General features: G+C 37.6%; 6 protein-coding genes across 20 annotated transcripts; 4 read left to right on the top strand and 2 right to left on the bottom strand.

Annotated features, from left to right (window-relative positions):
* Nucleotides 1-1174: 1174 nt before the first annotated feature.
* Nucleotides 1175-3585, bottom strand: LOC307003485 (dihydrofolate reductase). Of its 2 annotated transcripts, none has more exons than XM_079621927.1 (6): nt 3351-3585; nt 2464-2513; nt 2246-2351; nt 1827-1953; nt 1622-1737; nt 1175-1383 (listed from the first exon to the last, which is right to left on the bottom strand). In XM_079621927.1, exons 1-6 carry the CDS (start codon nt 3464-3466, stop codon nt 1305-1307), a joined length of 594 nt encoding a protein of 197 aa, XP_079478053.1. In that variant the 5' UTR covers nt 3467-3585; the 3' UTR covers nt 1175-1304. The 2 variants fall into 2 exon arrangements, with proteins under 2 accessions (XP_079478053.1, XP_079478054.1); XM_079621928.1 differs by having other exon boundaries at nt 1622-1653.
* A 638-nt stretch (nt 3586-4223) lies between these two features.
* On the bottom strand, nt 4224-18418 carry cry1b (cryptochrome circadian regulator 1b). Of its 2 annotated transcripts, XM_079621909.1 has the most exons (12): nt 17667-18418; nt 13377-13485; nt 13115-13257; nt 12050-12234; nt 11876-11964; nt 11495-11635; nt 11053-11364; nt 10571-10722; nt 10265-10467; nt 10048-10149; nt 6188-6280; nt 4225-5345 (listed from the first exon to the last, which is right to left on the bottom strand). In XM_079621909.1, exons 1-12 carry the CDS (start codon nt 17822-17824, stop codon nt 5260-5262), a joined length of 1773 nt encoding a protein of 590 aa, XP_079478035.1. In that variant the 5' UTR covers nt 17825-18418; the 3' UTR covers nt 4225-5259. The 2 variants fall into 2 exon arrangements, with proteins under 2 accessions (XP_079478036.1, XP_079478035.1); XM_079621910.1 differs by lacking the exon at nt 6188-6280 and having other exon boundaries at nt 4224-5345.
* A 53-nt stretch (nt 18419-18471) lies between these two features.
* btbd11b (BTB (POZ) domain containing 11b) lies at nt 18472-82595 on the top strand. Of its 3 annotated transcripts, none has more exons than XM_079621896.1 (19): nt 18472-18657; nt 18994-19106; nt 21075-22278; nt 57192-57335; nt 68095-68299; nt 69208-69360; nt 69640-69805; nt 72243-72332; nt 74453-74554; nt 75402-75495; nt 75597-75732; nt 75839-76059; nt 76974-77152; nt 78841-78946; nt 79782-79884; nt 80028-80109; nt 80251-80319; nt 81148-81261; nt 81382-82595. In XM_079621896.1, the coding sequence occupies exons 3-19, from the start codon at nt 21417-21419 to the stop codon at nt 81589-81591; spliced, it is 3036 nt and encodes a 1011-aa protein (XP_079478022.1). In that variant the 5' UTR covers nt 18472-18657; nt 18994-19106; nt 21075-21416; the 3' UTR covers nt 81592-82595. The 3 variants fall into 3 exon arrangements, with proteins under 3 accessions (XP_079478022.1, XP_079478024.1, XP_079478023.1); XM_079621898.1 differs by having other exon boundaries at nt 78883-78946; nt 81382-82594; XM_079621897.1 differs by lacking the exon at nt 18472-18657 and adding an exon at nt 18691-18800.
* A 2999-nt stretch (nt 82596-85594) lies between these two features.
* Nucleotides 85595-93847, top strand: mlc1 (modulator of VRAC current 1). Of its 3 annotated transcripts, none has more exons than XM_079621912.1 (13): nt 85595-85737; nt 87641-87661; nt 88111-88364; nt 88455-88544; nt 88625-88678; nt 89124-89225; nt 89517-89618; nt 90189-90257; nt 90361-90477; nt 90574-90630; nt 90813-90935; nt 91979-92128; nt 92429-93607. In XM_079621912.1, the coding sequence occupies exons 1-13, from the start codon at nt 85689-85691 to the stop codon at nt 92507-92509; spliced, it is 1269 nt and encodes a 422-aa protein (XP_079478038.1). In that variant the 5' UTR covers nt 85595-85688; the 3' UTR covers nt 92510-93607. The 3 variants fall into 3 exon arrangements, with proteins under 3 accessions (XP_079478038.1, XP_079478037.1, XP_079478039.1); XM_079621911.1 differs by having other exon boundaries at nt 85598-85737; nt 91976-92128; nt 92429-93847; XM_079621913.1 differs by lacking the exon at nt 85595-85737 and adding an exon at nt 86399-86673 and having other exon boundaries at nt 91976-92128; nt 92429-93610.
* Nucleotides 93848-94590: 743 nt separating this feature from the next.
* Nucleotides 94591-107037, top strand: panx2 (pannexin 2). Of its 5 annotated transcripts, XM_079621903.1 has the most exons (8): nt 94591-94849; nt 94953-95009; nt 96493-97053; nt 99099-100213; nt 100323-100461; nt 100550-100741; nt 102411-102671; nt 106378-107037. In XM_079621903.1, exons 3-8 carry the CDS (start codon nt 96825-96827, stop codon nt 106707-106709), a joined length of 2268 nt encoding a protein of 755 aa, XP_079478029.1. In that variant the 5' UTR covers nt 94591-94849; nt 94953-95009; nt 96493-96824; the 3' UTR covers nt 106710-107037. The 5 variants fall into 5 exon arrangements, with proteins under 5 accessions (XP_079478029.1, XP_079478030.1, XP_079478031.1 ...); XM_079621904.1 differs by lacking the exons at nt 94591-94849; nt 94953-95009; nt 106378-107037 and adding an exon at nt 104151-104375 and having other exon boundaries at nt 96690-97053; XM_079621905.1 differs by lacking the exons at nt 94591-94849; nt 94953-95009; nt 106378-107037 and having other exon boundaries at nt 96690-97053; nt 102411-103634.
* A 2508-nt stretch (nt 107038-109545) lies between these two features.
* trabd (TraB domain containing) lies at nt 109546-120228 on the top strand. 5 transcript variants are annotated; one of them, XM_079621924.1, is made up of 11 exons: nt 109546-109758; nt 110427-110547; nt 111239-111285; nt 112735-112792; nt 114318-114484; nt 114599-114739; nt 114851-114961; nt 115168-115307; nt 116142-116314; nt 117437-117533; nt 117621-120228. In XM_079621924.1, the coding sequence occupies exons 3-11, from the start codon at nt 111265-111267 to the stop codon at nt 117790-117792; spliced, it is 1080 nt and encodes a 359-aa protein (XP_079478050.1). In that variant the 5' UTR covers nt 109546-109758; nt 110427-110547; nt 111239-111264; the 3' UTR covers nt 117793-120228. The 5 variants fall into 5 exon arrangements, with proteins under 5 accessions (XP_079478050.1, XP_079478049.1, XP_079478048.1 ...); XM_079621923.1 differs by lacking the exon at nt 109546-109758 and adding an exon at nt 110122-110346; XM_079621926.1 differs by lacking the exon at nt 109546-109758 and adding an exon at nt 110155-110346 and having other exon boundaries at nt 114321-114484.
* The last annotated feature ends 1078 nt before the right edge of the window (nt 120229-121306 follow it).

The raw sequence follows: 121306 nt of genomic DNA, 5'->3' as shown, positions 1-121306 counted from the left end.
CCCCAGAACGGAACCATACCGCCAATCCAAACTGTATGCTAATTGTCAATCATATTTGACGATAGTGGTCCTGACAGAATTAGGAAAATAATGTTCATAGGGTTTATCTGAAGAACTAGCAGCTTTGAAATGGTTATGATTTGGATGGTGGTGAAGTACCACCAGTTAGCTGCTAACAGAGCCTTTGAGATAAAGTGTTTTTCTGTGCAGTAGTGCAGGCATGACATCAGAACAGAAGTCTAATTCGCTGCTGGTTCCATCAAGATTTTCCTGTGGGGTTTTTCAATTTATGAGTAAAGCCTGTGGTAAATATAACTTGAGGATATTTTGACTTTTTTCTCTACAATGTACACTGCACACACTCACACCCAAAACTGTCTACTCTAGTTACGTATTAAAGGGTTAGTTCACCCAAAAATCTGTCAATTCATCTTCGGAACACAAATGGAAGATATTTTTGATGAAATCTGAGAGCTGTCTGTCCCTCCATTGACAGCTATACGCAACTAACTCTATGATGCTTTAAAATGTTTTTAAATCTAATCCATATCAATTGAGCAGTTTAGTCCAAATGTTATCAATCGCAGATTTAATTTATGCATTTATTCACTTATAAACATTGATCAACAAACATTTACAGAAGCTCAACCGAACCTGCTTGACGTACAAACCTTGGTTCTTATAGAAGCTCAAAAGTGCTGCGTAACACGAGAATGAACCTCATTGGCTTGAGCTTCTGTTTACCGCAACTGATGTGTGAGTTGAACGTGAACGTGAATACAAGCCTAAATTCAATCTGTTCATCATTTAAAGCAATCGTTTCTCAAACAGAAATCTCAGATTTCATCAAAAAGATCTTCATTTGTGTTTTGAAGATGGAACGAAAGTCGTACGGGTTTGGAACAACATGAGGGTGAGTAATTAATGACAATTTTCATTTTTGGGTGAAATATCCCTGAACTGAACATAACTGCATTTTTGTTTAACCGCAATGGGTGTGTGCAGTTTATGTTGTAGAACAAATCGTCAAAGTATTGTCAAGTTATGTTTACCAAAGGCTTTATTTTACACATAAAAAACATTATAAAACCCCAGAGGAAAATCTCAAAGGAACCAGTGGCGAATTAGACTTACGGGTTCTGACATCATACCTGCACCACTCTATATTGTTAGATTCTATAAAGCCGACATAACTGTATTAAACCCAATAAAATGCTGTAAAATGCTGTTTCATACTATGTAAACATCTAAATCAACAAAAAAATCAAGCATCACGTTTGACAGTCTTGATTCCAGTCCTCGGCTTAAGCTTCTTTCTTGAAGACTTGAAATTGAAATTGAATACCATTTTCTTCATGAATTTCATCTGGTACTCCGGGAAAGCTAATATAAAGAAAATATACAAAGACAAATCAAGGTTATATAGTTAACTACAACTGAAACGAGAAGCATAAAAAATACATTTTCATCACTGAAAAACTCAAATAAATTAAAATATAAAAACCGTATTGTAGTATCTCAATGATACTAAATAACAGACAACTAAAAAAAACAGCGGTGCTCAAATGAGGTATAAGTATTATCATTGAAACACAAAGAATAAATCCGAGGATAATCCTACCCCTTTTGTTTTCTGAAAACGCTGCGGTCAAACTTTGGGAAAAACACATCACAGTCAAAGTCGGCCATGATGTTGGTGAGATAGATGAGATCACACCATGGATGCTCAAGACTTTCCTAAATCGCACAGTTACAAATATAAACTAAATGACTGTATTAATTAACATTTGCATAAATGTGAACATTGCATAAATCAGGCTTCTCACCTTATACACTTCAGGGCCCCCTAAAACCCAGATGGTCTCCACAATGTGACATAAAGGAGGCTCAGAAACCAGGCGAATTACTGACTCGAAATCCTTACACAGATAGTGGACACGTGGAAGATCTGCACTGAGGTGATGCAAAATAATCAAACGAACTTGACATACAGTAAATAAACACAGAAATCATAATATACAGTACATTTCAAAGGTTTGGGGTCAGTCAATTCTTTTTTCAAGAAGAAAGAATGCACCAAGGCTGCATTTAATTGATCAAAAATACAGTAAAAACTGTAAAATTGTGAAATAAAATAAAAAACTGTTTGTAATACAAAATGTAATTATTCCTGTGATCTTACCGACCTCAAACTTTTAAAGTGAAGTGTATATCCATACAATTGTTTATAAATGAATATTCCTACTTCAGCTTCCTGCTCAATACCAAATTGATGCAATTGGCCAAAGGGAAGACTGTCTCAGGACAGGAGAACCAGGAGACTCTGCCCCAGACAACCAGGTTCTTCTTCCCTGAGGTGCACCAAAATAAAATTATTTCATTAATTTTTTCTTCACACTACAAGAATTAAGATCACTGTGCCAATTAGAATTTAAATCAAACCAAACATTAAATTAACCTTACCAGGTGCGGACACAGCTGTAATTGTATCCAGAAAGAACTGAAATTCTTTTCTGTGAACAACATGAGCACATTAGACATATTATACATGTGCCATTTGGATAAATATTAATACAACTTTGTTAACTGCGTAGTGTGCAAATGCAATTTGAACTGCATGACAAATATTTTTGATGTGTTTATAGCTTTTAAAGAAGAAGGGCTGTGTGCCTAAATCAGAGTTGAGCCAAGGTTATCCTGCATGCATTGATTGTATTTAATATTTATGGCTGAACAGGCTTATATACATAATATTCTATACCAGAAAGATACAAAAAAATACCAATTGGTTACAACCACTATGCTATCTGTCTGCATGATGTCTCTTATCTGGAATGGGCGGGCGTTGGGAGTTTCCACACCTCTAATTCAAAAACCTGCTGACTATGACATTCAGTTAAGAGTTCTAAAGTTCTATGGCATATTCCACGAATAGGACACCAAATACCGGCCTCAAAATCAATTGTTTTTACAGTCCAGAAGGTCAAGACCTCTCTGACAGACACAGGTGATGATTTGAAGTTTTTAAAATGAACTGCTTTCCATGCTAGGCTCGTTTTGTGTTATACAACAATTTATATAAGCTAATAAATCTAATTTGTTTCACAACATAAGATTTTTGTGCCTCTAAACTAGGTGCCTCTAAACTTTGTGCCTCTTGTGCCTCTAAACTTTACTAAAAAAGTAAAGAGACAGCGAAGTGTACAGTGTCGAATGTTCGGTCAAATATTCGTCAGACGTCGCGTCGTTTATGAATTCATCTATTCAGTCATAAGGTCATAACTAATATTATTCACAAAATACAGGTATTCCAACTGGATAAAATTACTGATGATTTGGGTATCTCTTACGGAAGACTCCAGGGAAGCTGTCCGTTCTTTCCTATGCCCATGTCCCTGCAGGCAGCCGCTATGAGCCGGATTGGTTTGCGCATCTCCTCCCCTTCAATGTTCATCATCGTCATCATTTACGACTTTCACTAAGAGCAGCTTATCTGGTTTCTTTCTGTTACAAACGACCGTCGTCCATTGGGTTAAGGTGTTTCCTTCTCGACTTCAAACCCAGTTAAATTATGGGGCTTATAAATATCGGTTTGGTTCACCATGTGACATCCAATGGGAGTGGCTGGATATAATAAATGGTGTTTACAGGTTAAAGAACCAGATAAGTAAAAAAATATATATATATATATATATTAATAGGCTACTTGATTATTTGCTAATATTCGTATCCTTTCTTTTTTTTCGTGCTGCCTACAGCCCTAAAAATGGAAAATATATCACCTTCACCTTTATCAACAACAACACAAATAAGAGTCTAAATTGTCTTAGCATGTTTTGATGAAAATCTAATGTACTTTGTAATTTGTACCTACTAACACTCCTTTAATTAAACAAAAGTATAAAGTGACAGACCTTTACATTGTCACAAAAAATATTTCAAATAATAGCTTCAAATAGCTTTTCTTTCTGCAAAAATGTAACAGTTTCTGCAGATATTAAGCAGAACAACTGTTTTCAACACCAATAATAAATGTTTGTTGATCACCAAATCATCATATTAGAATGATTTCTTCACGTGACATTGACGACTGGAGTAATGATGCTAAAAAAATTCAGCTTTGCCATAACAGGAATAAATTATGTTAAAATACAGATAAATTATTTAAAATCCCAGTAATATTTCTAAATATGTTTTTCTCTCTCTCAAATATACAGCCTTGGTGAGCAATAGAGATTTATTTTAAAAACATATTGTAAACCCCAAACTATTGAACAGTATATTGTAAAACATACTTTTTTGGAAAGCAATGGGTCTTCCCTGTATATCTATATATTTAAAATGTAGTAATAGGGCGTAATCTAGCGAAGTAATCTGATCACGTAAAATAGATTACATTTGGTCCATTACTAGCTAACACTGATAATGAATGTTAAGAAAATTCTAAATTTTCAATAATAATATTTTACATGTGAATGCTGATGAACATGCTTAAAATAATCTATTAATTCCCAATCATATCATAATAATTGCAATTTACTAACAGGTCTATCATGTTTTAATGGTGAGTTATAAAGACTTTAACACTCCAAAAAAAATCTCATATAAAAAAATATAACAGCGAGTCTATAAATAAGCAAAAATAAGTTATGTACAATGTTTTGCATATTTTTCCCAGCAATAGTCTTGAAACAAATCCACTTGTGCAAAAGCCTCAATCATATAGTTACTCCATTACAAAAAGCAAAAATCTGACAAAATATACAGATTTTTGCTCTGGACATTATAGACATGTTAATGTGTCCATTTATAAATTAGCCTATTGATAAATTAGAATTGAACATTTAAATCAATCAAATTCTTTGACTTGCCGAAGAGCAACTAGTTGAAACATTCTCAATTGGGGGATTGTATACATTTCCAAATAAATCCCTCTTAATATTATATAGAATAGTTTAAAACTGTTATTGCCAAAATAATCAGATAACATTCCACAAAGGGACATCAAATGGTATGCAACATACACACACTTGGAAAGAGAAACCGATGAATGACAGTAGGATTGTGTAAATACTACAAAATATTTTCCTCCACAATTCAACGCAAACTCAAGCTTTACAGGTAGAATGACACCATGCCAAAGGGCAAAGCTAAGTATGGAGGAGTTGATAACGGGCATGCGGAGACGCTGTCCATCATGCCACAGGTCCCATCACTAGACTGAAGAGAGGTCTGTGCATCTCCTTGCTTCCGTGGTGGCTAGTAACTATATTGCCTCTGAAACTTCAATGCATGTTCTGATGCTCGTTCTTCACTATGTCGCTTCAAAGTACTCGTCCCACTTCCTGAACACACACACACACACACAAAACAAAAACAGCATGTGAGGTTATATATTTTTATGCCATTTTTGTTGGAGTTTCATTCAAAAGTTTGGGGTCAGATTTTTTTAAAAGAAGAAAGTAATACTTTTATTCAGGAAGGATGCATTAATTTGATCACAAGTGACAGTAAATACTTTATTTGAACACAAATATTTTGATTTTAAATAAATACTGTTCTTTTGAACTTTCTATTTATCAAAGTATCCTGAAAAAAGCATCATGGTTTTCACTAAAATATTTAGCAATCAATGAGAAGAAATGTAGAAATGTTTCTTGAGCAGCAAACCGGCATATTAGAATGATTTCTGAAGTACCGGTATCATGTGACACTGAAGATTGGAGCAATGATGCGGAAAATTCAGCTTTAACATCACAGGAATAATTGACATTTTAAAATATATTGAAAATAGAAAAAACATATAATATTTCACAATATTACTGTTTTAATGTATTCTTTTGGATTTCTTTTTAAAAAACTTACTGCCACCAACATTTTGAACAGTAACTGTCCACAGATGAATAGCACTGATTTTGAAAAGTCTGTGCTTTCATCAACATTATCCTTTACAAACATGCTAAGCCCTTCTTTTCAATGGCAGTTGTGTTTAAACGAGTCTGTCATTGAGAACAGAAAAGAACACCTCTTTGTAACTGTTTGTGAACTTGTCCAACTATATCACCACCTGAGTGACCTAGTTTGGAAAGAAAGACATGCTATTCAAGCAGCCTACGAACTAGTTCACACTTCACATGTAAGCAGCATTTATTTATTTCAAATTCCAAGCATCTGTGTCAACACACACCTGGCTGTGGTTGCACACTGTTGACAGGCTTTTGATCACATGACACTGTAAAAGGTGGGAACTCTGGTTGAGAACTTGCTCTTGATGGGTGCACTGGTAAATAAAGGGTAAACACAAACGACTGAAATCATCCAAACTGCCAATAATAGGCAAGGCAAGTTTATTTATAAAGCACATTTCATACACAATGGTAATTCAAAGTGCTTTACATAGAAGAAATTAAAATAATCAAAAGAAACAAGAATAATTAAAACAGTTTAGAATAAAAAAATAAAATACAGTGCAAACAGTCGGACGCACAGTGGCACAGTGCTCATTCAGTAAATGCAAAGCTAAACAGAAGTGTTTTGAGTCTGGATTTGAATGTGGCTACTGTAGGAGCACACCTGATCTCTTCTGGAAGCTGGTTCCAGCTGCGGCTGGCATAATAGCTAAAAGCGAACTCTCCTTGCTTTGAGTGAACCCTTGGTATTTCTAGTTGATGTGATCCTAATGATCTGAGTGATCTGTTGGGTTTATATTCAGTGAGCATATCTGCAATGTATTGAGGTCCTAGGCCATTAAATTATTTATATACCAGTAATAATACTTTAAAATCAATCCTAAATGTGACTGGGAGCCAGTGTAAAGACCTGAGGACTGGTGTGATGTGTTCATATTTTCTGGTTCTGCTCAGAATCCTGGCAGCAGCGTTTTGTATGAGCTGCAACTGTCTTATGGTCTTTTTGGGAAGGCCAGTGAGGAGTCCATTACAATAATCCACCCTGCTGGTGATGAAAGCATGCACAAGTTTCTCTAAGTCTTGAATGGAAACAAAGCATCTAATTCTTGCAATGTTTTTCAAATGATAGTATGCGGATTTAGTTATGGCAGAGAATGTCTAATAAGGGGAGAAGGTTCACTCTCGCTACACTTCCGGCTTCTGACTGGTTGCAGTTCCACTCTGATTCCATATGAGGGCGCTCACAGGACGAGTGCAGAATGAATGGAGGTCTATGGAGCTATACCCCTCAAAATCCACTTTTCTCAAGATATAATTTTTTGTCTAGTAATTTGAATGTTGTATTCGAAAGGAGATGCAAAGAAATTGCACATTGCTGGGTGTTAGATTTTTTAGAGTCACTTATTTGCTTTAAAAAGTCTTTCAAAATGTCAATGACGTCATACACATCGTTCGACCAGAGATACTGCTTTACGGCAATCCTTCAGTCACTGTGGTGCTTTCGCGCTCTGCACTTTATTTTCTCTCGAGGCATCGCCAGCACAGCGGACACAGGTAAACACACGTGCTAGAAGAGTTTCTGCTAGAATACATTCTGTTCCCACTTCGGATGCCATGATGCCATCAAGCGGTATCTCTGGTCGTAACCAGTCCTTCACTGACCAATCAGCGTTCATTAGCAGAATGCTAGCGTGTTATGGGCAACAACAACTCAACCTGTAAGAAATCGAAAGGACATAAGTACTCGTTCATTCAATTTTCGACCTATAACCCATGTTGAACTTGCCAAACCTACAATCAAATCTGAGATTTCTCAACGGCAATCGGCTGAAAGGTACAAATTTAGCCGTCTAGCCCCATAGACTCCCATTCATTTTGCACTCGGGGATGATCGCCCCCAGTGGAACTCTGGTGGAACTACAACCAAAATTCGGTACAATAGGACTTAATAGGGAGTGAACAGGCTCTCCGTAGACGGGCTCTGGTTATGGCTTTGCCATGACTACTGAAGCTAAAGTCTGACTCTAGAGCAGGGGTGGGGAACGTCCGGCGAGTTAACACTCCAAAAAAAGTGTTAACCCGCTTAAGTGTTAACTCGCGTTGACCCGCGAGTCAATTCCTCCCGAAAAAAAAACCCCCAAAAAAATTCGGAACCAAAAATCTCAGCAATTACTTTTCCTGTGATAGAAAACACAAAATAGGCAAAGTGGCAAGCAGCACGAGTTTCAAGTTTCTCACGGATGAGCTTCGGAGTCGCGCGCGCCGCACCGGTTTCAAGTTTCTCACGGCGCGCCGCACCGGTTTCAAGTTTCTCACTGATCAGCTTCAGGGCGCATAAAAGCATCGGAACGAAGACAGCGGAGGACCAGGCATGGACTTTACTTTATGTGTGTGGTAGTCGTCCACGAGGAGCTACTGCTTTTACTTTTGTTTAGTCATTTGCGTATTAATAATGTATTAAAGTGGATAATATAATAGATATAATATAATAGATAATATACAATAATATTATAACATAACATAATAGAGTCAGGTTTCTGGGTGGTCGCTTCCGACTGTGTCCTGGTCACAGTCAGAACGAACGCAACAGACACGTAGCGGTTGTCATCGCTGATATGCATTGGTGACTGTCAAAAATAGAAAGGTAGATTCAGAATGTCGCGCTTTTCAATAAATGTTTTTGTTGAAGTGAAAGGCAAGCCAGTCTGCCTAGTTTGTGGGGATGCACTTGCAGTGATGGAAAAGGTAAATCTGAAGAAAAAAAATTAGTGGCCGACAGCAAAGTGGAATGAGTGGCCGACTAAAAGTGGAATGAGTGGCTGACAGCAAGTAGAATGTGTGGCTGACTAAAAGTTGATTTTAGTGGTCGACAGCAAGTGGAATGAGTGGCCGACTAAAAGAGGAATGAGTCTGTGCTGATTTAGTGGAAAGAGTTGAGCCCAAGCTGTGGAAAGAGTATTATTGTGTGACTGTTTTTGTGCTGTAACGAGGTTATGGTGAATGCACTGCCTGCACACCTTTTGTTTTGTTTATAGTTTTGAGTTTCCAATAAAACGTACGAGTCCCAGTCACGCCGACCCTGTCTTCTTCCTTCCAATCACTGAACTTCATTACAATGGCACTTAAAGAATGTTAAAAAATTGTAAATGGCCCTTGATAGGAAAAAGGTTCCCCACCCCTGCTCTAGAGACACACCAAGATTCCTGACTTGATGTTTAGTTGTTTGACCCCTAGAGTGAAGGTATGCATTCACCTTGAGGACTTCATCTTTGTTTCCAAACGCAATGACTTCAGTTTTGTCTTTGTTTAACTGAAGAAAGTTTTGGCACATCCAACTGTTTACTTCATCAATGCATTGGAACAGGGAGTCAATGGGGCTGTAATCGTTAGGCGATAGGGCTTAGTAGATCTGCGTGTCGTCTGCCTATCTGTGGTAAGCAATTTGGTTCTTTCTCATTATTTGGCTCATTGGGAGCATGTACAGGTTGAATAGGAGTGGCGCAAGAATTGAGCCTTGAGGAACTCCGCATGTCATGGATGTCCACTCAGACTTATGGTCTCCTATACTCACATAATAACCTCTCGCTTCTAAGTATGACCTGAACCATTTTAGGACTATCCCAGAAAGCCCCACCCAGTTTTCCAGCCTGTCAAGAAGTATGTTGTGATCAACAGTGTCAAATGCAGCACTGAGGTCGAGTAGAACCAGCACTGATAATTTGCCTGTATCAGTATTTAAGCGAATATCGTTTATTATCTTTATGAGCGCTGTCTCTGTACTGTGATGCGATCGGAAACCAGATTGAAAATTGTCAAAGTATCCGTTCGAGCTTAAGAATTTGTTCAGCTGATTGAAAACAACTTTTTCAATGTAAAAATTATAATAATGATCAAATATTAATTTTTCATATTTGTAATATACAACAGTAACATTTGTCTTAAGTATATTAATAACAATTTTTATTATTTAATATTATTATTCGTATTCAATTTGATTGGTTTCCTAAAACACCTGTGTGAATGTATTGTGGACTGAGACACCATCACAACTAAAAACGGGTATGAGTCCACTTGAGTCCAACTACAAAAGTCAAAATAAATTATTTATAGAAATATAAGATGCATGACAATGACATACCTGTAATGTGAGTGCTCTCCTGTGAGTTGTCTGCTGAGGAAGGACCTGCTCCATTACCATCTCCATTGTTGGCTGTGCTGGATGGAACAGTTGCAAGGAGGCCTGACAAGCAATACGAGAAGATCCATTAAAACCCAAGATATCACAGCTAAACAGTGGCATTTAATTGACATATCACTCAACAAATGGACTCAACTAAAACTAAAAGTTTTCTTACCAAGGCCCCGGTAGCAGGACAGCTGCTGGTAAATCTGCTTCATTCGCTCGATGTTTATCCTGCTGGCCTCAGCGTGATTAACCATGGGTTTGGGGTAGTGCACTCCAATTATGCACTTAGCATTCTTCTGAACACTTTCTGGGGCATTCCAAGGTTCATAGATGAATTTGGCAGGGAAGCCCCTCAAAATGGGCAGATACCGCCTGTAATAATAAATAATAATAATAAAAAACAGCTTTAACCAAACTTGCAATTTACAGTGAAGTAAATATTAGTATGTAAACAAGGGTTAAGACTGAGTGGCACCTTATATAGTCTCCATTAGGGTCGGTACGTCGACCGAAGCTCACCGGACAGTAACAGTGAAAGAACTGCTGGAAGAATGAGCTGCATGAAAGCCACATCCAGCTTCCTGCGTTGACGCTCCAGTCAGCATCCAGCAACAACTCTTCAAACACCTTTGAAAACAAACATAATATCAATATAGATTCTAATGCAGAAAGCAACAGCAGATCTTTTAATGAAATTTTTGTATACAATATTCCAGTTTTGCACATCATGTTAATTTGCAACTTCAGATGGAAATATTTACATTACATTTACATTTATGCATTTGGCAGACGCTTTTATCCAAAGCGACTTACAGTGCATTTATTGCAGGGACAATCCCCCTGAAGCAACATGGAGTAAAGTGTCTTGCTCAAGACATAAAACATCCAAAAGACATCCAAAGTGACTTACATTGCATTTCAAGGTACATATTTTAATAGAGCTACTGATGGCAGTACCTTCATGCCCTCTTCCCAGCTGATCCACAGGTCTCCACGCGTGAGGAAGCAAGCAACAGCGTGCCTGGCCAGATGGTGAATCCACCCCTCCTGCCTCAACTGGGTCATTATGGCATCAATCCATGGGAAACCAGTCCGCCCCTCAGCCCACTTCGCCAAGGCTTCGGGATTCCTGTCCCACGGGATCTGCACGCAGATGGGATTAAACTCCATTTTGTCGAAGTGTGGGTTGTTAGTGGCGGGCGTGTAGAAGAACTCACGCCAGAGCAGCTGACCGTAAAGGGACAGTGGTGGGACGCTGTTCTTCTTGACCTGCGATCGAAAAAGCCAGGGGGAAAAAAGTATGAGAATAACTTGTCAGCCACTTCCGATCTTACAATCAATTATGACAATGATGAAGAGTGCCTTAAATGTCAGAGTAAGACAGTGTTGTACTCTTTACCTTTCTGTAGAGGTCTGTGAGTTTGAAATAGAAAAGTCTGCAGGATAGGCAGCCAAACCGGAGGTAAGGGCTCAGGCCTGTGGGGCTGGCCAGCAAGGAATTAGAATTCATTCTGGGACGCTCGAAATTAGCCACCCAAGCCTGCAATTAAAAAAGAAAAGAAAAAACATTAGGAAGTAGGTCACATACTACACTTCAAAACGTTGGTGTCAGTAAAATGTTATGTTTTTGAAAAAAGTATCTTATGCTACAGTAAATCCTGAATTGTTTAGTAAAACGGCCATTACCGGAAGCCAGTGATTATAGTTTATTAAAGTTATAAATATGGATGTTTTATCTGTATTTATAACGGTAAGACAACGTAACAGAGTAGATGCTTACCTTCCTCTCCAGGTGTCTCTCTAATCGAGTCAGAGCTTCAGTCTCTCCACCAGGCCACACAGCTGTTGACAGCCCCTCTGTTTCAAAACCTGAAGCCACACATACTGATTCAAAATCTCATCTACAACAGACACATGCACACATAGGAAAAGTTAAGGAACACGGGTGTCTCACCGAGCTCCTCCAGTGAGGGTACGCCAAACTTGTCATCATGGTCTTCGCTGATGGGTGTTACGCATTTGCCCATGACTCCAGCTGTGATCGTCTCCGCTGATATGTCCACAGGATCCATTCTGCTGATGAGGGTCTGAAATCGTTTATAGGTGAGAGGAGACTGTCCTCCGTTTAACTCTATAATCCTGGAGAAAGGGAACACATGAGTCAGTGATTAGGATCTACTGTATAAGCAATATTATTGGATTTTTGTGTTGTCAAGATATCAAAATTCAAAGCCAAAAAAAAAAGAACTTGCATGATTCTCAGTACAGCAAAAGCTATTATGCTTTTAAACAGGCAGGCAACATTATATATATTAACATAAATATAAAATTACATTAATACATTGAGTAAACTGTTTAATAAAAAAGTTAGTTACTATAACAAACAAATTATCACCTTAAAGATACAAATTAATGGTGAAGCGTGTAATTTATTTACCACAATTTTTCCAGGTAAACCGCAATATCAAGTATTAATGTAAACATAAATTCATACATTGAAAATATGAAAAATTACAACAAAGGTAAAATGTAATAATTATTATAATATTAGGGGTGGGAGAAAAAAAATGGATGCATCGCGATTCTCTCTCCAACGACTTTCAGAATTGATTCTGAGCTCAGTTTTTAACCACATGAGCGATGATGCAGAGTGTGTTTTAGAAACATCCGTATTCTGCTTGCTTCCAATTCCTCACACATGCATAAAATAATCTTTCATAAAGTTCGGAAAGGTTGAAGCGAATTCATTTTTATTGTGGCTGGCAGACGATGAATATTCAGACTGTGGTTTGTCCGTGTTCTGTATTTTTTATCTTTACTATTAGAATATTTAGCACTTTTTGACATTCAAATGAAAGATTAATATAACTTTGCATCGGTGTGATCTCTCAATATCTGTCTACATGACATTCTCAATAAAGAGTTAAATATCAGACAAGATGGGTAACAGCTTCCCACAGGACTGCTGGCAACTACGTGGGAGTCATATGGGCATATGGCAATGACTAGATACACTCACTTGTCCAGATCATAGAGTGTGTGGGAGATCCTGACGAAGACTTCCACCCCTGCCTCACTGGCCAGCTTCTTAATGGCGGCATCACGATCCTTCCCAAAGGGCTCGGAGTCATACTCATATGACAGCCGGCTGATTTTCCACTCCTAAGCAGAAAAAAAAGAGAGGGAGAGGCGAGTCAAATAAGTGGCACAGCATAAACACACAGAGCAAGTAATGCTTTACAGAAAACGGTTGACTAGTCTCAAGTGGACTGTTCGTTGACCTTAAATAGTCTTGGAAAAACATCCGTGGGTTGTCCCCTGATGACAAAGAGGCGAGAGTTAAGTTTACGAAGGCTGGCGTCCAAGTCCTCAAGACACTGCAGCAAAAACCTGTAAAACAAAGAATAATTAATCAACATTTAATCTCAACAGTCAGTAATGAGCAAATAAAACAGTACTTTAGATAGACATAGTTATTCATTTTAATTTCTTGCAGCAACAAAAGAGGGATTTTTCTGACATTCTTGCAGTCAAAGCAAGAGTCCAGCAGAGAGCACTAACGAACTACCAGTATGAAAAGCACACTAATTCCATTCTGGGCTGTGTTCAGAATGCCTAATATTTCTTAAAATAGAAAGTGAAAACTTAGCAGAAATAAATCTATCTTATTTAGTAGTTTGCTACACTAGTGTTTCTTAACCTTTTTAATTCCGAAGCCTCTCATTGTCCATAACTTTTTGAAACTTAATCTATGGGTGCTGCTAGATTCAGTTAGGAAAGTGTAAAAAAAGAAAAAAAGAATACATTTCAGGATTCCAGGTTTAAAAGCTGAGTGTTATTTAGGGATCCTTCTTTTTAACCAATAAATTTGCATGACTCTTCCAGTCATATGCAATTTGCTGGATGAGGATTAAGAATATTTTTACTTATTCTTTATAAAAATGCCCATGGAGTTTTAAGACTTAAATCATTTACAATGCTTTTGAGCCTCTTCAATGAGTCTACCTCATTTATCCAGTTTTCCAAGGCTGTGGGGTTTTTAGTTGTTTCAGCTTAGTTGTTTAACAGTCACCGTTTTGTTGAATGACCCAGTTAAAACCACTTATATACCTGGATTGAATCAATAATTAAATAAACACTGGACACATTTTAAAATAGTATGCATGATTTTGTTTTTGGCTGCACTAAATATATAATGTAATAAAGGAGTAATAAGTATATAATCCTATCTGAGCTAGAGTGTTGTGTGTTCAGAAGTCCTCTTGTGGGACTGTATATTAGTAGCATCTAGTGTTGTCAAAAATATCGATATTTCGATAAATATCGATACTGAAATATCTGAACGGTACCAATACTAATTTCCCGAAGTATCGATACTAGCCGAGCGGTCACTTTCACTTCTCTCCAAAGGCGCGTTGACAAACACCACACGTGACGCACTCGTCTCATTCGCTCTGGTTAAATAGCAAAAGTGAAGTGAATGGAAAGATGGCGAGGGCGGCGCCCCCGCGACCGGCTTGGTTGATTGATAAAGAACACCGCGAGCGGGCATGTAGGAGAATAGCGCGGACACGCGTAAAAACACACCGCGAGCGGGCATGTCGGAGTCGGAGAATAGCGTGGACACGCGCTACACACCGCGAGCGGGCATGTCGGAGTCGGAGAATAGCGTGGACACCACTGTCTATGGTGGACACGGGCTACACACCGCGAGCGGGTATGTCAGAGAATAGCGCGGACACGCGCTTCACACTGCGAGCGGGTATGTCAGAGAATAGCGCAGACACGCGCTTCACACTGCAAGCGGGCTGCGGGCACCCAAAAGATTGTTTGACAATCAATAATCCCTCACATCACTCATTTTTTAAAATTATTTTAGCCTAGTTGAAAAGGAACAGGCTCCAGGGGTACCATTTAGCAATCATAGGCTACGCTCAGCATCAGGGGTGTTTGTTGTTTGGACAGACCTTTCCGCACTGCTAAAAAAATCCTAAAGGAAACTGTAACTCTTCTCATTTTAACTTTTCTGAAACATTAACCAAGATGGCCTAGTATTGTTGTTGATATGAGTCTGTGTTGTCTCGTTTTTTCACCATAATTCTTAAAGTTAACATAATCTGACTGAGGAATCTTAGACAAGTAAATATTTCAACTGTGGTCAAATGTAAATTAACTTGTGCCTATTTAACTTTATTCAGAAAATTATTCTTTAATTCTGCAATTTGCCTTCATTAGCGATTATCATCAATTTGATTACACAGATATTAATTAAACTAAACAGGTAGACAATCTCTGAATTCAATAATGAAATGCCTTTAACTGAAAATTGAATGTTTAATCTTATTATTATACATTACTGACACTCTATCCTCCAATTTGATACTGTTACGTGCTTTTTTGTTACAGTAGGCTATATGTTAATCTTTGATAACAGTAGGTTATACAAAAACAACGGGTCATGTTAGCCCTGGTCCAATTAAAAAATATTAACAGATAGAACTCAGGACATTTTTGTTCATGTAAAATATACCTCATTGTCATGTTCTAGACTTGTTATATTTAGCTTTAAATAAAAAAAAATACCTTAATATTGTAGCAGTTTTTTTCTCTGTGGTATCGAAAATGGTATCGAATATCGATATTTTTCAAGGTATCGTATCGAAGTTAGAAATTCTAGTATCGTGACAACACTAGTAGCATCCAGTTGAGCCTTTCTGCAACCCTTCCTTGAGACGTCTGATCCCCAACAGCACGTCCTGGCCTCCAGGTCACAGCCATTTCGATGTATCTGCATATGCAAACACATTGGCTTGTGCTACATAACAAGCCAGCATTGACCAGAAAGTATGCTAGTAGCAAATGTTTTGTGTTTTCCAGCACAAATTTTACTAGGCATACATTAATGTTTGGGGTCAGTAAGATTTCAAATAAAAAATAATAATAATTCAGCAACAGAAAGGATGCATTACATTGGTCAAAAAAGACAGTAAACACATTTAGAATGTTACAACAGATTTCTATTTCAAATACTGTTCTTTTGAACTTTCAATTCATCAAAGACTCATAAAATAATAATAATAATCATGTTTTCAAAATTGATTATAAGAAATGTTTCTTGGCCACCACATCAGCAAATTGATTTCTGATGGATCATGTGACACTGAAGACTGGAGTAATGATGCGGAAAATTCAGCTTTGCATCACAGGAATTAATGACATTATTAAATATATTAAAATAGAAGTTATTTTAAATCATTATAATATTTCACAATATTAGTTTTTGCTTTATTTTGGATCAAATAAATGCAGCCTAGGTGAGCATAAGAGAAACAAATCTTACCGAGCCTAAACTTTTGATCGGTACTGTTCAATTCTGTAGAATTAAATAAAATAATTAAAATGTATACACACTCACAGTCTTGTCCTTTTAAGTGTTTACTAAATATGGTATAAAAAAATATATCAATACTTTATCAACAAACATTTCACCATATTTAAATCCTTTCTGAAAATCTGTTGTTGTCATGACAGGACATGCATTTTAGTTTCAGATTTAATACATATTTAGCCAACCATTTAAAATGAAATTATGCTTCTGCATAAATCACTTCAGATGCAATTTCTGATCTGCATTTGCATTGTAAAGATGGTACAGTACAAATAAGCGTGACAACGAACCGTGACAACGTCATATACACATGACCAGCCTTTGCATGGGTTATAATTTTGATTATAGTTTAGCAACTTTAAAGAGGAGTGGTGGCATAATGTAGGCAAGATGCTGTTAGAAGGAGAAGGACAAGTAGGTCAGTGCTGACAGGGAAATGAGGTAATAGCATATACTGACACACTGACCTACTTACTCATGTCCTGCACCGGTGGAGAGGAGAGTTGGCTGAGTTGTTGTACGTTACATCAGAACTCTGCTATGAGGGTGACCGCTCCAGGATGTCCCACCACAAAGTATGTTAGATAGATACATCTGTCTAGCATTAATCCTTACAAAATGGTAAACAATCCCAAAACTTACCTAAACCAACATAAACATTATTTTTTAAATAACTACATAAAAGAGGGCTATTCGTGGCTGACAAGTTCATTTTTTATTTAAAGGTAAGCTGGTCTTACAGCTAAGAGAGTAACGTTATATAAAAAAACTTCACTTTGTAGTATGTGTTCCCCTTGTTGTTGGTAGGCCTACCTATTATTCCACTATTACTCGTTAGGTAATAATATGTACTGTATACTAGTATCCATGCCTTGTAAAAATGTATTCAAATAGCCTAAGCAATATAATTTAATTGCTAATTTTCCATTGGACTAGCCTAGTTATTTGTCTCTTCAGGGATGGTGCCTAGTACTAGCTAAGGACTAGATACTAATTTAACAGATGCTTGTCACTTAATGAATAGTTACAAGGGAAAGTGAAAATATACTAGTTATTATTGGATTACTTACTAGTTATAACTATACGTACTACGTAGTATAAACATAAGTATAGACTACTTGGCTTATCATACGTGCTGATGTCTGATCCCCTCTGTCCTCTGTCTGATCCAAAGGAAACTCACCTCCATCTGCTGATTCCCACGTTGGACGATCCTGCAAACCAGGGGTCCAGTATGTAAACACATCTCAGAGTATCAGCTCCTATTACAGAGTCCAGCAGTGATGGGTTATCATGGAGCCGTAAGCCCTTTCTGAACCAGTGGATCGTATTGACAACCATTACTCCAAACGAACTGCAGTCCCTTGTGAGTTTACGAATGCTCCAGCAAACTTACTCCCAAACTAGGAAACACCAGACTTCTCAATTCAGGTTTTAAAAAAGTAGATCCGGTGACGTCTTCTTCAGCCTTGCTCAAGGAAATCTTTTCCCATGTTGAAGCTGAATGGCCCGTGACTAAATCAAAATTCATATTGCTTTAACGTTACACACGGTGTGATTGACACGATGCGCGTGCCTCCGTCTGTTTAGATTAGAACATACGCCGTGACAAAACAGTCAACACTACTGTAAAATGACGGACTAATATATATAAAATAACACTCATAGGAAAACAAAGCAAGCACGCGAACGTCAACATGGACACAAGACAGGGGAAAAAACAGCCGTTTAACTTATTTTTCCTAAAACATTAAAGTTTTTTTTTTAAAGATGATATATCCATATGCAAGCGTACGTTATCTACATATAACAATATGAGCGTCGACTAGACACGAATATTTACACAATTGTTGTCAGTTTAGTTCACCCGAGTTCACCCCGTGAACAGTCAGCCATTAGTCGACTCCACCCACTCATTGACGCAAACTGGCTCCTACGCAGCTGATTGGTCAGGACGTATTAGAACATCACGTTTCTGCGGTGTGCTCGCGCGAGCCCGCACTTCTCTTTTACTGTCAGATACGATTAGTTATGTGAAGTCAGTGGCGTGTTCTCGATTAACTTTGACCACGATACACAATGACCACTTTAAAATAATAGTGCATTTAGATAAATACGTAGGAAAAGCTCGTTGTGACCATGTTACTGCTCGATTCTGATTGGACAAAGTGTGAGTAAGTACCCGGATAGGCACATGAACAGAGGTACAGGGGAACAGATGGGTTTTATTATGAGAAATATTTCTGCACCAGTGGTAGGACGTAATTCACTTCAAGTGTATATAATAGTATGGCCACAATTTCACTTAAACTTTAAGGTAAACTTGTAGCAATCTAATAATATATTATAATAGTATAATTTAGTGGTGACTGCAGGGGCTAGTTGACTGTGGTTAGATTTTGAGTCAAAAGTCCAATCTTTTTCTAGCAGTAATTTTGTATGTTGGTTTCAAACACCTTGTGAAAAACCCTCCAAAATCAAATGACAATATTGCCATATTTGTGTTGTAGATATGGGTAAACAACAAGTGAATACAATAAAACCACGCAGGCATACATTGAGGCAACAACTACTTATTGTGAAAGCAGGACTAGAGAGTGTCAGTCATAAATGCCTGACCAGGGTAAGTTGTCATGTTTTAAAAGTTGTGTTTTACAATTGTTTGTACTGTCTAACTAAACCCATAGAATGTAACTCATATGCCCTATTATTGAGCCATGTTGTCATAAAAGGTTGACATACAGTGTATCTTTTTCCTGGCCAACAACAGTGGAATTGTTTGATCACTTTGTTGTATATTAATGTAGCTTAATTTGTTGCAAAGAATTATCGTGTTTCAATCTGCTATTACTTCTCTTAACATCAGCAAAGTGCATTTGGTACAAATCTTGCATTTGGAGACAATGAATGGCCTGGTTGAAAGATCTTTATATTGATCAGTGTGGGGAGAGAAAAACATCGCAATTCACAGTGGGAACTACTACATTGATCCAAGACATAATTAGTTTATTGATTAGGTTTGCACTTGCCTTTATATACTGAGAACATTAACATACAATAAAATAAACAAGGCAGTTCATCTTTAAAAGTTCAAGCCTTTCTGCTACTACATTACTGCTGATTTAAAATTACTGCTTTTCATTTTAGTTGTCAATCATTGAAATTAGTCTGGACAGACCTAAATGTCAACCAGCTATATATAACATATATCTTCATCCCTTATAAAATGATTGACAGATTTCAAGTGAATGATTTTAATTGTAATGCCACTGAATCCTGTCTGAGCTCAGTTTGTTGAGTGAATATGACATGATGGTTTGGTTGAAGTTTTGTTGAACACTAGATGGCAGTCTATCATGACAGTATGCTAAATTCAAGTGTATATCTCAAGTGAAAGTTCATTGATCTGATTCTCGTTAATTATGACATACACATTAATTATCAGATTAAAAATATAATTGTAATGAAACTATGAGGCTCAGTGTCTTTGTTACTCTTGGCAAAATCAGCTTTCAAACTGTTGTATCCCTTTTAGTCTCAGGTTTCTGAAGGGGTGTTGTCCGAAGAGGTCAGTGTTGAGTAAAATATGGTCCCCTCTTTATCAAAGCCAGGTTGAAAAGTGTATTTCAAGTCGAAAAGTGTTACGCATGCTTTCTTATGATACAGTTACTGATTCATGCTGTAATCATCAGTCTTTAAACATAAAAGTCTTGTCATTTTTAACTATTTTAATGTGTTTTTCTTGGTGCCAAATAGTTACTGCATTCGTCAAAGCTACTAGGAAAATAAGGAGTGCTTGACGCCCAAATTCTATCTTTAGTTTTACATTGAAAACATGTGACCTTTACTGACTCTGGGAGTGAAGTTTACAAGAACCCTCCATTCAAGATGACTAATATATTATGCATACTCTTTATTATTAATGAACAGGAATCTCGTTACTCTGAGCCCCATCTGAAAGGGAGAATGGGGAAGAGGACAGGTGTTCATTTGATCCCTTGCTTTTTTCCCCTTTAAACATGCTGCCCTGCTTGGTCTACTGGATCGGAGCAGTTTCATGCACGCTGACTACTAGTTGTATAAAGTCTATTTGTTTTGGCCACTTAAGACCACTATATCTAAAGCTTTGTTTCCACTCCAGAGACCAATTACAGTTGATTTACTGATGTTATTCTCCGTAAATGAAATGCTTTATCTGATCAGAGTCAAAATAGTTTTAAACGATATAGTTAAAGAGAATTGAAAGTTCTGGAAAAAGTGGATTTTAATGAACAAGTCGATAGTAAATGAAATGTAGTTAATTGCCACTTTACATTTTAAAGGAAAAATCTATCTATCTATCTATCTATCTATCTATCTATCTATCTATCTATCTATCTATCTATCTATCTATCTATCTATCTATCTTTCTATCTATCTATCTGTCTATCTGTCTGTCTGTGTCTATCTATCTGTCTGTCTGTCTGTGATCTGCAATGATATTTATATCACAACACATGGAAATTCCTCAGAAATTATAATACTTTATGCAAGTGGGTATCAAAATGGCAGTTTCATTCTTATACTGTCTGACATCTCTCCATATTTTTAGAGACGATCTCCATATCAACAGAAGTACATCATGCAGTACCGTGCACATTCAAAAGCAACTGTACGCAGCAATGGTCCCTTCAGCGTATTGGATGCAGTACTGTATGTGGCTCCTCCTCCAACTGACGCTTCACAGCCTTCAAACACACTGGTGTGTGCCATAATAACACCACTGCTTCTTCAAAGTTGGGGGCGCATTTTCAACAGTGAACGCAACAATTTGGAAACTAGCCTGTGCCTTTCCAACAACAGTGGACAGAATAAAGCCGTCAAGCAGTGGCGTTTGTTTACAAAGGAACGTTTCCTTTTGCTTTCAACCTTGTGGACAATATGAAGTGCAGTTATGGCAACAAGGGGTAAATCCGTGAGGACCCTGGAGGATTTGACGCTGGATTCGGGTTACGGTGGAGCCGCGGACTCCTTCAGGTCATCCAGCTTGTCTCTGTGCTGCTCCGAGGCGCACAACTCCTATGCGCATGGAGGGCACTGCTGGCATCTGACCGACTCCATGCGCAGTCGACACAACAGCCTAGACACCGTCAACACCGTCCTGGCCGAAGACGGCGAGACCCTGGAGTGTTCCGGACACTGTGCGAAACTTCCCGAGCTTGAGGATGTGCCCTGGAGCCTCGGGGAGGTGGAGAACGCGCTCAACAAGGAGGAAGAGTTGAGATTCGGGACCGTGTCCGCGGATCTGCTGGCGCGCCTCTCCGCGCTCGTGAGCCGCGCGCTGGTGAGGATCGCCAGGGAAGCGCAGCGGCTGAGTTTGCGCTACGGCAAGTGTACCAAATACGAAGTCCAAAGTGCCATCAAGATGATACTGTCATGGACCATCTCGGTCAATTGCATCGCCTCATCGCTCAGCGCGCTGTCCATGTACAACATGAGTACCGAGGATAAATTCAGCCGGGGGAAATCGGAGAGATGCGGCTTGGTCTTCTCCGTGGGGAAGTTCTTCAGGTGGATGGTGGACGGCAGGGTTGCGGTGCGCGTCCACGAGCATGCGGCTATATACCTGACCGCCTGTATGGAGAGCCTCTTCCGAGAAGTCTTCACCCGGGTGTTGAATAGCTCGGTGGTGGAGAAGGATAACGGAATCCCCAAATTTACATTGGAATCCTTTGAGGAGGCTCTGAGCAATGATGCGGAGTTGTACGGCCTCCTTTTGCCCTATCAGCATCTCACATGTGGGAAAAATGCCAATGGTAAGTTCTGCACTTCAAAAGCAGCTCAACAGTCTCACAAAATTATCAGTTAGTTTTGCTTGATTTATTCTGGGACAGGGTGAACACTTGTTTATGTTTTTCATGCCTCACCTACGTTTCAGAATTTAATGAATGCAATGTGGTGCTGGAATGGAAAAATCGTAACTGGCTATGATGTTTATAAGTTAGCCTAATGTCAGTGACATTAATTTTTGGGCCCATTGCCCAGACACTGACATAATCTCTGTGTATTACGCAGCCTCAATGACTGTGTTTACGTGCACAAGAATATTACATTATTAATCAAAATTTGGTGGTCATACATTCTGGTTATGTAAGCATCATGTAAATATATTAACCTGATTGCCAATATTCAGGTTACGCCAATATTCAGGTTAAAGATAGTTATGAATTGTCAAGCTAATGAAGATATGCATGTAAAATCGGCTATTTACATGCACAAAAATTAAATTAACTCATTCCGTTTTATTGTTAAGGACATGAATGGGATTTAATGAGCGGATTGAGTTACTTTTAAAAATGACAAAATGGAGGATGATAAATGGCAAGATCATAATTCAATTTATTTTACGGATGCCAGAATATGGACCTTAATTACAAAATAATGTGCATGTAAACACGGTAATTATGATTTTTGGCCCTCAGAGATAAGGTATAACTTAATTTATCTGGGATGTGCTTTGATTTATGTGTGCTTGGATGTATTAGACATTAGACATAGTTTGGTTGTGTGTGCCTTGTGTATAATTCCATGATGTGTTAGGGAGCGGTTCATTTCTACTACCAAGCTCAGCTGCATTTGCATGATGGGTAATCAGCTCACAGTACCATCTTATTCTTCTTAATGTATCATTTGTACAGTTATGGTAATGGTACTTATGCATGTGCCATCCAGAATGTTTCCAGGCTGTAGTGCAGGATAACATAATCCAAGTGATTGACCCTGGAGCAAAGGGACTATTCAATGTATAACTTCCAATAATGCTTGCGCAACAATGTGGACTTGACAGTATTGCAGCAACAAAGAGAGTGATGATGTCATTGATTTAATACAGCTGCCTGGCAGAGGGGTTTTTCTACTGTCTATTGGTGTCCACACACATACTAACCTATACACATCACTATATATCAAGTGAAGTCTTCATGAATGACGAAATGAAGGAATCTCAGATTAGTTGTAATGGACAGGCGTCAGTATCCCATTACAGAGTGCTCTCACCTCTGTCGGAATGCCTCATTTTGCATAGATTAAGAGGTGAGCGTTTCAACAAACTAATTACGAGGAGATTACATCTCCTCCATAGTAAGGCACATTTCTTCCTCAAGGGTGATTTCAAGACGGGCTGCCAGATAATAGCCCAGCCTTTGTTATTCTCTGGAGAACTGTTTTAATTGCACTAGGGGTTTATTTAGAGAAACAGAGTCTTCTTCCCCTTTAAATTCTGTTGGAGTTAAGCATACATTTTAGACATGCAATTGTTACACAACCTCTTCATTTCCTTGAATATGCATAACTGCATTACATGTGTCCCATAATGCAATCTGCAAGCTTCCTCCAGCCTGCCCTGCTGTGGTTTAGATGTGGAGGCAGTTGGTTCAGTTGCAGAGGTTTCCTGCTTTGAGTTACCAGGGCTGTTGTGTGCCTGTGTCTGTTTTGTGCCAAGCACTGAGGGGTATTTTAGTGTATGTTTGTGTGTGTGTGTGTTAATGGAGGCAGTGTTAGGGAGCCCAAGCATGACACAGCTCTAGTTGTACCAGGCTGCCCCAGTACACAGCAGGTTCTTTACTGTCTGGAGCTTTGGGTGTCAGGGATTTCTTCTGCGGCGGGTTTGCTCGAGGCATTTAGAACAATTAATGGTAATGTTGGAGGATGAGGTAACAGTGGAGTCTTGGTTTCACAGATTAGTGTTTAAATACTTTAAACCCATGTCTATTTTTATCTATCAGGAATCACTGAAAAATGGAAGGGCAACACAATCGTAGTTGGAATTCTAAAAGCTATCAATTGATTCTGATCTTAATGACTCAATTCAATTGGTCACATTTCAAATCCATTGATGTCTTGACTGATCTCTCAGACAAATGAGTTCTTGTCTCAGAAGAATACAGGCAGTGCCGTGTTCATTTTTTTCCCAGGATCTTCTGAAGGCTCTTGGCCATCAGATTCTCTGCCCACAGACTTTGCTGAAAATGTAAATGATAACATCACTACGAAATGTGCATTCTGCAGTGTAGCAATCCAGCAGAAAAGACAATACAGATAAAAAGCAAAGGTAACAACACCGAGACAACTCCTGGGGTGAGTTACTGCCTAACTTGAGTCTATAGGGAACAGTTTAACTCAAAGCAAGAGGAAGTTTAATGTGATCGACGTGTGCAAACCTTTGCATTCCAAGATTGCACAATGATGTATTTTAAAGTCAAAATAAGGTTGGGTTGTATGACCAATATCTTATCTCTCCGAATGACACATTTTATGTCACAATACATATATGACATAACAGTATTTATGTCAAAAATATATGACACATAGAATTATGACAAAATAGCTTTTAATGGAAATTAAAGCCTTTTCATTTGGTTCATATATTATATATTTGATTATTTTCTTAGTGTTGCATAGATAATGGGCACTATATTAATTACTGTATATGTTTATAGAAAAACATTAAAATTATAAATAGACAGTAGAGACAAAAATTATATATTTTAATAACAAAAACAACAACATAATAATGATAATTTTGTTTTATTTTTAATATTATTTTATAACCCTACATTTTTTATATATTATTTAATGATACAATTTGCATTATATATAGATAATGTCACTACATTATAATCAAGTTTAAGACTAATTAATATTATAAGAAGACAGTGGACAGTATATTGTATAATATTATTTTAATAATAATAATAAGAAGAAGAAGGCGAAAGTGACTCATTCACACGATATTTTAGTTTCTGTTTCATCGCTCTGACACTTGTTCTATCCTGCCAGTTAAACTTTTGTGTTTATGACAATAGATACATTAGAGAGTGAAAAGTACAGACGATGATCTTCTGTAGGCATGTGATGTAGCATGGATGAGAGCGAAGCCCAATCGCACAGATGGCTCTCAGCATGACCGATGTGGCAGGTCCTGAGAGAGGAACACTTCTCTATTCATCAAAATTTACTGAGCTATGAAACATAATGAGCTGAGCATTACACACTGTGTTTCTCACTCGAGCACAAGTATTCACCCACACATGCACACATTCCAGCTCTTGTAAATAAACAGACACACATATGGATGCGTGGCAGGAGTGAGGGCACCCACATTCACACAAACACACACTCATAGACAACATACTGGGTTAATAACGTGACACTCGTTTTTTATGCAGATCTATTCATTTATTTAAATTAAATAAATAAAAGTTCTGTTTTAATTTAAATTTTTATTAAAAAACTGAAGTTATACAGACCATGATTCATGATTCCAAGATGTTTTGATCAAGTTCTGAATTTTCTATGAGGCAAAAATGTCACGGTCTTATAACCGTGCCTGAGATTGTTAAAAATCTCATTAAACGTCATTAAATTCTAGGGGCGAAAATATAGTTTGGCATTATCTGGTTTTTAAATATTTTTTTAAAAAAAGAACAAGAATTAGTGAAGTAATTTTAAATAAACTTTAGTCTGCCACATCAAATGGAGTAACTAACATGCTTGAAGCTTGTGTTCCCTGTCGTAACAAAAAAAAAAGATAGTCATGTCAATAATAATAATAAATATGTATATTAAAAAAACGTAATAACTTGCAGATAATGCTCTGGCAATGTATTTGAGTATCTAAACATCTTATATTTCCCTACTGACTAGAATGAGATTACAAGCAGTCCTCACAGCAAAGAGTCATGATAAACAAAGGCGCCCAAGACCAAAGGAAAGACCGGATCTTTATCAATGTAATGCCTAGACTGAAGTTTACAATTCAACATTACAACATTCCGAGGGAAAAAGACATAGATGCATTTGTGAGGACTGCTATCAGCTGGCTCTTGGCAGTAGATAGCCTAGTAATGACAAAAATCAGTTTTGTAGCGCAACATAATGAACACATTCACACAAGCCCAAGGTCAGACAGAGGTCAGACAGCCTCCTTCAATAGCAATCGATACCACTAAGGGTTTCAGCTTACTAGATTGTCACTATGTTCAATAGTTATTACAAGCTTCTGTTGCTATATCCACTTGGTATTCCTATCATATACTAAAGGAATGTTCCGGGTACCATTCAAGTTAAGCTCTATTGATTGCATATGTGTCATGCTTATCACAGGCAACTCATTGACTCGTCATTCGCTTGCTGAAAACAAACAAAACACTTGTTTGCATTTTACTTACAATGGCAATCTATTAGGGCATTCGAGATGGTTTAAAAGGAAAAAAAGCTTGATGTATTGTTTGTGCTTATATTAAAGGGATAGTCCACCTAAAAATTTAAGTTCTGTCATCAACCCTCATGTTGTTCCAAACCTGGATGCATTTTTTTGTTCTGCTGAACACAAAAGAAGATACTTTGAAGAATGTAGATAGCCAAACAATTTCGGTTACCGTACTGTACCATATACGTTGAAATATTGTAACACCACATATATATATATATGTTATTATTGCTGGCCAATATTTTGAATATTCAAGCAAGATAAATTCGAAATAATTTTGCTGGTGATATAAAATTTTAAAACTTCAGGCATATATATATATATATATATATATATATATATATATATATATATATGTGTGTGTGTGTGTGTGTGTGTGTGTATATATATATATATATATATATATATATATATATATATATATATATATATATATATATATATATATATATATATATATACTTTCTCATCTGAAACATTGTCACTGTATTTTTATGGTGAATTTCTTTTAACCACAGCCATTTTTTGACAGTAAATTTAACAGGATTTGTACCTTTTTATCTCAAATACCTAATTTAATACTTGATGTCTGTCAAAAAAAATTCTGTTTGACCCAAAAGATGTGCTCTCAATTTTTAATCAAGAGCTCCTTACCAAAGAGAATGCTGAATTTTGGATACTCTGTGACATCCAACACCCACAACAAGGGTCTAAACAAACGCCACAAGGGTCTCCATCTCCTGTGGAGATATCCTTTCTGTTAGTGAAGAGATTGGTGATCCTGTAAAAGAGAAAGACATAAAGAATGAAAGAGACAGAGAGAAAAAGAAAGCACAAACAGTGAATGTAGTGGTGCTCATATGAAGAGGTACTGCAGGCAGCCAGCACACAAAAGGCTGATGTAATTCAGAGCTTTTTTGAAATGGAAGGATTCATAAAAAAAAACACCTTTTCATGTCAGACTATACTATGGTGTGCGTTTTGTATGTGTGTGCATGTTCATGAAAGATTTGTGTGTGGGAAACCACCACATGTGCAAGATTGCATTTATAAATGTGCACACCAAATCAAAACAACAGAAACCATAGTTCATATTAAGGTGTACATGGTTCTTTTACTTTTGACTTGGAAAAGCAAAAGTCTGTCATCCTGTGTGACCGATTGCTACAGCTTCATCCTGTGTAGTTGGCATATGGTTTATATTATTTCAAGGTATGTGTGTGTGCATGTATTTTTTTCTGCTTTCATGACATTTTTATTACAAACACATGCTCCTTCCAGAATAAGACATTTCGTGTAAAAAAAAAGGGGCCACTGCAAACATGATAAGGAGTCCCATGTATCATCATAGGTCACTTTCTGGAGAGGACGAACACAGATGCGTTCAATTAACGGCGCAAAAAGCCTCAATTTATACCGCAGAAAATTACGATTAGAAAGAGTCTTCTTCTTCTTCTTTTTTTTCTCAATAACATAACCAAGAGAAATCAGTGTGCAATCACTGAAGTTGGTCTGTTACTCGATTCTGTTTTCCATTAATGTGGCTACTTATTAAAGGACTGCTTTGCTGCCTAATGGCATTAGACATAGGTGGTTTGAGACATTTAGGAAATTTAGCAAAGCTTCAAAAAGCTGAAAGCATTCTGACCAAATTTGGGTTTAGTATCTCAAACCCCCTTTGCGCGACCATCAGTTCAAATTGGCAATTTATTGGCAATGGGCTTTATGCACAGCTGCACTACTTCCTGAACTTTAGCCAGCTCCTTTGTTTCCTGTCTGCCATTATTGTACAAACTGATTCATCCAGGTGTGTCTTATTATTGTTGTTGGTCAGGCACACCTGGATTAATCAGTTTGTCCAATAATGGCAGACAGGAAACAAAGGAGCTGGCTAAAGTTCAGGAAGTTGTGCAGCTGTGCATAAAGTCCATTGGCAATTCAAATTTTACATTCACATTTTTTAATTTCGCAGATGCTTTTATCCAAAGAGACTTCTACTCATAATTTTAAATCTGATGGTATGGAACCAAATTTCCACCCGGATTTTAGTCAAAACAAACCAATTTTTGAACAAACAGTTTTTATTAGATCTTATTTTAATATATTAATATTAGGCTCGAGAGCATGGTGCAAAGATTTGTTGAGATAACTTAAATATCCAACTTAACTAAACTAAACTAAAGTTAACTAAACTTAATATTTTAAGTCAAGCATGAACACATACTTTTTTATGTTGAAACAATGTTGGATTTTAAGTTGTGATAAATAATCGCAGAATTTTTTTTACAGTAACATTCCTGTCTATGGGGGGGGTCAGAAATCTCATTTCATGTGAAAAATATCTCATGATTTCATCAAAAATATCTTCATTTGTGTTTCAAAGATGAGCGAAGGTCTTACGGGTTTGGAACAACATGAGGGTGAGTAATTAATGACAGAAATAACATTTTTGGGTGAACTAACCCTTTAATAAACATGCCTATCTGTATTCAATATATTGCACTTAATATAATGTGTCAAATTCAAAAGCCCTAAACTGAATGATAAATGTACATTGGAATCGTTAATATTAAAATAAACGTAATTCGGTTAATTTAAATGTATTTTTATTTAACCCGTAATCATGGTAGTTGACTTGTAACTGTTGCATCTCACGCACTTTACACCTACAAACAGCCGCATACAAACACACCTGTCTCGATGATGGCAAAATACACTTTTAAGTCCACTTCACAGCACACTTAAGGTTGAATGGAACCCAGCCCTCTACTGAGCATGTCAGATAAGAGAGACATACAAAATGTGCAGAGCGGGGATCCGCAAAGCTAGAATCGGGAACCCCATGGAGTAAACCAATGTTCCATTGAAGACCAGCATTTTAGTATTGGCCATTTTATTGTCCTGTGTTATTTTTCCAATACTTTAGTCTGTTCAGATCAAGGTTACCTAAAGATCTGTATTTGTGCATATTGGTCGTTCTGTTCTTGAACTTTGTGTTTATCCATTTGTGTGTGTGAATCCTAGCCATTGGGAAAGTTTTGTTACTGAGTCATTAGAATATTCATACTTTATGCCCCAGTCATGGAATCCTGGCTGACCTGGTGTCTGTGATTAAGATGATGGATGACAGAGGGTGTGAGTTATGCAAACAAAGAATTAAGTTATGACTAAAATACTGTGGCACAGTGTTTGAGGTTTCAAACACATCTGGATCACAGCATAATTGTATTTTGAGGTGTGGATCACAGCATAATTGTATTTTGAGGTGTTTGGACATAGAAAGGGCTTTCTGTGACCCTTTCAAAATGACATCCAGGAGAGGTGGTCAATCTGGTCAGATATCTAAAAATCAATCTCTACATTTCCGTTTAAATGTTTGGGGTCAGTAAGACGTTTTATAGAATTAATACTTTTATTCAGAAAGGACACATTAAATTGATCAAAATTGACAGTAAAGACATTTATAATGTTACAAAAGAGTTATTTTGAACTTTATATTCATCAAAGAATCCTAAACAATGTTTTTAACCGATCATAATAATACATATTTCTTGAGCACCAAATCATCTGTCACGGGTATGGTGCGGATGAAGACAGGCAGAGGCCCAAAGTTCCAATTCAAACTTTTACTATAATAAAACTTAAACAAAACTGGTACAGGCAAGGGTAACACTCTCCATACACAATAACATATACAAACACAAACATTGACCGACAACTGAAAGGAGAAAGACAGGAACTTAAATACACAGAGGATGACGAGGGTACAACAGGTGATGACAATGAAGGATGATAAACTGATTAACTAGACAGGTGATGAAAATGAACTAATGAAAATGACGACAGAGATGAAGAAAAAACACTGAATGAGAAAAACAACCTAAAAGTCCATGGAAACAACAGAAAACACATTAACAATGTGACATCATCATTAGAATTTCTGAATATACATATATTGTATATATATATATATATATATATATATATATATATATATATATATATATATATATTCAAATATGCCTGAAGTTTTCAAATTTTATATCACCAGCAAAATTATTTCAAATTTATCTTGCTTGAATATTCAAAATATTGGCCAGCAATAATAACAATTTAAAAACATGTTTTTAAATGGTATCTTGTTGAATTTTTGTTATATCACATGCTTAACTGTCATGACCCATCCTGTCAGCTGCCTTTAGTAACTCATTAGTCTGCTCTCTTTCTGTTTCATCAAAAGTTCCCCCTTTTTAGAATTTTTCCTCTTGTAGTTCTCTTTCAGGAAGTCCCCCTGAGCTGTTATAAACATTTTCAGAGAAGGTTGCGCAATTTTACTGGTTTCAGGTGACTTGTCTTTGATGTAATTAAGGGAAGTGGTCCACAAGCAGATGGGTCATGGTGTGACCATTAATCACATGCACATGGGCATCATGCCTGAACGCTAATGATGATAACCAGTTGTTTGAAAGCATGACTGATGGTTTTCATTTCTTCAGTTATGTAATACTTGATATATAGTCTCAGCTTTAGGTGTCTCACTCTCTGAATTTAGTTTAAAATGCCGCCTTGAGAAAGTACCTAACAAGGGCGCACACAAAATAAAATTACCAAGTGCCCAGGCATGTTAACAAATGAGCACTACTGTATGTAGCACGTTTGCTAATATACAGCATCAGAGATGCAAAAACTCGTAAATTCTGACCTGCATGCTGTGGTCTTATCTTTTACACTGTCTGCGGGGCCACCGGAACACAATTAATTACTGTTTACACACACCCTTAGGTGTTTCATTGCAAAATGAAGTGCTATGGATCATGCTGACTAGGCTAACTCACTGCACATCTGAGATTAGCCCTTATCTCCACATCAAAATACTGCCCTGATGTGGTTATAGCTGCAGTTTTTCAGAAAGGTATCAAGTTACTCAATCTATCCTTGCCATCTAAAGCTATAAAGCTATAAATAGGTTTCTACAACAGTATATCCAGAAAAAAAACTAGCCTGCCATTTTCTATTTGTCTTCAGAAAGTATGCTCCCAGTTGTGTCTTGTGCATTTTCCTTAGGAAGTGGGTTGTAAGCGCCTGCATCACATAAGAAAGAAGTAATCTTCCCGTGTCTGCCTGACCAACCAAAAGCCTTGTGGTGAACGGACAGAGTTCCCAGCGTAAAAACGTTTCCATCCAATTTAGTCCATTCACTCTCACAGCCGAGGCCGAAAGTAGGGCAGCCAATGGCTAAACGCTGAGCTGCCTGAGTAAGCCTTTATGCGAATGGAACGATAGGGCTGAAGCTGGCAGTCGTTTCGACCTGGAAAGCATAGTGACGTATAGTCTAATCAAACATACGCACTGAAAATCCACTCACCGTAGCTTCACATGCACCAGACCGCATTCTTTAATAGCGCTGTCAAAAAGAGTGACCATCTGGAAAACAAAGTATTGGATGGAGTATGTCATAAAGTGTTGAACTTTTCCTCTATGCATCAGCTCAGGAGCGCACTACCAAGCTTTGCTTGACTTTTAAAGAAGTTGATGAAGAATCTTCTGAAATAAAATAATTTGATGTGCTACGAATTACGAAAAAACACTGCAGCTTTCAAAACTTGAAACTTTGTTTCAGCACGGATTGTCATTTTAAACTGTCAAAATGTAAGCGAGACTTGGCGAACAAACTGTTTTTGAAGGATGCTGTTAGAAACTGTATTGGAGCTGACAGCAAACCCAAAGTTCTATTACTGATTTTATGTCAAAACAAAAGGGGGTTCACATTAAAGTCTTAAAGGCACAGCAGCATACGAATGAAATAAAAATGACTGTTGTCTAATTCATGAGGTTATGAGAAAGGATTAAGATTATTTATCAAAATGTGTCATTTTGTTCTACAGTATAAATAATGTCATACAAATTTGGAACAACATGAGGTAATGAGTAAATTATCACTATTTAACGGGGTCATGACATGGATTTAAAAATTATTTTAATGTTCCTTGAGGTTCACTTATAATGTTAATAAAGATTTGTGCACAAAAAACAACAACAACAACAACAAGTATATGTGGAAAAACAATTATATTTAACCCTCATTCTGTGGGCGGCTCCTTTAAAGCCCTTCACACCGCCAGTGATTTTGTCTCTGTACTGTACTGTGAAGTCGCTTGTGGGCGTTCGTAGTGCTGTCACTCTAATGTTATTGGTAGACAGGACGTCTGGCCATATCTATAATACCATCACAAGTGATATATACAACTATTTATATAATTTGAATTTGACTAGGAATTATAGGCTCAAAAGAAACATGCTGTTGGGAGAGTGTTTTTTTATATTACCATAGCAGTATTCAGTGGATTAAATCATTTACTAGATTAACGATCGATCAAGCAACAAATTAAACTCACTCATATACTGTCAAAAATGACTAAAACGTCATTCGTATTTGACAAATAATACATTTTCTTGTCTCTAATAGTCAACATAATGCAGGGGAAACTGTAAAATGAACTGCAGCTGTGCTAAACTTGCATCATTAAATTACAATTATACAATTATAAATGCATAAATTAAACTCACTGAGACTGTCGACAGTTTCTTTTCCATGCATCATTTTATTATATCCATGTATGTGGTTACAGTCAAATCATATAAAACATTGAAATCGCCCTCAAACTCTTCTGTCTTGCCTGCACTCCGAGACGGTGACGTGACGTGAGCTCCACTAAAAGTCTTTTTTCGTATTAGTTGTCGCTCGCGAAAATCGCTTCTCATTTGCATAAAGTTGAAATTTCTGAACTTTTGTTGCGTGTCTGCAGTAAGACTTAAGACTTGTCAGTAAATGACCACTTTTATGATTCGCTAACGCCATTGCATAAGAAACTGTATCAACGCCCACTCGCTATTGAATGTTAGTACCGGTAAGTGTTTTGAAAACATCCATATAAAACCGTAATTTTCTTTTTGAACTCTTCATTACACTGGGCAGTCGAATTCTCTGAACAAACATATAATCCTCCGATGCGATCCCGAACACCATTAAAAATAAACCTTCTTCTTGTTGACACTGGTATCCTTCTGAAGTCTCTACAGAAATAAACAAATGAGCCGTTTAAACAGGACGCATCAAAGCGAATGTTCCTTTACCCTTCTATTTACTCTTCCATTTGTCCTATTGTCGACAGACTCAAGCGCGTGGAGTAAAGTGAAGGGCATCTGTTTACTGTATCCAGTGTAGACAGCATCAGATATTATAATGGGTTTTATTTGCTTTTGACGCAACACTCGCAACCGGTGTAGGGAAGTGGCAGTGGGCGGGGCCTATGGTGAGATGATGTAAAACTATTCGTCGATGTCTTGCTCTGGAGGCAGGCATATGCAAATGCATTTGCCCGTGTGACGTCACAAGTCCCCCATTATCCAAACGAGTCGTTTTTGGAGCTTGCTTAAATAAATGGTGTTTATAATGAAGAAGACTTTTTAAGCTATGAAACTTGCAAGATGTTTTAATGGTATGAAGACCCCTTATTTCTTAAAGATCAAGGCAAATTTGATTTCTCATGTCATGACCCCTTTAAATTTTTGCCTGAACTCTTGTTTTAATTCCACAGGTCACATAGGGTGGACAATGGTCAGACAAGCTCAGTAATTATGTTTTAATATTTTAAGTTAAGAGTGAAAATAATAAGGAAATTAAAGCACAGTTTTGGTTAATTGTAGAGGGTTGAAGCATCTTATCAGTGACTCATATACAACACTGTCCTCCCACTCTAACAGGCATTCAGAGGTGACTGTCAACGTGCTGATGATTTGTGTTTCTTTATTTCTCAAGAGAAGTTAGCCTTCGTTACAATACATGGCAAAAGAAAATTCCATGGTTGAGCAAGATCTGTCAATCTTTGCTATTGTTTTAAACCACACTTGCCAAGAAAATAGGACATCAGATGATTGACTGATGCTGCACTGATCTCAAAATATCTCAGATTGAAACAAAAAAATTTAATTTTAAAGGAAGTTTTGACTCATTTAGAAATCAACTTGTGTTTATCATATGACCTATATTTGAGGAAACCATATGTTTCAAGGGATCGTGACAGAACTGGTTCATATTTAACAAATATTGCTTTTCAGATATGCCGCAAAAAATATTTAGATTGTCCAAGCCTGAGGTGATCTAAGGATGCATCACTGTCATTTAAAATCGCTAGCTGGATCAAATGGATTCTAATGAGAAATAATCCATATCCGACTGCAGCATAATTATCGTCTTCATCCAAAACTCAAACCAGTGTCTGTATTAATATCAGATCAGTTTCAAAATTGGTTCATTAGCAATGAATGTGAATCTTACCACAGTTGATTTTGATGGATACTTAATAGTGCATACATTAGAAAACAATACATACACTACCGTTCATAAGTATGGGGTCAGTACTTTAAAAAAAAGAGAAATTAATGCTTTTATTCAGCAAGGCAAGGATGCATTAAATTGATACAAAGTGACAGTAAAGGTTTATACATTACAAAATATTTCTATTTCAAATAAATGCTGTTTGGACTTGCAAAAAATATTTTAATATCTACACAACTGATAACATTGATAATAATAAGAAATGTGTCTTGTTCACCAAATCAGCATTATAATAATTTCTAAAATAATCACGTGACACTGAAAATAAATAACTTTTTAAAAATATAGTGTATTTTTGATCAAATAAATGTAGCCTTGGTGAGCATAAGAGACTTCTTTCAAAAGTATTTAAACATCTCCAATTTTTAAACGGTAGTACATATCAAAGTTATAAACGACATTTCACACTGTTACACCATCACCAAATGAAGTCGTCAAACCTCGCTAGAGTTTAAAAAAGGTTTGTTTTGGTGATTTGACAGTTGGTGTTTGGGATCTTTGCCAGAGTTCTTCTCTCGCTTGCCTCTCTGGAGACTTTTGAGTCTCTATTTAGAGTATGTCGATAGATGTTTACACAAAAAATAGCTCAACGCGCTAAAGGGCCCGCGTGTCAAAAGAAATCAGTGAACAATAAAGCTGTGCCCCTGCCAATCCCTCTGGCTTTTGTTCAGAACTCATGCAACCAGCCCATCTGTCCTGAGATGCTCCCTCTGAAACGCTCCTGCCTGGCTCCCTTTTTATATTAATCTTCCTGCCAAGCGCAGCAATTCCCTTTGGTAGAGTTGCACTGTAGATTGGAAAAATGTGTTGTGTGTATGCTAATAATGAACCACGCAAAAGGCTTTTGTGATACTTCATCTCCATCTCTGAAGTGAGATGCTTTCAAGGCAGGTATGCCTACATATAACAGGCTATTTACTTCTGAACCTCATGACAGGTGCTTTATTTGGTATAGAGAGCATGTGAAGGGATTCTGCGGTCGTAGTTTCGCAATAAAAATGCAAGACTGCACTCATTGACTGAACTCTCTCCAACTGAGGTTCTTGTGCAAGAGGAAGCAGTGCCTGTCAGTTGTAATTCTTGCATTGATATTGTTGTTTAACATCGGTTTCTTATACGCTGCCTTTGACATGGTGGCCTATCGCCTTAGGATGCATTACGCAGAAGAAAAGAGCGAGCTTGTTTGAATTACGTTCTGCATGAGGGGTTATGCCACTGCTGCTCTTCCATGTCTGATGGACGTGTTCTGGCAGCAGTCTGTAACAAAATACAGATTTTTCAGAAGGAATAATACAGATTCTTGTTGGTTAAAGAAAAACAAAAAATAGATGGTCATTGTCTATTTATTTCTTCATTTCATTTCCTCATTTCCTGTACTCAACTTCCAATTCTCAAAATGTTCCTGTTCCACAGAACATTGGGACACTACGTTAAAGAGATAGTTCACCCAAAAAATGAAAATTACCCCATGATTTACTCATCCTAGTAAATTTAGTCATCCTAGATTATATAAAAAAATGTCCTGGCTCTTCCAAGCTTTATAATGGCAGCGAATGGCCGTTTATGTTTTGAAGTCCATAAAAGTGCATCCATTCATGATAAAAGTGCTCCATGCGGCCCTGGGGGGTTAGTTCACCCAAAAATTCAAATTCAGTCATTAATCACTCACCCTCATGTCGTTCCAAACCCGTAAGACTTTCGTTCATCTTCAGAACACAAATTAAGATATTTTTTGATGAAATCTGAGAGCTTTCTGTCCCTCCATTGATAGCAACGTCATTGCAACTTTCAAGGCCCAGAAAGTTAGTAAAAACATCGTTAAAATAGTCCATGTAACTACAGCGGTTCAACCTTAATATAATGAAGCGACGAGAATACTTTTTGTGTGCACAAACCCCCCAAAATAACGACATTATTCAACAATCTCTTCCACGTCATTCTCCTACGCTGTTGACGTAGTGTAAACAGTGCAGCGTTTCTGGGTTCTGCGTCAGAACATGAAGGTCTTACGGGTTTGGAACGACATGAGGGTGAGTAATTAATGACAGAATTGAAATTTTTGGTTGAACTATCCCTTTAATAAAGGCCTTGTGAAGCGAAGCGATGCGTTCGTGTTAGAAAAATATCCATATAAAACTTAATCGACTAAAATAACTAGCTTCCGGCAGACGGCCTACGCAAGTCGACTTACGCCAAAAGAGGAACACTTGACAATGTAGGACGTAGGAGTAGCGTAAGCTTTGACGCTTTTTACTATAACTCTGATTGAATTAGTCTGAAAGAAGAATACAATGACTCAAGGGTGAGTAAATCATGGGGTAATTTTCATTTTTTGGGTGAACTATCCCTTTAACACTTTCACATTTAACACTTTTTCTGAACCCCAGTTTTGGTCAGATCATGGCTTTCCTATGTAGTGACTGATTTGTAGCCAGGGTCATTATTTCCTGACCTGGGTTAACATCTGCCATGATCCCTGTTTGTTTGACCACATAGTGCTTGCTCTAAAAATAAACCAGCAGCAGGCAGTTCCTCCCCTACTGCTCAGTTCACAGTGTATGTGTGATTTAATACATGCAATGTGAAGTTTTGCTGTGCTGTTATCCGGATGTGGCCTTATAACTACTAATAGTTAAATATAATATTTGATACATAAAGTTAAAGTTAGCATGTGAGCAACTTTTGTCTGTTGGCCAGAGGGTATGGAAATGAGTCAGAGAGGATAATTTCCATTATTTGATAAGGGGCAATGACGACATGGTTGATTGGTTCGTTCACTTCATTGTTTTGTCGTTTAAGTCTAATGTTAGTCATTCAGTGCCAGTGGGAGAGCGTCAGAAACATTTAAACTCCATTTCAGCAGCCCGGAGAGCTATTAAGATGATCCTCCTTTTGTTGTAATTGCTTCATTTACAGTTGAATGAAAAAGAGATGATTTATTTGTGGTCAGATACAACCAACATATAGTTCAGTTTATATTGGGTACAAGATTAAATGCAATGGGTTTGGGTAAAGGAAATGCACTTATACCAGTCCTGGGTCTGTATTTATGATTAATATACAACATATTCCGCTAAGCTCTTACTGTGGCTCTGAAGCTTTATTTGCCTCTGAAGTCACTAGTTAACCCCTCCTATAGGAACAGAAACACAGCATGGAACATTTCATGTCTGTGGCCACAACTCACTACATGACTGGAAACCATTGAAAGAATCTCTTGCTAACACCCAGCAAACTGACATCATCCCTTAAATATCCAGAGTAAACAAAGTTTCCTACTCCACAATGGAAGAACTCCCATGTCCTCAGAATATGTCCTGCAAATGCTGTAGAATTTACAGCCTCATTATCTGTCATCGATTCATAAGTGGATGGATAAACCGCCCACCATTAGACTGTTGTAAATGTTCATTAGTTTTCGTCTTTGGGGTTTCTGAGGCCCTAGTGATGTCAGAAAGTGCAGCATTCCCATCATTTCAGAATTACCATAATTACAACATGACAACTTCTTCTCTTGAGCTGAAATGACTAATTTCTATGGCAACATTCATAATGTGGGTGTGGCTTAATCACTACAGCAATTGTATTAGTTTGCAAAAAGAAACATACACCAGGTAGCACTGGACATAATAAATAGGCTGTGTGTAGAGATTTTTGATTGTCAACCATTTTATTTTTACATGTCAGAATAAAGATTGATATTATTATTTAATTGAATAAATACAGGCTATACAAAAGCTGTCAGTCTGTGTATTTGTGGTGGGGAGTTTTCAGTGATTCTTTCTGCATGTTACATTGTTATGCCAGTAGGTGGCGGCAAATTAATGTCTTTATATTCATTCAATCGATTCATTCTGATTTGTTCGAACACACTGATTCAAGTCCATAACAAGTGTGAAGGGTAATTCATTGAATTGTTCACTCAACCGATTTGTTCGAAACACTGATTCTTTCAGGAACGAAACGCCACTTCACTGCGTTGCGTCGAGATGCGCAAAGCGGCGCTGCTACTTTGTTTGGATCTACACTGCCAGTATTGTATCTACAAATGTAAGCTACCCAAGAGGTCACAGTGCAATATTGCTGTTTTTTTGCTCTTTTAATTTGTTGGTTTATGTACACAGGGCTGTCAATTTAAAAATTGTATTTATGACAAATCTGATATGGTGTGAGCGCAGTGTAAGCCCATGTTGTGGGGATCTGGATCGTTTTTGGACAGCTCCATGGCTCAATGTATGAGATGTCTGCCAAAGCGCTACATAACATTACCAGGGAACACAAATTCAGAAAGGCCAATGTAAGAGTCTCACCCCAAAACGTCACATACTGACGCGTCTTGACCATTCGGCAACATACGACGAAAAAGGTACCCTTTAACGTCCATATGAGACGCAGACATAAGCGCACCAGCAGCGCCCTCTAGCGGTACCCTACCGCATACCTAAACCCAACCATTCCCGAATCGTCACATATGGACGTTAAAGGGTACCCTTTTCGTCGTATGTTGCCGAATGGTCAAGACGCGTCAGTATGTGACGTTTTGGGGTGAGACTGTGTTACATTATCACTGATTTTGCTGATTTTTTAATTAGGTCTGCTGAGACATTAAAATGACTTTGAAAACATTAAAGAAACATTGAGAAGAAGCTTTGCCCTGATGAGATCTGTAAGATGGAGCCAATCCACACAGTGAAGCTTGCTGACATTGGGTTTCTCTGTTACTGAACAAACTTCATCCCGAGTGTGCGATTTGATCTCTAGAGACTGAATTTGTTCCTGCTCTCATAGATATATGCCCGTGCTAGGCTGCTTTCCCACACAGTTGTCAGTGCCATATGGAAATTATTTCACCAATCCACCTGGCAACTCACGAGGCCAAAAGTGATAAGAATATTCCCTATAATCTAACTAAACATTTGAGGCTGCCTTTGTGTAACTGACAGGAGTTCACTTTTCAACTCAGCACACCTGTCAGCTGTCTGTGCATTATTGTGGAGGACATGTATTCAGTGTTCATTGTCCTATATATGATATTCTGGAGTGATAAAAGCAGCTTAGGTCAGATCTGTTAGTAAGTGTACAAACATGTCATCAACAGCCAAAGCTGTGGCTGCAATATTTGTGGCTTACTCTTTACTTGGCCAAACCCCATTATGCAATATCAGCTAACTAAATGTTTTCAACCAGGATGGATAGGTGTCCAGTTTTTCTCAACACAGTCTCACATTTCATCCTCAAAAATGACTCACCCTCATGTCATTCCAAACCTGACTTTCTGTGTTCTGTGTTTTTTTGAAGAAGAACATCCTGCCCACTCTTGTCAATATAATGAAAGCAAATGTGGACCAAAATGCTCTAAAATGACAAAAAAGCACCATTAAAGTGTCATGAGACTGTGGAAAATGCACTGCCTATTTTGTCTTCTGAAGTCATATGACAGAGAGAAGAAAAGTAAGAGAAGTAACAATATCCACTTTGTGACGAAATCATTTTTTTGAATGAATCTTTATTTCTTTTCACAAAACTCAACAAATTGCACCGATTTGGTTCTAAAGTTCAACTCGCTGTGTCAGTGATCTAGAAGCATTGATTAACAGTAAGTTATTGATGAATAATACATTTTCTATCTGTTTCTCATGTCTTCAGAAGTCTTGGAAAACAGGTTTTCCCGTATGATCCACCTTTATGATTCTTTGGAAAGCTCTAGTCCCAATTCATTATGTTTTCATAGAAATGACAGACTGACACATGAAATCATTTAAAAAATATGTTATTTTGTGTTCCACAGAAGAAACTGTATATTCTATTTTTGCCTTTATAAATGGATGTGAAATATTTCAATACTAAAAAAGATCAAATTAATTAACATAGCACTGAGGTTTCTGTGATCAAGTGCGTTTTGTGAAGGTCATGGAGGTTTTTGTGTTTTGTGGTTTGGAAAACTGCTGATGAAGTCAAGCTGTCTAGCTGACAAAGGACTGATTGTATTTCATATGCTCCAGCAACAAATCTCATGCTTTTTCAATGCAGGAAAATCTTATTCTTTATATGCAGGCATGTTTTAAAAAAAATTGTGCCTATATTTTATATTTATTAAGGGTAGCCTTTTAGTAGGTATACTTCTCCCAGGGATCAAGGTCAAAATTATTGTCCAAGACATTTCACATGGTTAGATTATGACTTAGTTATAGTGATGTATTGGTGACTGAAGAGGTGCTCATACTGTGAATTTGTCAAGACCCTCTATTGGTGCAAAATAGAAAGTCATAGAAATGAAGTTCTACTCAGGTATGTCATTGTTTTTCCACTGCTGGTAGATAATGTAACTACACCATCTGTCAGAAAAAGCGTTTTTCTCTATTGACGATTATTTACTAGTGCAAACATGTTTAAAGTGTAAAAAGGACAACTGAAGGTTAGGGGTGCGTGTGTTGTCCTCAGCCAATTAAATGCTAGGCCAAAAACAAACAAAAAAACAGAATGAGAAATGATTCATTTCAGTTGTTAAAGCTTTTCTTCATTATATATGTGTCATTTAAGTTATTAAACATGACTTGTTATATTTTTTGTATATTGATCATTTCTACAAAAATGGGATAGATATTGACGATCCTACTTTTTTGTGAGGCCTATACAATTATAAAATATTAAAGAAGTGGTATAATGCCCTTTAAGAGTGTGTATGTGAAGTTTTAGCTCAAAATACCCCACAGATATTTTTATATAGCATGTTAAAATGGTCACTTTTTGAGGGTGAGCAAAAACGCACCGTTTTTGTGTCTTTCCCCTTAAATGCAAATGAACTGCTGCTCCCAGCACAGGGGGCGGAGCTTCAACAGCTTGTGTTCTGAAAATTTCAAAAAACTTTTAGCCTTTTACGTTCAAACCGGAGTCAGACAAAGATGGAGAGACTCAAAAAGAAGTGCAACATATAGACAACATTTCTGATTGGTTAGTTGATGAATTTATGTAGCTTATGTGTAGATATCTTCTAATCTAGTAATTGATTAGCATATTATTCTGTCATGATAATCTATAAATCGCATTCCCGGGCCAGGGTTTATGTAAATTTTAGGGTTCATGATGTCACTAACCAGGGAGGAATGTCGTGTAGTCCCTACCAGCTGTTAGTAGTCCTTAAAAAGCTATTTCTTTAAAAGAAAATATCTCCCTTTGCTTTGTAACTTTGCAGATGTGTTTTATGCTCAAACAGCAAAATTACACACTACTTAAAGTTACAAAAGGGAAATCATAATCAACCACCCCTTTAAAGGAGGTAATATTTACATACACAATCACAATAGTTTTTTTTTCTTGTTATTTGCAAATTAATCAAGTTATTTTGGTACAAAAGTAAATGCTGAGAACATAAAGTGTGTTTCTTTAAGTATTTTATAATTCTTTAAGTATTTTAGAAATAATATGTTATTTCTAGCACTTTCACGGCAAGTTATTTATTTATTTTCCCTGGCAGTGGAGTGGTTTGTTGTTTCTTTCATCACTTTGTGTAAAATCATTTTTCATTACCATGCACTTCTGGAGGATGAACAGGGCAGATTGACTGTATAATAGTTGTTTGTCATAGTTTCCTCTCATTTTTGTTCATTTGCACTTTATTACACACTCCAAGCGAGCAACAAAACCAAAACAGTCTCGTTATAATCAATGGAGCTGTCAATGCTCCAAGCATGCAACATTGATTATGTCAGTATCAGTGTAGACAGTGTGTTAGCCTGAATATGAACTGTAGGCCTCTCAACAGAAGATTCACTGCAAGATCTCACATTTCCTGTTGAAACCCATTCAATAAAGTTTAAGAACAGAATTAAAAAGAAGTGTAGAGAGACACAATTTAGCCCAAGGCTGATGTTTTGTGATATGGGGATAGATAACACTAATACCATTGTACAATCGCTCTCGTGTGACATTGCCAAGTCGCTCACATTGTTTCAGCCAAAATGGTACGTAGATTGAATTAAGGCCAGAGATGGAAGCTGAGAACATGTACTTGTCCACACACTGTTATTGATAAAAATGTGGATTTTTTTTCTGCTATAGATTTTAATCTGTTTAGTTACCTTTGGGCGACTCTCAACTGCAAATTCAGGAAGTCTGTAATTCTATCAGGTTCACTCAGTCACCTAGACCCAAGAGACGGACGGTGAGTTCAAATCCACTCAGGTCTGTTACGCTGAACAGTATTATGTGCGGATGTCATGTCTCGGCTCACAGTCAAAACGCGATCATGTTTAACTACTATAGACTTTTCCCTCTTGGAAACATTTTTGTGTGTTTTGAATTTTATTAAGTTTAATAATACTATTCTAAACTTAGTTTGCTTTTGATATTTAAGTCACTAGTTCACCCAAAAACTTTTTTTTTTGTCCATGCTATTAAAGGATCCAATGTTATTTTGGCGCCATTGACTTTAATATCTTTCTTTAAGTCTTGCCAGCTCAATGACTTTGTTGCTAGATTAGTGATCTTTTCAGTTTTTTTTTTTTTTTTTTTTGCAACACAAGTTTTCATTTTTGGGTGAACTGTTCCTTTAAATAGCCAAGAAAAGTTAACAAACCATATGAACATTTGGTCAAATTAATGTTGCATGTTAACCAAGCCCTAGCTAAGCATCTAAACGCCTCATTTCTGTTCATTCAACGTCCAAGTTTACAGTGAACTATAAAAGGTGTGTTTTAGTAATTAAGATTAGGTAAATGGGTCTAGTCTTTGTTCTGTAACGGTGAACCTTTCCCGTTCTCCACACCTCTGGAAAATCAACAAAGCTTTCCCAATTCCAGCACAGTAGTAACATTAAGCTTGTCTCTGCACCTCCAAAACGTATTTTATTCTTCAGGCATTTTCTACAAATCTCATACCTTGTAATTACAGCATGAACTTTTTCCCAGTCTTGTTCTTCACTGAGCTTTTACTGCTCATAATTGCAGCAATCACGTTTTATGAAAAGTGTGGTTTGGACCGTTCTCTTTAAGCTTATTAGTATGTGTTAATTGGGTGGGAGTTTGGGGGAACGAGGCACAATAAGATGAGAAGGATGGAGGACATGAAGTGAATGGGGTATTGCTTGTCACCGAAGCAGAAGTCCTTTACAACACATGCTGTCACTTGCACATGCTAATCTGCAAAGCTGTTGCTCGTGGGTGTAAACAATGCCAAAGCGGCGTGGCACCCACATGAAGTAATGACAGGGCGATATTTCACAAGAAATGTACCAGGTGACGTGTGTATTTCTGTGAAGTCGGTTTCGGTTGACGGTTGATGATTTTTGTGGTTTTTGTGTGTCTAAAACACTGTTTTGTCAGAGTGGTTTTTAAGGAGACTTTTAGAAATGTTGTTGATTAACTCTTTCAGGAAGCGTTCTGTCATTTCTGCGCTACACTTTTTTAGCCATCTTTCTTTTAAACATGTTTATGACAGCAATGTTATGATGGGAACTCTGTTGCACAATTGAATTAAGCCTATGATTTAGCGTTGAATGATGTCACCGCCACCGCAGAGTTTCAGTAAGTGGATTTTGAAGCAGTTCTGTGAAGCTGCACTGATACCAAAAGTGTCACCCAACAGCAAAATTGCATTGGAAACGTAGGGAATAACCTGGAAATGATGTAATACTTCTGCAGTGCTGGTTAATGTCTATAGACAGTGAGGATTAGAGCTGGAGTCCAGGGGTCAGGAAGTATAAAAAATAACTAATCTCATTGATTTTAAATATGTTTTGTTACTTAATCTGTTGCAGGATGTACCCTACTTGGTCTAGCCTTTTAAAAACATTCCAAATTGGACCTCAGGATTGAAAGACCACCATTTAGCTTACACACCAGACTTACCAAAGCTGGTGACATCATCTATAGGGAGTTTAGAAGGGTGTGTAGTCTCTTCTCCCCCTTGCGCTAGCATTTTTCTTAGAGATATAGAATGTCATTTCATTTTATGAAGTTCACCAAACACACACGCACGCACACACGCACACACACACACACACACACACACACACACACACACACACACACACACACACACACACACACACACACACACACACACTCACACACACACACACACACACACACACACACACACACACACACACACACACACACACACACACACACACACACACACACACAGTGTTTTGAAAGTGTAACTATTTCATGATATTAAATATTTCTAAAAACTGAAACACTGAATTTTTTTATGTATGTCCCAATCACACTGGATTAGATTCTAGCAATAACATTTTTTATTCTATTATTTTATATTATAAATTATTATAAATTACTATTATATTATTTTTTTTACCCCTGTCAGAATTTTCCAACATATTTTTTTTAGTAATTTAGCTTGAATCATTCTTGTGTGATACATTATTTAAAATTCTTACAAAAATTGACTTTGAAATAACCTTCTAAAGTACAAGGCATGACTCATATTGGCTCAAGCTAGCTATGCATTTAAAGATAGCTGTTAATACAAAACCTTTCCCCCCACAAATCTAACATTATTTTCATCCACCCAAGATTGGACTCAAATTTCAAATTTGGAAACAACTCCTGGAGACTGGTCTGCTTTTCTTAGGGGGTTTCCACCCTCTTTTCAAACAACATTAGCTCTGACCTCTTTGGCAGTCAATTCAGCATTATGTAATGCATGTGAATATGCCTATTGAAACACTTTTAGCTTGGCTTTAATGTATTTGGCTATCACAAATAAGAAAGCCACAATCGGTCATCAGAGGTCTAAAAACAAGCCTAAAAACACTTTTTAGCTTGAAACATTGACCTTGAGATGTGAATTTTGAAAAAGGTTCAGCAGGGAACGTTGAACTTTAATCTGTAGTTAAGAGGCTGTTTCCAATAATATTTTTCATTAATGTGTTGCATAAACCTCTCCCAGTTTTGGCTCTCAGCTTGAGGAGTTTGTTCAAAGGAGAGGAATAAGGCAAGTTGAACATTTGGAAATCAGTTAACACGCTTCATCTACTCCGGGTCTCTGGGTTGGAGCTGGTTTCTGCTAGACTGCGAGCTGGAGCCAGAATACGCTAGTGGAGATCCGCTTCCAGCGTGCCTCACAGCCGAGATCATGTCGAACAGAATAATACTTACACTTTTGTTCCATAAACACAGGCTCTGTTGTCTTAATGGATACGATTATCTTCGAGCCCTCTTGCTTGCCGTAGAGGGGAGCACCAGCTGTTGTTTTGCATGCTCAGCTAATGTCGTGTAGTTTGTTTACAAAGGTTAGAAAGTGTGTCTCTGAACACACCAGAGCTGATTCACACCATCATTCAAATTCATTAAACAAGCATATTTTGCCAGCTGAGCCCCAAATGCATCTTGCCACAAAGTGTATTCATAAGAATTGAAGAAAATAATAATTTCTTTCTTGGCATCTATATTCACTTTGTGTGTATGAAAGGGTTTTTTGCAATGTTAAAGTGTGAATGAGGTGCTATGGTGGCATGCTGTTGAGAACATTTGAGAAAACTTTTCCTTATTTTCCCATCACATTGCTATTGCTTGATGCAATTGTGTGTGTATTTATACAGTATACGTGTCTATGTGTTAGTGTATGAGATGAAGAAAGCAACAGTAATGTGATGGTAAAGATATTATGCCTGTAGGAAATGCTGTGACAACAAGGATGCATTTGTGAGTAACCACCTGCATAGAAATTGGAAGGAGTAAAGTTCATACATGTACATGCTGATTTTGCAAGAACAGAAAGTTTAACTTTGAAATAAGCCATGGCACCATAAAATGAACAGGTCTAATCATTTTGCTAGGAAAAGCTCATACGCTTATTTCTCCAGTGTGTATGACAGGTTTTATTGGTGGATAATCCCAGAAGTCCTGTGTTCAGAAGTTATTGAGTAGCTAGCTGAATAAAGAGGTCAAAGCCATGCCCTTGTGGAATCTGTTTGGCAGATTTGAGCAGTTTTCCAAAGAACTAGCTGAATAACCTTCATTCACAAAGTTCTACTTTATATGTATTGCGAGATAGTCAAAGTCACAGCTATAAGAAACAAAGTCGCAATTTCTGTACCTTTTTAAAAATGGGCTTTCATAAACAAAAGTGTAGTACTCTAATCTCACATTTCACCACATTTTAAATCCATACTACAGAATTCTACCTATTTTCCTTTAAAAATAAGCATAGAAAATAAGCTATATTTAGGAGACCAATAATTAGTTAGTTATCAGATTGATGGCTTAATCGGACTGAAAAGCCTTCATATAAACATCTCAATCATTCCAATTAAAATTTTGGAATTTTGGCGTGTTTAACCCAAAAAGTTTGAGAGCATCTGACCTAATGTAAAAAATCCTGCACATTTCACTTGGCCCTGGCCAAAACTCTTTTTGTCTTAAAAGGAATCGAGTTTTTCTTCTTCCCAAAAAACAACGTAGATTGCAGTAACTGAATAAAAAATAGACTGATGAATGACAACGCATGAATGTTGTTCTTAATTGTATTAAATGCCATAGAATCTGGCAGACCTTGTTAAAAAGTGGGTGTATCAGAAAATTGTAGGAAACTATTAACTGTTGCGTAATTATGCTCAGTCTTTTACTGGAACTCATAAAATATGTGGACTTTCAAATGCCAATTTCAAGTATCAAATGGCAATTTTAACCATTGGATTGATTGGTTATTCTTTTGTGCTGTTACAGAATTCCCTCATAAGGCATCAATCAAGTCATTATCTGACGTCATGTGCGGCCCACGTTAAAGAGCCAGTTGCCCAGCGTGCCTGTCAACAAAGTCAAAATTATGAATTCTGCAGATCCAGTCAAACAATTACTGTGCAATTTGGAGCCCAGCTGCATGCAAATTACCACTCAGCATCGGGAAGAATGCTAAGAGTAATGGGTTCCGACTAAAAATAAAATAAAGTTTTCAGATACAAATTCCTCAGAGGAAATGCTGACTGGAATCTCCTCTGAACTGTTCAACAGTGTACAGTGTACCCCTCTGTATGAATGCCTAGAGATTGGTCTTCGTGGGGGTTGGCTGATAACACGCTGTCCCAGATTGCTGAAAAGAGACCAACGTGTGTTTTTGATTGTTAGTGACAGCAAGGCTTACTTCAGCAGGGGAGAGCGGGGGGCAAAACTCGTGCTGTTTTGGTGACGTAATCGGGGTCACTGCAGGAGGTAGTGCTTTTTCCAGAGTTTTCCAGAGAGAAGTACCACAGGCTATCCGGGCTAGCTATGACACAGACACTTAGTTCAGTATCACTTTGTTGCACGCAGCAGGCAGACGCAGCATGGTCATTACCCAACATCCATTCACAGGGCATGTTTCCACATGTAAACACAACCTTGTTTGTGTTCTAGTGCCTTTCATCTCTTCTGATAACAGTTATTATCAGCTTTCGCGGAGATTAATATCATTTCTGCCTTCGTGAATCACATTATTTTGAGGTTTTTATCAATAACAAATGCTCCAAATGAAGATTACTGAATTTCCAATAGGACATTTATTCATTTGGCAAGTCAATAATTTACAATAATTCCATACAATTTAGATTTGAATGCAACACTGATTCTAAAGATGCCATAGTGAACAAAGTAAATAGAAAGATCATAACACTAAAAAAATACTGGAACCGGATGACAATCAGTTGAATATAGAGCGAATTCTGAATTGAAGTCTGATTCCCAAAGAATGACTCTTATGAGGCATGTTCTTTAAAGGGAATCAAAACATACACCAGTGTAGTTTGACTCCCAAATGTATGGCACTTATGAACCATTTCTTTTTAGTTAATCAAGTCCTATAATGTAACTAGTGTAGTTTGAATCTCAAATGAATGACTCTTATGAAGCAGATCTTTTTATTGAATCAAAACCATAGAGCGTGACCAGGTCAGTTCAACTGATTCCCAAACTAATGATTCTTAGGATCTGGTTCTTTTTAGTGAATCAAAACCATATAGTGAACCAGTTATTTTTACTGAATCAAACGCTTACCGCATACATTTAACCTAGGCTTGTGAACACATTTTTGTTTGTTTAGTATTGTTATTTAATATATATTTAAGACCATAGATTTATGCCATTGTCTAAAAAGGCCATCATTACATAGTTTATGTAAGCACACCTTTTGCTTTAATTGTGGTAAATTATTGATTGATTTATTTCAGTAATTTGGCAGGTGCATTGGGGAGACCTGTCTGAAACGGTTATCCTTTAAAAATCAAGTCAATGAAGACTGGGAGAAAAAAGTTAAACGCTTTTGTGAGCTCTTGTTTGTGTGACCTGCAATTTAAGAACCATCTTGGATAATTTCGAAGTCAACACACAATCTTTCCATCCATCATTATTGTTAATAGGCCTTTTATGGTGAATGCTGTTTATGTACATGTCAGTTTTTTTTCCCCAGTTTATGTCACCTTTGTTATTGGCCTTGTGTTTGCTTTTCCTAAATACGTTCTAAGTACCTTCAGGGTGATCATTACATTAAATACTAATACCTATATTTCTGTAAAAAAATTTTTTGAAAGAAGTCTTTTTATTCTCACAAAAGTGATCAGTTGACTTAACTTAAAAAAATTAGGAAAACCGTTGTCTTAAAATTATTAAGCAAATAAACTGTCGTTCACATAACTTTTTTTCAATTAAGCATTACATTTATTTACTTAATAATTTTATGGAAACGGGTAAAATACAGTGCTTTTGCAATGTGCAAAAAAATGATTTGCTGCTCAAGAAACATTTCTTATTACGGTATTATCACAGTTAAAAAGAGTTATACTGCTTAAATATTTTTGTGTTTTTTAGGATTCTTTGATGAATAGAAATAGAAGAACAGCATTTGAAATACAAATCTATTAGTCTTTAATGTCTCTTTTGATCGATTTGAATGCATCCTTGCTGAATAAAAGTTTTGTGTATAGTGTATGCAGTTGCTTAGTGGGAATGTTTAAGGGTTTATGCTGACCGTTTCTCTGACAGTCATGTGTGTCTTAAATTCGACAGAAAGAGACATGTGAAGGCCAAGTATGCCATACTCGGAATTTGTTCTCTGCATTTAACCCATCCAAATTAGTGCACACACATTAGGAGCAGAGTAGTGAGTAGTGAACACACACACTGCAAACCATGATACACACCCAGAGCAGTGGGCAGCCATTATTCTGTGGTGCCCTGGGGATTGGTTAGGGGTTAGGTGCCTTGCTCCTCAGTCGTTTCCTGCCAGAATCGAACCAGCAACCTTTGGTTTACCAGTCAGACTCGCTAACCATTAGGCCACGACTGGAGATGATTCCTAAACCCATTAAAGCTCTGCGGTCAGCCAGCACTGGAGACATACTGCGCAGTCACACGACGCATGTAGACATAGCCGCATCTCTCTCTTCAAACTCCTCCCTCCGTTCCCCAGAAATGCAGCATTCCTGGTTCTTATTGCCGTACATATGGACTCCATCTGCATGGGGCTGCCATAATTCTGCCAAAACTCTTGTTGTTTCGATTGTCCGCTACATGGTTAAAATGATATTGGATGTGTTCATGCAGGGCGTAGGTTATAACGCCATTGCACAAGTCTCGAGTGTGTCACTGAAATACCATCTTGCACAATAAATATTGGATATTATTTTACTTATGTGTGGGTTTTAACCTACCGTAGGGTTCGTAAAGTTGACCAAGCACATAGCTGCGTGAGTGTAATAGGTGTTGTGGGTGTAGGTTTACATGGTGTGGCTTGAATCACTTTCTAGCTTTTGCATTCTGGCATTGCACTGTGAGAAATCCAGGGAGTTGTTTTTCCACATTTGTGCTTGGAAAGAGACAGAAAATGTGTGTGTGTTTTAATCTGCATTCTCAGGCTAAGAGAACAAGCTGGGCTTCACAGGCCTTTAAAATAGATTTAAATACAGACTCTGAGGTCAGTGGCGTATCCACACTCGGCACGCGTGCATGGGAAAGCTGGGAAAACTCTGGTATGTCCCAGCGGTTCCTCCCCATTGACTGCCCAAGCACACAGCTCTTCTAATGTCCCCCTGTTAGCCGGTCAAAGCTTTTTGGTCGACTGGTCCACTGTGAAGCATGTGATAAGTTCTGTAGTGCAATTCTGGCACCCTAGAGGTGAAATGCAAATCATTTTATAGAGCCTCTTATCTGAGCCATCCTGTGGATGATGTGTTTTCCAAACCAAAGCCTCTGGTTTTGGCCAAAAATGGTGTGTTGTGTGTTGCCAATGTGAATTTATTAGGTTTTGACATTGTTGCAGGGCTCTGACGCCTGTACACCCACAATCCTCAACTGGTTTAAACCTGGCAAACGCCTTCATTAGACGCTCCCTTGTATTCATCGACGTGCATTGAAATCTGCTCGGTTTGTTTAATAAAAGCAACAGTTTTTCAACGTCGATTCTGCTGGTGTTTTGATAAGCTCAGCGGTTGTTTAGCGAAAACCCTTGGCAATTTGAGGCCAACCAAAAAGCTTTATTAAAAACAAACTACATCACAATGTTATGACTTATCACTCTTATAATAACACACTCCAGTTGTAATGTGGGCTCTAAACCACAGCCCCAGATCGAGGTCTGTATCTTTTATAGTCAAATGTCATATTTTTCCCCCCCAGGTTTGTTTATTGGTTTTCACTCTATACACACACACACACACACACACACACACACACACACACACACACACACACACACACACACACACACACACACACACACACACACACACACACACACACACACACACACACATTATATATTTTATAAATAACTGATTCACACATCGCGATTAATCGCACCTAACGTTTTTAATATATTTTTATATTGTAAAAATTTCACATTTATTCTCAAATTAATGTAGAAACAACATAAAGACAGTATATTTTAAATATTTGTTTAATTACATTTTTTTTTTATGAATGAAGGCCAGTATCACTTACCAGTACTGATACTGATGTATCTATTAGATTGATTTTTTATTTATTGTATTAATTAATTGTAGCCATTCAACATTATTGTAACAAATGTCACATTTAGCGCCTTTACGCCTTTAATATATCAGGCCTCAACGCTAAGGATTTTTTCTACTGGCCCAGTCAGACCAGTTTAGATTTATACTTGCCCTGCCAAAATGCCCACAAAAAGTTTTTGTTTTCATTGTTTTTGACCCATGTAACCTTCTAAACAGTACATTAAGATTTTCAAGTATACAAGTCTAACAGATAAATATACAGAAAATGGATAAAGTTATTAAACACTTCACGTTCACAGTCTTCGCTGCATAAATTCTAAATTAAATATAGATTTATCCTTATTAAAGCTGCAAATGTGATTGAGTCAAGAACAGTGATTGATTTTCTCTGTCTTTAGTTTTTTTGATTTACAATAATGTCAGACAGCAGCTGGTTTATTAGGCTGCTGTCACTTTAAGATCTACAGCACATGACACGGATCTGGCACACATCCAATTTACTCACAACTCTTTGTTCATTTAAGACTTTATTTAACTCATTTAAGACTGTGCTCGCGAGGATACTCAACAAAATGGGCACTTTGGGTTACTTTTGTGTTTTTGTCCGTTCAAGCACTGTCTAAAGCGGCTTTCTGTGCGCACAAGTCGTGTGTGTATCACACAGACAGTACCAGTAGATTCATGGATACTGCACTGGCTTATCTTTCATGTCTTATCGCGCTTGCATGGTTTAAAAGCATTTGCAAGAATAAGTGTAATAATGTAAAGCTAGCCAAAGGATGACGGAAAAAAAACTTTGAATATTTTTATGCGTTAAACAAAAAAAGAAAAAAAAATCACATGCGTTTTGACAACTCTAATAGGCTACATATATAGTAAATAAATATAGTAAATACTATATATGAACATATAGTAAATAAATAAATAAACAAAGGACAAATGTCTTAAATTAATCTAGTGATGTCCGGCAGACAGTCAAAATGGAGAAAATGTATATCGTAAGTTGAAAAAGAAACGCTGGAGGCTCTATTTTTCTCAGTTTCCCTATGTCATCATAAAGTCAGCTCCTTGAGAATAGAGACGTTGTGGAACGGGTATCACTTTGGACACACTTTTAATGGTTTCCAAACCCACAGGCCTTTTGGATAGCGAGCTGGAGCGAGAGAGGTCTTAATCTGCAGTGGCATCACTGGAAGATTCTACACACTTGAGGAAGACGAATAAGGAGCTTGAGGGAAAAACTTTTCACACCATGACCTGGCATCATGATCATTTATTTATTATTATGCAGCATTATGCAAATGCATTTTCACACTGATCGCCATAACTCATTACAGCCACGAGTTAAGTGGTAGAGGCGCTGGATGAATGACAGTATGGTTTCAGGGTTTAGGCTTCTTTTTCCCTGCACCCTGATGCTTCGGTTGTTCCACTAGATCAGTTCACTTTTTACTCTTTATAAAATAAACATTTCACAATCTTTAATACCGACAAAATTCTGATTTTCTTCTTTTCAATCAGTTACTTTTTAATAATTTAACTGCAGGTAATTATTTTTGTTGCCCTGACAGGCGGCCTGACCACTGAATAACCTGCAAAATATTAATACTAAAATATTAATATTATTATTCTAGGTTATTTTCAATTATTTATTGAGTATATTGACCCACTCAGGGATCTACAAAGAGAAACCTCTGATATAAAGAAATCTTGTTACAGTGCTCTGTTTAGTTTCTAATCTGTTCTGTTTCGTTTTCCCTGTCACTGTTTTGAGTCATTCATTCTTATTCATTATTAGTTGTCATGGTTTCTGATTAGTTCTCACCGGTTCACTGTTTTGTTAATGATCTTCCTCTATGTATTTAAGCCCTCAGTTTTACTCAGGTCATTGTTTTTCGTTAACACATTTTCCTCAATTTTGCAATTACTTTTATTTTTTTGATTTTGCTTTTAACGTTGGTCAGTCAACATAACATAAAGTGTTCTGATTTTGTTTGAAAGAAACTATTACTTTTATTCCGCAAATGTGCTTTAAATTTAGCAAAAGTGACAGTAAAGACATTTCAAATGTTACAAAGGATTTCTATTTTAAATAAATTATGTTATTTTGAACTTTTATTCATCAAAGAAACCTGAAAAATGGATCATGGTTTCCACAAAAAAAATATTATAAAAATATAACTGTTTTCAACATTGAAAATAAAGAAGAAAAAATAAAAATTACAAGAAGAGCACCAAATCAGCATATAAGAATGATTTTTGATGGATCATGTGACACTGAAGACTGGAGTAATGATGCTGAAAATTCAGCTTTGCCATCACGGGAATGAATTATATTTTAAAACACATAGACAACATATATTATTTCACAATATTACTGTTTTTACAGTATTTTTGATCAAATAAATACATAATTGGTAAACATATGAAACTTTAAAAACATTAAAAAAATCTTAGTGACCCCAAACCTTAGTCTAGTTTATTTTTTAATAACAGCTTATTTTATCTTTTAGCTTATTTACAGCTTATTTTTGTGAAATATTTTAGCTTGAACAATTTTTCTTTAAAATAACTGTTACATGCCCTCATATTTTGTTACCTAATGTGTTTACCTTCATAAATTATTAAAAATGATTTTTGGGGGGATAGGCCAACTGAAAGTTTGCCATAAAATGATTTAGCACACTTTATTTTTGAAGCATAATCACACAGAACAAAATTAGGCAAGAACTTGGAAATAAGCCAGGTTTTTAAAGTGTGTGTGTGTGTGTGTGTGTGTGTGTGTGTGTGTGTGTGTGTGTGTGTGTGTGTGTGTGTGTGTGTGTGTGTGTGTGTGTGTGTGTGTGTGTGTGTGTGTGTGTGTGTGTGTGTGTGTGTGTGTGTGTGTGTGTGTGTGTGTGTGTGTGTGTGTGTGTGTGTGTGTGTGTGTGTGTGCATTTCTCTGCGTGTTAAGTCTTTATAGCCTACTGCAATATGAAAAGTTTACCCTGACCGATGTTTGAGGAAGTGGAGCTGAGAGGAAAGTGAGCGAGATGCCAGTCTTACCACCCGTTGCTTTAAGTGTTTCAGGCTGGCTGTGCATAAGCCTGGCACACTCATCTGTCACAGAGACCCGCTGAGAGTTTTAATAAGAGCTCTGGACTCAAGAGATTGTAGGGAACAAAGGGGAATTTTGCTCCCATCTAGGATCTTATGCACCTGTCAGTCAATCTTCATTGAGCTGAGATCAGGGAAATGGAGAGCAGGATCTTATTATGAACATTTATGAACATCTGCAGGACTGTGAATTAGTTCGTATAACACATGAATACAATAGCAGCGTACTAGGCCCAGGTCAGTGAGGTGTGGTCTTGCATTGCTAAACACCTGTACTTCCTCCCATGCCGCAGGCAAGTAACCATCACTCCACCCCTGCCTTGTCTCCATGGCAACCTATTTCAAATTCTATCAGGATGCGCCTTATTTTTTTATTCCTCCTTGAAGCAAAACACACTTACTGTAAGATGGACTGCACAATCTATATCACAGTAATTACGAAAGGGTGCATTTTTAAAATAATAATAACATGCCTTAAAAGACCTATGATGAGTCTGTTGAGCGATATATTACACAATATACATTATGATAAGCAACGTACAGTACTCTGCCGTCATATCTCCGGGTGGAACCGATTAAGGATTTACATCATTCTCTCTCTCAGGCAGCCCTCCTAAAATTACATTTGCCTCACAAGAGTAAATGAGACGGTTCAAACGAAAGCCCCTCTGTCAGTGGACAACAAAATAGAGTCATTTGTTTCAGCCACATCATAATTTAACACGCCGTCGGCTCCAGGAGTGTTCGGCAACAATGGAAGTGATGAAAACAGGGATGAGAGCGAATCCAATTTTCGAGGAGCCCAACCATCCTGTTAAAAACAATAACCAGTGTGATTCAGACACTAGCGGAGTCTCACCTCAGTGGTTCGGCTGTGAGCCGGGATGAAGAGCTTTGTGGTGGTGCAGTAGTGCTGAACAAGTGAGCCCTCAATCTAATGCTGATTTCAGCATCGCTGTGTGATGTTGAGTCTGTGGCATTGGTACAATGCAGAATCCTTACTTTTATCATTCAGACATTAGCATTAAGTTGTGTGCAATCCGTGTTCCACAAGTAGAAGGCGGCAGCTCTTTACAGTAATTGCTGGTTGTCCAGAAAGGTGATACGCCTCCCTTTCTCCTTGTGAGCAGACGAAACAAGAGGCCGGCCAAGTTTCTCACCTGCTACATCCCAGGAGGGAGTCCTGTGAGACCTGTTGTGTAGTTTGCCTGCGTATTATTAAAGGGATAGTCCACACAAAAATGAAAGTCTGTCATATGAAGATATTTTGAAGAATGTTGGTAACAGTTTCGGTTCCCATTGGCTTCAGTTTAATCATTTAGTTACCACCATTCTTCAAAATATCTTCCTTTGTGTTCCACAGGAGAAAGGGCCCTGTTTACACCTGGTATTTAGAGGCGTTTTCATAGATCGGATTACAAGTGGATGACGCTAAATTGGTAAACGGGGTCTAAAACGCTTTGAGCTTGTCCATTTTTGACCACTTCAAGAGGTAATCGAAAACGCATTTGAACAGCCACAAAAGGCCGCCTACTCTCCGCATACTGACCTTATGCGGAAACATTGGGAAGCGCGCTAGCCAGACGGGATTTAAAACTTGTTGACTGAAGACCCAAGTTTGGTTTGAAAAAGAAAAATGTACCAAGCACAGTTTCACCATTCCTGATTTCTAACACACACTCACAGTGTTTGATGAAAGTTGCTGCTCTCCGTATGTTTTTCCGCGTGATGGTGTGTGAACTTATTTTGTCCGTTAGATCGAAAGACCTACCCATAGATATTCATTTCCTGAAGGGTTTGTATTTTTGATGTCTTTAATGCACTACAAGTTGCTTTTGATAAAAGTTTCTGCCCAATTATTGAATGTTAAATTACATCCTCGCATTTGGCAGACACTTTTATTCAAATCATTCCCTGGAAATCAAACCCATTGTCTTGGTGTTGCTTGGATTTAACTGCTGCATTTTCCCTGACCGTACATGCTTTTTTTCTTTTTGTGCAGGAATCCTCAGTTTGCCGGACAGTTTGAGCCTGCACAGGAACCAGCAGCGCTCAAATAAAGCTGGAGACGCCTACAGTCAGTCCGAGCAGCGGACTATTGAGCAGTCCCTGCTGGCCACGCGCGTGGGGAGCATCGCTGAGCTCAGTGAGTAACCAAACATCCATTTTTCAACTTAAATTGAGCTCTTCTGCACCATATACTTTTTTCTATTAATCATTCCTTGCTCAGAAAAGCGGAAGCTGCCATCATTCTTTGGTTTAATACTTGTTTGTATATGTGCGTATGCACTCATCTGTTTAAAGAGTTTTATTCAGTAGAAGTAGAAGTGTTTGATTTGCATGTACAGCACATTTTCACAGTGTTCAGGAACTGCTGCATGGTGGTGTAGAGTGGTAAATATATATATTTCGATGCAAATTCATTTCGTTTGAAGTAAGAATTAGCCCCAGGTTGCAGTCATTTCACACCAGAGGTATGTGTTTAGTAGTAGGAATCCATCAGCTCAGGATTCAGGTCTCTCTCTCTCTTACCTCAACTAGGCCTTTAGCTCTCAACATCCCATACACACATCCACTCTCATACAAGTGCCATACACTGTATTTGATTTCCCCATGAATTTAAAGCAGTGCTTTAGACATCTGTTTTTAAAAGGGTCAAATGTTCAACAGAGCACTTAGACAGCATGCAGTTTATCCTATACGTGCATTTTCAATCTGGCTCCTCAGTACAGTGTAATGTCAAATAATTAATTAATTAGGCAATGGCAACACTTTTTTGTGTGTGTGTGTGTGTGTGTGTGTGTGTATGTGTATGTGTGTGTGTGTGTGTGTGTGTGTGTGTGCTTTTTTATGCTTAGTACCAGTTAAAAGTTTGTAAACATTACCATTTTTAATATTCTTCCATATATATATATATATATACCTTTTTTGTACTTTTCTACTTTAAATATTTAATTTATATACCGGTATATATATATGGTATATATACACATTTGTATATACTGATATTCTGTATATGCATTATCTTAAGGCAAGTTCACACTACAGGATTTTAAAACGTCGGGCTGAACTGTGCAGTTCACACTACATGACTTGCTCTCTGTGAAATCAGGAGTGTTCAAGTTGTTGAGTTGTTCACACCATATGACACAACGTGATTGATCCGCAACAGGAGGTAACGCACTACACGAGTTGACAACAACTCTGTCATCCAACGATTATATCTTGTCTACAAACCACGTTTTATCACGAAAAATCACGCGATAAAACGAACCGAAAATGACGCAATACAGCACGCGCGCCACTACCCAGCAAAGAAGAACACAAGTACACAACACGCGAGTCTTTGTTTGAATATGGACGTCAGACAGAAATTAGTGCTGCAAACTGTTTGCGCGATGATTTGCTCTGAAAAAACAAAAACAAAAAAACGCGTATTTTCCATAGACAGTATAAACGGTATTTTCCCGGTTACCTCAACCCATGCCTTGCTCTGATTGGCTGTAGCTCATGACATCACATGTGGTTGAGTCGTGCGACAGCTCCAGATATCTAGCATGCTAGATATTTTTCTGGGCTCGGCGACGCGTCCGCGAGGCGTCTGCGAGCGTTTTTGATGCGTTGTTGGCTCTTTCATATACTAACAGATTGGCGAGCGTTCATCAGCCGCTAATCCCCCGCGATTTGCACGCGATAACAACCCGACCTGTCGGCGAGCTCAACGATTTGCAAATCGGGCTTAAATCGGGCTTAAAATCCTGTAGTGTGAACTAGGCATTAGCTGTGTGCTTAGGATCACTGTCCTTTTGGAAGGTGAACCTTCTGCCCAGTCCGAATGATCTGGACAAAGTTTTTATTAAAGTGTGTATGTCAGGTTAAATTTTTAATTTTGATTAACACAAAATAGTGAGGGGAAATACACGTTTGACAAGTTGATGTATTGTTTTGTATGTTTTTCGATTCCTAAAGGCAGAATATAAGATGAAAAAGTTCATTATTTTCAGTCCTCCCTTAAAACTGCTCCTCATTCCAAACGAATCGTTTGACGTCATAACAGGGAGACGTCTCCCAAGCTCGCTGAGCTGTGTTGATAATTGCACGAGTGATAGAGCGAGAGAATTAGTGATTAGGACATTTATTTAGTTATTTAGTTAGTTATTTAAGTTAAGTCGTTAGTATACGCAGGCGTATTTTCACGATGGTGAATTACTGCGTTTGTGCTGTGTGCAAAAACACCGTTAAAACCGGTCACAGAGTCCACTGTGTTCCGTGCCTGGGTCAACTTTGTTCGGACCAAACGCGCCGACTTCAGTGCTGCTTCGGTATCCAAGACTTCGGTCATTTGCAGCGCCCATTTCACTGAGAAGGACTACGCGGTTGGAGATCTCATGAGTTATAAAATGGGATTTAAAACCCGAGTGAGACTGGCAGCTGATGCGGTGCCTACGGTGTATGCTACTGTAGTAGAAGCACGTCGATCGCGCCCCTCTCTCTCACACACACACACACACACACACGCACCAACCAACAACATATTCCAGCATTGCAATATTGACATCGATCGCAGGCTGTTCATTATAGCCACGGAGCTTCAGAGCTGAGGCGGAGCTACAGATTAGGTGTCCCTAAATAACCCGCGTATCTAACAGTAGTTCCGCATTAATTAATTTGCACGCGAGTTTAATTTTTTTTTTTATATACTGTGTATTCTCCGTGTATATTCATGCACTGAACCGTGACACCCGTACCATTTCGGTTCAATACGAATACATACCGTTACGCCTATACTTACCAGACACCTGACCAACTCTCCACTGGTTCTTCTTCACACCAGATATTTATGTTTCTTCGATATGAATTATTTACATTTCTGTTTGGCTCCTCATCTGTCTCCCGCCTGGGAGGCTCAAAATTGTATGGCTGTGGGCCATCGTATAGGTTTGAGGGGGATTTTGCATCTCCTCAGACTCAAAACTCTCCATACTTGAATAGAACTTTGTTGGCACGTCTCCCTTGTATGACGTCACAGCTCAGCTGCGTTTTAAAAATATGATCTTGACAGAAATGGCTATAAAGCTTATTGTAGGGCAGTTACAGTAATAATTTTAATGATAATTACATTTTCACTCAGACATCTAAACCTTATTTAATATATCTAAAAAAAAAATGTAACCTGACATACACACTTTAAGGCTTACTCTACATTTTGCTGTGTTGGGCATTTCCTCTACTCTGACGATTCCCCCAATCCCTGCCGCTGAAAAACCACACTTTACCATTGGGATGGTATTGTGCAGGTGATAAGCAGTGCCTGGTTTCCTCCATACATGATGCTTGACCAGAGAATCTTGTTTCTCACAGTCTGAGGTAGTCCTTTAGGTGCTTTTTTGCTAATTCCAATTGGGTTTTCACGTGTCTTCACTGAGGAGAGGCTTGAGTCTGGCCACTCTGCCATAAAGCCCAGATTGGTGGAGTGTTGCAGTGATGTTTGTCCTTCTCTAAATTTCTCTAAATAAATCATGGAGCTAAACCAGAGTGACCATCAGCTTCTTAGTCACTACTCTAACCAAGGCCCTTCTCCATCATTTGCTTAGTTTGGCCAGGGGGCCAGCTCTAGGAAGAGCCCTAGTTATTCTAAACGTCTTCCATTTAAGCTATAGCCTATACACGGGTTTCTGTGCAACGTCATCACATAGATGCGCGCGCATCTAAGAGGCAGAAAGCAACAGTCTTTACGGCTATATCTAGCAGAAGCAGAGATAACGCGGAGCTGTAGTGCTGTAAACTAACCTAAATGCATAGGGTATGTCATGTTTTTATGATTCGCAAACTTAGTTGGACAATTTCATACTAGTCAACTAACTAACGTTTTACATAATGTTATATTAATATGCAAATGAAACACAAGCAAACAGATTCAACTCTGAAATTGCAGTTTATTATTGAGTCAACAAGAATTTACAAACAATGCGAAATCTACGTTAATTACAATGTTCTTTTACAGAACTCGGCATAACATATAGCGGTCTTGCCTCTTGGATGCGCGCGCATCCGGTATTGTTTGTATACAAGAAACCTGTGTATGCTTCTGTCATCCTTCAATACAGCAAAATATGTTTTTTTGCTCTGATATGCATTTAGGCATATGCTGAGTGTCTTGACAACGACATATAAAACTATAATATAAATTTTAAATATAATTTTTTCTGGAATGTTCATTATTCAAGCGAAGCTCTCAGCTGTGCCAATATTTCCATTGCACCCCCCCACCCCCCACCCCTGCATTTATTTGCATACTGAATTATGATTGGTCTTCTTTCTTGCATACTTTTGAAAACCTAATTGTTATGGCTCTTGTCTTCCTTGCATATGTTTAGCGAGTTATTGTTGCCTGTACACTGCACATTGACGTGTGATGCGCAGCCAACTGAATACATGATGCATGCTGAGTGGATTTCATTTATACAGAAACAAAGCCTTAAACTCATTCTTGCCTAAAACTTTAACACTTTTCGTTTGCTGCCTTGCAAACACTGTTATTTCCGTCAGGAAATGCGAATCTGATTAGATATAAAGCTCTCTTACTTAGGAGAATGATCATGTAATTCAATATATTTTACAGCAGAAAGCTTGTTCTATTCTGGAGAACATCGATTTTAAACGCAATACTATATGTTCTGCAGTACAGAAATCTTCTTAGCCGCAATGCCTGCCTTGAACTCGGCAACAACAAGCACAGTCATTCACATCCAATACAACAAATACATGGCCCAGTTTAATATCTGAAAAGTACATGGAAAACATACCATAGCAAGCCCACAGAAGCAGATATGCACAAAATGCTGCTATCTGTTCCTTTAAAAATGCATGTGCTCTTCAAATCTTAAATATCAAATCTCCATTAGTACTTTTTTATAGACAGTATCCATGGAGATTTCCATAAAATGCTTAGTCTATTTCCAGCTCTTCTCTTCTGTCTCTCTCTCTTTCTCATGGTTGTCCCCAGTGACCCTGCAGGGGAAGTTGAGGGCAGTTTGAACCCTGGGTAGGGACAGCGGTCCTCCCCTGCTTTACACATCCAGTACGCTGCCTCCAGCAAGGGCAGGAACAACAACTGACAGAGAGTCTTTCTGCATTTGGACAGTCACAACAGAGCACTCTCTTACTCAAAGGGCAGAGTTTATTTTAAGAGAAAGCTGAACTTGCAAAATTCAGATCTAATTATACAGTTTTATTTTTATAATGATATAAACGAGTTTTTGTGCATGTTGCTGATTTTTTTTTTACAGGGTTTGCCTGTGCAGAAAGCTTTAAAATATTGAACAAGACACCAAGTCTGTATTCAGAAAATGTTTCATAATTTTTACAACTGTAGCGTGCTTTTTCAATATGCACGATTAGCAGAGGGATCAGGGTTATTATGAAGTTCAAATCTGTAAGTTATTAAATGGGAATGGAAGGCATTCAGACTGTCAAAGTCACTGCCTCTCAGGAAATCCTTGTTATCTGAAGCACATATGACCTTTTGTAGGCTTGTCACAATCCTCTCACAGCCGTACATATCCAGAGGGAAGTCTGAAATCTCATATTCCATACGGTAATTGTATTTTAATGTAATTACACTCTTATAAATCCCATAGCATCAGAGGACGGCAATAGATTACATCTTTCTATTACAGTTCTTAGGTTTTTATGTGTCACTGAGCCAGTTAACTAGAATACATCTCTCCCTGCAGAGCACTAGAGGGTCCAAAGGTCAATGCATTAGAAGCCTTTTTTGTCATATTTGTCTCTTAAAATTCCATTGTGCCCTATTCCCTCGCCGGATTTGCCTGGAAAAATACATTTTCTTTCTGGGGTCATTTTAACAGTGCTTATTTGAATGCAGATTGAGTAGCTATTGCTTGCTGACTGTATAGAAAAGATAAGTGGTGGATATTTAAATTTAGATTTCTATTATTGAAAATAAGCTCTCCCTAGTAACTAAGTGACAAATGGACTCCAGAAAAGCTAAGCTCATTTACACTTTATGGGCTTTTATTCTTACATACTACATTTGTTCATGTAATGGTTTGGTCGATCTAAATAAGACTAATTCTCTGCTTTCAGCATTTGAGTGTGCATACAAGAACTTTACTTTGGGCTATTGTAGTTACTTAGCCATTAACAGCTAATTGGGAAATGTACATTTCTGCATTAGTTTGACTGCACCGATTCTAAAAACAGCCCTTAAGGAGAATCAACTCTTATGCAGAATAAATAGCTGTTTAAATATCTCACATTAAGACCTGCACCACAGTCAGGAGGTTTCTTTTTTAGGTTGGCCAGAAACCAATCAAAGACCTTTGTGGCTGAATTGCCATCAGTGAGTGTTTCCATGCCGTCTATAATTTTTTTTCCCCCTTTTTCCTAAAAGTCCCTGTTTCCTCCCATAGCTCGGTTAATGCATCTATTCCCTCTTGCGCCATAAAACGCTCATTACATTTCATTGCTTCATTGCTCTGGTGCACCGCTGTTGCCCAATGACTGGTTCTTAATTGTTTATCTACACTTTTCTTACAGCATATACAGTAAGTCTGCTAAGCAGCGAGTTTTCTGTTGCAGGAACTGCTGTAGCTTTGATGGCTGCTGGAATATATGGTTCTTTGGTATGTCTGGAAAAGCCAACTGCAGGGTGTGAGGAGACCCAGACCAAGTGGTATTTTTAACAGAACAATAAAAGAAAATTATAGGTGAAACTCATTAAAAGTGTAAATATACAGTATTAACTTTAAATATATGTAATATATATATATATATATAAAAAATGCAAACCTCAAATGGTCCTACATTTTTTAAATATTATTAATATATATATATAAATAAATAAATAAATAAATATAATTATAAATAAATCATTTTGTTTCATCACTTCACAGAACACAATCCCAAAACTTCTGTGGCTTATTTATATGATTTTGAGCAAATTGGAGGCGACTTTGGTCAATAGTTGGAGTTCTGGCATGGAAACTGCATGCGTTTAGTATGCGCCTTACTGTTAGAGTAGTCAAAAAGACATTTTAAAATTGTGACGCTTTAAGTGCTATTGAGCGGAATCTTAAACACCTCCGATTGACCATTGTGTAGTTGTGATGGATTCTATTCAGGGGGTTGAATAATTTTGAGACTGCAGAAGTCATTAAAAGTGGCATTTACAGTTGAATTTGGGGAAACCACTTGAAACATTTGTTGTGTTGAGCTATTTCAATTACTTTTGTTTGATTTTTTCATTGCAAGTAGCTGAAAGCCTGTAAATTTACCTGCCAAAAGCACTTATGTGCAATGGTGGTTGAATACTTTCAATTACAACTGTGTGTATATATATATATACAGTATTAATTTCTCATTATTTTGGTATTTCCTTTTTTTATGTTATACACATGACGTGCAATTTTCCAAACATTTTAAATAAAACAACTACAGTTAATCCAGTGAATCCCAGTTTGACGGATCTAAAAGACCAAAAAAATGTGTTCTCTCACATAAAGCTAAGCAGAGCACCTTTCTCTCTCATGGCCTTTTCTTGGTAATTTATGTCTTGGCTCTGGGAGGACAGCCAATCGATTCTGCTCAGTTTTCACAGTAAAACACCATTCTGCATCCTCCATTCCCAACGTCTCATTCTCAGTCTGGTGATGAAGGGCACCTTCTCTGCTGTTACGCATGAGAGTATCATATTTAACCCAAGACACTCAAGCAAACAGAAAATGTTCTGCTGTGTTGGTTTCTTACATTGCCATGCTTACTCATAGTCATACGAATAGCCTGCGGTACCTGTAGACGGTTAGCCCTCTTGGTAGTGAGGTTTACGGTCATGACTAATCGTCGAAGACCTTTTGCCGTTGCTGTGTTTGTTTAGCTGGTTAATCTTGAGCATATCTCTCAGTCAGTTCCTCCGCTGCCCCTCTGACTTGAGGAAATGTCACACGCTATCATGAATAAGAGATGAGTGTCGGTCACAGAAGTGCCCCAGGTGGCTTCCAGTCCCTTTCCTCCTCTCGAAAGCCTCCTGCCACCACCTCTGACTGCTAACGCCGTGTGTTTCTGTGCTGACAGGTGTATTCTTATACGCTGTATTGTTTTGTGTGTGTACTTTCGTGGCTCCTGATAATGTATTCTGCATAATCCTGCAATTACTGTGTATAATTACAGTGCATATCTTTACCCTCCGCTGTCATATAGTCCACATTGCTTCCTCTCAAACTCATCAGTATTCCCTCTTTATAATGGCACCATTCAATTCTGTCATTATTTGCTCAAGCTCATGTTGTTCCAAACCCAAGACGTAAACTTTTTTGTCCATAAAAATGAAAGTCATTGGGATCCAATAAAACTTTGGATGCTTACTTTTATTTAATGAAAAAAAAAAAAAAAAAAAAAAAACATTGAGACCTTTTTTAGAATGCCTTCTTTTATGTTCCACAGAAGAAAGAAAGCCATGCAGGTTTGGAACAACATAAGGTTGATAGAATGCTGATTTTTAGGTGCGCTATTCCTTTAAATCTGCTGCCTTGGCAAGGGAAATCAGAATTACAACAGTTAAACAAGCCGTTTATTCTCTAAATGAATGCTTATCTCGCACAGGCGGCCTTGTTAATTCACTTGGAGTAACAGAAATGCGAAATGTTCTTGATAGAACAAGTGCGAGTGCTGCAGTTATTTAGCAATAGATGAGGCTGTTTCTTAGTGTGCCTTTCAGAGTCTGTTATTGACTATACTGAACACACGGCTGTTCAGTTGAACGCTTTCAGAAGAATTAGGTCTCATGGACTAAATGAGACCGTAGATGATCTGAAAGTTTCACATATGAAAGGAAATAGTCATTGGAGCGAGAGGGAGAGTGTTTAATGTTCTGTGTAATGAATGCTGAGCTTTGTGTGACCTTGTTTGAAAAGAGGTTTGTGACCTCTTTCTCATCCATCAGATAGTGTGCTCTTTACAAAAAATCTCATGCAAACATGCACACAGTTGTAGAATATCTTTGTATGTGGTTAACTAAGCTATACATGAAATTTATATATATATATATATACAGTATATATTCTGGTTAATGCTGCTGTGAGGGTTTTTCTAATACAATGGCTATGGGAATGACGGTAAACTCAAAAATGACGGTTTTTACTCTTTTTGATGGTTGTGAAATTACTATTGTGGAGTTTTTCCTTTGCTATTTGAGCAAATGGGAACAATAACATATATTTAATGTAATCTCTCATTCACCGTTATAGAAGTATACCCAACTATGATGACTTCCGCTTCTGAGAAACACGGAAATGTGAAAAGGGTCAATAATTCTGCACCATATTAGCAAATTTCAATGATTTCTGAACGATCATGAGACACTAAAGACTGGAGTAATGACTACTGAAAATTCAGCTTTGCCATCACAGGAATAAACTGCATGTGAAATACAGTATTTTAAAATAGAACAAAATAGATACAATGTTTGGTGAGCAAAAGACTCTTCTTTAAAAAAAATACTGCACTTAGTATATGTATATATATATATACAGTAGTGGCCAAAAGTGTCCAGCCAAGGAAAATTCACATCTTTACCCTTTATTCAAATTATTCAGAAATTGTTAAAGATTTTGTAAGCATATTGCGTAGTTGTGCTTGGAGTCAATTGTTTTATTTGTGATATTGCAATGAAACATGCAAAATTGTGTGGGCATAATTTTTGCCTGGGCTCTCATACAAAGAAATTATAAATACTTGCAAAAACAAGAGAGAACCAACAAAATATTAACAAATGATTATGGTGTATATGTATGTTTTTCCTGTGAGATTTTAGTTTTTCTATACATTGCTTTTGCCAAATAATTTCAAGCAATTTTGCCATGCAGTATGCATTTACAAACATTTGTGGGAAAAAATGGGTCGTTCTGAAGAGCTTAGTGAATTCAAGCATGGTGCTGTGATAGGATGCCACCTTTGCACTAAGTCAGTCCATGAAATTTCATCCCTGCTAGATTCCATGGTCAACTGTAAGTGGTATTATTGGAAAGTGGAAGCATCAGGAACAGCAGCAACTCAGCCACAAGGATAACCAAGTTAAGTCAGAGCGGGGTCACCAAGTGCAGAGGCACATGGTGTGTAAAAGTCGCCACCTGTCTGCTGATTCCATAGCTAAAGATTTCAAAACTTGCACTGGCATTAATATCAGCACAAAAACTGTGCGGCGGGAGCTTCATGGAATGGGTTTCCATGGTCGAGCAGCTGCATGCTAATCTCACATCACAAAGTACAATGTCAAGCGTCGGATGGAGTGGGGTAAAGCCACTGGACGCCACTGGACTCGAGAAGTGTTCTCTGGAGTGACGAATCACGCTTCTCTGTTTGGCAGTCTGATGGGCGAGTCTGGGTTCGGCAGATGCCAGGAGAACATTTGCCTTGACTGCATTGTGCCAACTATAAAGTTTGGTTGAGGAGGGATAAATGGTATGGGGCTGTTTTTCAGGGGTTGGACCCAACTCAATATCTATGTGTTTAGAATTCGATGTCATTAAAGAATATAGTCTATATGCAAATAGAATTTGTGAATTGAAATTGTATATATTATATATACCGGTAAGTAATTATATATAATATATATATGTATATTAGTATTAGACTGATATATAGGGTTCTGACAGGTATACTGTGGCAATGTTACATAACTGGTTTGGGTAATATTAATTTTGATGGACTGGCTAAGAATTTCATTACTGACAAACATGCTGCCGAGGACCTACAAACAGCTGACTAGCAGACAGTGATTGACGGAGTTGCTAATTTTTTATGCTGTAACGTCAATGCGACGACAGTACTGTCCTTCACCATTTACATCATTCTCAGCAAACCAAAGGTCTCTTGTGCCCCGGCAGGTGATTTAGTGTCCAGAGCCATGCATCACCTCCAGCCTCTGAGCATAAAGAACCACAGCAACGGCACTCCGCTCCCTCAGAAGAGCAGCCTGATCCACTGGGAGCCCGAGGCTTTATATACGCTCTGCTACTTCATGCACTGCCCTCAGATGGAGTGGGAGAACCCCAACGTAGAGCCCTCCAAAGTCACCTTACAGAACGAGAGGTGAGGGGACTTCCATTGTACTTACTGTAGGCGTTGCAAATTGTCAGGGTATTTTTGTTAGGGTAGTTTCTGATTGATGCATTCGCTCATGGTACTTACCTTAAGCCAAGTAGTCGTTTATTCAACTTGACACTGTAATATGATGAAATGCAGAGGAGGATAAATGTGAAATACAGTGCAACAGACTGCAAGGCAAAGGTAATGCAATGAAACAATGCCAAGTTATGAATAAACGCAGAGTGGATTAAACACTTCGTGTATCTGCTGGGAAATGATAGTGTCATTTTAAAAGATATTAAATAAGTGAACATTTATTGGTTAATTAATTTGCTTTAACTTGTTTGGGATAGAAACTCTTGCTAATAAGATTTAGCTTAGAAAGAAATTAAAACAGATTATTTTCATCTTCCAAGGTCATGAAAAGGTCTTTTGCTAGTTGAGCTGATTAAATCAGTTGCTGTGATATTAAATCTAGCTTTTGTCTCTCTGAGATGTAGGTATTTAAAGACCAGTGTTGTTCTTGTTATCAATAATTAAAAAAACATGTTTTGTTAATTAAGATATAGCTGAAATAAAAAATATAAATAAATATTAAGTGAAAAGCTTAAACTAAACGACATTAGAAATGTTGCCTTGGTAACTTAATGAAATCAGTTTAAGTTGAAGTAGGCTACTAAAATTACTGACTGAAATATAACTTGAAATTGAAAAGAAAGCTATTTGGAATTTTTCTTTTTTTGAAGTTAATATAATAAAAGCACAAACAATCACTAAATAATTAACTAAAATTAAAAGGAAAGCTGGAAAAAGTAAAAATTAAATTAATTCAAAATGTTAATCTATAAACAATGCTAAAATAACAAATATGTATTTGTTGAACAGTAATCTCATTTTGTCTCCCCCTGCAGGCCGTTTCTAGTACTGCCTCCTCTGATGGAGTGGATCAGAGTGGCTTTGGCACACACAGAGCACCGCCGCAGCTTTTCAGTGGATAGCGATGATGTTCGGCAAGCGGCCAGACTCCTGCTGCCCGGGGTGGATTGTGAACCCCGCCAGCTGAAGTAAGCGTGATGCCATTAAATTAACATCCAGCTACCAGATATTGCTACCCATCATGAGTGAAATGGAAATGGCTCATAATCAGTCTGTACAGGGAAAACAAGCTTAGTCAACCTCTCGCAAGCCCTTCATTGCACCATAACTGCTGCTTTATTGCTATTAAGCCGAGTGTTGCAATGAAAGATTCACACATAGATAAATATTTAACTTGGAATGTGTGACTCAAGCTTTTTTGCAGAGGGTTAAGACTTCAGAAATATGTTTTTGTGTGTGTGCCGCAGGACGGATGACTGTTTCTGCGTGTCACGTAAGCTGGACGCTGCCTCGACCGAGGCTAAGTTCCTGCAGGACTTGGGCTTCCGCATGCTCAACTGTGGCCGCACTGACCTTGTCAACCAGGCCATCAACTTACTTGGGCCTGGTGGGATCAACAGTATGAGTGAACAGGTTAGAATGAGTATCACATGTTTTCAATTCAACACTAATGACAACAGACACGTTCATAAATACAAGTACAAAATGGCATTAAGTTGGTTTTAACAGTATGGTAGGGTAGGTGTTGTTGACTTCTTGATAACCACAATATCATGATTCGTCCATGTGGGAACACCTTCCTATAATATACACTACCCTTCAATAATTTGAGATACATTTTTTTATTTTTTATTAATACTTTTATTCAGCAAGGACGTGATCAATTGATTAAAAGACGTTAGTATTGTTACAAAGCTTTTATATTTCATAAACTTTCTTCGCAACAAAGAATCCTGAAATAAATTGATCACAGTTTCCACAAAGATATTAAGCAACACAACTGTTTTTAACATTAATTATAATAAGAAATGTTCCTTGAGCACCAAATCAGCATATTAGAGTAATTTCTGAAGGATCATGTGATGCTTAAGACTGAAACAATTTTCAAATATATACAACAGTTACAAACAGTAACAGTTAAAAACAGTTACTTTAAATTTTAATAGTATTTCATTATACAGTGCTATGCATAAGTTTAGACACCCATGCTAAAGTTGCCTAAAAAGAGGAATAAAAAATCATATTTTGGAAATTGAACTTAATGCCTTAATTTAAAAAATGAGGAAAACTCCAACCTTTAAGGACACCAATTTTCTTTGTGAATGAATAATGTATCGTAAATATATAAATGTTCTTCCTTAAAATACAGGGTGCATAAGTTTGGACACCCCTATGTTAAATTCCCATAGAGGCAGGCAGATTTTTATTTTTAAAGGCCAGTTACTTCATGGATCCAGGATACTCTGCATCCTGATAAAGTTCCCTTGGCCTTTGGGATTAAAATAGCCCCACATCATCACACACCCTTCACCATACCTGGAGATTGGCATGGAGTACTTTCCATAAGATCATCTCTCAATGCAAATCAAACCAGCTATTAGGCTAACTGAAATAAAACCATGCCAATCTCCAGGTATGGTGAAGGGTGTGTGATGATGTGGGGCTATTTTAATCCCAAAGGCCAAGGGAACTTTATCAGGATGCAGAGTATCCTGGATCCATGAAGTAACTGGCCTTTAAAAATAAAAATCTGCCTGCCTCTATGGGGATTTAACATAGGGGTGTCCAGACTTATGCACCCTGTATTTTTAGGAAGAACATTTATTTTTTTACGATACATTATTCATTCACAAAGAAAATTGGTGTCCTTAAAGGTTGGAGTTTTCCTCATTTTTTAAATTAAGGCATTAAGATAAATTTCCAAAATATGATTTTTTATTCCTCTTTTTAGTCAACTTTAGCATGGGTGTCTAAACTTATGCATAGCACTGTATTTACTGTACTTTTTATCAAATAAATGCATCACCAATGTTAAGAGTGACAATAAAATACGATGAAAATCAATACATATTTCCTCAATTAAATAATTGCCTTTTTGGCTAATTGTTCAAATATTATCTGGAAAATATTTTTTTTATTTTATATAAACTTTTTATTAAATTGATCTAAAAATGAAACTTTTTTTTTTTTTTACAAAACTATTTGCAGATTTGTTTTCTTTTAAAAACATTCTCTGTCGGTAGAATACAATAATCACAATTCATCTCAATTTAATTCATGTAATTATCCAGCAGGAATTAAATAGTTCAATAAAAAAATAAAAAATATGTTGAATGTGAATGCAAAAAAAAAAAAAGTTTAACATATTTCTTTAATATCCTAGATTTACATGTTGACCTTGACAGCCCTAAACCAATAATAATAAATTAAATAAAACATTTTGCAAACTGTCTCCTGGGGGTTTGAAAAACTCTGTGGTAAGTGATTGTGTGTTGTAATGGTCTTTGGCTGGTCTTATAACATAAAGCTTGCAGGTTCGGACTCCTGAAGCGCGGTTTGTTCATGAGGTAAAATCACCAGTAAAAATGCAGGTGCAACTCCAGGTGCAAAAATGTAAATGGATAAAAGCAACTAAATGTAGATAAATGTGTAAGCCAGAAGGTTGCAGACTTTAAGAGCTTGCATGCATTACTATATTTTCCCTATATGGAAGCCCAGAAAGAAAAAGTGATTTTGACGGTTGACTGTATTAATCAGAGCCAGCTTTTAGGAAACATCCCAGTGCTCTTTCCATTACTGATTGCTTTGCTCCATTTTCGACCTCAGGGAGTGGAAATGTTTGCCATTACATTTGTTTCTTAGCTAGTTCACTTGTTATCTGATTTTCCAACTCTTAATTTGAGTAGCATTAAGCTTTTCCAGGAGATTAGTTATCAGCACAAGACTCTTTCAGTGTTGGAACTTCGTCCATATAAAATAGAGCAATGTATTTGAATGAAATCCTGCATAATATGGTCAAGTTGCATTCTGTGTGGCGTATGCTCAGTGTGGTCTTCTGTGTGTTTTCCAGGGCATGAGCCCTCTGATGTATGCGTGTGTCCGCGGTGACGAAGCCATGGTTCAGATGCTGCTAGATGCAGGAGCTGACATCAACAGTGAGGTTTGTGACTACATCTCTGCTGTGTTCTTATATACACATCATGTACACTCATCCTGCTCGTCATGTAGTTTCATTTGTAGTGTTTGTGTTTTCTGTGTTGTGGCACAACAGGAGAAAACTCCGACTGCTTTGCATGCCCATCAGGGATTCGTCAGGGTAGAGTTCTGCTTTTTGTTGGAAGTCCCTGTCACTAGGTGTTGTTTTGCCAAACACGGCCCTGGAATCTAGTACAGACAGATTTCTCAGTAATGCACACACTCAGTATTTGTTTCTATTTCCAGCAACGTCTCCGAGATGTTTTATTTAGCACAAGTCATAGTTTTAGTCACCTGTAGCAGAGACACAATATTGTTTGCAACTGTGTCATAAAAAATGTGAAGAGTTTATTGACGTTTGCTATGAATCGGGTGCTGTTTTTTCCGCTCGCAAAGCCTTACACCTTTAGAAACATTTCACAAGACTTTCGACTTGTTTGTATAGAAAATACTGATGTTATGAAGTTAACCTTCAATTTTTTAACTTAAGAATATATATATATTGGAAGCAAAGCAAGATTATGTGACTATCTGTACAAAGGTGATCATGATCATGAATCAATATCACAGTTTAATGCTAGGGCAGGCAATTTCAGAGAGACTATAGCTTTGAAAGCATAGGATCCCAGCCTCCCTGAGTGTCTCTGAAGCCACGCCTCCTTTAAAACACCTGAACACACACAGCCAGAGCGAAGTCTGCAAAGCGTCACGAGAGATGCCGTTAAATTAACTCATGTCTCAAAGCACATAACATTACAATAATAATGAACGTAAACAACTTACAGAGCTCTGACTTGTACCTCCTAACTGCTGCAGATTCATTTTGGTGTTGATTCGAACCGAATGCAATGATTGGACAAACATTTTGTGGTCCTGAGACTCCCATAGAAGACCACTTCTATTATTGGGTGCTATCAGAATGTGAAGAGAGATTCAAATAGTGTAACAGTAACATTGAAAAACATTGCCTACCCCTAGCTTTAAATGATTAATTATCTAAAATAGTGTAGAATCGCAAATATTTCTTTTTCCTTGAACCTCTTTTTTTTTTGTTATCCTAAAGCAAACATCAATGTTAATTTCCTAGTTTTAATTAACACTTTATTAAGCCTTTCAAATGCGCACCAAGGCTGCATTTATTTTATTAAAAATACAGTAGAAAAAAAACATAATATTGTGAAATAGTTTTAAGGCCCGTTCACACCAATAATGATAACTATAACAATAACTATATTAACGTCCACACTAACGAATGATAACATTCTGTTTATTATAAGCACACACTACAGTTTTGTCGTTCATCAGCTGGAAAAACGCTCTGAAAGTAATTGCAATGATATCATTCCTCTTGTGTCATCATTATCATTATAGTTATGGAGTGGACTCTGCTGTCCTTTAAAATTTTGAAAAAAACTATACCTTTATCATCCCTGGTGAGAATGGGCCTTTATAATTTAAAATATCTTATAAACTATATATTTTTGATCGTTTAAATTATTCCTGTGATAGGAAGGCAGAATTTTCAACAGCCATTATTGATAATAATATTAATATTGACAATAATAATATATTATTATTATTATCAATGTCTTGTCACATGATCCTTCAGAAATCATTCTAATATGCTGACTTGGCGCACAAGAAGCATTATTATTGCTGCTTAATATTTCTATGAAAATCGTGATATTTTTTCACAGGATTCTTTGATGAATAGAAAGTTCTAAAGAACAGCATTCTATTGAAATATAAATCTTTTGTAACATTTTAACTGTAACGTCTTAACTGTCACTTTTGATCAATATAATGCATCCGCGCTGAATAAAAGTATTAATTTCTTTAAAAAAACTAAATCTTGCAGACCCCAAACTTTTGAATGATAGTGTATATATATGTGTGTGTGTGTGTATGCTGTATATGAATATGCTGTGCAGGCAGCTCCTATAAAGTGGCAAAAAGGTCAAAGCTCCTCTCCTATCTCCATATTTTCAGCTGAGCGCAGCATCTCTGCACTTTTCCCAGGACAGGTTTTTAAAGGTCTCCATCTCTCTCACTTGTGCCCTGCTCTGTCCCCTGTACCTCTCGTAGGTGCCAAACACAGTGCAAAAGTACCCCTCAGTCTTCCCAGAGACCCGGCAGGCTACGCCTCTCACCTTCGCCATACTTCACCAGCACATCCCCGTGGTGCAGGTAGTGACCTCTCTCTCCCACCCGACCTTTCGGCAGATTTTTGAGCCAAACAACTGAGTCAGAATAAAATTCCTGTAGCGTATGCATCAGTTTTCTCCTGAAAACCTTGTCTGCATGAATTGTAGTGCTTGGTGCTCTCTCATTTTATCATTAAGTCATACAACCATTATGATTCATTATGTGTTTGCTTATTTCACTGTCATTGTCTCTTGGCAGAGCTAATGCCTCTTTTTAAAGGGATAGTTCCCCCAAAAATGAAAATGCTGTCATCAATTACTCACTCTTACGCCGTTCCAAACCCATAAGACTTTCATTAATCTTCAAACCACAAAATCTATTTACCTATAACACTTGTGATTCAAAAAATTAATAAACATTGTAAAAGAATTGAGCGATTTAAGTCTTCCGAAGAGAAACGACCGCTTTATATGATAAACAGATTTAATTTAGGCTTTTATACACATGTATAAAGTGCTCTGTGCAAGTTAGAACATCAATATTCATATGTGTATGAAAACCTAAATGAAACCAGTTTATTTTATAAAGCGATCGTGTCTCTACAGAAGACTAGGTTTAAACTGTTCAATTCATATGGATTTCTTTAATGATCTCTTTATGAACACTTCAAACCGTCATAGATTTGAGTGAATAGACTTTCAATAGAGGGACAGAAATTCTGTAATTCAAATATCTTCCTTTGTGTTCTGAAGATGAACGGAAGTCTTACGGGTTTGGAACGAAATGAGTAAGTGATGAAAGAATTTCCTTTTTTGAGTGAACAAACCCTTTAAATCCCGGCGGGAAGTTTACACGCTAGTTAAACACTCTCTCTTTCCTTTTATCTCAGCTCCTGCTGGACGCTGGTGCTAATGTGGAGGGCTCTCTGCAGGACGGGATGGAGAACTACACCGAGACGCCTTTGCAGTTAGCTTCCGCTGCAGGTAAGAAAGCTCACACTGCAGACTGCGGACAACAGCGCCACTTCCTTCTCCAATTACTGAATTAGGCCACAAGAGAAGACTCAGCAGTTTGTTTGCTGTAGGAAACTTTGAGCTGGTCAGTCTGCTTTTGGAGAGAGGAGCAGACCCCATGGTTGGGACCATGTACCGCAGCGGCATCTCCACCGCACCACAAGGGGACATGAACTCCTACAGCCTGGCCGCTGCGCACGGACACAGGTAACACGCGCAAACGCACACACGCACCACTCAAATACACACGCACGCACACAGTCTCGTAATTTATTAATAAAACCTGCAAAATCGTATCATCCTCGTGCTGCAGGAACGTGTTCTGCAAGCTTCTGTCGCAGTCGGAAAAGGGGAAGGCGGATGTTCTGTCTCTGCAGGAGATCTTGGCTGAGGGATCAGAGATGGAAGAGAGGAATTCCCTCAAGATTGAAGCATCCCGCACAGGGAAAGCCAAACTCAAAGCTCTGAGAGAGGCGATGTATCACAGCTCTGAACACGGTTATGTCGACATCACATTGGATATCAGAAGTCTAGGTCAGTGCTCTTATAGTATCTACAGTAATAACATAATGGTATTACAATGAATTTGCAGAACTTAAGTTAGAATGTAGTGTACACAGTGCTGATGCTTACAGTACATGTAGCTTAAGGTAATGCATAGCTTGTTAAGGTGTGCTATTGTTTTTCTAAACAATTGGAAAAATTTTGACAAAAATTGGTAATAAAACTGGCACAGTTTGCATGGAACTGCATTGAAGGAGGGACCCAAGTTATGTCTGGACACCAGAATATTTGGGCTCTTTTGGCTTGTGCCAAAATAATTTGCATAGGCAAGCACTACATATATTTTATTCATAAAATGTAAATACACTCCCATTCAAAAGGTGTTGTGTTTTTTTATTTAAGAAATAAATAATTTGATTAAGCTAGGGTGCATTAAATTGAACAAAAGTGACCTACAGAATAATTTGATATCTTACAAAAGATTTCTATTTCAAATAAATACTGTTCCTTTCTCATTAAAGAATCCCAAAAAATCGGTTTCCTAAAAAATATTAAGCAGTACATATGTTTTCAACAATGATAATAAAAAATAAATGCTTCTTCATCACCAACTCAGCATATTAGAATGATTTCTGAAGCATCATGTGACACTGAAGACTGATGCTGGAAATTTAGCTTTGACTTCACAGGAATAAATTATATATTTAAATATATTAAAATAGAAAACAGTTATTTTAAATTGTAATAATATTTCACATTATTACCGTATTTTTGTAATGCAGCCTTGATGAACATAAGAGGCTTCTTTCAAAAATATTTCCAACCATAATTTTGAATGGTAATACTTTCATAAAAAGCTCAAAGTCAATTTCAAATTACTGATCGCATAACATTCCTACTTGTTAAAAAGTATAAAGGTGATTGTCGTGTATTCTGTGTATCAGGCGTGCCTTGGACGCTGCACACCTGGCTGGAGTCCCTGAGAACATGTTTCCTGCAGCACCGGCGGCCACTGATCCAGGGTCTGCTGAAAGAGTTCAGCTCTATTGAAGAGGAAGAGTACACAGAGGAACTCATAACACACGGCCTCCCACTCATGTTCCAGATCCTGCGTGCCAGCAAGGTGAACTAACACACAAGCAAAACTTTCAAGCTAAAATTTTTACATTTGACCTCACATTTCTTCATCTTGCAACATGGTTATTATAGTTTTAAAATGTCACTGTTTTTTTTTTTTTCTTTCTTTGTGTTTTGGTTTTCAATTTCAGTTTACAGTATACACCTAGTGGTTCATACATAGTTTTTAATTTATTTCATTTTTATTTGAGCCGAATTGTAACAACTAAACAAGATTTCTGCAGTGCTAATATTTGTAAAAATGTTGTTATAGTTAATATTGCATTGAACATTTATGTTTTATTTTTTATTGTTTTATTTATTAACTAATCAAATTAATTTGCACTTAAAACTACTGAAAATCATTCATTGAAATAAAGCTAAAAATGAATATGCAATAAAATATATAAATATTAGATGAAAAACAAAAACTTGAAAAAAATAACAAATAAATATGTTGTCTTGTCAACTAACTGAAATAAAATAAGTTTAAGTTGAAGGACTAAAATTACTACAACTGATTTAAAAAATAAATAAATATTTAAAATACAAAATAATAAAAATGACAAAATCACATAACAACATTACTAAAAACTTAAAGTAAAATTTTAATTCAAAATAAAATCCAATTCAAAATATTACTATGATACTATGATATTAGCCTGTATTAATAATGTAAAAAATAACACTGATTTTTGTTAACAATAATACCTTATTTGGCAGACACATTCATTCAGAGCATGTTGCACTTAAACTTTATCAGTATGTGAAATCCTTGGGAATCAAACCTGTGATCTTGGTGTTGCTACTAGCTTGCCTGAGAAATCTGATTACTTCTCTCAGAATCTTTAGAGTCCAGAACCCTCGGGAACACATTGGTTCTTCAGAACAGGAAGTGAAGGCAGAAGCTCACATAATTTGAATTGGGCGTTCTGTTGACGTCCTCCCACAGTGTTATGTAATAGTGAGCTTTGCTTTGAAACCTAGGGTGCTAAAAAAAATCCTTAGACACTGACCATTATATCTACTTCACACATCTACTGTATACCTACTCCCTCTACAGCATATTAGACAGTACAGGAAGTAAAGATAAACGTGGACTTCCTTCCATTGGGGCAACAGTAGGTGTATGTGTGAGTGTGTTTGTCAAGGTTGATCTATGGTGGAGTCAAGGAACCTTCCTCTGAACCCTGCAGGGATGACTGACAGATTCCGCTCCCTGCTCAACCTTCACAAATAATGCGTGTCTGCTTGTTAGTACAGAGAGTGAGAGACCAAGAGAAGAAAAGGCAGAGAGAGAGAGGAAATAGTGGTGCTGTGCTGACAGCAGGTGATTTGTAGAGACAGAAGCAGGCCGGGTGAGAGAAATGTCAAGTTGATGAGGAACCTTTAACAATCTTTCAGAGAAGCTGATCGCTCAAACTGCAGAGGGAGCGATCTGACAGGGATTTAAACATCTTCCTGCACGCAACACACTCGTCTCACCTCTATAACAAAATACTGATCCCAAAAAACACCAAGCATTGATACTTCTCAATAACAGATGCTGTGATTTTTGCTATGCAAGCTCACACATATACATAATAACCCTTTCATTTGCATTGCTAACACCCTCAAGCAAGTCAAAAATGTGTTGTTTTCCAATGGGACTTGATGAGAGGGGTCTTACCCTTTACTCTTTCCCATGGTTTGCAGAATGAAGTTATTAGTCAGCAGCTGGCTGTTTTATTTACTCAGTGCTACGGGCCGTATCCCATCCCCAAACTCACCGAGATCAAGAGGAAACAGACGTCAAGACTGGGTATGTAGCACCAGATATCAGGTTGTGCCGTTCTCTCTGTAAAAGACAATCAACTGCAAGCTTTTTATGACCAGAACAAATGTATCTTTTTGAATTTAACTGAGCACTCTCTTTGTTAATGAAATGTCAAGTGAAAATGTCATTTGTGGGTGGTTCTGCCATTAAAAAATATATTTAAATGCAAGTTGAAGAGATTGTTCACACAAAAATGAAAATTCTGTCATCATTTTCTCACCTTCATGTCGTTCCAGACAGTGTGACTTTATTTTTTTTGTGGAACACAAAAGGAGACAGAGGACATACAGCAGTTAAATACAGTTTTTCTTTTAATTAATTTCCATCTTCAATATAATTTTGTTCAGTGTTACTATGGTAAAAAAAATAATAATGAAAACCAACAAAAGTTATTTTCGTTAATATGAATAAAACTGAAACAAAATATAAATATTAGGTGAAAAACTTAAAAATGTAAAAAAAAATAGTTGCCTTGGCAAGCTTGGCAAGTCGCCTGGCCTCAGCGGACTTGCATTTATAATGCATAATTCACTTTGTCTACTTTTGTGGTGCTTTTGCTTCTTTAAAAGCTCGTTCCCCTTTCCCTATTCTTAAAAAAACAATCAGAACTTTCTTGAAAGCATTCTCATTTTATGTTCCACAGCAGAAAGAAAGTAATATGGGTTTGGAACATTGTGAGAATTGTGAAGTAAATGATGACAGGATTTGTATTTTTGGATGCACACTTTGAGCTCTATTGACAGCAACTTTGACATGCTGTTGATTTTCAGATGACAATTGCGACTAATAAAAATGCATCTGTGATATGTTTGTGTGTCAGATCCTCATTTTCTAAACAACAAGGAGATGTCAGATGTGACCTTCCTGGTGGAGGGCAAGCCATTCTACGCTCACAAAGTTTTGCTCTTTACCGCCTCCAACAGGTCAGTTGATGAACTGCATCCAACTAAAAGGAATCACTGTATAATTGCATGCAGTGACATTTAACTTGTGCTTTGTTGTTTCAATTACAGTACCTTATTACAGCACCTTATCATTGTTTTAACTTCTCCTTCTTATACCCAAGGTTTAAATTACTTCTAGCAAACAGACCAGCTGCTGAGAACACCTGTATCGAAATCAGCCATGTCAAATACAATGTATTTCAGGTACAGTCTGGCTCCTACACTAATGCTCTGAAAAGATGCAAGCATGTCTTGTTATTGTTATTTTTTTGTAACTTTTATTGAGAGTGAAAGCTCATTTTTATATTATGGTCTGTTGCGTCTGACTAATGCATTCTCTTATAGCTGGTGATGCAGTATCTGTACTTTGGTGGAACCGATTCACTTCACATCAGAAACACTGAGGTTATGGATGTAAGTATTATTAATTCCATTTCGGTCCTTATGTTATCTAGAACGTTTATATTTAAAGGTAGGGTAGGCAATTTTCGGAGAGGCTAGCAATAGTGAGCTAGCTTTAAAAAAGCATTGGATCCCACTCTCTCTTCAGAGCGTCCTTCAAAACACATCAACACGTACAACAGGGAGCAAACAAAAGTGTCACAAGAGACGGCGTTAAAGCGCATAACATGAGCTGACCTTACAGAGCACTGTACCACCTGACTGGTGCAGATTCATTTCGGCATTGATAATCTTGCCATTAAAACGCATCAATTTTTGTCACGAACCGCTCTGAGTATAACGTCACGGGTTTCCATCTTTTCCAAATTACAGTAGTTATGGCGTGAACCATAAGCTTGTATAAGCTTGTTGTTTTGGTTCAGGCTGGGTGACTGACATCTAACTTTGCGTAGCATGAAACGCGCTAATAACGTGTGATGTCTGCGCGAGCAGGGTGCGCAGAGGTATGGAAAATTATACAGTTTGGCAGGTAGGTATGACATTCAGACCCCATGCAATGATTGGACGAACACCTTCCACTTTCCTACGCCTTCCACAGACGATATATACATATAAATACATTTAGACCACTTAACTTAGTGATTGCTATCAGGACGTGAAGAGTTTTGCAACCAGCATAACCAGAAAATGATTTTTAATGACATTTACAATGACAAAACACAAATGTTATACTATGGTGTAATTTAATTTATGGTTATATCAGGCTAATATAAAATGAGCCTTATATTGAGGTTTATATTTTTATATTCTCAACTTCTCTCCTTTCCCCCTCTCTTCCAGCTCCTCTCTGCATCTAAGTTCTTCCAGCTGGAGGCATTACAGAGACACTGTGAGATCATCTGCGCCAAGAACATCAACACCGAAACTTGTGTGGAGATCTACAACCATGCTAAAGTAATGGCAGTCTGTTTGTGTTACAATCTCACGTGTTCTTAGATATAATTTCCCCATCTGGCATGTATACGGAATATTCTTTACATTCTCAGTCTTTTCTTCCCTGTGCTTCTCTGTTAGTTCCTGGAGGCACCTGAGCTGTCGGCCTACATCGAGGGCTACTTCCTGAAGAACATGGCAGGTCTCATAGAGCTTGAGCCATTTAAACAGTTGCTCTATAACACTCCGGTGGACAACTGCTGCCCCGACGTGTTGCACGACCTGGAGAAGACGCTAGCCACGCGCATTCGCTCCATTCATCTGTCATCCTCAAAGGGATCCATCGTCTAAAACCTCCAGACCTCATCAAAGCATGCTGAGATCCTGACACGTGCACTTCCTCCAGGACTCTAGCAGTGCGATCTAAATGTGTTCATTCATGGGCGGTAGCAATGCACTCGTAGTTCTCCATCTAAGACTGTGGTGATCTCTTCTCAACGGACTTGATCTGTGTTTTAGGTTACAGCCATAAAGGAAACAATGCCATTTTGCAAGTCGTCTCAAAATGGAATAACACTTGTGACAGATGATGGTTTTGTTAGATGCAGTACCTCCACTTGGAATATTAAAGCGGTATGAAAAAATGTGATGACCCAAAAAAGTGGCATTGTTATGATCGCTACAGCAAGCAGGTTCCACTTTCTGGTATACGACATCATGGCTTAGGGGTGCAAAGAGTTAATCCTCTGGGATAGAAAACAACTCAATCATTGTCAGCACTGATTATAGATGTTACTAAATATGCTTCCTAGATTTGTATTTTCGAGCATTGAAATGATGCCTCTCAGTTGTACAGATATTGCTCTTATTATCAGCAACCATGTGTGTAAAATGTGGGCGGAGAATGTGGCTGCCAATGTAAATATACGATCGAAATCTCTCACATGGAGTTGTTGATCTCCAGCTGTAAGTAGATGTATATAAAACGTCATCATCGTAAGACTTCCATCGAGAACTCACAATAATGTACAATAGAAGTGTTCTTGAAGTCTTGTTAACTGTTGTAAATGTAGATGAGCATGTTAGTATTTTCATGCTTGGGTTTCGTTGGTGTCGTCATGTCTTGCATTGACTTTACACTCTTACGTGTCACGTGTGTGTGCGGGGGTCTGTTTTGTCTGGGAAAATGAATTATTATCAGCATGGAGTTGCAGAATTGTAGCTGTGAATCCCCGACTGAAACGACTGATTCAGAATGTGCCTGCAATACGTTCTGATGTGCTGTGTCTCTAATGACATTAGTCACTCGGTGACTAAATCAGTGTTCTTTATAAAGATTACTACAAAATACATTACTACATGCTTCTTGTCTTATTTTATAGACACGGGATATTTATTCTGGAATTATTTTATTTATAGGCTTTTTTTCCTTTTTTTTTTTTTTGCTTGTGTTGCAGAACCCAGATTTTACTGTAAATTAGACATCAAGTGATGACCCAAAACCAGAACTATCTATTGCACAAAATGGGTTTCTAAATTAATATTGAATTTCAGTGGTTTGATGCTGCAACCAATAATAAATATTTTCTCCTATACATTTTAAAATGTAAAACACCTATTTTTTTAATTTATAAATATATTAAATTAATTTATATAAAAAAGGAAGATATAAAATGTCATTTTCTCATATATTTTGCCATTTATTAGACCCTATGTAGCCCCGCCCCTTTTCAGCGCTGCTCTCGTCTCGTGTTCTGTCTTCCGGTTTTCTATTTGAAGCATGAATCTGAACCATTTATGAATGAACCGCTCATTTTAAAATCTTCCCGGTCTACTGACATTTTTTATGACATCCGCTTCAAACATTACAATGCTCATGATAACTTAGTTAACTCTAAATAAACCTACTTTACCAGCTTCTTTGACAACGATGCCATTGAAAGAGCGTTACGTTACCGCAAAAAAAGGAAATCCAAAGACAAATTTCTAGGCTGCGCGCTTGTTTCTTTGGCGCACAAAATATAAAAAAGGTACGTTAATTGCGACTTTTTACCTTTACCTTTTTTTTCTTGTAATTCTGACTTCTTTTCTGAGAATGTGATAGCTATAAACTCGCAATTGCGAGGTAGCCTATAAAGTCAGATTGATTGCAAAATATAAAATCGCAATTTTTACTTTTCTCTCCCGATTTTGATCTTTCTCTCGCAATTTTTACTTTTCTAAGAATTGCGAGTTTATATTTCAGAATTGTGAGATAAAACTCGCAGTTATCTTTTTCATTTCCGTGGCGGAAACAATTGTTTCTAAGGTTGGGCTTCATAACAAGCTGCCTTCCATAATAATTGGCTATTTATTTTGTTATTATAATATATTAAATTAATGAAGAAATTGCAACTTCATTTATTAAATAAAGGAAAAAAATAACGTAGGCTATACTATACTTTTTAATAAGGCTATTTATTGTATTTATTTCACCCATGACTATATGGTTGGATGTATTACTTGCATAGCATTTCCTCCCTTAGCCTATTAGCTTTTATGTCACATTTATGACCAGTATGCTCCTCACCAGCTGAGAACCACTGAGCTTATTAATGCTGCTTGCTGAATTTTAATGCTGCTAGCTGATTTCTCTTGATTTCTAGAGAAATGTGTTTTTGTAACTTTGGAGCGCAACTCAGCCCTCAAGTTGTTTGCACTGTGTTAAAGAAGACTTAATCTCAGCAAACCAGACAATGTTTACAGGCACAACAGATGCGATTGAGGGAGAGGGGCAGCAGGGGAGGAGAGAAACATGAAGGAATGCTATGAAAAAGACAGGGATATATGAGTCAGAAAAGTGAAAAGAAAGGGATTTAAGGAAAAGGAACAAGAGAAGCATTGTCCTTTTATGCGGGAAGTGGTTAGCAAATGGTAAGGGGTCTGGGCTGAAGAGAGACAGTTTGCAGGCTAATATAGAAAGGAGTAACCTGTGAGTTAGATGCCCCCCTTCATTATGCCTTTTAGTTTGTTTTACTTTGACCCCAGATTTACAAGAGCATATAGCTTTATGAGAATATTTTTCATAAAGGTTAAAAAGGCAGGATAGGCAATTTCTTTCATTGTTATTCTGGTTTAAACTCTCTTCACATCCTGGTAGCAATCAATAATATAATTGGTCTAAATATAAAAAAATTTACTGCATATATCTTCTGTGGAAGTCTCAGGACCAAATAATGTCAGTGAAATCATTGAATTCCGTCCAATGTCCTGCCTGCCTGTCAGCATGTGTATTTCCACCCTGCTCGCGCAGACATCACACATCATCAGCACGTAGTTGTAGACAGACAGACAGTCACCGGGCGGCGTAAACAAACAGCGGGCCGCCTTTTACAGTTCCTCCTGAACCAATACAATGAGCTTATGCTGCGTTCACACCATGTCGTAACCGTGATAGATGACAACCCGTGACGTTCTACTCTGAGCGCGTCGTCAGACTTTATGCGTTTCAATGGCAACACTATCAATGGCAAAAGGATTCTGCAGCAGTCAGGTGGTACACATTCACGCCATGTCTTAATTCCCATAGTCTTAAAATGATGACAACACATGACATTATATTCGGAGCTCTCAGACAATTCCCATCTCACAAGCTGTAATTACAAGTGCTACGGGGACATCTTTTTACAAGTTAAAATCGCGTAATTGCGGTAATTATGACATGGCATGTAAGCACACCTTAATGCTAGCTTGCTATTGCTAGCCTCTCTTAAATTGCCTACCCTACCTTAAAGGACCACTAGGCATTTATGGTATGTGAGCTTTCCCATCATGCCACTATAGAGACATTTTACTTATGATTTAGGTGAAAATGAAAAGAAACATTCTTTCGTTTTCGTTTCTCTTTGCTACAGCCCACAAACTTTACACTCTCTTGCCTCATAAACCCCTAAGATGACTATTTAAAGCTAAGTTTCAGTGAATCAATAATGCTTCTGCAGGGATTTCAGTGGTTTGCCATACCTCTGGTGTGTGTACGTGTCCACATGAGCGTGTGATCTTTTTGTTGAGCATATTCAGAGGGCAGTGAAGTGTGGTGGCCAGCCATTGGAAGGGGGCTGTTTAAATGGTCTCCATGGATACTGCCTTTCAAGGACACTTTTGAACAGTCGCATTGCAACAAATACAGCCGTGAGAATTTACAGTAATCACTCTTCTCTTAATTATCTCTTTTATACCTATAAACCAAACAATGGTACACAGTTATATTTATGATTCTCAAAAAAAATGGATTGGATTCAATTAATTCAAAGGTATGTGTGACAAAATACTGTTTATGAGCCCACTGGTTATAGAAGCTCTATGGGATGTCCCAATTCTCTGGTCTGTTTTGTCCACTCCAGTAAAACAAAGGCACAAGTGGGAGGGTCCAAGAGAGAATTGCAGGACTACACAGCTTTGAACTTGTTATGCACAAGAACTGTATATGCGTATCTTGTTTTCTGCCATATACTACAGGTCAGTTTGGGATAATAATTACAATTGTTTAATGTTTTTGAGATAGGTCTCTTGTGCTCTTAAGATTTATTTTGGTCAGTAAATACAGTAAAAATAGTAATATTTTAAAATATTATTACAATTTAAAATAACTTTTTTAATATTTAAAATATATAATTTATTTATTTGATGGCAAAGCTGAATTTTCAGCAGCCATTATTCATGATCCTGCAGAAATCATTCTAATATGGTGATGTGTTGCTTTAGAAACATTTATTATTATCAATGTTACGCTGCTTCATGTTTTTGTGGAAACTGATACACTACCATTCATAGGTTTGGGTTATGTAAGATAAAAAATAAAATAACACTTCAGCAAGGGTACATTAAAATGATCAAAAGTGACAGTAGAGACATTGTAATGTTACAAAAAAAAATCGATTTGAACTTTCTATTCATCAAAGAATCCTGAAAATAGTGTATCACGGTTTCCACAAAAATACACAACTGTTTTGACTGGTAGTGTACATGTACTCGCATGCATGAGGAAAAAAAAAGAAAAGAAACATTGTGGGTGCCTGTTTGTGTGTGCACATGGGGAAAGTCGTTCTAGGTTGTGTGCATTCTTTCTCTGTGTGTATGGCAGCGAGGGGGTGTTGATTTATGTGTGAGTTCTCTCATTGAGTTGAACAGAGCAGTAAGAGCCCCTGATCTGAGCCCCATCTCTGCTCCATTTGCATTCACTGGCTAAAACTGGCTGGCAGGGCAACACTCGCAACTTTCTGTTCCAGGCTTTGAAGCGTTCCAAAAGTTTTTATTGACTTGGAGTGGAGGGGACAGAGAGAGAGGAGAAGAACAAGAGGAAGAAGACAAAGATAAAGTACAACTAAAACCTTAGACTTCCACAGGAACAGGGGAACAGGTGGGCTAAGCCGAAATAAACGAAGCTGGAGGCAGGTGAGTGGGAAGCAGAGATTAAGATAAAGAGGGTTGGAGAGATAAGATGAATGAACGGAGGGAAGAAAGTGAGGCTCAGAATGAAGTTGTGGTGCATAGGTTGAGGGAGGAGGGGTTGGTGTGTTTTCAAACTTTTTTATGAATCATTGCCTTCATGCATTATCCCCGCACTGTATCCTCTTTATTGCTCTGTGTTCCTGTGGCTGTTTACGTAATAACGTGAAAGTGCTTTATATTCATTGTGCGTGTGGGTTTTCAAGAGGGAGCTGTTTGATAGCATTTTATTTCGTTATTGTTGACCAAAAATATTTTTGGTAGTTATTAGTAAAACACTCAGAGCTCATATTTGTATATTATGATTTTATCACTGCAAAGATGAAAATAGTGTATTTAGTATGGGTTTGTGTTCTTGGAGCTCCTTCAAGGCCCTGCTGTCTCTAAATTGTAAAAAAGCGGGTCACGTAGAGTAGGCTGCGGTTATGTCACTGTAAAGCCAGAGTTTTATGGTCCACCATATGTTTTACTGTGTCTAATTAGGGAAAATTTTATGAAAATGTATTTAATGAAACATGCTAAAAGTAAATCTGTTCAGGCTGGCTCTTTTAAAATTGTGAGAATATTGACCATGTGTGTGATTGTCATTAGCTGTTTTTGTTGATGTTGTTGTTCAGAATGGCTAGGGATGATATTAAAAATCTGACCAATATCATTTTGCAGATAATTATTTCCATGTTATGGCTGACATTAAAATTTGACCTATACATTCATTCATTCATTTCTGGTTGAGTTTCATTTAAACCGGGCTATGGTAATGGGGTTTTTCATGTACTGTATTTCAGTAGTTTGATTTGTTACATTGTACATTGTGTTTATTGTTAAATCCAATAAACAAAGCTCAGACCTAACATGGGGAACAATGAGTTGGATAATGTTTAAAAGTTGTAATGCCTGTTTTCTTTTTTTACAGAAATGATGGATGGCAAATTAGGTAACAACCCACATTAATATGCATTACCATTAAATATACAATATCGGCCAATGTATTTACATTCATGTGTTTGGCAGACGCTTATCTAAAGCGACTTGCATTGCATTCAAGATTTTATCAGTTCATCAGAGTTCAATCAAACTCATAATGCTGCTAGGAATGCAATCCTATATATATATATATATATATATATATATATATATATATATATATATAATGCTTCATACATGTAGGTTTGTGGTTGGTTGACCTTTAAATCCACTTAGAAAAGGAAGAAGTGTCATGTATTGAATGCCACTTAAAGGGAATAGGGATGAGGTAGTGTCATTAAAAGGATCACATGGCAATGTCAATAGTATATAAGCCATATGCTTTACTTGCTTCTGTAAAAGTTTGCACTCTGTGCTTTTTTTTTTTTTGCCTAGTCAATATATGTGATTTATATGCAGGTTCTCTTGGGGTCATGGATATCAGGATGCAACGAGACGAGGCATCAGCCCAGGAAGTGTTCAGCTACGCCCAGATGTCCACCCTGGAGCGAAACAGTGGGGTAGGAACGCTAAGTCGGCATCTGGAGCGGGAGAGGCTGGAGAGAGACAGCTACACGGTGGATGTCAGGGCCAGTGACCTGCAGCTGGATCGGCCTGGGCCATTACATCCCTGCTTTAGCTACAGAATCTGGCTGTACAGCGTTGTCATAGGGGTAAGAGCTTTGGCTCAGCAGATTTTCACTCCTGTGGCTAAGAGACTTAACACACCGTTTTTCTTAAATTCATCTGTATCTAACCCCCAGAGCAGCTTGCTGATAGCGGCAGCTTTCTCTCTCTATATGGGCAATGTGTTTCCAGCTGCAATGGACTACCTGCGTTGTACTGCGGGATCTGTGAGTGTCTCTTCTACATACTCATGGATGAGGCCACTGGTCAGTTTGACATTGATATATGTTTTGTTTCTGGCTTGAAGAGTATTCCAGCTGCAGTGGTGAGCTTTGCCATTGCCAAGAACAGACAAGTTGCAGTAAGTGGATATTTTCTCCAGTAAATAAAAATCAACAAATCAATGTAGATCATTCAGTAGGAAAGCTACTTTTTACGAGTATAAGGCTGTCATGACAAGGTTTTCTGTAGTATTATATTGCAGAGCTTTACAGGTGAACACACTCATCTAAAATCTCTATTTATCTACTCATCTTTATTGGAATAACTGCTTTACACACAGTAATGTCGAAAGTATCAATATAACGTTATAATATTTATTACATTAATTCTATAAATCAATATAATATTTAGTCAAACACTGTTCATCAATCAAGTTTTCGATTCATATGGCTATGAATCATGGTGTATTCTTCTGTACAATCACCCTGGTTGAGTTTTTCTTTTTCTTTTGGCAGATAAATACTTATTCACATTTTTTTTTTTTTTTTTACAAATACAGTAAGTAACCTATATAATGTTTACAGGTCTCAGACTTTCAATTGGTGTACGTGTCCTCCTTTGCTGTGACAACCACGTGTCTGGTGTGGTTCGGATGTAAACTCGCCATTAGTCCCTCAGCCATCAATGTGAGAACATCACAACTCTAATACACCTAAAATGTTTGTCAGGTAACCTAAAAAATATGTGTTTCATGTGGTAATATCCAAATTAAATGGTTTTGCGCAACTAGTATATTTTATAATATGACAATAGCAAAAGTCATTTTAAACGATTTGGAAGAAATAAGGTTTCTTAAGTTTATTTATTAAATAAACTGCATGTTTACATGTTACAGTGCTCTACAGACAGTAAGCTATGATGTTCATGTAAAAAAAAATATACATTTAAATCAGTTACTGCTATCTGTCATCCTAAAGATTAACTTTAACCTGCTCCTGCTTATTGTGCTGGAAGTGCTCACGGCTAGTACTGTCATCCTATCAGCTCGCTCAGCGGAGGACTGTTGCAGACACTGCAAGGTGTGTATAATGTGTGTCTGACCTTTTATGTGTATCGACTGACTGCAGTATATCATCATTTTTGGCCTGTGTTTATGCAAATTGTGAAATCAATCGGAAAATGATCTACGATATTTCATTATGAATTATGCATGCTTGTGGAAATTGAGATTCAATTGAATTATCTTCATTTTCTTTCTATCTGACTGAGACACACTGTTAGATAAATAAATCTGTATAGGAAAATGTAAAGCTATTGGTCATTTTCTGCCAGAACATTATCCATTACGTTGATGGACATTTCCTTAAAACCCTAAACTCAATGCAATGCGTAATTCAAAAAATACAAGTTTAACACCTGTGAAAAATTAATGCAGTACTTTGGGTCCTATTTTTACAGACTTTTCTTGCGGTAAAATTTGTCTTAATGCAAAATCCTTTTATGCTAAATCCCTGCCAGCTATCATCACCATGTGATGTCTATGACTTACCGTATTTGTCTCTAGCTTATGTGATTTGCATTTTATATGTGCTCATGTCTCTCTGCTCTTTTTCTTTTCCTCGTTGCTATCATCCATCTCTTTCCTCCAGCCAGTGTCTGATGGCCCTGTGGTTGTGACCCCAGCTTCGTTCCCCACACGTCTTCTCAAGGCCTATGCCGTGAGTTGCCTACAAATGGGATCATATGTGAGTGTATGTGTTTGTTTCCGCTGTATATCAACACAAAGAACACTGTAGATCTGCTGCTCTTTCTCTGGTGCAGGTAATTGAGGTCATACTGGGCATCGCCGCTGTATTCGGAGGAATTATTGCTCTCAATTTGGGTGCTCTCCTCCCAGAGCCATACCTTTCTGTCACTTTCTTCTGGATTCTGGTAGCTGTGAGTTCAGCTTATTATATCAAATGTTATTCCATTTCAGATTATAAATGATTTCGTTCGGTTTTTGATGGTTGTTTGTGTGTGATCGGTCTGCAGTGTTTCCCCACTGCCATTGCCAGCCATGTGGTGGCAGAATACCCCAGCAAGAGTCTGGTGAGTCACCATCAGGGTCTCTCCAGCAATAACGCAACGCAATCAAACGTCCCTAAAGGACATTCTCTACATTCTCTATTCTCATTCATTTAACTGCCTGCATTCTCTCTCTCTCTCTCTCTCTCTCTGTCTCTCTCGCTCTCTCTCCTTATTTTTCTCTCTCTTTCTTTCCACTGCGGTAGGTGGAGATGCTGATTGCTATAAGTAGTGTGACATCACCACTGCTTTTCTCTGCTTCTGGATTCTTGTCCAGCAGTGTGATTAATTTTATTGAGATCTTTCTGCATGAAGTGACATTAGTCAAGGTGAGTCATTTCTGTGCATCAAATCAAATGAGTTCCAATATGTCAGATTTTGACCTTTTTGACCCCTTAAACAGCACATTCTCAATAAAGAACCCTGCTGAAGATACAACTGAGTCTCCTGGTCTTCGCTTCGGAGTTTCCAACAGTTGTTATTGTTAACTAAAACTATAAAAAAATAAAAATTGGTAATTGAATAAAGCTGACATTTTTGGGGGGGATGAAAAACTTGAAAATTAGAATGTTGCCTTGGCAGCTAATTGAAATAAATATGTTTACACTGAAATACTAAAATTACTAAACCTAAAACTTTAATGAAAATTTAATGAAAGATAATTATATAAAAAAAATGCCTAGAAATAACATTTTTTTAACTAAAAATTCAAACTCAAAAAATAAAAGCTAAATCAAAATAATAATAAATACTATAATAGTATATAAATGATACTAAAATAACACTTCCCTCTTGTTCTCCAAACCCAATATGATGTTATTCTTCTATGAAAACCCATACTTTTCCATATGACAGAGCGAGCATGTCTGCCATAAAAATAAAAAAAGCATATAAACTTAGTCCATTCAGTGTAGTCTACATTCATAAGTTGTTAAATATTGAAAACATTGCTCTGTGCTGAAAATATTGTTCTGTGCTACAATATTGAAATCAGGTTGGATATCAATGACATCATTGTTTCAGACATGTTTTGTGAGTGACCCAACAGTATTTTAATTGAGAGCAGCTCTTTTTTTAATCCATTTTTATTAAGCCTTTATTTTTGTCATTTTAATACTACAACTTAAACTTATTTATTTAAATGAGTTGCCAAGGCAACGTTTCAAATTTAAATGTTTTTTTTTTTTCATCTTACAGAAAACCATTTTTAATAGTTTACAATAACAACTCTGCTGAATCAGTTCAGATAAGAAGCATGCCGGTTGAACTATCCCTTTAAACTAGGAATTCAGATACATGTTCACCTTCACACCCATCTTGAAGGTTGTTTGAAGCGTGTTAAGTATGTGTATGTATGTTGTGCATGCAGCAGACGTATGACATTCTGCTGCTTGTCCTGATGGGACTGCTGCTGGTGCAGGCGGTGCTGACGTTAGCCACCGTAATAAAGTGTGCTTCCTACAAGAGCCAGCTCCGCATGGGAGGTACTGAATGGGACACGCTACACAAAAAGCACTGTGAGGTAAACACACAAACATACACCCAATACAATGATTGACGGGTCAATTTAAGAGTACAGGAAATGTTGTACTGTGACTATAACTGTGCAGATGATGTTAGCACAAAAATAAATTTTAATAAAGGAATACTGTACTGTACGGTGCCAAATGTAGCATGAAACACAATCACACTGGAATGGCAGAGTTGTTCCGCTTCTTTGATTCCGTGAAAACACACATGGGGGATGTTGTGATTAACAAAGTAAGATCTCAAGGTGGTTGTTGGACCATTTCTTTTCCACCATCTCATTCTTTTCTTACAGCAACACACATCAAATGGCACACTAAGGGATTTTGACAAAGAAAAGGCCTGGAAAGCAGTGGTGGTCCAAATGGCCCAGTGACCAAAGATACAGGCAACAGAAAGGAAATGCACTGAGCAAGAAAGTGAATGTCAGTTGGAAGAGAAGCATCACTTTTCGGGGTATGAAACTTAAGAGTTCTGTCATCTGATCTGTTACATTTATGAGTCGTACACCACCGTTCAGAAGTTTGGGGTTGAGATTTTATAGCAATTTTTTTTAAAGAAATTGATACTTTTATTTAGCAAAGATGCATTAAATTGATCAAAAGTAAAAGCAAACACATTCACATTGTTATATAAAAGTATATGATGTCTATTTCAAATAAATGCTGTTTATTTGAACTTTTTAGAAAAATTAGAAAAAGTATCACAGTTTCTACAAAAAGATTAAGCAACACAAGTGTTTTCAACATTGATAGTGATTATAAATGTTTTTGAGCACCAAATCAACATATTAGAATGATTTCTGAAGGATCACTTGACAAAGTTATTGCTGATGAAAATTCAGCTTTGCTATCACAGGAATAAATGTATTTTCAAATAGAAAACAGTTATTTTAAATTGTAAAAAAATATTTCACAATATTACTGTTTTTACTGTATTTTTAATCAAATAAATGAAGCTGGTGAGCATAAAAAGACATCCTTAAAAAAACATCAATTAATTAACGACCCCAGACTTTTAAAAAGTAGTGTGTCTGTCAAAGATATTATTGAACGACAGTTTATTAAGTAAAAGTCAAAATGTGGGATGGGTTTTGAAAGTCTATTGTAAAGATCCTTAAACTTGTGTGATTCACAATCATGAATATAGCCTACCATTCCAGTTTGAAAATAGAATCATATGTGATGGTCGATGGTCGACTGAGCAAGTTTATATGCAAATATATGGTGAACACACCATGCTTGTACAATCCACAGCACTTGTAATGCATTATTTAGAAATCCCATAAGTTGGATGTTGAAAGAGTAGGGGACCTAATATATGATGCATTTAATAATTCTAACACACTTTAATGGACCGTAATGCTGTTCACTACCTTGCTGCGTGCAACCATTTTTACTTTGTTAGATTTTATTTTTGTATAAATATGTTGTTGATGTTATTGTAGATCAATAAAATTTGAAAGACTGTTTATGTGAAATGTGAATACTAATTATTCCAGATAGTGACGTAACAGCTTGGTATGTTTGTTCAGGTATTAGTCCAAGTGCAGTTGGAGTCTTGAATAAATACAGCAAAATAAAGAACACTGAACAGGGTTGGACACATGCAGTTAACGGAATAGTTCACGTCAAAATTCTTAATTCACTCACCCTCGTGTTGTTTTAAATCTGTATGACTTTCTTGAATTGTTGAGTAAATAGTGACAATTTTCATTTTTGGTTGAACTTTCCATTCAATTTAGGTTTTTTTTCTTTCTACATTTAGTTTAGATGTTATGATAAACCAAAGGGATTAATCAACACTACATAACTATGCCTTGCTATAGTATGTCAAAAGTATTTTCAACTATTTTAAGTCCGTTTATTTGTCATTTAGGTTGAAAGACTTAAACATTCAAGTTGATTGTACTTAAAAATGTAAGGCAGCTACTTTTCTTTTCTTTTTTACAGTGTTTACATGATTTTAAACAAATTTATTTTACTTCTTAATCGTCTTTATTTTTTCTCATAAATAATTGTGCCCTATAAATATAAAAAATAGGCCTAAATAAAATAAAAATAGCTATATATTTTGCTATAAAATAAATTATAATATATGGCTAAATAAAAGCTACTGCACAAAAACATCTTCCCACTTTTCACCCTACAGTGAACATAAAAAATAATACATAAGATAGAATAGAATAGAAGCAGGGCTGGTGGATTTTTTTATGCACAGCAACATACACAGCGCAAAATAAAACCGATTACACATAGGCTACATACATGACAGATATAAAAAATATTATATTATTGGCCTATTATAGGCTATAATCTTTATTGTTTCTGTCGCCTTTTGTTTAAGCCTATTTTATCGTATTCGTAGCCTACTAACGATAGTATTGTGCAAGGCAGAACAAGCGATGCCCATGTGTGAAGATGATCGTGTGAACTGGAGAAGTGTGTGAGGTTTGTCAGTGAGAGGGATGGCGAGAGGCGGAACAAACCGGTGTGTGTGCCCGGATACACACTGAAACGGCTCGCCCGCACTGCAGATTAACTCTACAGACGCCGGGGATGCTCAACAATAAGGCACAAGTCACTGCATCCGCGTCCGTTATTTTTTTGGAGATCTGGTGGTCGTTGTGAAGAGATCTGTCCTGGTGTTGTTGATTTGAGCATGGGATTCAGGCTCTGCGTGTTCCTCAATATAATCGAGTAGGCTAATCTGACAGGTATGTGACATCATGACGATGATGCAGCCTATCTCTTTCACTCATGCCGTAGGCTATAGTATTTTATCATATCTGTGTGTCTTAAGTCGCTGTATCTTTCTAGCCAGTGATGATGCCGGATAGCCTGATGATCCGGTGATGGACAGCTCCTCGACTGAGCGTAAGTGATGTGCATGACCTGCGCCTAAACATTGTCAGTATGTCTAGCAGGGTCGTTACAGCATATAGTCGATAAAACTAGATTATGTCTGAGGCTGTGTTATGTTAAAAGATAGCCTACTACTTCACTGCTGTTGTGTTAAGTTTGTATGACACATTCGTATCACTGTCAACTTCTTTCAGTTCTATCAAACCTGCTGTCTAAAGTGTCTCATATAGAGGAACAAATTGTCCATAACTAGGCCAAAGTAAAATACATACAAGAGAGGATACTGAATACTTCTACGATTCATCCCATGAAATACAGTATTTAATCCTGCATTTACCGGTAATACAAACATTTATTTATTTTGTGGGTTGAATTTTTTTTTTTTTTTTTTTTAAATGTATTGGGCATTTAGGCATTTACTACTTTCTTTTTTTTTGCATTTATTGTATATTAATATTATTATATATTTGCATAAGTAAATCATAAACACAGCAGCTCTGCCCATTGGCATATCAGCATAAGGCATTGCTTAGTTTACATTTTTAGATTAACATAAAACATGTTTAATGCATTAATTTGAAAAACTGATTGGCTTCATCCCAAAAATACATTTGTATTTAAGTTAACTTACAAACTCGGAATTCCTGCTGTTTTTTGTTGTGCTTTACATTTGTTAGAAAGCTGTTCCTTATTGATTTCTTGAGCTCAACGCGAGATATATTGATTTCAAAATGTACGACAGCTATTTTCTTGTCTGTGTTTTTATGCCATGGGCAAAGACACAATGCAATATATCAAGCTCCCATCTGTAGTTCAGAAGTATACAATACAACTTTCCAATGAGTTTAAGACCAACAAAGCATCTGTGTACTCTAATCTGGACTGTCTTGAATGATTAAGCCTTTAGTAGGGATGTCATTGTGTCCTTTTGTCCTCGTCACTAGTACATGCTCCCGAAGGACTCTGCAGAGAGGCACACCTGGCACACTCCATTGGTTTCTGAATTAAAGATGCACTTTCATAGAGTCTGAACGTGCAGAAGCAAAGGAAATACAGGCTACTTTTATGGTTATAGATTTCTTTATAGATACTACGTTATCACCAACATCAAGAATACATTTTGAATGAAACGTTTTTTATTTGAAATTCATTTGAAATTTTGGTTTAGTAGCTTTGTTTTTTCTTGTTAAAAGGATAGTTCACACAAAAAGAAAATTTGACAACTTATTTACCCTCAAGTAAGTTGTTCCAAACCTGTTCGAGATTCTTACACAAAAGAAGATATTTTAAAGAATGGAAGGCAATGGCTACTGTCAACTGTTTGGTTACCAAAATTCTTTAAAATATTGTATTTTGTGTTCAACAGAAGAAAGAAACTCATACAGGTTTAAAACAAAATGAGGGTGAGTAAATCATTTTCATTTCTGAGTGAACTATCCCTTTAATCTATATCTGTTAACTCAGATTCTGAATGAACTCTCTTGTTCATTTACAGGTTTTTGCAGAATGGAATAGATAGGATGGCAAATTCATCCCAGCTGTCAATATAAGTGACAACAACAAATCATCTGATCTCTTCAATCTACCTCTGACAAGATCAGCCATCAATAACCCATCAACTCAGGCTGATCACAAAGCTTCCTTTGTGACTCTTAGAAAATCCACTTTCATCCTTCAAGTCAACACCTCTTACTTATAACTCATTATATTGTTGCAGGGAAAAGCCCTCAGCCAATTCTTTGGCTGACGGGTTAGGAGTAGGAGGAGGAGCTTCGATTCCCATCAGGAGTGTTGTGAGGTTAGTGGCGAGCAGGCTGCCGGGACCGGATGCAGAACATCTTCGAGCAGAACTTGGACATGGCCACGGCTCTGCTTGCGGGTGAGAAGCTGAAGGAGTTGATCCTGCCAGGTTCCACACAGGATGAGAAAGGCGGGGTTCTCGCGGGTCTCATGGTGCAACTCAAACTAGAGTTGCCCTTTGACCGGGTCGTCACCATAGGAACTGTCATCATCCCTATCCTGCTGGTTACATTAGTTTTCACACGGAACTTTGCAGGTTAGTGGTGTTACGGATTATTTGGACAAACGTACATGATGAACACCTTGCAATATGCAGCGACAAAGAGTTTTGAAAGCCATTCCAGTTATGGATTTCTGAAGACATGAGCAACTGCAGAGCTCAACTTTATGCAAATGAGCAGCGAAACGGTGATAGTAGCCTATAATCTGAGCAAATTATTCAATCACATGACTTTCTGATGCACTTACAGGGATTTATTTGGTGAATGTGCCTCCTTAATACTTTATGTGCTTCTTTTCCATTAAACCATTTATACATCTGATTTGAGTGTGAACATATTGGCATTTTTATTCACATCTTGGTGTTTCCATCCAGTAATTTTTATGCAAAATCCTAAAATTTTCATAAAAATGTATGGAAGGAAACATGCTTAGATTGAACACATTTAATACTTATGAAAAATTTGTGATATGGCATTAAACTCTAAATCAGAAATATTTTTGGATTTACACTTGAATGCCACTAGTGACAGTGCCAGATTTCTGCCAAGTTTTTAAAGTTGACCCATTGTTAATAGCTCTATAGGACTTTCTATATTCTTGTTGTCCAGTATTATCCAGCAGAGAAGTGGTTAAAAGATTGTTTCTAGAGAGATTGTGGGGTGATTAAGTAGGAAGAAAGAGAGAGAGAGAGATAAAGAGGGGTTGTGGTGGTAGGAGGGGGGTTTACTCTAAACGCTGAGTCAGTCTTACTGCATAGCAGCACCAACTGGCTGTGACTGAACATTGAGAACCCTGCTGGGCAGAAACATGCAGTATAGTTTATATCTGTTGGAGATATACAAACATTTACACTGCGAAAAATTGTGAGACTGCAGCTAAATTGCCTTTTCATTTCATTTAAGGGCTACTACCGTACATTACAATTATTTTGTACACTTCAAGAAAGAGGATTGGTGAAGGTCAAACCCTCATTGTCATGTTGGCTGAGGCCGTGTATAGGATAAAATGCAAGGACAATAAATAGTATGAAACTTGAAAGCACTGGAAGTAGAGCCTGTAACCATTAATGGGTTATTTCCATCTAGACACACCAAATATAACATATACTTGCTTTATGAAACTAGCTTGTGACCATATTATCTTGCTTTACTTACATTATTGATTCTGCGCAGGAGTGTAATCTACTGAGACCCAGAGTAAAGTGGAGGCGTCTATAGGAGTTACAGCAGCTGTGAAAGAATTACCTCTATCTGTGTCCAGCTGGCACAGACAAATGTAGCATTTGTTTTGATCACTGATTCATCATTAGATTGGCCTGTGCTGCCTTACACTATGCAGTAAACCCATTCCACTTTAGAAACCGGATGACAGCTCATTACTAGAAACAAATCCCAGCGAGATACACCAATTGCCAGAGTCAGTTGAGAGTGATATACAGTATTAATTTTTACAAATATTTAGTCCATTTTTTTTGTCTTTTGATATAACTTCAGTATTAAATCATATCATAGTCCTTAATTTGAATCATTTTCACTCAGAATAAAATGGCAGCTAAGTTTAGTTGATGAAAATAGTTGAAATAATAAACTAATTTCAACTAATGTTTGTTAAACATTACAACTAAACTTTGTTAATAAACAATTTCATCTGCAGTAATGCCAAGTTGCCAACAGCATTACTAATTTTCATTTAGCTCAAGTTTTTCATCTAATATATATATATTTTCTATTTCAATTTAAAAATTTAAATCGTTTAACATAAATGTTTATTATGTCGCCTGCCGCTTTAAATGCTTAAGCTCTTTAAAATCGGATAAATTCTGTTTCTCTGTCAATGTTTTTATCGATTCATCAACTAGAAAAAAATTGCTTTGTAAGTGATTCCGTTATCATTATAGTTGTGGTGTGGACTTTGCTATTCTCTTAGAATTAGAACAATTATTTAAACATTGTAGTTATAGTTATCATTCTTGATGTGTACAGGCCTTAACACCAGTGGTATCTAATTGATTGCTATGCAAGAATCCCGATTATTTTGTGAAGTGGTATTCTTATTATTTTCTATCCCCTTCTCTTTTAGAGGAATCTATATATTGCTACACCCCACACAACTTCACCCGAGATCAAGCCCTTTATGCCAGAGGTTACTGCTGGACAGAGCTTCGGGATGCTGTTTCTGGTGTCGACCCCGATCTTCGGCCCTCCCTGTTCGAGCACAAGTTTCTGCCCTACGCTCTGCTGGCCTTCGCAGGCATCATGTACATACCTGCACTTGGATGGGAGTTCCTGGCCTCCACTCGCCTCACCTCTGAGCTCAACTTCCTCCTTCAAGAGATCGACAACTGCTACCACAGGGCGGCCGAGGGCAGAGCGCCTAAGATTGAAAAGCAGATCCAGTCCAAGGGGCCGGGGATTACGGAACGCGAGCGACGGGAGATCATCGAGAATGCAGAGAAGGAGAAGAGCCCCGAGCAGAACCTGTTTGAAAAGTATCTTGAGCGCAGAGGGCAGAGTAACTTTCTGGCGAAGCTGTACCTGGGGCGACATTTAGCCATCGTCTGCCTCAGCTCAATGCCCATAACTTACCTGAGCACCTACTACGCCCGTCAGAGGCAGAACGAGTTCACTTGCGCGCTCGGCGAGCCGCCGGACACTAGCAGCATTCCTGAACTGCGACTGAATGTCAACTGCAAGCTACCAGCCGTGCAGCTCCAGCGCATTATGGCCGCGGTGGACATCTCTTTGCTGTGTACTATGAACCTCATTATCCTTGTGAACTTGCTGCATTTGTTTGTGGTACGCAAGTCCAATTTTGTTTTCGACAAGCTACACAAAGTCGGCATTAAAACACGTCGGCGCTGGCAGAAGTCACAGTTTTGCGACATTAACATTCTAGCCATGTTCTGTAATGAGAACAGAGACCACATTAAGTCTCTCAACAGACTGGACTTTATTACAAACGAGAGTGACCTCATGTATGATAATGTGGTGCGGCAGCTGCTGGCAGCATTGGCTCAATCCAATCACGATGCCACTCCGACTATGAGAGACTCTGGTATCCAGACTATTGACCCCAGTATGGACCCGTCAGTGCTCGGTGTGGGAGAGCTGGGAGGAGAGCCCTCAGTAATCAAAAGACCCCGCAAGAAGATGAAGTGGATCCCATCATCTAACCCTTTGCCCCAGTCTTTTAAAGTAAGACTTGACTCGAGGTTCTCATTCATATTTAGTGAATGAATAGCTTACTTTTAGTATGGTCCTTCTATTAGTGAAATGTACCTTATATTTCTTTGTTTTCATACAGGAACCCTTGACTCTAAACAGACTGGATAATAGTATAAAGGCAGATAAACCTAAACCAGTCCGAAGGAAGAATGTACCAGATAGCATTATGGCTCCACTTCTGGACAGCAAGAGCACGCAACATCCTCCTACAAGCATAAGTAATGGCAAAGTAAAACCTGGTTTAAGTTAGTATAGCTAATGTGGTCGAAATCGTGCTCTGATCGTGTTTCTAATTTTACTTTTCAGCTACAGAAACATATAATATAGAGAAGAAACACTCTCTTAACCTCACGTTGGATGTTCATCCCTACATGCTAACCATCCAGAAAGCGAAAGCAGAGACCGTCAACCCTGAGCCAGTCCCTGTTGAGCACTCTCTCAGTAATGTGTATATTGAGGGTCCACATGCAGTTGTCCACGTCTCCTCCTCTCTTACTGGTATGCTTGAATTAGAGATGCACAGTATATCAGAACCATATCTGGCATTGCTAGTGTCACCCAGGTTCCCTCCACAAAAAAGCCAATAGAAATGTTCCATCAGCTTTTGGATAAATGCCGCAAAAAAGCTTTGTGACCAACACAAGTTTATAATTCTTACATGTACACATCAAGATAATCTTCACAAATGAACACAACTATAAAGATTGTTAAAGTCTAAATACAATCGGCAGAAGTAAAAGGTACAAATTAGGCTATGAACGATCTATACCACGATCACATGACTTTAACGTCACTTCCACTTTATTCATTTAAAAAACATTTCCCTATAAGTTTGAGTTAAAATAGTTTGCAAGAGCACTATAATAAACACAAGGCTGTAAAAGCGAGCTAATAAGTAGATGACTTTTCCTGTTTTATGTGATGACATTCAAAGGTAGGGTAGGCAATTTTCCGAGAGGCTAGCAATAGCGAGCTAGCTTTGAAAGCATAAGATCCCACCCTTCCTTCAGAGCGTCTCCAAAGCTACACCTCTTATAAAACACATGAACGTGTACAGCAGGGAGCAAAGCGCCGTGAGAGACGGCGTTAAACTACCTTGTGTCTCAAAGCACATAACATTACAATAATAATGAACATAAACAACTTAAAGAGCACTGTAGATTCATTTTGGCGTTAATAGTGTTACCATTGACATGCATAAATTCAAGTCACGCATAAATTCAAGTCCGCTCCGAGTATAACGTCACAGGTTTCCATCTCTTCCAAATTACAGTAGTAAAGGCGTGAACGCAGCATAAGCTCGTTTTTTTGGTTCAGGAGGAACTGAAAAAGGTGACAGCTGTTTCGGTTGCAGTGCTCGGTGACTGAGGTGTGATGTCTGCTCAAGCAGGGTGCGCGAAGGTATGGAAATACATACATTGACAGGCAAGTAGGACATCGCATCATTGCAGTCGGATCGAATTCAATGATTGGATGAACATTTTATGGTCCTATGCCTTCCACAGATGATATATGTACATATAAATACATTTAGACCACTGAACGTAGTGATTGCTATCAAGATGTGAAGAGACTTTCAACCAGCATAACAAAAAATGTTTCTGGAACAAATCACCTACCCTGCCTTTAATGTCCTTGACAACCTCTGTAGTCCCATTTAGTCACATACTAGCAAATGCCTTTTCCCAAGACACATAAAAGCTTAGAAAAATCTTATTTCAGTCATTCAGAAAACCCCATTGATTTGGAACTATTGAACAAGAAGCGCAAAAATCCATTTAAGTTAGGACTGCAATATTGTGCATGCAATAAATTGCCCTAGTTTTCCCATTTTTACATTTCCCCTATTGTTACATTTCTTTCCCTGTCATCTAACTCACCCACTTAAGTTAAATGTAATCTTTAAAAACAGTAATAATTTAGCAACACTGTTAAATGTTCTGTTAAATCTTAAGCAAATCTCTAAATTAATGTATACATTTTTATACTGCACAATGTACATTACAATGTTGTGAGGTCTACATTTACCGGTAGGATTTAAAACTATTGATTTTAGTTTTTTTATAATTATTTATTTAGACACAATAGTATAGCATTTTGGTATCAGACGTGTATTATTTTATATTTGTATTACCGATAAATCTATATCACCTTTTTGTCCCCTTAGAGAAGAATGAGTCTCCTCCACTGTCCACCACCACTACCTTCTCCACAGCCACTCTCTCCACAACATCATATATGAATGGTGGAACGACCAGCGTGCCTCCTCCAGTCTCCCCAAAGGATCCTCTCAACCACGGGACAGAGCCGGAGAGCCAGTCCGGGCCTTTTAGTCGAAACCCCTCACACCCGCTGCTGAGCATTCACCACACCTTGTATGAAGAGGACGAGGAGGAGCAAAACAGAAGGGATAGACTAGCCAGACCAGGCGAGTTGATTGCTGCTGGAGAGTGTTGAAGGAAATGTATACACACCTGCACACACACAAAAGCACTAGAATATCAACTGAAGCACAATGGAATATGCTGTTTTTGGGGGTTATGTTAATGTTTTTGCTATGGGTGAATCTCAGATTATTTCATTTTCAGAGATGAAGATTATTGAACACTGGGGCAGGCAGTGTTTAACATATTTTATGCTCTTAAAGGTGCACTTAGTTATTTTTTGCTTATGTTGAGCTGACTGATATGAAAGTGGTTGCAGGATGGATACAGGAGTTTTCAGTTACTGGTGTCACTGCAGAAATGCCCTATTCGCAGTCTGACGTGATTAATTTATTCTGCAAGCAAAAGTATCCCATAACAGGGACAATAATAAATCTGAAATAAAGTGAAATATTGGGCTGGTCATATGATCTTAATATGTCAACTACCATAACGCTCAATGTCGATAATGTTTTTTTTTAGACCACTGATGTATCTTCATCTCATGTGAGTGTATATCACTTTAAATATATAAAAAAACTAGACTTAGTGTAAAAAAAGTGCACCTTTAAACATCATCTCCCAGCCTTACATCGACATGCTTGGAAGTGTGTGTAGTTTGAGGGAAAATAAAATTACCCATGACCTTGTTGCTCACCATATGGGTTAATGAATTCCCTATGGCTTTCCAAATGAAGGCAAAGGCACATCATAATTTTGCACAAAACACAGTTTGTTCCTGTTTAACATCAATGTCAACATAGTTTTGTGTTGTTTGTCTGTATACACAATCAGCGTCTGTTTCATATAGGCCTAGATGTCTTGAGGTATTCAACGCAATACATGTATTCTTAAAATATGCAACCTCATTTCTTATTGTTGCAATAATATGCGCATTTGGAATGTATATACTAAGCTGTACAGAAAAAAAGTTCTTACATCTAATAATATGAGATTTTTCCTTATTTAAAAAAAAAAAGAAGAAAAAAAAGACTGTCACATGACATTCATCCACACACCTCTGGTGCCCTTATTCAATGAGACTATATCACTCTGGGTCTCTGGGCCAAGTGCTCAAAGACATTCAACTCCGGATTGCCCGAAGAAAAATGGATCCTTATACCAGCTTTTTTGAACAGACAGAGTTGTGAAAAAAGATTTCAGCTTCTTCAGCTGGACATTTTCAAGCTAAAGGAGGATTCATAAAACATGCTTTTGATACCTAGATCACAATGAACCACAACTCGTGTAAGGGTTATACCAACTTTGTAAGTCCTGGTTAAAACCTTTGATATTCACTGATGCACCTTGTAGTGAATTTTAACACACTATTATGATTGCGAGTGAAGCGCACAGTAATTCATAATTAAAATCCAAGAGCACCTCTAACCACAAGGCATGAGATTGATATTAGGGATAGCTGCAGCTCACTGTTTTTCTAGCACATATCATGATCAAAGTGCAATATTTTGTATGTGATACAGGGAACACAGATCATGAATGGCCATACCTTCAGAGGGGAAGGAAACACACCGGATTTTCCAGGCTTGAATCTTTAGATCTGAATTTAATTTGATGGTTTTATGGGTACTAATCTCGAACTTGATATGTTCAAATGGGGTTAGACAAGGTATGTATAAAAAAATTCATGGTCATTTCACCTTGCTTGTCTGTTTCATTTCTTTTGACTATTTTTGTGTCACAAATTGTTGACAAATGTTTCATATATGTGTATTGAACTGCAGCATTTCAACCAAATAACCTGCTTAGAGAAATAGATGAATCTATGCTAAAAACAAAAAATGTTAGATTACCTCATGGGTTGTACACTGCATGTTCAATTGTTAATTAAACTCATGTTAAATACTGTAATTTGGAAAAAATACTTGAATTTGAATCATAAACTCACCTAGTCTGTCTTACACAGATCTTTATATTTTTAGTCTCTCTCTGTGTGTTTCATTATAGATATCTCTGTTATACATGAACCTCAGAAAGAGGTATAAAGTTCACAATGTTGTAAGATGCTGTAAGCGATTTTTTTTAATACAATGCATAAAATGCTTACTAACTCACAGAAAACATTGAAAAGTATCATGAGAAATCCCACCTGTCTCTGTATCTGTAACAGTTGCGCATAAAACGTTAACAGCATTCCGAGGAGCGGCTCATGCTTTTTAGCCAATCAAAAACACCCTATGGCTGTGAATCGTTTTTTTTTGTGTTAGGGCTTGCTGACATTAGGGTGTCTGTTCTTCGTACTGCGCTAAAAGAAATAGTTCAGCCAAAAATGAAAACTATCCCATAATTTACTCGCCATCCTAGGTGTATGTGACTTTCTTTCAGTCGAACACAATCTGAGTTATATTAAATAATATCCTGGCTCTTCAGCTTTGTAATGGCATTAATGTGGCCAAGCTTTTGAAGCTCCAAAGGCACATCCATCCATCATGAAAGTAATCCATACGACTCCAGTGGGTTAATAAATGCTGAGCTCACTTGGCTCGGTGCAAAGTTTTGTTTTCCTGGGTAAACATCTCTGAGCGCTTTGGATTATTCTTTGGGCTGGATTTACCTGTTTGACCTTGTGTGTGTTTTGGATTGGATTGTTGCCTCTTCCCCTGATTTGGACTGTTTGCCTCAGTCACCATTTTCTCAGTTTCGCCATTCTGCTGCCTTATTTGCACGTTCTTTAACGTTTCTTTGTAATTCTCACAAGCAACTAATAAACTGCACATTGAGCCTAACTCTCAAGCCTCCTCGTCACATAAAACTTCGCCTACCATGGATTCTCAGACTACAAGTGGAAGTATCCTCCCAAGCGACCATGCTTTCTTCACATCATTAATAATTGCGCATACTCGTCTCGCTAACGGAGGAGCTAGTCGAGTCCTTGCAAACACTCCAGTTGCCGTCTTACCCCGAGCCACCCAGCACAGCTAGCCCTTCAGCTACAGCTAGCCTCTCAGCTACAGCTAGCCTCAGTCCGTCTGCCTGGCTTCCCTTTGGCTTTAACCATTATCTCTCGCTTCCGGACAAGTTTAACAGCTTCGGTGGCAGCGGAGCCTGGCCCACCACGGATCCCAGCGCTGCCAAGTCCAGTGGTCTCAGTGTATCCAAGTCAGCTGGTCCCAGAGTTACTGCCACCGTCGTCTGCATTGTCTGTGATGGCTATGGCCATCTTGTGTGTTTGAGGCCGCACACACTGCTACAGCTCCTCCTGAGGCGGCGGCAACCACTACAGCTCATCCCGAGGTGGCGACTGCTCCTGAACCTTCAGCCTGCTCTGATACGACCAAGGAGGCAGATTATGAATCACCTGTGCTCTCTATTGACTTGGTAATGACCACAGAGGTCATCCTTGAACTCTGTCTGCTGACACGACCATGGAGGTCGTTCCTGAATTCTCTGTCTGCCCTGGCATGACCACGGAGGTAGTTTTTGAACTCTCTGTGTGCCCTGACATTGCTATAGAGATCGTCCTTGAACACCTTGACATGACAACGGAGGTCACCCCTGAACCTACTGTCTGCCCTGACATGACCACAAAGGTCGTCCATAAACTCTCAGCCTGCCCTGTCACGGCCAAGGAAGCCATCCTTGAAATCTCAACCTGTTCTGTATTGGCCAAGGTGGCCTTCTCTAAACCCTCTGTGCTTCCTGTTACGGCCACAGAGGCCGTTTCTAACCTCTCTGTGTTCTCTGTTTTAGTTTTGTCAAAGCCGCCATGGTGGTCTCCAGTTCCGCCTGATCTGCAGAGGTGGTCACCATTTCCATCTGCTCCACTGTGGTGGTCTCTAGCTCCACCTGATCTGCTGTGGTGGTCAGCAGCTTCGCCTGCCCTGCCTTGGTGGTCTCCAGCCTCGCCCTGGCCCCCTGCTCTGCTTTCTCCGCCCTGGCTCTCTGATCCTCCTCAGTTTCCAGTACCTCCACACTGGCCTGGTCCGCCATCCCTCCCCCTGATCCGCCTCCACTCCACCACCCTCCTGGACTCTTGTTTGTTGGTTTTCATTTTACGGGAGCATCTGGAAAACCCTCCTTAATGGGGTGCTCTGTTACGTATTCCCTGGCCTTGTGTTTCATGTGTTTTGTTGATTGGACTTTTAGTTTGCATTTTACACTGTTTCTTGTCCTGTGTGGCATTTTTGTAGCCTTTTTTAATTTTTCTATTTGATCAGTTCTGTGATCATTCCCAGGTGTGTCTTGTTTGCCTATTAGTGTGCCTCTAGTATTTAAAACCAAGTGTTTCTTGTCTCCCTTGTTGTGTCTTGTCCTTAAATTGATGTTTTATTTGTGTGCTCCTTCTGTTTCCCTCGTTTTCTAGATCCCGTGTTTGTTTTATTTATTCTGTTTAATAAAATAACTGCATTTGGATCCAGCTCTACTTTGTTTTTGAGTTCACCCTGCATTACAAATGCCATGCCTTCTAAGGCCTTGTCCACACGAACACGGGTATTTTTATAACCGTGACTTTTTTTACGCGGTTCGCCCGTTCGTCCACACGGAAACGCAGTATCAGGTCACTGAAACCGAACATTTTTGAAAACCCCTGCCAGGGTGAGGATTTTCAGAAACGCCGGCTGCAGTGTTGTCGTGTAGACAGTAAAACCGGAGTTTTTGCCTTGCGACGTCAAAGTGTGCGCCGTTATCCGCTGTGTTTGACGTCAGATTGTGCGCCGCTGACGGCTTCTGATTGGCCAACGTGGCTTTACGGTTAGGGTTATATCGCCGCCTGCTGGTGTGGAATGCTCTTGACGCCGCTTGATAGCGTGTTTTTGCGTTTTCATGTAGACAGAGATTTTTTCAAAAACGCAGGAGGAAAAACTCCGGTTATAAAAATACCCGTGTCCGTGTGGACATGGCCAAAAGTGAAGCAATGGATGTGTGCACTTACGGTTGTTGCCGAAAGCGAGTGATTACGGTGTATAACATTTTTAATATGGATATGTTCCTTACAAAAACCCATTGCTTTGCTTCAGAAGGCATTTATTAACTCACTGGATTTGTATGGATAACTTTTATGATGGATGGATGTGCTTTTTGGAGCTTAAAAAACTCAATGCGATTACACAGCTGGAAAGAGCCAGGATATTATACAGGTCCTTCTCAAAAAATTAGCATATTGTGATAAAGTTCATTATTGTCCATAATGTAATGATAAAAATTAAACTTTCATATATTTTAGTTTCATTGCACACCAACTGAAATATTTCAGGTCTTTTATTGTTTTAATACTGATGATTTTGGCATACAGCTCATGAAAACCCAAAATTCCTATCTCAAAAAATTAGCATATTTCATCCGACCAATAAAAGAAAAGTGTTTTTCATACAAAAAAAGTCAACCTTCAAATAATTATGTTCAGTTATGCACTCAATACTTGGTCGGGAATCCTTTTGCAGAAATGACTGCTTCAATACGGCGTGGCATGGAGGCAATCAGCCTGTGGCACTGCTGAGGTTTTATGGAGGCCCAGGATGCTTCGACAGCGGCCTTAAGCTCATCCAGAGTGTTGGGTCTTGCGTCTCTCAACTTTCTCTTCATAATATCCCACAGATTCTCTATGGGGTTCAGGTCAGGAGAGTTGGCAGGCCAATTGAGCACAGTAATACCATGGTCAGTAAACCATTTACCAGTGGTTTTGGCACTGTGAGCAGGTGCCAGGTCGTGCTGAAAAATGAAATCTTCATCTCCATAAAGCTTTTCAGCAGATGGAAGCATGAAGTGCTCCAAAATCTCCTGATAGCTAGCTGCATTGACCCTGCCCTTGATAAAACACAGTGGACCAACACCAGCAGCTGACATGGCACCCCAGACCATCACTGACTGTGGGTACTTGACACTGGACTTCAGGCATTTTGGCATTTCCTTCTCCCCAGTCTTCCTCCAGACTCTGGCACCTTGATTTCCGAATGACATGCAAAATTTGCTTTCATCTGAAAAAAGTACTTTGGACCACTGAGCAACAGTCCAGTGCTGCTTCTCTTCGCTGTTTCTGGTTCAAAGGTGGCTTGACCTGGGGAATGCGGCACCTGTAGCCCATTTCCTGCACACACCTGTGCACTGTGGCTCTGGATGTTTCTACTCGAGACTCAGTCCACTGCTTCCGCAGGTCCCCCAAGGTCTGGAATCGGTCCTGCACAATCTTCTTCAGGGTCCGGTCACCTCTTCTCGTTGTGCAGTGTTTTTTGCCACACTTTTTCCTACCCACAGACTTCCCACTGAGGTGCCTTGATACAGCACTCTGGGAACAGCTTATTCGTTCAGAAATGTCTTTCTTCCTTACCCTCTTGCTTGAGGGTGTCAATGATGGCCTTCTGGACAGCAGTCAGGTCCGCAGTCTTACCCATGATTGCAGTTTTGAGTAATGAACCAGGCTGGGAGTTTTTAAAAGCCTCAGGAATCTTTTGCAGGTGTTTAGAGTTAATTAGTTGATTCAGATGATTAGGTTAATAGCTTGTGTAGAGAACCTTTTCATGATATGTTAATTTTTTGAGATTTTGGGTTTTCATGAGCTGTATACCAAAATCATCAGTATTAAAACAATAAAAGACCTGAAATATTTCAGTTGGTGTGCAATGAATCTAAAATATATGAAAGTTTAATTTTTATCATTACATTATGGACAATAATTAACTTTATCACAATATGCTAATATTTTTTAGAAGGACCTGTATAACACCAGGCTTAAGGGTGAGTAAATCATGGGATTGTTTTTTTTTTTTTTTACATTTTTGGGTGAACTATTCCTTTAATACCTCTGATATGATGTGACTGATGCCAGATATTCTAATTGTGATAATTGATCTCTGGCTAATTTGGTTCTTCAAACCAATTTGCGGATTTTATTAAAACATCTGGATTAAGTTGCCTCATATTACTGCATGTTTTTGTGTTCATTGGAAAGGTCAGATATAGCGATACTCAAAACTATCAGCAATGAGCAAAGACAGACTTTCACCAGAATAATTTTGTTTGAAATATGACTGGTTTGAGCTTACAGACTTATTGCTATAAAATCCAGATAAATGCACGGGCCCGGATTGGCTGGCGTGGTTTTGTGTTGAAGGGATGGCAGTGGTCATGACCAGGGTAATGAATTATAATAAACATTTAGTTACTGCACTATTATCTGATCAACAACGATGAATTAACTTACATTCTTCAAAGGACGCAGTTAAAATGTTTGAAGGTTTTAACTGCTTTTTGTTTGAGATAGGCCTAACTCCTTTTTAAAATGATAAAGTGTTTTTCCTGTTAAATATATTAGGCTAATTAATATGAAAGTAGCCTACAGTCGAAATCCTTTAAAAAAAAGTTATAAGTTGTTTTACATTATCATTGTTAAGATTAAAATGATACGTCCTCAGCTCTATCTAATCAAATATAGATTAAGTAACGTTATAGGCCCGACCTTTTTCCATACATCATCTGTAGGCCTATTTGTCCTCCCGTATACTACATTACCCAGGAAGCATAGCAATGATGGGCGGTGTTACAGATCCACACTTCAATGCAAGCAGCTGACTGTAGCTATAACTTTAATCATTTCATTTTTTTGCCGAGGCTAGCAACCAAACAACAGTCAAGGCGTTTGTTTTTAGTATTCTTTACATCTCTGTTTAATGTAAATACAGTATTATAATCGTAACAGCGAGCGAACTAAATAACTTTTCCTCGGTCAGTTCTGCAAAGTTTTTAAAGGGGCTTAGCTTATATTAGCATAGCATCAGCTAACAGCTGCGTGTATGTGTGCGCAGTTAGCCTGTAGCCGAGCTACCTTGTCAAGAACCATCCCTCTCTACAACTGACAGTTGGTCAATCCCGGTCCGATTCGTTACTCTCGTGGGAAGAGTGAGCAAGCTGTCTACCAAGTCAAATGTAAGATTTATTTTAATTTTTTGGTCCTTTTTCGGACTGTTGGCTGAGATTGGAGCTAACGTTAGTCCATCAGATTTTGCGGTGTCTTCTGTCAGATAACTGGCAGTTTACAGTTTGAATGTAAAATTCGCACGAGAGTTTTTTTTCTCCCAAATTTAACTGTTTACAATCCCGTTTTGAAGGGTTGAGACGGTAAGCTGTCTTGAGTTTGATGTGCTAACCAGGTGGTCTGATAACAGCAGGTTGTCACCTTTTAATGTCTGACTTCTGTATGATTAGATCTGTTACATGGTCAACATAAAAACGCTTTGTTGTGCAACTTCAAAGAGATGTTTATCATATCTAAACCCTCAGCATAACACCAAGTAATACTGGTGTGCTGGAATCACAGTAGTTTGAAAAGTATACGTGGTCTAGTTGCACAAGGCAAGATGGCAGGCTGATAGTCAAGCCTGATGACTCACTTTACCCCGTACACCCCACTACACAAGTAAAAAAACTTTCAAATCCTTTAATTAAACCGTGTCTGTCTGGCTTAGTAATGAGCCATATTTCCAACAGGCAAGGCCAGTACACAGCCTTCCAAGGGTGTTTAACTCTGTTGAATGGTTAAATGCCATGCTGTGGAGTCGTGTGTATGTGGATTCATTGTGTGTGCACTGTGCATCTGACTCATGATCTTTTATTCCAGGTTGAAGGTTTACTAAACGACGGACAATGGAACAGGACAACTCGGAGGTACAATTTTTGTATATGTATTTTTTGTCTTAAAAAAAAAAAAAAATATATATATATATATATATATATATATATATATATATATACATACACACACACACACACACACATTGATTGGCTTGCTTGGTGATGGATGTTTATCTGTAATAATTAAGGATGGTTTGATTCAAGTTGCTAATAGAATCGGCATCTGTGGTTTGTAATTGTAAAAGTAAGAAATAAACAATCCCATTGTAAAACTGAGTCATTCAGTTTCCTGTGCTTTTTGTTGACTTTCATTCTGGTTGAGTATGATTTCACTTTTCTAACTTTAGTTAGTGTGAAATGTTGCTGTTTGAGCATAAACAACTGCAAAGTTACAACACTCAGTTCAAAGCAAAGGAAGATATTTGCTTTTAAAGAAAAGAACTACAACAAACGGCTGGTAGGGACATAAGCAACCCTAAAATGTACATAAACCCCGCCCCCGGGAACACATGTTGAGAAGAGGAAGAGTTCTTGTATAAGACTACATTTGTGAGTCAGCTCAAACTTTAGCATCCATCTTTTCACATGCAATCAAATGTCACTCTATGTCCATCTCACAACAGTTCCTATACGAGCGATTTATAGATTACCATGACAGAATTTGCTAATTAAAGATAGTTAACTCCACTGTGCACATCAGCAACATAAATTCAGCAACTAACCATTCAGGGGACGGTCTTGTAGCATTCTACATGTTTTCACTTCTTCTTGAGTCTCTCCATCTTTGTCTGACTCCGTTTTAACATTAAAGGCAGAACAGTTTCTGTAATTTTAGTGTGTCTGCGTGAGGTAATTGCAGCTGATAACACGCATGAGCTCTTGAAACCCCGCCCTCTGCAGCAGCTCATTTGCATTTAAAGGGCCAGGCACAAAACGGTGCATTTTTGCAAACCCTCAAAAAGTGTCAACTTAAACATGCTATATAAAAATATCTGTGGGGTATTTTGAGCTAAAACCACACACACACACACACACACACACACACACACACACACACACACACACACACACACACACACACACACACACACACACACACACAGACAGACTCTGGGGACATCAGAGATTTATTTTACATCTTGTGAAAAGGGCATTTTACCACCCCTTTAATGTACATAGTCTCTTTATTGCCGCCTTGTGGGTACTGAGAGTATTGGATAATGGTCTTTTGTTTATTTAGCTGGGCATTTCCCAAGATAGAGAAATATGCACACTTGCACAGAATTCTCAGACTTTTTTTTTTTTTTTTTTTAACTGAAGCCTCAAAATCACTTAAAATATCCTTTGCTCAACCTCTAAAATGAAGCCGCAAAAGTTCTGAGTTCCTATAAGTGAATGCCAAGCTTGTTCGCACCTGTGTACATTGTCAGCATGTTCATACAAATAATTATATGGGTTATAAAACATTGTTTTTGTTTGTAGGATGACTCAGTTGGCCCGACAGAAGATGACACACAACCTCCATTTCCTCTCGGACTTAGTGAGTAATCACTAATTTAAAGATTTAAAGTTTACAAAATAGTATATCTGAATCCCAGGATTCTTTCATATGGTTTTGTAGAAATGGTGCTCAATTTATTTCATACTATATCATTTCAAACCTCTCCTTGTTCAGTGCAGGATTATTACTAGAGTTTTGAATGTTTAGTTAATTAGTTCATTTATTAATTAGGAAAATTATTGAAAAAGTATTTTTAGTTGTAGTATTTTAGTGCTGCCAACACAAGTGTGTTAACATAAGTAATCATGTTAAATTTCTCAGAACAATCTACTGTTATTACCGTCTAGTAGTATCACTTTCATTTTAATACAGAAGGGTTGTAAAGGTTTCAAGTTCTATAATATCATGTATCAAAACCAAAATTAATTTGTGTCTATTTTTATTTTATTTAGTTTGAGTCATCATTTATTTTTCCTTCATTTTTTTCATGTTATAGGTTTTAGGGGTTTTATTTTTCATTTATTTAGTTTTTGTTAACATTGTTCCAGTGCATTGCAGTAATACTAGTTAGTTTAGTAGCTAAACTAACTAGTGTTAGCCTTAGTTTAGTTCAGCAAAGTTAGAAATTCAGCAGATTATAATCATTTAAACTTTTTCCATACTATTTCCACCACAAAGGTTTGAATCATATATTTTCTAAAGCTAATTTTTTCTATGTTTTTGTTCTAGTACTGTTCGAAAAACAGATAACTCCTCTTTCCATTGCCGTTTTCTTTTGTTTATGAGCTCTTGATTATCAGCGCTGAAACTAGTTTTCTAAACATATTTCTGGTAGCTGCTCTATTTTTGCCAAACATTATTTAGTTAAGTATTATTACATTATTAAGTTCAATTTTAAAGCATTATCTTATGCTCGCCTAAGGCTGCATTTATTTAATCAAAAATACTGTTATAATGTGAAATATTACAATTTAAATGAACTTGTTTATGTTGTAATACATTTTTTAAATGTCTTTTTTTTTTTTTCCTGTGATGGCAAAGAAGCTGAATTTTCAGCATCATTACTCCAGTCTTCAGTGTCACGTGATCTTTCAGAAATCATTCTAATATGCTGATTTGGTGTTAAAGAAACATTCTTATTAAAGTTAAACACTGTTGTGCTGATTAATATTTTTTGTGGAGACAGCATTTATTATTAATAGTACTTTGTGTAAAATGTATTAGTTTCATAAATGTCTACTGTCTTTTATCAATTTAATGTGCCGTTGCTAAATAAAAAAGTATAATTTTTATAATTTTTTTATCTTAAAAAATTAATAATGTAATTAGACAGCTAAAACTTTTCAACATTGATAATAAGAAGAAATGATCTCAGCAGTCATTACTCCTGCTTTCAGCTTTGCCATCACAGGAATAAATTACGTTTTAAAATATAGAAACAGTTCATTACATTTTAATATTTCACAGTATTACTGTTCTACTATTGTTTCACATAATGTACCTGTATGTATGTAGTGTTCTTGCTCCACCTCTTACGATTATGAAAATGTTTTTGTCTTTTTAGCAGACTCTGAGGCTGTGGAAGTGTTGTGGCAGGTTCGTACCCAGCGCCGGCAGGCAGACCCTGACCTTCCGGACACTGTGACTCGTCTCACCACACCTGAGGGCAGTATTGTGTACCTGGTTGGCACTGCCCACTTCAGCGACAGCAGCAAGAATGATGTTGCCACAGTAAGCATTGACTTTCTTTTTTTTTATGGACTCACAACCAATGTTTGACTGAACACCTTAGTATTAGCTACTGATTGACTAAATGCTGTTTTGATTTGATGCTCTTTTCTTTAGACAATCCGAGCAGTCCAGCCTGATGTGGTGGTGGTGGAGCTGTGCCAGTACAGAGTATCCATGCTTAAAATGGATGAGAAAACGCTGCTAAAAGAGGCTAAAGACATCAACTTGGAGAAGGTCCAGCAGGCTATTAAACAGGTCAGCCATGAAACGGAAGACTGCGCCGACATAGTTATTATACTGCCAAACACATTCCTCTGAATTCAATTATCAACATGCTGAATCCTTTTTTCTCATTTCTTGTGTCAGAATGGAGTGATGTCTGGCCTCATGCAGATACTGCTGCTCAAAGTCTCAGCTCACATTACAGAACAGCTGGGCATGGCCCCTGGAGGAGAGTTTAGAGAAGCCTTTAAGGAGGTCAGTGCGAATACACATGCTCTCCCTCACTTACACAGTCATCATGGTTCTGACATGCACTGTAACGCATGCACTCGTTCCTGACTTCTAGCAGATGTCACCAATTATCAAAGAACAATAAATGCACGTAGTCACGAAACCTGTAAACAGCAAAGACTGATCTGCATAAATAAAATATGTGTTTTCTTCTCTTTTACCCAATTCAGGCAGGAAAAGTGCCCTTCTGTAAATTTCACCTTGGGGATCGTCCCATTCCAGTAACCTTTAAGCGTGCAATAGCTGCTCTCAGCCTGTGGCAGAAGGCTCGTCTGGCCTGGGGCCTGTGCTTCCTCTCTGACCCAATCAGGTACAAGTCAACACCACTTTGTCTTTATATGCACAGCGATCACTTTTTGTTTTAAGAAGTCTCTTCGAATGTTAACTTCATATGGTGTCCTAAAAACGAAACAGGAAAAACAGACAAGAGGCACGAATGCCAAAGATACTAGTTTGCATGTGTACATAGACCAGTTTTGCGAGATAGATTGCTGTGGACTGCTTATGTTCAATGATATTTAATAAAGCAAACTAATGTTGGCAAATTATGATAACACATTATATATATATATATAAAGTTCTACAGGTTCTTTTATAGTATCTGTCCAATTCAACATGATATAATCTGCTTTACTGTTTTATTGTGTGCCTTAATTCATTATTTTATAATGAAAAAATATTAAAACATTTAGGGTGGTTTTAAAAAAAAGTATATACAATAATTTGTGATTAATTCAATATTTAAGAAATAATACATAAAAAGTAATTACATTTTAATTGAAAGCCTTGGCATTTTTTATAGTATTTATTTTTATTTAAATCTGCATAAATTAAAGGTGGTACAGCAAATTCTGAACAAATGATATACAAATAAATAAATAAATTCTTCACAAATTCAGTGGTGTATATTACAATTATTAAAATGTTTGTAATATGAATGTTTTCCCCCCTTAAATTTAGCATGAAGCTCCACTGAGCTTAATGAAGCTTATAATGGTCCTAAATAAAGGGCTTAAGCAAAGTTTAAGCAAAACAAATAATTATTTTTTTGATTGTGGGCAAGTATGGCCTGTAAAGGCTCTTTTGTTTTTAGTTTTGAGATTCACATGAACAGATTTTTGGTATGTGTTTTTGTTCTTATCAGCAAGGAGGATGTAGAGAAGTGCAAACAAAAAGATCTTCTGGAACAGACCATGTCAGAAATGATCGGCGAGTTTCCAGCCCTCCACCGCACTATTGTTGCAGAACGAGACATCTACCTCACTCACACACTTAGACAGGCAGCGCGCTGTGTGGAGGCGCCTCCTAATGCTGAAAGTGAGTATGGCACGCTCATCTCATGCTGCAGTCTTTTCCAGTGCTCTGCCTTGAAGTTAATTTGATTTAGAAAAATGTCTTGAATTTAAAACTGCATATTCAGGTACGCCCAGTGATCAGTTTAGTTATTGTTAAAGGGATAGTCCACCCAAAAGTGAAAATTCTGTCATTTGCTCTAAACCTGTATGACTGACTTTCGTTTGTGGAACACAAAAGATATTTTGAAGAATGTTGAGTGTTTTTTTGAAGAATGTCTGGGTCTAGTTGTCTTCCCTTTTTTTTGGTCTGTACTATGGAAGTCATTGGGAAATATAGTAAATTATGACAGAATTTTCATTTTTGGTTGAACTATCCCTTTAAAGTCCCCCTGTGGTGAAAATCAAGTTTTTATTGTTGTTTATATGTCGATGTGATGTTTTTAATATGCTTTAAGACAAACCATGTGCAAATTTATAAGTCAACGGCATTGCTGAGTATTTTCTCCTACTGCGGTGAATGAAAGACTCAAAAAAGCGGATTGAAATCACTGGTGTTTCTGACGTCACAAGCTATCTTGTGACCAATCATGTCAACGTGCTGGCGGGCTTTGGCATATCATTAACACCAAACTAGCAGGGGAGTCTCGAGATAAAAAATCGTGTAGATTACGTAATATAGCGGGTGTATGAACATTTAAATGTGTTATTTTGGTGATCAAAGATTAGTTTTAAGGGATAAAATCACTGACTACAGGGGGACTTAAGCTAAAATTGTTTTTGTAATTAAAATAGCACTGAAATAAAGCATATATGTTTGATGAAAATCTTGAAAAATTTGAACATTTAGAAAAAAAATCAACAATTACAACAGAAGTTGAAGTACTAAAATGACTAAACCTAAATGAAAGCGATGTAACTTAAAGCTAAATAGAAATATTAAAAAATATATATCTAATAAAAATGACAAAACATAAAATTACTGAAAAAATCAGTAATCGATGAAAAGTAATAAGTGATAAGTAAAAATCGATGTACTGTTACCTGTGGGCGCGGTAGAATGTAACCTATATTTCTGTGGGAAGAGGACCGAATCCTGCGGGAACTATGTGAAACCTCTTGTTCATACACATTTTTTTCTTTTTAGAAGTGGCTGCTGTGGTGGTTGGAGTGGTTGGGATGGGTCATGTGCCTGGTATTGAGAAGAACTGGGATAAAGAGCTTAATATCCATGAGATCATGAGGTGCGTATTGGAACAGTTGTATGTACTTCAGTGTCTAATAGTACAAGATCTGTCATGACCAATTTTTGTTTTGTTTTTTTCTCTTAGTGTGGCTCCACCATCTCGTTTAGGCTGGGTAGTTCGCAACGTGTTGAAGGGAGCCATGTGGGGGCTTCTGGGTTATGCCTGCTTCCGTGCCAGCAAGGGCGTGGGGAGGGCGTTACTCTCCTTACCGACTGTCCAATCGTTGTTTGAAAATATACGAACGCCTTCCAATTGACCCTTCTCTTATCGGCACAGACTTTTCAGCAGTGAGATCAGGATGCACACTGAACACCAGTAGCCTTAACTACAGGATGGTGGTTGGGTAGATTAGGAGGAAGATTAGAGGGAAACATCGTCTCCATCCCATATGAAATAAGCAATGTGGGTGGAAGCCTTTGACTAACACTCTGTCACCTCCGACAAGACAACCCTCTGTGTATCTGTGGACGCAGAGCTGTACTGCCAAAGAAATCGGACCATGCTTTCTATCCCCCTTCCTCATTCTTAAAGTATGACCCACTAGAAAATTAGCTGCAGCAGGATTTCCCACGTTATCATGCAACTTGAACTGAATGAAGTTTTATTTTGCTGGGGTTTTTTTTGTTGTTGTTTTTTTTGCAAATGATTGATTGCATTTTGTTTCCCAGCAAGTCCAGTATTGTTATACCCTGTAAGTCAGCATTTGAATCTGCAACCTACTCCAGCCATAATCTGTAATTCATGAAGTGCGAGTAGTGAAGCCACATTTTTTTATGTAGATGATTAATGGAACAGTATCCCAGAACTAATTTTTAAAACCTGAATTGCACTAAAAGCGCGATTGGACCATTTATTATGAGAAGCATAAATCAGATTTTATTGAAAGTACGACTTGATGATAAATACATGTAATGCACATTAGGAAAATGATTGACCAACGTATTTTTGGTTTCGGTGATTGAATTATGTATGTTTCTGAAACAATGGCTTGAAATAAGTGAAACTAAAACAACTGCACACAGTGTTTGAGAGTTTCAAGTCTCGTTCACTCTATGTGCGGTTGCTTGGTTTTTCTAATTACCTGATAAGCCAAGCATAAAGTTTGCCTGTGCTAGCTATCAAGTGCCTCCTACTACATGACCTGGAAAGGGCTAAAAGGAACAGAGACTGGTCAGGGTGTTTTGCTCTCTCTCCATATGGTCATAATAAATGGGTACTAATAAATCTGGAGTCCTCTGTTTCACTCACACCATTTAATAATTGGTAACCAAACCTATCTTGCTAAAGAAAAGCTTGGCATTTATAGAAATGAGTAAATTATGCAATTCATTGGACAAGATACATTTTGTGTTTACGTAATATAAGATTGTGCTTGATTCAGTTTTTTTAGAAGGAAACGTCTGTTTCCCCCCAATTTAAGTTTTTTTATTTATTTGCTGCCGTGTTCATCGAAATCTAGTTGCATAAAGTTTAAATTCACTAAATTAGAAACAAACTGAAGGCTCATTGTTGACAGTATGGTAATACTCTAACACTTGTAATGAAATGTCCTTTTTTATTTATATGCCACTGTCTCAAAAGGTCACATGAGATCATCAAAATGACTTGAAATTCCTGTTGAAAGTGTAGACAACAATTAAAGAAGTTATGTTGACAAGAAAATGCTTATTCAGAAGAGCCTATCACTAGCATGAGCCATCAGGGTAATATTTGGGGAGCATGCTTAATATGGATAGAAGTAAGTTAGGAGTGTTTCTGCTTTTGTGCTCGTAGCCTTATACTACTGGAACTGCTGCTTCATATTTTGACTTTTTTTTTTCCAGGTAGCTTTTTACAATGGTGTTTTATAGGGTGACTGAAAATTATTTTTAGATGTGGCATGTTAGGTCACAGGCACAATCGAAACGCATAACGCTTGTGTGTCTTGAGTGTGATAGGAATGCTAATGCCAAAAATCTGCCTTTTTAAATTTTTAGGTACTGAATGAAAATTATGCATTTCGAGCAATAGTTAGGCTTAAATTAAGACTGAAACTTTGCATGTGTGCCAAATGCATTTATGCTGGAGAATGAGATGACTATATGGATGTATCTAAATTCTGCATGATTTCTTATGTAAATGGATTATTGGGATTATTTAATTGGAGTTTAAGAAATCTTTACAACATATATTAAGGGATATTTGTCAGTACCCTGGTGTTTGAGTATTTCTACTTGTAGAGCAACAGTCCCTGCATTTGTTGAGAGGTTGTTGCACAATTAAAATGGTTGATTAATGGATTTATTTAAAAAACAAAAAACAAAGATCTATTGATCCAATGACCCAGTAGGCTAGTTCTACTCTAAGCTTTTTCTCTTAATGCTGCTGACTTCATGAAAACTTAAACTTGGTCTTCCTGTCAGCTACTTGCTGTGCTACTTTTGATCATCTAGAGATCACTTATGAGGTGAGAAATTACATGGTCAACTAAGTAATGTATATTTAATGCACCTCTTTGTATGTCCTTGAACTATACTGCTAAAATAGGTTTTCCTCCTAATCGCTGTTAACAATGTGGAAAGGGGGAATAAATGTTCCCTCTCCTTTTGTTAGTGGTATATTTTCTTTGTTATCCTTCATTTTCAACAAGCCAAATAGCGAATGCTCAGATCGAACTAAAATCTATATCTTAAAATAAAATTTCCAACATGTTATATTTGCCTTTTCATCTCTCCAAATCTTTACACACACATACAGTGTACACACACACACAGGCCCTTAATAGGCAGCATAAGGTGTGGCAAAACGCCAACTAATTACTATTTTTGAAGAAAAAGATTTATTACACATTTATTAGACATGTGTTAGTCTGAATTTTATATCAAACGTGTTAACTTAATAATACATATCCCTGCTTCCAGCGTTTCCCTAAAAAGTTGGATTGCAGCAAAATGTATAGCCTATCAGTGACCAACATTATCAAGCTGCAGACTCGGAGCCTGCTGCATCTACAGTCCCGCACCCAGAGTCCCGCATTCTCAGTCCCCTCGTTTTTCGAGACAGCGCCTCCTGCTGTTCGGAAGATCGTATAACACCCTTATCCAAATGCCATTGAAAACATTGGAATGCAAGATTACGGTCTCTTTTTATTTAAAGTTATCCAAATAAATATTTGCGTTCCCTGCTTGATGCATGTACCAAAAAAAAAAAAAAAATCATTGTGTTCTCAAACTAACTAATTACCCAGTATTTATTTTTTGAGCGTGGGTGTAATTGAAAGGAAATTACTGATGTAACAGATACAAATACAGATTTAACTATCATCTGAAAAATATGATGTGATATTATATTGCTACAATGTTTTAGTTTGTTTTTGTACAATGTTTCAAATTCCATTTTTTCTTTCAGTTCAACATATAATGGTCTAATTAACATTATACCATGCTAACATTACAAAACCTGTTTTTTGATATTTTGCATGTGAAGCAAAACTCAAATAATAGACAAAACACCAATAATAAACCATTCTCTACTTTATTTAACGATCACCTTAATCACTGTCATCTTGCTGTAAACAGGACAAAGCAAAGAAAAAGGAAGAAAGAATTGTGTTAGTGACTTTATTTGTGTCTTCAATTGCATTCAAAAAACCTCCATTTATAAATCTGGCTTTCTTAAAATTGTGGACTGGCAATACAAGCAATGGTAATGTTGCTGGGTTCGGCAGGGGCGACCGCATCGATGTATGGTGTACCCTGGAATACAACAGCATACAAGCACTGTCACACACA

Source organism: Phoxinus phoxinus, assembly GCF_949152265.1.
Source record: "Phoxinus phoxinus genome assembly, chromosome: 8".
NCBI lineage: Eukaryota > Metazoa > Chordata > Actinopteri > Cypriniformes > Leuciscidae > Phoxinus > Phoxinus phoxinus.
The sequence above is the reverse complement of the archived record's forward strand: the minus strand, read 5'-3'. Positions and strand labels throughout refer to the sequence as shown.

Bases quoted from the DNA above. Each gene is read 5' to 3' on its own strand.
- LOC307003485 (XM_079621927.1), bottom strand. From the start codon at position 3,466: ATGATGACGATGATGAACATTGAAGGGGAGGAGATGCGCAAACCAATC. The intron at 2,352-2,463 runs GTAAGGTTAATT...GGTGCACCTCAG, and splicing joins TACAGCTGTGTCCGCACCTG to GGAAGAAGAACCTGGTTGTC. The intron at 1,954-2,245 runs GTAGGAATATTC...GCATCACCTCAG, and splicing joins GTATTGAGCAGGAAGCTGAA to TGCAGATCTTCCACGTGTCC.
- panx2 (XM_079621903.1), top strand. From the start codon at position 96,825: ATGCAGAACATCTTCGAGCAGAACTTGGACATGGCCACGGCTCTGCTT. The intron at 97,054-99,098 runs GTTAGTGGTGTT...CTTCTCTTTTAG, and splicing joins TTTCACACGGAACTTTGCAG to AGGAATCTATATATTGCTAC. The intron at 100,742-102,410 runs GTATGCTTGAAT...TTGTCCCCTTAG, and splicing joins CGTCTCCTCCTCTCTTACTG to AGAAGAATGAGTCTCCTCCA.
- btbd11b (XM_079621896.1), top strand. From the start codon at position 21,417: ATGGCAACAAGGGGTAAATCCGTGAGGACCCTGGAGGATTTGACGCTG. The intron at 75,733-75,838 runs GTAACACGCGCA...CTCGTGCTGCAG, and splicing joins GCCGCTGCGCACGGACACAG to GAACGTGTTCTGCAAGCTTC. The intron at 77,153-78,840 runs GTGAACTAACAC...CATGGTTTGCAG, and splicing joins AGATCCTGCGTGCCAGCAAG to AATGAAGTTATTAGTCAGCA.
- cry1b (XM_079621909.1), bottom strand. From the start codon at position 17,824: ATGGTTGTCAATACGATCCACTGGTTCAGAAAGGGCTTACGGCTCCAT. The intron at 11,636-11,875 runs GTAAGCATCTAC...TTTTAATTGCAG, and splicing joins AGAGACACCTGGAGAGGAAG to GCTTGGGTGGCTAATTTCGA. The intron at 6,281-10,047 runs GTATGTCATTGT...TTTATTTACCAG, and splicing joins GGAGAGCACTCACATTACAG to TGCACCCATCAAGAGCAAGT.
- trabd (XM_079621924.1), top strand. From the start codon at position 111,265: ATGGAACAGGACAACTCGGAG. The intron at 111,286-112,734 runs GTACAATTTTTG...TTTTGTTTGTAG, and splicing joins TGGAACAGGACAACTCGGAG to GATGACTCAGTTGGCCCGAC. The intron at 114,485-114,598 runs GTAAGCATTGAC...TCTTTTCTTTAG, and splicing joins GCAAGAATGATGTTGCCACA to ACAATCCGAGCAGTCCAGCC.
- mlc1 (XM_079621911.1), top strand. From the start codon at position 85,689: ATGCACAAGAACTGTATATGCGTATCTTGTTTTCTGCCATATACTACA. The intron at 90,936-91,975 runs GTGAGTCATTTC...TTGTGCATGCAG, and splicing joins ATGAAGTGACATTAGTCAAG to CAGACGTATGACATTCTGCT. The intron at 92,129-92,428 runs GTAAACACACAA...CTTTTCTTACAG, and splicing joins TACACAAAAAGCACTGTGAG to CAACACACATCAAATGGCAC.